At 48.5% G+C, this 140,896-nt stretch overlaps 4 protein-coding genes across 4 annotated transcripts; all 4 read left to right on the forward strand.

Moving 5' to 3' along the window:
- The first annotated feature begins 19,357 nt into the window (after positions 1–19,357).
- Positions 19,358–46,674, forward strand: LOC144724977 (extracellular sulfatase Sulf-2-like). The gene is made up of 18 exons (XM_078604345.1): positions 19,358–19,552; positions 21,426–21,665; positions 22,765–22,916; positions 24,264–24,433; positions 24,914–25,064; positions 25,523–25,698; positions 26,204–26,353; positions 28,277–28,339; positions 29,316–29,442; positions 29,973–30,301; positions 31,912–32,008; positions 33,677–33,771; positions 35,528–35,730; positions 37,269–37,411; positions 37,814–37,937; positions 39,191–39,224; positions 44,403–44,459; positions 45,770–46,674. Exons 1-18 carry the CDS (start codon positions 19,384–19,386, stop codon positions 45,867–45,869), a joined length of 2,580 nt encoding a protein of 859 aa, XP_078460471.1. The 5' UTR covers positions 19,358–19,383; the 3' UTR covers positions 45,870–46,674.
- A 13,431-nt stretch (positions 46,675–60,105) lies between these two features.
- Positions 60,106–91,501, forward strand: LOC144724978 (solute carrier organic anion transporter family member 5A1-like). Its single transcript, XM_078604347.1, has 10 exons — positions 60,106–60,658; positions 65,455–65,679; positions 78,181–78,313; positions 80,550–80,920; positions 81,864–82,028; positions 84,737–84,935; positions 85,665–85,827; positions 87,871–88,154; positions 89,940–90,004; positions 90,931–91,501. The coding sequence occupies exons 1-10, from the start codon at positions 60,106–60,108 to the stop codon at positions 91,479–91,481; spliced, it is 2,709 nt and encodes a 902-aa protein (XP_078460473.1). The 3' UTR covers positions 91,482–91,501.
- A 17,997-nt stretch (positions 91,502–109,498) lies between these two features.
- POMC (proopiomelanocortin) lies at positions 109,499–112,031 on the forward strand. Its single transcript, XM_078604603.1, has 2 exons — positions 109,499–109,666; positions 111,462–112,031. The coding sequence occupies exons 1-2, from the start codon at positions 109,499–109,501 to the stop codon at positions 112,029–112,031; spliced, it is 738 nt and encodes a 245-aa protein (XP_078460729.1).
- A 4,700-nt stretch (positions 112,032–116,731) lies between these two features.
- Positions 116,732–134,305, forward strand: C22H8orf34 (chromosome 22 C8orf34 homolog). Its single transcript, XM_078604348.1, has 6 exons — positions 116,732–117,492; positions 118,940–119,042; positions 124,448–124,545; positions 125,387–125,535; positions 129,127–129,257; positions 133,961–134,305. The coding sequence occupies exons 1-6, from the start codon at positions 117,433–117,435 to the stop codon at positions 134,188–134,190; spliced, it is 771 nt and encodes a 256-aa protein (XP_078460474.1). The 5' UTR covers positions 116,732–117,432; the 3' UTR covers positions 134,191–134,305.
- Positions 134,306–140,896: the final 6,591 nt, after the last annotated feature.

Here is a 140,896-nt window from a genome sequence, read left to right on the forward strand (position 1 = left end):
CCCCCTTATTTCCCTCCTAACAATGCAACTCAACATTCGTCAGTGATATAAACCGTGACCTTGAGCGGAAACGTATAATTTGCGACCGAATACGTAATTTTCCCTTTAAGGCCACGGTGTTATTTATTGATGACCGTGTTGAGATGTAGTTGTTAATTGTGCTTGTGCGCCATTGCCAACGCAGCAGCATCAACAAATAATTCCCCCTATTGGAGTGGATCAGTAGCAGAGTGGTTAGCGCACTGCACTATGAGCCCACCAACTTGAGTTCGATTCCCGAGCCACGGCTAACATCATTGTCGACTGGTGTCCTGAACCTTTCCTGTGCTCGCCCTTTCACGAACGCACACTGAAAGCAGCGTTTCGTGAAATATGGTCAAACAACCCTCGTGTATTTGTCTGACCATGCTTCACTCTCCGCTGCTTTCAGGGGGTTCTGTATACAACATTAAAATCACATTAAAATCATTACATACGTGGCATGGTTTATTGCACCAGCCCCGTACAATGTGCTTTATAACTATACCTCGAGGCGTTCATTAGTTGTAAATGCTCTCCGTGCGGGCGTTAATTAAAATGTATAACCACACGTGCATGGCTACAGTCAGTCGATACACATGACTTGATGAGGGCTAACGATCCGTTCATACGACGCCTTCTGCATAATGTATGCGTGTTGGCTTCGTGATTGGTAAACAACATCACGCTAAGAGATCCACCAACCTAGGTTAGACTCCTGGATGATGGTGCACAGCCTCCCTGAATATGAATACCTAATCCTTTTTTTATAATAATGATTATGCCCTTAGATTGTTCCTGGGAAGCCATCGTTGCGTTTCAAGACTTGCTTGACACGAGTGCTCTGCATTGGGATGTTAAACTCATCCCATGTCATGCATGTTTGGCATCTAGCGGTAAGCTTCCCCTTAGGTCAACTCAGCCTAAAGTGGGTATGGCTGACGCGGCAGCGGTGGTGGTGTGAACTTCAGCGCTGGGAAGACAAAGGCGGCCATATCTCATCATGGCAAGAACTATGTATTGGATAGCTTATACAGAGTGCTTCAAAAAAATATGTTAACACTTTTGAGAATTTGCAACAACACCACAAGAAATGCGCCTCCGGGCTCTGGAGACCACCTGGAGAAGATTCCAGGCACGTGTTGACAACGATGGCGAACAAATGGAGATTATTTGACTTTTTGAAGCTATTAACATACATTTGTTATCATGTTACAGTATATTATCCGTTCTTTTTCCATTTAAAAAATCGATAGTCCCAAAAAGTGCTAACAATCTTTGAAGCACGCTGTACTATGTAGGTTGTGCTTGGTTGTGCTATGTCGCTCTCCGATGTGTTTTCGGGTCGTACCACGTGTTGTTCGGCATGTACCACGTGTATGTTTTGGGCATGATATCCGACGTTTCGTTCCAAATGCTTCTTCAGGACCTGACGGGAGCAGATCACAGTTCTCCCACGATTATGTTAAAGACATCGCTGTATGAAAGGTGTCGGACAACGTTATGATCACGCGTTATGAAGGTGCTAAAAACAACACGCGGTTGCAGCTAAACACACACACCGAGAGAGCAAGTTGAATCGGTTGTCGAGTTGGTTTCAACAAATCAACTTGCACCAGTCACATCATGCTTACAAGGTTCTGGGCAACTGTTTTTGCAAACAGTCCTCTGGGGAGCAAGGCTGTGCACGTAGGTTGGTGGGTTTGACACGCGCTTGCGCATGCCTCTGCACGGCAATGTATAATGTAAGTAGTCATTTAAGAAACGCAAAATCATGCTCATATCATCTCCAATGCGCATCGCTGTCCTGTCACACTGTGTTCATTAAATGCATCTTAAGGTTTCTCTTGGAAGTGGTTGGAACTCAAAGTTTTTTGTTCTTGACTTTGGTCTTTCTTATTAGCCCCCACTACTGCTTTCGGGCGTCCCTTTGTGGAATAAACACGCGCACTCACCTGCTTTAAATGAAGGGAAAGTGTTGATATATCGCCTCATGAAGGGCGCTGTGCCCTAGCTCTCATTCCAGCAACCAGGGGAACATTGGAATGGTTCCAGCGCGCATCTGCTGCTCGCATTCCAAAGCAACGCATCGGCACCCACCCTAAGCACGTGGTTATTGTTTTGCTGCTGCTGCTGCTGACCAACCCTCCTCCTCCTCATCCTCCACCTAAAAGCGCTCCCGGCTCCAACCTTCGCGAATCGCAACCACCAGCTTTCCACATCTCCCAATCTCCCCCACATCTCCCCCACATCTCCCAATCTCCCCCACATCTCCCAATCTCCCCCACATCTCCCAATATCCCCCACATCTCCCAATCTCCCCCCATATCCCAATCTCCCCCACATCTCCCAATCTCCCCCACATCTCCCAATCTCCCCCTCATCTCCCAATCCCCCCCTGATCTCCCAATCTCCCCCACATCTCCCAATCTCCCCCACATCTCCCAATCTCCCCCACATCTCCCAATCTCCCCCACATCTCCCAATCTCCTCCCACATCTCCCAATCTCCCCCACATCTCCCAATCTCCCCCACATCTCCCAATCTCATCCCACATCTCCCAATCTCCCCCACATCTCCCAATCTCATCCCACATCTCCCAATCTCCCCCTCATCTCCCAATCTCCCCCACATCTCCCAATCTCTTCCACATCTCCCAATCTCATCCCACATCTCCCAATCTCCCCCACATCTCCCAATCTCCCCCACATCTCCCAATCTGCCCCTCATCTCCCAATCTCCCCCACCACCACGTGAGTGAAGTGTTCCGGCGGGCGGCGCGCTGTTGATTGTGGGTGATTGCGCAACGGGGATGCTTGGGCCATCTGCGTAGGAGACGCTCGTCATCAACAACTGGCCTGAAATTAAAATATATAACGTGGTGACGTTGCGAGCAGTGGTCCTTCTGGATGGCGGGAGAGCTTTGAAGTTTGTTTTGTGTGCTTATGTACCACTCGCTCCACCGCGGTATTTACAATAAATATAAGACCTTTTGTTATGAAACACGTTTTCTCGCGCCTGAATGCACCGGGTTATTTGATTTATGTTTACCCGAGTAGGTCACTCGCAAAGCATTCGGCTCACGGGTAACAACTCGGGGTTCCGATTATGAGATTGTACCTTCTATAAGCACCCAGGAATGTCCTTAACGCGCGTGACGTCACTCCACGTCGACCAGCCCCCCCCCCCCCCTCATTAATATTCATTAGCAGGTGCCGTCCTGAAAATGGACCCCCCCCCCACCTCTCCTCATTAATAATCATGAACGGCTGACGTCACTCCATATTGGGTACCCCCCCCCCCCGTCATTAACATAACGGATGACGTCACTCCACAAGCAGAAATGTAGAGCGGAAACTTAAATTTGTTTAGGCACAAATGCTTCCACTTTGGAGCGACTTTTGCTGCTTTTGTAACGCCAATTCATCCATCTATATAGATAGTTAACCGTAACATTGATGCAACGTCACATCGCACTGCATTTCCTGGCTTCATTTCCGCTCTTCGCCACGTCTAACAAGAGGCAGGTCTAATTTACACTTCCAAATTACGCTGAAATAATAATGTATGCGAAAATCAACATTTTTCAGCTGAAACACACGTCGGCTTTCGCGACCAATATTGTTTATTCTTCAACACACCGGTGGGCTAAAGTAGTGAACTATTTGTCTTTTGTAAACGTGACACATTGTTTACTGTTTGGCCGTGTCGGGTGGTGGAGGGTTACGACACATTTATAAATAACGGGATCTAACCCTAAACACCTTTATTATGGATTTTTCAGCTGATTTGTGGCTATCGACTCCAATTATAATTATTTGCAACTCCGGCGAGCTAAAGCAGAACACCACGCCGTCTCATAGCACTGCACCTCAACGCTTTGAGCGTCCGTTCAATGCAGTGGCACAGCGGCATTGCGTCAGCTGTTCGATCACATTGTTGCGTGCAACAATCACTGCCATCACTGCAGTGCTGCAGTCAAATTCGCTGCTACATTAACTCACATTAATTCAGTGCTACAGTTACATGCATTAAGGTGTTTTATGGATTTTTTTTTGCCAATATTCCCCGCAATTACATTCAGCTAATTTTTCATCGTTAACGACTAACGTCAATCCGCAAGGAGAAACGTGGAGCGGAAATGAGAATTTGTTTAGGCACAAATTACATTTTTAAACGTGCATTGTCCCCTCTTTATCGAGAGCTAACCAGACAATTCCACGCCACATCCCACTGCATTTTCTGCCTTCATTTATTTATTTCTTCACCACGTCAAACTGAAGCAGGGTCAACTTTACGCTTGCACATTATGCTAACATAAACATTCCTCTGCTGTTTGGCCACCATTGCCTTCGATTCAAATTGTTTGCTACTCCGGCGAGCTACAGCACACCGTAAGTCTCATCAGGTGAGTCTTCAGGTGAGACCGTTGCTTGTGTGGCGATCGAAACGTCGTGGTCTATTATTGTTTCCTACCTATGTGACTTCACCGAAAAAACTAAAGAGTTATGAATTCCTGCAGTCACGAAAGCTTCAAATCAAGATTCATTCATTCTGTACGCGTAATGTACAGCCCAGGAAAGCCTCGGTAAGTCCCAAGAGCCGTTTTCAGGAGGCTCCTGCCGCAATGCGATGATTAGCCAACACCAATCTCGCATCGTAAATAGTTTGTTTTCTTAGTCACGGGAGGAAACCGGAGAAGACCACAACGGCGCCCGAGTCAAGCTTCGCACACAGCTCCTCCTACGCATTTCACAAGTAGTACTAGTCGCATATCTGCATTTCCCATAAATATGCTAAAATTCCTCTTGATATGCAAATTATTTTTGTCAAGGCGCTCTTCCTCCTCCCTCCCAGCTTAAATAGACGCTCCAAGCCCAGGGACGTGTCATTCAGACTCTGTCTTATCGACAGACCTGTTCTCCACCTGAGGACGGCTGCTTGCGTTGTGGCCGAAACGTCGTGAGAATTATTTTATTATGTTTTATTTTAATTATTTTATTACTTCCATTCTACGTGACTTTACCGAAAGAACCAAGAAGATGAATCCCTGCAGTCACGAAAGCTTTAAATCGAAATTTGTTCATTCAGAGATTGTCTTTCCGACAGACCTGTTCTTCACCTGAGGACGGCTGCTTGCGTTGTGGCCGAAACGTCGTGAGAATTATTTAATTATGTTTTATTTTTATTATTTTATTATTTCCCTTCCACGTGACTTTACCGACAGACCTGTTCTCCACCTGAGGACGGCTGCTTGCGTTGTGGCCGAAACGTCGTGAGAATTATTTTATTATGTTTTATTTTAATTATTTTATTACTTCCATTCTACGTGACTTTACCGAAAGAACCAAGAAGATGAATCCCTGCAGTCACGAAAGCTTTAAATCGAAATTTGTTCATTCAAAGATTGTCTTTCCGACAGACCTGTTCTTCACCTGAGGACGGCTGCTTGCGTTGTGGCCGAAACGTCGTGAGAATTATTTAATTATGTTTTATTTTTATTATTTTATTATTTCCCTTCCACGTGACTTTCCCGACAGACCTGTTCTCCACCTGAGGACGGCTGCTTGCGTTGTGGCCGAAACGTCGTGAGAATTATTTTATTATGTTTTATTTTAATTATTTTATTACTTCCATTCTACGTGACTTTACCGAAAGAACCAAGAAGATGAATCCCTGCAGTCACGAAAGCTTTAAATCGAAATTTGTTCATTCAGAGATTGTCTTTCCGACAGACCTGTTCTTCACCTGAGGACGGCTGCTTGCGTTGTGGCCGAAACGTCGTGAGAATTGTTTTATTATGTTTTATTTTAATTATTTTATTACTTCCATTCTACGTGACTTTACCGAAAGAACCAAGAAGATGAATCCCTGCAGTCACGAAAGCTTTAAATCGAAATTTGTTCATTCAGAGATTGTCTTTCCGACAGACCTGTTCTTCACCTGAGGACGGCTGCTTGCGTTGTGGCCGAAACGTCGTGAGAATTATTTTATTATGTTTTATTTTAATTATTTTATTACTTCCATTCTACGTGACTTTACCGAAAGAACCAAGAAGAAAACAGCTCCTCCTTGCTGTGAGGCACGAGCCTTGAGCCGCTGCACCACCCTGCAACCACTCGGACATAGACAGCCGCGCAACGTTGCAGTGTTTGTCTTGCTGGAAATTAGCCCGGGGGGGGGGGGGGGGCCCTCTTTGTGTGTGCCCCTCGTGTCTCCACGCGAGAGGCTGGGGAATGAGAGAGCGAGACCCTGGTGACGGAGTTGGCATCTGCAGCAGCAGCATCAGCAGTCGCTGACAGCGGCGTTTGTCCCGCAGTGATGCCCGGCGCTGTTGTTCCTCGACTTTTCCCACCGCTCCTGTGATTGCCCGTGCAAGGCACATATTTGCCGTCACTCCTGTGGCTGTCTGCCTACATGTGGTGGAGGTGAAGGTGCAGCCCTGCAATTGCTTGATCTCGACACTGCTGGAGGAAGGGCCTTCATTAGCTCCCCTCTTGAGAGTCTAGAGCAGCGTTCTCCATCGCAAGGCCATCGGGGGCCTTTAGCGCGGCCCATTGGTGACATGCGGCCCCCAACAATACACAAATGGTGAAATTATCCATCATCTCGATTTAAAGCTTTCGTGACTGCAGGGATTCATCTTCTTGGTTCTTTCGGTAAAGTCACGTAGAAGGGAAATAATAAAATAATAATAAAACATAATGTAATAATTATTTTATTATGCTTTATTATTATTAGTCACATAGAAGGGAAATAATAAAAAAAAACATAATAAAATAATTATTGTATTATGCTTTATTTTTCTTATTTTATTATTTCCCTTTTATTATGTTTTATTTTTATTATTTTATTATTTCCCTTCTACGTGACTTTACCGAAAGAACCAAAAGATTACCCATCATCATCATCGTGCTGCTGTCAAACGCCCCGATGGTTTCAAATGTTTAGCGGCCCTTACACGAATGATCAGGGTACGAGTGAAGAACACTGGTCTAGATTATATTTTGGCCTCCTCTTCCACGCCGGAGAGACTCGTTAGACGAGGTGGGATTCACCCACACTTTAGCCACCACAAGCAAACTGCCGATCGATTGAATACGACGTTACCCATCTCTACTGCAGGGTGGACAGGTGAGGAGGGTGGTGGGGGCAAGGGGCGGATGAGGACGTTTGCAGCATTGTTTTAACTTCCGCCCCGGGAGATCGAACCGGCGAAAGGCGGGATTGCCATTCGTGGTGGAAATATTAGCATGTCTAGGTGTGAGTGAGCCCGTGTGTGCGTATGAATTTCTCAATGAGTCATTTGTGTATTTTTCACGTAAAATGTGTCATACGGAAAATATTGCATGCTCACAAATAAACGCTAGCAGTGTGTGCGCAGTGTGTGTGTGTGTGAACATGTAGCCTGCATGCCCAGCCACCGCGTGCCCAAGCTGCTGCTGTATGGCCTGGATAGCAGAAGCTCAATTTGCGCGGCATGGGCGAGAGAAGCGATGGACAGATGCGGTACAGAAGGACGTGGAGATGGTTGAACTTGAAGATGACCGGTACCAGTGGTGTTGAGATCGGCCTCTATGGAGGAGGCTCGGGAAGGATGCGAGTGGAGAGTTTGAGGCAGTCGCCCTCCAACAACAACGTCGGGCAAGAGAGATCGACGCTCACAACAACGAGCGGAGCCCCGGGCGGATAAAATTAGAAAGCACAGTATGGAGCACGGGTGGTGCATCGAACCGTCGTCTCATATCACCTGAGTCTGTCTTGTGTTGTGTCAGAGAGCCTTGGACACGTCACGTGGCACAGAATTGCAGCTAGCTTGGCACAAGCGCAGTGGTGAGATCACTGCCACGTTAGTCGCGAACTTTCTGCTGTTGTTGCTTGAACAGCACTTTCCCCGACAGTCTGTATGGACAGCTGGGGCATCTGAGTGGTTGGTTACATCGCATAGATTGCAGCCACATTGTTATTGACGAATGTGTTAAGTTGTGTTTATTAAAAAAAAAAACCCCACCTTGAACTGAGACACAATATGCTTACGGTGCTATTATTGCGAGTCACAAAGAAGCCGCAAGCCCTTATGAAATCTGTTCTTTTTTCAGTCCACATCAAATAGGGCTACGTTATTGAATTCTCATGCCATCAATAATGCAACGGGTCTCCTTGTATCTAATATTTTGACTCGGCGGCATGGCAAAAAAAAACGCTTATGCCAGCCATAATATATACTATAAGGAGCGTTAGCGAGAACCTATTAGTTAGGATTGCTGTTATATAGCATTTCACTGTTGCTGTATCACAAACTAAATTGAGTTTTTGCTGAAAATGAGATTTGGGGCAGTGCACATCTCCCGTTTAAAACGCGAGTGATGGAAGTTCCACATTTATATGACGGGGGCGAGTCTTACCATAGGCCAGCCACTGATGACTTCACCACAAAGTGGTATCAATTGTATCGACCCTTGCACAGTGATGGGCCGAGTCAACTCCCCAACCAGGAATTGAACTCGTAGTATAATGTAAAGTGCTTTGCATTTAAACGTTTGAGTGAAAAATACGAATCCTTATTTCGGGTTGGAGGGAGCCGTGGTGCAGCGATTAACACGATGCACATGTTTATTCGGCCACCTCACTCCGATTCTTGGACTCGGCTGACATCAGTGATGATTAACGGGTAGGAGCTGCCCTTTGTGTAATGACTCCAACCACCTGTAATAGAGGTTCGCCGGTTCGATTCCATCTCCGGGCATGGCATTTGAAACAAACGCGGCAAGTTGATGAAATCTCCACCCCTCCCTCCCTCCCTCCCCCACCTCCCGTCTCTATCCACCCAGGGGTATAAAGGGATACATTTAATACTTTTTGGTTCTTTCGCTAAAGTCACGTAGGTAGAAAAGAATAGATCACGACGTTTCGATCGCAACACAAGCCACCGTCATCAGGCGAGACAATCACAGCAGGGGAACTGCTGAAGGTCATCAGGTGAGGCAATCACAGCAGGGAAACCGCTTTAGCAGTTCTTTAGCATATTCTTGGTTCTTTCGGCAAAGTCACGTAGAAGGGAGATAATAAAATAAAACATTTAAACAATAAAATTCTCACGACGTTTCGATTGCAACACAAGCAATCATCATCAGGTGTGAAACACACAGCAAGAAATGTTCTTGCTGTGTTGCGGTTGCACCCGAATTAAGAGCCGAATGGCTCACAGGGTAAAACCAAATAAATGAAACTGAACTGAACCAAGAATATGAATCCCTGCAGTCACGAAAGCTTTACATCGAAAAAGTTATTTAGCAGTCTTCCTGCTGACAGTCGCTTGCGTTGCGATCGAAACGTCGTGATCTATTAATTTTCTACCCGCGTGACTTTACCGAAAGAACCAAAGAGTATGGATCCCTGCGGTGACGAAAGCTTCATATCAAGAGTGGATACATTTCAACCTAGTCGAGCGGCAAGTCGCGTGCGGTGGGTAAAGCTCCCGCACCGCCACTCCCGAAGCGTCTGAACTGCGTTGAAGACGAGGGGCCGACTCGCATCGAGAGCTGCTTCTCTACAGCTCCCTCTGGTGGTGGCCGTATTCTGCCAGCAGTGCCGTGAGCGGGCCATTGCAGGGGCTGCGCTTTCACCTTTCACAGCAAGAGCAATTACTCAAGGCGCCAGGCATTCGCGTAATTGCTCTCGATTCGCTTCGGCGCATTCCGCCTGGAGTTTGCCGCGTGTGGTAATGTGTGCAAGTTGACGCAAAGATACCAAAAAAAATAACCAAAGAATTGCCTTCTGTGGTGGCTATGCGACGAAGTGTTGGTGGATCACGCTGAGATGGCTCATGTTTTCCGAGACAACGGAATTATAATCTTGAAAAGAAAAAAACGTACGCCCGGTAATAATTCGCTGGCCCTTTTCTATCCACTGCTGGCTGCAGTGCTTCCACACCCCGTGTCTGCTCATGGTGGCTTGTTCGTGCGGGATTAATGAAGCTCGGACCGTTGCAGATATCACCGGCGATTGATACCGTATTCTTACGATTATAAGATGCCCACGATATCAGACGCACCCGAAAGTGTCCGTAAAGTTACTCAAATATCTGGCCTCTCACACAAAAGACAAAGTTCCCCCCGTATTAACCTTAACAGATGATTGGGGCAAGTGTTGTGAAGGCGATGTCCGTGAGCGGGAACGAACTTGGGTATCTCAGGTTTGCAGCGCAACGCGCTCACCACTGCACTACCACTCCTCGTCTCTCTCTCTCACACACGCACGAAACAAAGACAAAGATCCCCCGTATAGCCTGCAACAGACTTTTGAGGCAAGTGCTGATAGCGAGCGCCTATGAAGGCCGGCACTGTGGCACAGGAGGGGGTTGGTTGGCCAGCACAACGCCCGACCGCCTTTGTCTCCCCAGTGGCGATGTTTACACACCGCACCGGTACTCATTTTAGGCTGAGTCGACCTAGGGAAGGCCCAGGACCGGTTCAGATAATCGTTACTGGTGTTGGCCGTGAGCGGGAATCGAACCCGGGTCGCCAGGTTCATAGTGCAGCGTAGCGCAAACCGCTACACCACCTTTTATTTTACTTTTATTAATAAAAAAAAAAATTACCTACGTGACTTTACCGAAAAAACCTACGAATATGAATCTTTGCAGTCACGAAAGCTTCAAATCTAGAATTAATACGCTACACTACCGCCCCCCACACAGACACACACATAGACACACACATAAACACACACAGACACACAGACACACACAACAACAACAACCGCCATTCGCCACTAAGTGGCGGTGACGTCACCACGACACTTGTGCCAGGCCAAGTGCACCTTGAGGCCACGTGAAGTGTCGACACACACAGACACACTCACACAGACACACACACAGACACACACACAGACACACACAGACACACACACACACTCACACAGACACACACACTCTCACACACACAGACACACAGACACCAACATTCATACAGCCACTCGATTATTACGACGCACCGGTGGGTAATGTCCCCTCCACTGCGTCACAAAGCCAGTGATAATCGTATGCCAATTGTTTGCCCAGCAAAGCCTCACGGAGTCGCGCGGCTCATTTTCAGCATATAATATGATTTATAATTAGTTCATTTTGGGTTAGATTGTGTGGGTATAATGTCATTTTATTTAAACCAACACTCTTTAACCCGAAATGAAACAATTACTAAAAGCACATTGCTCGCGTAAGCCGACGTATCGAATTATCCGGATAATGAATAACAAAAAAAAAACATTCCAAGCTAATAAGCCTGCTCTGTTGTTGTTTTTTTTCACGACGTAACGGACAAACCAATATCGCGATAATCGTCACATCGTGGAATAAATGTCACATCGCGCGACCGTTATCGTATCGTGGAGCAACGACATAGCGGCAAAACCCTGGAGCCGGTGTGGTGGTGAGCAAAACCAAACCCTAGGGAGCCGCTCGACCTCGCTCCGTACAGAACCAACCCCGACAGTCTCGCTACTGCCCCCCCCCCTACCCCGTCTCTCTCCCTCCCTATCTCTCTCTCTCTCTCCGCTGCTTGTGGGATACAGATCATTCGCGCACGGAGCTCCGTCTCAAGCTTGTGTTGCCTTCCGAAACGTCGTGATTTTTATTTTATTTTTATTTTACTTTTATTAATTTTAATTTTTTTACCTACGTGACTTTTACCGAAAAAACCTAAGAATATGTCCCTTCTAAGTTGAGTTTTTTTTTTGTTGATGAACTGTGGACCCCGATGAAGACGATGCGGTGACACGGGACGCTCCTGCAAACCGACCGGCTCCGGGCGACGCGAGTCGCGTTTTCACACCGAGGCAAATCTTCACGCGGGCCACCTTTCTCTGATGGGAAGCTGTTCGCTTGCTGCCGGAGAGCTGTGAGTTTCCCCGCTACTAGCGCGCAGATCAGCGACTTCGCGGTTCTGTGCGGTGAAGGCAAATTGCTCGTGGTGCATCGACTTTCTCGCGCGCGCGTGTTAAGTCACTGCGCTGCCGGCACGCGCGCTCCGCATTGCCCTGGGAAGGATGTGCTTACTTAATAGGCGATGGTGTTTCGGCTAACGGGCGCTTTCTCTGACATGAATAAGGGCCGTTAGCCGAAACGTCAATTTCAGGTATTGTGTAAATTTCGATTTAAAGCTTTCGTGACTGCAAGGATTCATCTTCTTGGTTCTTTCGGTAAAGTCACGTAGAAGGGAAGTAATAAAATAATAAAAATAAAACATAATAAAATCAAATTCTGACAGCCCTGTTCTTCACCTGAGGACGGCTGCTTGCGTTGTGGCCGAAACGTCGTGAGAATTGTATTTTATTATGTTTTATTGTGTAAATGTTGCTTACATCGCCATCATCATCAGAGCAATTGCCCTTCTTCTCTGCTACGAAGAAGCGGCATTGCCCGAAACGCCATCTATTAATGAAATATATACGCTTCTGTTACGCCAGTGTTATTGATAAATGTGTTACGTGTATCTGTTGGTATTTGTGCGTTTGCACCACTGCCAACTCAGCATCACACACGTGTTTTTTTTTATTGTAAGAAAATGTTCAGTATCCAATTAATCTATGGCAATTGGACACAAACTCGCAAAAAATAGGTGGGAGTGGGGGAGGGGATTCAGGGACAATTATAAGACTGACTAAATATTAGCCCGTGTTTGCCACCGATGTGGTGTAATTGTTGTGTTATTCGTATCATCGATAATCGCCAAGGAGCGTGACGAATCCGAGAGCACGTACATCGAGGAGATGGAGCGATGAATAAGTTCGCGGGGCAGGTCGGTTGCCTGTTTTGGCTTCGCAGCATTGTGAGAAATGTTGGCGGCTTGGGAGAGACCCTCATCCAGCAGTGGATTGACCATGGCCGATGATTACAATGATGGTGTTGCGATGTGTGTGTACGTTGAACTTATTTCGCACCGCATGTAGCCGACCGTGCAAATCGGAGGTCGCAGGAACAGAGATGAGACGTTGACATTCAGCAGAAAATCCTTCGTCTGGTCCCGCGGTTGCTCATTGCAGATGCGTATTTTGTCTTGTCTACTCTGTTAACCTGTGCACGGTACTTGTACTTGCGCGTGTGTTGGTGTGTTACGTGCAGAACCCGAGTTCACTTCCCGCTCACCGCCAACACCAGAGACGATTGTATGAACCGGTCCTGGGCCTCCCGTAGGTCGACTCAGCCTCACATGAGTACCTGGCGCGGTGCGTAAAACCATCGCCTCTAGGGAGACAAGGACAGCCGGATGTGGTGCTGGCCACCCACCCCCTCCTGTACCGTTCTGGCCTTCATAGGTGCTCGCTAACAGCACTTGCCCCATCAGTCTATCAAAGTTATATGGGGGATCTTTGTCTTTGTTAAGTGCTGTGGGTGATGCCGTTTGAGTGACAGGCGATGAGCAAACGCTCTTTATAATCAACATCAGCAAACTGGAGTCAGCGAATGTCATACGTTTTGACTTTCACAACCAATGATCATGATTCAGACTTAATTAATTTTGGCTGAGATTGTGTCAAAAATGGTTTACTATAATCTTCCTCCACCCGACAGAGCCGATCAAATCAAGTTGTCACGTGGAGCCTAATGTGCAAATTGCGTGAGAAGTTGGGATCGTGGTATTGGATGTCACTTAGCCGACTAATAGCTGGAGATGGAATTGAACCCGTGACCTCTGCGTTGCGAGTCCAGTGTGCGAACCATTGCATGACGACAGCGCGCGTAAATTCGACTTTCATTTTTACAACTACCCTTTCACGTATATGTGTATCTAGGTTGCTAGCCAATATAATTGTACGCAATGTGTGTTTTTTCCGGTAAAGTCACGTAGGTAAAAATTTAAAATAAATTAAATCACGACGTTTCGGGCGCAACACAAGCATCCTTCTTCATATGGGGACAACTTAGCGAAAGCACAACCGCTTAAGCGTGTGTTGCGCCCGAAACGTCGTGATTTAATTTATTTAATTTTTTACCTACGTGACTTTACCGAAAAAAACAAAGCGTATGAATCCTTGCAGTCACGAAAACTTCAAATCTAGAATTTATATATCTTCACATGGCCTCAGCGTGCACATAGGCTGCCACAAGCGCCGTGGTGACGTCACCGCCACTTCGTGTAGAATGGCGGTTGTTGTTGTTGTATATCTCAAAGTGCATTGTATTGTTGTAGAGGGGCTCTATAGAGCTCCCTCTAGTGGAGACCCTTCCGCCAGCGGTGGCGTAAGCCAGCAGTTGCAGGGCTGTGCCTTTAGATTTGACCAGATTACATTGTTACCGATTCAGAAGTTGTGTAAATGTTGATACTGATAGGAACCACCTGGTTACACCAGCCCACAGGGGATTATTGTGTCCGTCGTACAGGGAGGGGCTGGGTGGGAAGGGAGGGGCTGGGTGGGGAGGGGCTGGGTTTGGAGGGTGGGGCTGGGTGGGGGGTGGGAGGGGTGGGGCTGGGTGGGGAGGGGCTGGTCACCCCGTGGTGCTCTTATAAAACGCAACGTTTAACCTACTCACGCCGGCTTGTGCCCGCCCTCACAGTCGGGCATATTTGCGGAAAACACCACGCCGCCGTTGACCCTGGCCATTGACCGAGCAACCCAACGTTCCTACCAGCTCCCTCCGCAGGAGGAATGTGTTATCATCATCATTGTTATTTACAACCACAGTCCGTGTTCTCTTCACTGTTTGATGAAGTCAACCTGCTGACCATGAGCCAATGTGATCTTAAACTGTGAATTACGCATCATGCTTAATTTAGCTTTGGATGAAACTGAAATTTCGGAAAATCAATAATAATGTTCCGTGTTCATTCCTGATAGAATGTAAACATGATACGTGTTCTAACGCTAAAATAACCTCAATTGAGTCTCAAGACCTGTTTTTACAAGGGCTTAGTTGTCAAATTCAATGGAGAGCAGTAGTTATTTAAATAGCCTAATTATTTATAACCACCACCATCATGCTCACAATCAATTAATCATCATCACTACATAACTGTCATTGTGAAATATAGTTCAAATTTCTTACTTTTGAAACGTATTTAGACGTTATATTGCATTATAAGTTAATTATTGTAACCCAGATTGCCCTTGCAAAAGATGCAATTGTGAACCACGTGTCTCAACGGGGAGCCTATAATTAATCCCCTCGGTTAAATTAAGGATACTCACAAAAATAAGTACATCTTACTCGAAAACAATAACACTATTAATTATCAGCGCGCGTAACTGCCACCCGTTCGTCTCGTGTACCACAGCCTATTCGAGATACACGCGACAACAACGAAACAAACAAAACGCGCACGGCAACTGAATAATAAACACGTAGAAACAACAACAACAACACAAACACTTTAAACGACTTCGATTGGGCTAGTCGCCTTGCGTGCTTAGTCAAGGCGCATCGCCGCCTTCGTCGTTAGCCAGCAACGCCTTCGCTCGATTCGCCTCTTCGCTTTCATCACCAAAGGGGAGACTGTCGTTCGATTCACTCGCCACCGCGCGCGACGCCGATGGCGCCCGGGCCGTGTGTGCTTTGGGGGTCGTCTCACGGTCTACGCCGCCCCCAATCGATGCGAGTGCTGCTTGACCCCCCCCCCCAACACTCACCCACCATCTTCCCCCGCAGCCCCCCCCCCCCCGCAGGGACCGCTCACAAAGGTTAAACGTATGCGCGGCTCAGTGAGCAAGGTCACGCCGCAGGGAGGTCTGGCAGGTGCGAGTCGCGTGTTTGTGTCTACGGCATGCGTAATGCACATGGCCCACGTAATGCGCATGGCCCACGTAATGCACAAGGCCCACGTAATGCACATGGCCCACGTAATGTACATGGCCCACGTAATGCACAAGGCCCACGTAATGCACATGGCCCACGTAATGCACATGGCCCACGTAATGTACATGGCCCACGTAATGCACAAGGCCCACGTAATGCACATGGCCCACGTAATGTACATGGCCCACGTAATGCACAAGGCCCACGTAATGTACATGGCCCATGTAATGCACATGGCCCACGTAATGCACATGGCCCACGTAATGCACAAGGCCCACGTAATGTACATGGCCCACGTAATGCACAAGGCCCACGTAATGCACATGGCCCACGTAATGCACATGGCCCACGTAATGTACATGGCCCACGTAATGTACATGGCCCACGTAATGCACATGGCCCACGTAATGCACATGGCCCACGTAATGCACAAGGCCCACGTAATGTACATGGCCCACGTAATGCACAAGGCCCACGTAATGCACATGGCCCATGTAATGCACATGGCCCACGTAATGCACATGGCCCACGTAATGCACATGGCCCACGTAATGCACATGGTCCACGTAATGCGCATGGCCCACGTAATGCACATGGCCCACGTAATGCACATGGCCCACGTAATGCACATGGCCCACGTAATGTACATGGCCCACGTAATGCACATGGCCCACGTAATGCACATGGCCCACGTAATGCGCATGGCCCACGTAATGCACAAGGCCCACGTAATGTACATGGCCCACGTAATGCACAAGGCCCACGTAATGCACATGGCCCATGTAATGCACATGGCCCACGTAATGTACATGGCCCACGTAATGCACATGGCCCACGTAATGCACATGGCCCACGTAATGCACATGGCCCACGTAATGCACATGGCCCACGTAATGCACATGGCCCACGTAATGTACATGGCCCACGTAATGCACATGGCCCACGTAATGCACATGGCCCACGTAATGCGCATGGCCCACGTAATGCACAAGGCCCACGTAATGTACATGGCCCACGTAATGCACAAGGCCCACGTAATGCACATGGCCCATGTAATGCACATGGCCCACGTAATGTACATGGCCCACGTAATGCACATGGCCCACGTAATGCACATGGCCCACGTAATGCGCATGGCCCACGTAATTCACATGGCCCACGTAATGCACATGGCCCACGTAATGCACATGGCCCACGTAATGCACATGGCCCACAGTGGCAAAGGCTTAGAGCCCCTGGAAGCTCAAGAGGCGCACGGATTAATGGAGATACAGAAATATATATTGGCGAAACAAATTTGAGATCGAATTCAAATCATAATGAACATATAATGACGAATGTTTAATGGCTTTCATTTCTATCTCGTCTGTATCTCTCTTCTGTCATCTGACTCAATCCTTGTCTCTCTCAATTCCCGACAACTCTGTCTCATTTGTATCTCTTCTCTCGTCTCACTATACATCGGTTTCATCTGTACCTCTCTTATATAACTGCATCTCTCTTTCATCTGTATATCCCTTATCCCATCTCACTACACCTGTCTCATCGGTATCTCTCTCATCTCACTACATCTCCGTCTCATCTGTATCTTCATCTCACTACACACTATTATCTTGTCTATACCCCTTCTATAATTGTATTACTGAGAGTCTGTGAATTGAAAGCGGGGACTCGGAAATATATTTTGTGCTGTGGATAGTTGAATATTTTTTTCATGTGCCGTAGTAGCCATAGATCAATAATAATGTTACCAAATAGCCACAGGGGTAGTTAGGAAGTTCTTCAATTCATCATGTCGTTGGACGAATAATATTTCCTATGGAATCTGCAGCAGGCAGTGCATCGCTCTGCCAAAGAATGGCCCCAGAAGATGATCTCACAGACACTGGTACTGAAGGCACTTTAATCGACAGATTTATCCAAACTCAAAGGCGATTTTCCTCTCAAATGATCATTGAAGCGGTGCTCTTCTGTTTGCAGTCCTGAGCCAGTGGTGGAGATTACACATTCCTATGGCTGGGTCGAGTCTATCCACAGGGCAACTAAATGCTTGCTTATTCTTAGTTTTTTCGGTAAAGTCACGTAGGTAAAAAATAATAATAAATAAAAGTAAAATAAAAATAAAATAAAAATCACGACGTTTCGGAGGCAACACAAGCTGCCGTCTTCAGGTGGAACCGTCACAGCACGATTGCTGTATCAAGTGACGGAAGCTTGTGTTGCCTCCGAAACGTCGTGATTTTTTTTTTACTTTTATTAATTTAAATTTTTTACTTACGTGACTTTACCGAAAAAACTTAAGAATATGAATCCTTGCAGTCACGAAAGCTTCAAATCTATAATTAAATGATTGCTTCCCCACAAGGTGGTAGTCGTGTTATGATGGGCTGAGTCACCCCTCACCTGTGCTATGAACTGGCATTTTTCTGATTCTAGATTTGAAGCTTTCGTGACTGCAAGGATTCATATTCTTAGGTTTTTTCGGTAAAGTCACGTAGGTAAAAAATTTAAATTAATAAAAGTAAAATAAAATAAAACAAAATAAAATAAAAAATCACGACGTTTCGGAAGCAACACAAGCCTCCGTCTTCAGGTGGAACCGTCACAGCCACGATACAGCTGTCGTGGCTGTGACGGTTCCACCTGAAGACGGAGGCTTGTGTTGCTTCCGAAACGTCGTGATTTTTTATTTTGTTCTATTTCACTTTTATTAATTTAAATTTTTTACCTACGTGACTTTACCGAAAAAACCTAAGAATATTTTTCTGATTGTCACTTGTAATATAGGGCCACGTTTGTTTACGTGCTGCCAAGATTGTTTTTCCCCTGTCTGTAATAACCAAATAGTTTCATTCATGTAGCTGGAATATTTCAAAAATAAGCAAACAGCACAATTGTAATGTCATACATTATTTTGAGTATGTGTGCGGTATTTTACAACCAGGCAGAGACCATCAACTAAATACGCTCGAGGAATCGGTTTAATCGTGGGTGGGTGAAACCTCGATTTAGATCCAGTTTCTCGGTGGCAGTGGCTCATTGTTCTGAAGACTGAACCCTGCCCTCTGACTCCTTTGAGTAGTGGATTCGGTTTATCTAAAAAAAAATGCCGCTTGGAAATTGTGGCTCAGCTATAATGTTTTCGTGTTACTCAGAAACATTATTGTGACGTTCATGAATGATCATGAGGCTCGGTTAAAGTGCTCAGCCCTCATACATTTTTCGCACATACCCAGCAGATTGCAATCACCACGAGATTATCGGCATGTGCTACTGCACTACAGTGTTCGTCTGTAATGTAAATGCTTATCCTGCATGCACCCAATTTAATCTAATTGCAGAAGCTCTGCAAGTTTTGGGTGGCCTTTCTACAATACATCGCAAGCGCTGGTGTTCACGCATCCAAGCGCTGACCAGGCTTTTCGAGGCCTAATGAGATCTAGCACATGTTTGCAATAAAGTTATAATGAGAATGACGACGACGGAAACGCAGGAAGAGACAAAACGTGGCTTTAACGCAGGGATGACGCAGCCCGTTTCTCTCCCAGTCGGCGGGTGGCTTTCGTTCGTCCACCATGGAGCCCCCTTCTTTGCCGCCGCCGCCGCTGCTGCTGCTGCTGCTTCTGTGCCTCTCCGCGTCCGTGTGCCCTGGCCTCGCCTCGGACCCTAACCTCCGGCCCGCGCATGCACGAAGAGCGCCCAACATCATCCTCATCCTCACCGACGACCAGGACGTCGAGCTCGGTATGGATCCAGCGGCGCACGGCTCTCGAGTTTGGCACCCGTCAGCGCGCCGGGCTTCACGGCCGCTGACACTCGGGGAGGGCAGCAATCGGCGCGTATTCATGATAGAGGTTCAATTGGGTTAGATCGCGTAAATATGAATGTGTCAAATTTCGATTTAAAGCTTTCGTGACTGCAGGGATTCATCTTCTTGGTTCTTTCGGTAAAGTCACGTAGAAGGGAAGTAATAAAATAATAGAAATAAAACACAATAAAATAATTCTCACGACGTTTTCGACGAAATATGAATGTGTCGTTGAACACGCCACCGGGAGAAACAGCACAGCGGTGTGTTGGAGAGTACATTCGCAGTATTTACAAGTCGAGAACCGTGACGTTGAGCCAGTAATTACCAGAGGTGTGGACTCGAGTCATGTGACTTGGACTCGAGTCAGACTCGAGTCATGAATTTGATGACTTGCGACTCGACTTGGACTTGCATAACAATGACTTTGTCCCACCTATGAGATGTGGACTCGAGTCATGTGACTTGGACTCGAGTCAGACTCGAGTCATGAATTTGATGACTTGCGACTCGACTTGGACTTGCATAACAATGACTTTGTCCCACCTCTGGTAATTACAACTAGCATCATCAGCCGACAGCCAGATTTATTGAGAATTCCACTTGTTTTGTTCTTAAATAGAGGGATAAATGTGACGTGAGCCAATCAGGTGCGAAGGCCAGAGGGGAAAGTTAATGTTTAATATATTTATGCAATATAACACCAAAAAACCTCTATTATGAATATTGGTCGCAGAAGTCTCCGTGTTAAACGGAATTGACACGTGTGTATGGATGAATGAAAAAAATAAGAATAGGTTCTACCCTTTCTGGCAATAAAAAAGCTGTGTTGAGATGTGTAAACACCAAATAGAAACCTTTTACAAGGATTTATGTCTGCATTAACCACACTTACTTGTGGTGAACATGCAAACAAAAACATGCTCAGATAATAGATGGCCATTGTCTTTGAAGCTGATTGGCCTACACCAGAGGAGACATCCTTCTTCATGGCCTAGTCTCACCAGTGCCAGACCAAAGAACGCCGAAAGGCGGACTAGTACAAGGACAATGCCACTATCAGAGCATTTATAGCTCGGGGTTAGCAGCTACAAAATGAGACATTTTTGCCAGTATCAATGTATGCAAAGATAAGAATAGGTTTTACCCATTCTGGCAGTGTTGAACTTTTTCCCACCGTACGTAGCCAGCCGTGCAAATCGACCCACATTCTCTGAACGGCATTTATATAGGATCGTAGCGCAATCATAAACCTGCCTGATTTAACGACAAGATCACGTACCTGTCAACCCCTTATTGCAGACCAATTCAGATCTTGTCGATCACCCCGTGCCCTCATAATTATCAACGTTCATCCTACAAAGTCCCATCACAAGGGAGAAACACAAACAGACATTTTTTTAAGAATAGGGTTTTTACCCATTTTTCTGGCAACAAAACTGAAACCTTTTTAAAAGGAATCATGTCTGCATTAACCACAATACTTGTGGTCAGAATGCAAACAAAAAACACACTCTGAGAAAATATGCATTGTCCTTGAAACTGATTGGTCCACGCCAAAGACAGCTTTTTTTGAGCCTCTTCTCAAATGGTGCTAGACCAGAGGACGCCAAAAGGCGTACGATGATGATGATGATGATGAAGAAAAAAATGTTTTGCCCATATTGATACGGCTGTACGCCGTATGGACCTCAAAACTAAATTTCCCTGTACAAGAATACGGGGTGGACCGTATGGGTTGACAGCTACGAGATCACACGATGTGGGTTTTTTCTCTCTCTCGTACCGTGGCCCCCCTAACCCCCCCAGGCTCGATGCTGGTGATGAACAAGACGCGGCAGCTGATGGAGCGCGGCGGTGCCCACTTCAACAACGCGTTCGTCACTACGCCCGTGTGCTGCCCGTCTCGCTCCTCCATGCTCACGGGGAAATACTCGCACAACCACGACGTGTACACCAACAACGAGAACTGCTCCTCGCCCTCCTGGCAGGCGGCGCACGAGCCCCGCACATTCGCCGTGCACCTGAGCCGCGCTGGCTATCGCACAGGTGAGGCCAGGGTAGAGCTCCCGATGCAAACCACCCGAGGCCTGACCCATACAGGTGAGACAGGGATGGAGCTCGTGCCTTGAGCCTGGGCCTAATACAGGTGAGACAGGGATAGAGCTCGTGTCCTTAGCCTGGGACTAATCCATACAGGTGAGACAGGGATGGAGCTCGTGTCCTGGGCCTGGGACTAATCCATACAGGTGAGACAGGGATGGAGCTCGTGTCCTGGGCCTGGGACTAATCCATACAGGTGAGACAGGGATGGAGCTCGTGTCCTGGGCCTGGGACTAATCCATACAGGTGAGACAGGGATAGAGCACGTGTCATAAGTCTAAGCCTAATCCATACAGGTGAGATTTATTTTATTTTCTACCTTCGTGACTTTACCGAAAGAACCAAAGAGTATGGATTATTGCAGTCACGAAAGCTTCAAATCTAGATTGGGCTGTATAAGTTAGACTGGAATGGATCACCTGATTCGAGCCTGACTCTATCTCATGCAGGTGAGATACCCAACTCTGTCTAAGCCCAATCCATGCAGGTGAGAGATGGATACAGCAGCTGCCTACACCTTGATCCGTACAGGTGAGGCAAGGTCTGCCCAGACACCGTCTCCCAAACCCCATCCCTCAGACATGCTGATGAATCACACCTTCGGTGCCTGGGTCTAAATGTGGGCAATGAAAGGGCGCTGAGTGCCTTACCAGCCCTCACCACAGTGGTGGGCGCATTTTTACTAATCAGGCGACGGATGGTGTGTGTGTGCCCTTTGGGGAGCGGTGGTGCAGCGGTTAGCGCGCTGCGCTACGAACCCCGTGACCCCGGGTTCGATCCCCGCTCACGGCCAACACCAGTGACGATTATCTGAACCGGTCCTGGGCCTCCCCTAGGTCGACTCAGCCTCAAATGAGTACCTGGTGCGGTGTGTGTAGTAAACATCGCCACTGGGGATACAAAGGCGGTCGTGCGTGGTGCTGGCCACCCACCCCCTCGTCTACCGTTCCGGCCTTCATAGGCGCTCGCTAACAGCACTTGCCCCTACAGTCTGTTAAGGCTATACGGGGGATCTTTGTCTTTGTGTGCGCGCGCGCGTGTGCAGGCTTTTTTGGCAAGTACCTGAACGAGTACAACGGGAGCTACGTGCCGCCCGGCTGGCGCGAGTGGCTTGGCCTCGTCAAGAACTCGCGCTTCTACAACTACACGCTGAACCACAACGGTGTTCGCGAGAAGCACGGAGCCCACTACCCCACGGTGCGTGTGGTCAAGTGTGTGAGTGTGTGTGTGTGTGGTCAAGTGCGCGAGTGTGTGTGTGTGGTCAAGTGTGTGTGTGGTCAAGTGTGTGAGTGTGTGGTCAAGTGTGTGAGTGTGTGAGTGGTCAAGCGTGTGAGTGTCTGTGTGAGTGATCAGGTGTGTGAGTGTATGGTCAAGTGTGTGAGTGAGTGTGTGAGTGGTCAGGTGTGTGAGTGTGTGTGTGTGTGGTCAAGTGTGTGTGTTTGTGGTCAAGTGTGTGAGTGTGTGTGTGTGTGGTCAAGTGTGTGTGTGTGTGATCACGTGTGTGAGTGTGTGGTCAAGTGTGTGAGTGTGTGTGTGAGTGGTCAGGTGTGTGTGGTCAAGTGTGTGTGTGATCAGGTGTGTGAGTGTGTGGTCAAGTGTGTGAGTGTGTGGTCAAGTGTGTGAGTGTGTGTGTGGTCAAGTGTGTGAGTGTGTGTGTGTGAGTGGTCAAGTGTGTGAGTGTGTGTGTGTGTGGTCAAATGTGTGAGTGTGGTACAGATATAATGGGAGGCTGATCGATGCCCGGGTGCGGTCAAGGCTTTTGCACCTCGTGAGAAATGATGACAGATCTTGGCGAACACCAATTATCCCAAACAAGCACCTAATTGCTATCCCACGAACGAGTCTTTGGGATTTAATTATAAATCTGGAACACAATGATCCACGGTAAATCGAATCCGCACATCCCACAGCAGAGCTGTGCACTACCTTCACAGAGAGAAGCCGGCTTCAGATTGCAGAAATTTCAACCAGACCATTGTCCACGTAGAGAACCACTCTGAACTCTAATGAGTCCATATGTCTCTATGTAAAGCTACGATTCCCTACGTGAGTCTATGGATCTCTTTGTAAGTCTATAGGTCTGTATGTGAGTCTATGGGTCTCTGTAAATCTGTGTCTCGATATAAATATGCATCTCTTATATTAGTTGATATGACTCCATGTAAATCAATGAGCCTCTATGTAAGTCTAGATCTTTAAAATTTTGATTTAAAGCTTTCGTGACTGCAGGGATTCATCTTCTTGGTTCTTTCGGTAAAGTCACGTAGAAGGGAAGACCTGGTCTTCACCTGAGGACGGCTGCTTGCGTTGTGGCAGAAACGTCGTGAGAATTATTTTATTATGTTTTAATTTTATTATTTTATTGCTTCCCTTCTACGTGACTTTACCGAAAGAACCAAGAAGAAGTCTGGAACTCCCTACGTGTGACCATGTCTCTGAACGTGTCTCATTCTCGCCAACCGGATTCGTGGTTAATTAATAAAAAAAAAAGCCACTGAAACTAACGATCCTTTGCGACGCACCGCCCCCCCCCCCCCCCCCCAGGACTACCTGACGGACCTCATCACGAACGAGAGCGTGAGCTTCTTCCGAGCGTCGCGGCGGACGTACCCGGGCCGCCCCGTGCTCATGGTGCTGAGCCACGCGGCCCCGCACGGCCCCGAGGACTCGGCCCCGCAGTACTCGGAACTCTTCCCCAACGCGTCCACGCACATGTACGCACGCCTCCTACACGCGCCGCGCGCACGCGACGCACAGGTGCATGCCAAGACACCGGTACCCGCCGTTCGCCACTAAGTGGCGGTGATGTCACCACGGCGTCTGTGCCAGGCCAGGCACAAAGACAAAGATCCCCCGTATAGCCTTAACAGACTGTAGGGGCAAGTGCTGTTAGCGAGCACCTGTGAAGGTCGGAACGGTACACGAGGGGGTGGGTGGCCAGCACCACGCCCGACCGCCTTTGTCTCCCTAATGGCGATGTTTACACACCGCACCAGGTACTCATTTGAGGCTGAGTCGATCTAGGGGAGGCCCAGGACCGGTTCAGATAATCGTCACTGGTGTTGGCCATGAGCTCCATTCATTCCATCCTGTGTGTGCCTTTGCCATCCCCCCCCATCTCTGTCCGCACGTGACCTACCCTGTGACCTTTCCGTGACCCCTACCCTTGTGCCCCCGCCCCCCCCACCGTGCAGCACGCCGAGCTACAACCTGGCGCCCAACCCCGACAAGCACTGGATCCTGCGCTACACGGGGCCCATGATGCCCATCCACATGGAGTTCACCAACCTCCTGCAGCGGCGGCGCCTGCAGACGCTCATGTCCGTGGACGACTCCGTGCAGCGCGTGAGCGAGCGAGCGAGCGACCCAGGCGGAGTCGTGCAGGCGCGAACGCGCGGCGGTCGTGCGACTGAGACCGAGTCGTGCATGTGGCGAGCGGTAGTGTAGCGGTTAGCGCACTTCGCTATTAACCCGCAGGCCCGAGTTCGATTCCTGGTCACGGTCAACGCCAGTGACCATTATCTGAACCTGTTATGGGCCTCCCTTAGGCCGACTCAGTCTAAAAATTAGTACCTGGTACAATGTGCAAACATCAGCACTAGGGAGACAAAGGCGGCCGGGCATAGAGCTGGCCACCCACCCTCTCGTATGCTGTGCCAGCCTTCATAAGTGTTCGCTAACAGCACTTCCCTCAAAAGTCTGTAAAGGATATATTGGGGATTTTTGTCTTTGCTAACTGCACTTGCCCCAACAGCTTGTGAAGGTTACACGGGGGGGGGTCTTCTTTGCCTTTGTGCGCGCAGATTCTGGACACGCTGGAGGAGAGTGGCGAGCTGGAGAACACGTTCGTCATCTACACGTCCGACCACGGCTACCACCTGGGCCAGTTCGGCCTCGTCAAGGGCAAGTCCATGCCCTACGAGTTCGACATCCGCGTGCCCTTCTACGTGCGGGGGCCCGGCGTCGCTCCGGGGTCCACGTACGTGCACTCCGCTCCGGGTTTCTCTCCATCTCTCTCTCTCTCTCTGACTCGGGCACGCTCAACTCGGTCGGCCGTAGCCTTAGGCGGTACAAATTGTTTCTCTTGCCCCACGGACTCTATGGGTCCATCTCGGAGGTGGCGACGCTTGGCTCGATGGACGGCGGTGGAGATGCAGCTTCTGGCGGAGATGGGAAAAACCACGTTGAAATTAAGAATCGAAAAGTCAAACGTTCTTTCCTGCTCCGATGAGGATCGAGATGGTGCTCTCAACTCCTTGGGATTGGATTGGGAGCCAGTGGATGGGGTTTACAGAAGCAGGTCAGAAGTCTGCCAGAATATTGAACGTGTGTGTGTGTGGAGGAGCGGTTGTGCAGCAGTTAGCTGCACTACAAAGTGTGCAAAGGGTGCGGTGCCTGGCCATCCACCGCCTTAGTGCGCCGTGCGGGCCTTCACAGGTGCCCGCTAACAAGGGGAATCCTCGTCCTTGCGCGTGCGCGAGCAGCATCCCCCAGATTGCGCTCAACATCGACCTGGCGCCGACGATGCTGGACATGGCTGGCCTGGACATCCCCGGCGACATGGACGGACGCTCGCTGCTCAAGCTGCTGCGGCGGCGGTGGCCGCGGCGAGACGTCGACCTCGCCAGCGACAGGTCGAACGCGCCAGTCCGGCGGTGTTCGGTGGGGCGCCGGCAAGGCCGGGCAGATTTTTCGCTTCTCGCCGGCTGCCGCGGGCGTCAATTGACCGCCGGATGCAACGCCGCCGCCGCTGCCGGATTAAGCGAGTGCGGGGGACTGTAACGTATGTTAGAAAGGGGCCCTAAATAACTAAGAATCACTTAAATATTCAAAGGCAAATTTGTAGTTGTATTTTTTTTATTTGCTATACAGCCAAAAAATTATTACGAGAGATCGCTAACCTTAAACACTCGGTCGTTCATAAAAGTTGAAGGCGGTATAGTACTATAGCAATAGAGCAAGTGCAGAATCACTGAACCGGAATTTATAGCATTTCGCGCGGGGCTCTTGCAAGTGCGGGGCCCGTAGCTACTACATGTGTCGCTGATTTTGCTACTGGGACAATCCGCCGGCTGCTTCACAGAATTACGTCGGAGATCGCGTGACGTTGTTCGTAGGCTGTCGCGTGCCGTTCACCGGGTCTCCCGTTTCGCCCCCAGAAGGCCAAAATGTAAAGGAGCCAGTGGGAAAACGGTTCCGTCAGGGTTCGTGACAGATACGGAGTGGAACGCACTCCATGAATTGAGTACGGCCGTGAGTGGCTTGGGGAAAAGAGGCGATGATGGGAGGGGAATTCCAAAAGTGCAGCGGTGCGAGGGGAGACGGGAGAGAAGTGTTTCGAATCGCGGTGTGGTGAGTGAGTGAGTGGAGGGTGAGTGAGTGGAGAGTGAGTGAGTGAGTGGAGGGTGAGTGAGTGAGTGGGAAACAGTAATGTCGCGGTTAGTGCACTGGGAAGGAGGGGCGAGGGCAGGGAAGAGGAGGAAAGCAAGGAGCGTAAGGAGGTTAAGGAGGATGGGACTGCTCAGAGGTCGCAACCGGGTACCCGATACCCGTACCCTACCCGATACCGGCTACCCGTACCCGGCCAGGTACGGGTACAGGTACCCGTTTGCGACCCTGGTGCGGCCGGGTACGGGTACGGGTACGGGTAGGCCGTGAGTCACTGGTGAGTCACCATTTGTCACTCATTTCGGGTAGGGTACGGGTACGGGTACGGGTAGCCATTTGCGACCCTGGTGCGGCCGGGTATGGGTACGGGTAAGGAATCAAAACCCGTTTGCGACTTCTGGGACTGCTTCATGGTTGAAGGGGCGTTGATTCACTTGTCAGTACCATCTGAGGTGGCATCGTTGTAACGGTTCCAATTTCTTTATGTGGCCAATAACGGTGTGAACTATGTGACCACCATAAGAAATGCGTGGGGTTATCCAGTGATTTACTCTCATTAGCCGTATAAATAAATCTGGACAACTTTAGGTGGTACCATTCGTTATCTTGTACAAGGAATGTAACTTGGATTGCCGTGATATTATTTTGAACACGACGAGATGGTATGTGATTCATGCTCACGGAATGCCGATTATCGTGATACCATTCGTATTGTGCCTGTGCCTTTCTGAACTTCTGGTGCAAATAAAGATGATTGAACACTTATTTAATCGTAGTTTATCCCGACATAAGCCTGGCATGGGAAGCTGAATCTCCGCAACTTTGCAACCCATCATGCGCCGGCTGTCAGTGACACAAAACAATGACTTCGTTTTTTTTTACTGAAAACAATTAGGAGGTCATCTAATTATAATGCCGTCAATTACTCCGGAAATCATTTAACAGAGTTACAAATGTAGTTGGTAATACTGTGTCTGGTTGTTTAACACTTGAATAAGTGTGGTTTTTTTTTACATGTAAGGAACAAAATTGAATAAAATAGAGAGCAATTATGAATTACGATTTAAAGACATTTAGCAAAGCGGACGAAACGACAACAGTGGCCGTTGTTTATCGCACGATGAAGGCCTCTGCTCACGACGCTGCCCCCTGTGTTTGTTTCCCGGCAGACCGCTCCGTCAGGAAATCGAGAGACGCGTGTCATGGAGGGACAGCTTTCTCGTCGAGAGAGGGTAAGGCGGCCAACGCTTCTTATATATAGATGATTTTTTTTTAAAATTAATGTTCGCTTTTGTTTAATTATGTATTTTACTCATTATTTTGTCCCCAATGTAATTGACTGTTTCCATCAAAGTTTTATTGAGCTACTTAAAGTACGTTTAAAGCCTTTTGTCAATCGACTGCTGGATATAGCCCCCCCCCCCTCTCTGCACCCCCCTCCCCCCCCCCACTGTGCCAGTCATGAGGGTTTTTGACCATACTTCACCATGCTGGTCAGTGCGGGCTGCAGAAGGGGTGGGGATCAATACTGGCGATATATGTGGCCGGGGATCGGGTTCAAGATGCAGCCTGCTAACCACTGCGCCACCAATCCACCTCAATGTTTTTTTTTATTGTTGGAACATTTTCAATATGCGTGCATGTATCACAGGAGTAAAACAGTATTTGGTTCTTTTACATAATCAGATAAGAGGCCATTGAAATAATATATTTATATATTTTATCAAGGAAGCACCGAGTCCCTTCTATTGTTGAGTGCTTATGATGCCCGTCGCTGATCCACTTTCAAATGCAGCACTGCTTTAATTTCCCACCGCGTTGTCGGAGAATAAATGTTCAAGACCTTGCAACAACCGATGGGTTCATTGTGAGAAAGGCACCGGGCGCTTACGTAAGCTATTGCACGCCAATGTCACGACCCGGTTTTAATTGTCTAAATACAATTACATTGCAAAAAAATTTCTCCGAAAAAATAGCGATCATTCTTCATTATAAAAAAAAAATCATCATTTCCCCGAGCGTGTCCTGTACGAGTGATAACATAACCTGGAATGGTCTTTCACCTAATTGAATTAATTTCGTTATAAGCGACGGCAAAAGATCCAATGCGAAACACGATTGAGTGAATGAGTGAAATGATGAGAGCCTGACCTTGTATTTCGTGCGGTATCGCTGGCGCGCCTCACCATTTGCCGCGTGTCCTTGCAGCAAGATCCCGCATCTCAAAGACCAAGGAGGTGGTCCGGGGGAGAGGAAACGGGAGTCCAAATGGGACAGAATCAGAGCACTGTGCCAGCTCTCCGAGTACAGGACAGCGTGCCTGCAGCCAGGGCAGGTAAGGGACACTTGGCATCACTTGCCAGGGCAGCCAACCGAAACCACCCACTTCGATTTTTGACAATCGGACGCTCTCTGCCTTCATGACATTGTGAGAAATGTAAACGAGATTTGTGCCGTGCGTTATCTATTGGACTTGTGTGTGCATGACCGTGATTCTTATACATAACCAGACAAGAGGCGAATGAAATGATATATAATTTTTATATTTAAAGAAAGACCTGAGATCATTGTGATTGACGTCATTCGATGTTGGACGTCTACGGTGAAGCGGACGGCAGCTAGTAAGGTCATCGCACCCACAGTTAATAATCGGTAGCAGCCGCAACAAAGTGACGAACACGCGACTGCTCGGCCAGGGTTCGGCAACCCAAATAACAAGACTTTTGCGATGAGAGGAGTAGGGTGGTGCTGGAGAAGGGGTGGAAACACTCGAACTCTGTACAGATGGACTACAGATAGAAATGAATCCACTCGCCGGACCGCCAACGCATTTAATGTTGTGCTGTTCCCTCGGCTGTACTTCAGAGGCTGCACTGCACGGAGGACAAACTTGGCAGACAGAGGCTGTCAAAGTGCCGGCCCCGGCTAGGAGACGCGAGCTCGGGAGGGCGGCAGCGACGCAGTTCGGCCAGGACACGGCGCCATGGGGCTGCGGTTGACGTGGGGAGCCCCGGTGCTCGGTGTCACTGCCGAGTCAGACGCAGCAGCGGTGGCGGCGGTGGCAGCAGCGGCAACAGCAGCAGGGCACGCAGCGGCGACACCGAGACAGCCAGGAGAGCGAGACGGAACCGGAAAGTTCGCAGAGGGAAGAAGCCGCGGGTAGAAGATTCACAGCTGACTCCGGTGACACACAGGTGCTGGCCCAGGCATTGCAATCAATGATTCGGAGTCAACACTTAAGGGGCCGTCCATAAATGACGTCACGCACCTGGGGGGGGGGGGGGGTTAGAAATTTGTGACGATATGTGACGAAGGGGGGAGGGGGGGTTTGATAAATGTGACGTCACATCAAAATGCGCAACTTTAAATAAATATAGACAACACGTTCTACTTAATTAAGTAGACTTTTTAATAAATGTTTTCTCCTACAACATCAGAGTGCAGCGCCACGTTAAATACGCACTACAATGACAATAGTTTAAAGCGATTTGAAGCATGTTTTATTTTTTTTTGGGGGGGGGGCAGAGCTTTGTGACGTCATATTTGAGGGGGGGGTCTGACTTTTTGTGACGTCGTGTGACGAAGAGGGGGGGGGGGTCAAAAATCGTCCAAAATAGCGTGACGTCATTTATGGACGCCCCTAAATACCTAAATAACCAGGGGGGTCGCTGGATTTAAACCGTGAACCTCTGCAACAAGTGGCGAACACGCTACCGCTAGGCTATCGCTATGATTGATGAAACAATTATGAATGATAACGATCATAATGATCACTAGATATCAGATTTTATTTTAATTAAGACTTGTTGAATGATTGGCCGATCGTCAAAACATAATAACAGAGCGGTATCGAACATACAGTGAGGGAAAACAGTATTTGATCCCCTGCTGATTTGTACGTTTGCCCACTGACAAAGAAATGATCAGTCTATAATTTTAATGGTAGGTTTATTTGAACAGTGAGAGACAGAATAGCAACAAAAAAATCCAGAAAAACGCATGTCAAAAATGTTATAAATTGACTTGCATTTTAATGAGGGAAATAAGTATTTGACCCCTCTGCAAAACATGACTTACAGTACAGAACGCATCCGAGAGGACATCTCAGAAGGAGTTGAAGCAACACAATGCCATCAAGTGCAAGTGGATGGATTAGTACATCGAGGATTGTGAGAGGTGGTGGCAGCTTAGGGAGAGGGGGGTGGCTTCTACCAGCAGTGGATGGACCATGGCTGACGATGCCTGGCCAGGTGGCTTAGTGGGCCTGAGCCGCTTATCCCATCATGCCTTTAGGGTCGGTAAAGTAAGTACCACTTTGTGAGCAAGTCAACAGTGGTTGTACTCCATTGGAACCTCATTTGCCAGTAAAAAATATGATAATTGGCGTCATCTGGTCCAACACCATGTGAGACTAGGCTCTAATGAAAGCTGTCTCGGGTGTGGACCAATCAACTTCAAGGACAGTGCAGACATCATCAGAGTTGTGTTTTTTTGCATTATAACTGCAGGTATTGTGGTCTATGCAAACATGACTCTTTGTCAAAAATGTGTCAGTTTTGTTGCCAGATAAAATGGTAAAAAAACAATTATCAGTGGTTGTACTATTACAGACCTACCCCTGCCATAGGATCGTGGAATTGCCTGCACTGTCTCCGGGATGTCAACAGGAGGTGCCCACGACCTCAATTCTCATTTGAGTCAGGAAATCACTTTGATGATGATGATGATGTTATTGGCTTGGTGGTGATGATGATGATGATGGAGACAATGATGGTGACAGTGATGCTGTTGTCCACTGATGTAGGTGCTTCCTGCTGCCAAACAGCACGGTGCAGTGCGACGTGAAGCTGTACCGCTCGCTGCGAGCCTGGAAGAGACACAAACTGCTCCTGGACGAGCAGGTGCGACTCTCTCGCAGACGCCGATCGCAGTCAGCAGAGGGCAGCAGCACCAGATGTACCCCCCCCCCCACACAGGCAGAGAGATGGGCAGTGTCTTAACTTTGTGCACGACACGTAGCGTTAACGAGCAACGTTGTTGCCCATGGCTGTACACTCCGGGGAAGGGGAGTAGAGTCCAGGATGCGATAATGCACGACTAAAGGAAACGCCACGGGAATTGAATGGAGAGGAGAAGGAATTTTCGATTTAAAGCTTTCGTGACTGCAGGGATTCATCTTCATGGTTCTTTCGGTAAAGTCACGTAGAAGGAAAATAATAAAATAATACAAATAAAACATAATAAAATAATTATCACGACGTTTCGGCCACAACGCAAGCAGCCGTCCTCAGGTGAAGACCAGGTCTGTCGGGGAGACAGCGTCTGAATGACGCTTGTCTTCACCTGAGGACGGCTGCTTGCGTTGTGGCCGAAACGTCGTGAGAATTATTTTATTATGTTTTATTTTTATTATTTTATTATTTCCCTTCTACGTGACTTTACCGATAGAACCAAGAAGAAGAGAAGGAATTGTAAAAGGAAAAGGATGGAAAAGTACTCTTTGATTCTTTCGGTAAAGAACCAAAGAGTATGGATTCCTGCAGTTACGAAAGCTTCAAATCAAAATTAGGATGGAAAAGGATCGGAGAAACGGGAGCAGAGGGGCAGGAGAGATGAGGATTGGGCGGAAGAGGCGACATCAGGACGCTGCTGCTGCTGCACGGAGTGGCGTCTGTTTTCATAGTGGGCGGCGGAGAGAGGAGAGGGGTTCAGGGTGGCCGCAGAGAAGTCACGTGATTTAGAGGAGGCTTGAGCTGATTTAGATATACCGTATGGGTAGGGAATGTAATACCTTCAATAACGTGTAATTGACATCTAAATTACACACCTCAACGTCATTTGATGATTTGCATATAAATTACTCGAGGCACGGTCAATTTGTATCGACGTGAAAATTTTCGAGTAATTTTTAATTCGAATCTTATTTACCCGTCTCTGCCACAGCTGTGGCTCCCACTGCCTTTCACCAGTCCTGGCCTTGCCACCTCCTCAATGGGGAAAGTCGCCCAACGAACCTCAAAACATTGCGTATATGGCGCTAGATAAGACCTTTCGTTCAAGGGCCACAGCGCTAATTGGTTGCACCTTAAGGTAGCACCGATTTACTTACTGTATACGGCTAAAGAGTGTGATGTTCATAGCCCCATTCGTTTCAAATGCCGGTCACCACAAGTGACCAATATTTGACACGTGAAGGTATTGGAACCACGAGAGTTGTGATGCCACCTCGAGGGGTATTTTCAAGTGGAACATCTGGGTCAATGGGCTCACGTCGTCAAAACAGTCACTCGACAATTTACCAAGCATTACAGAAAATACACACGCGGTCTTCGCCATCGACACCACGAGCTTACAAACCCTTCCCTCCACCCCCCCCCCCCCCGCCTTGCCTCTTCTGTACGTATGTTGAACTTCTTTCGCACCGTACGTAGCCAACCGTGCTAACCGGAGGTGCGATTTTTGAGAAGTCTGCTCCGCGCAAGTGAGTGAATTGCCCAGCAGAATGAGAGGCGCGCGAAACGTAATTCGCCGTCTCTCGCTCCCCCCCCTCTCCTCCCCCCCCGTGGCAGATTGAGGAGCTTCACTCGCGAATGAAAATCCTGAGAAAGGTCAGAGGTCACCTGAAGAGTTCACGACCCACCGACTGCAACTGCAATGACAACAGGTAATGAAGAGCGATCGCAAACACGCGCACACGCGAATTTATCCAGGATAAATTCAGAGCATTTTAAGATGTTTGCCGACAATTCACGGGTTGTTTAAACCACGTGGGAGGAAACAGGAGCACCCGGAAAAAAACCCAGGCCTTGTGCGAGGGAGCAACACTCGATTCCCGTAAAGATGGTAACAGATGCCGATGAGTCTACGAGCTGTGCTGCCATCTGGAGAGCCAGGTTATGGAATCTCGATGCAGCAGCCGCATCAGCGATCGACCTCGCCATCTCTCACCGCAAAATAAAACTGCGATCAACCTTTGCTTTGGAATCGAATTGCCATACGCAAGAAGAGGAATGGGATGTGAGCGGAGGAGGGTAGGGGGTGTCTTGGGAAAGTATGGGTGGGGGGGGGGATAGTGCCCCGTGTGTTTTTAAAGTGCAGTGTTCTTCATTGCAAGGCCCGAGGGCCACTAGCGGCCCCTGGTGGCCTTTAGTGCGGCCCTTGACAACACACACCACGTGACAACACACACCACGTGACAACACCACACGTGACAGCACACGTGACAACACACACCACGTGACAGCACACCACACGTGAAAACACACGTGACAACACTCCCCGTCACCATCGTGCTGCTGTCAAACTCCGACGGTTTCGAATGTGTGGCGGCGCTCACACTGATGATGTCTTATCGGCGAAAGTGGCACCCCCCTTTGAACATTTTTAGTGAAGAACGCAGCGCTTGAGAGAGAGCCCGTGATGGAAACGCAAACTGTTTTGATTTGACATTGAACGGTTTTACATTAGGAGATACTGATCAGCAAATTATCCCTTAAAGGAGTGGGAAATACATATATGAGTGTGTGTACATTTTAGCTATTTGTATCAAAGAGAATTGCCAATAGTTTGTGTGATCCTAATTTTCCACGAATAGAAAACTGCTCATTAGTCAAAGCTGTTAATGTTTAAATTGTCTTAGAATTGCCCAGTTTTCTCAAGGCCTCCCCGACAGGGTAAAGTTCAACCTCCAGCCCCTCTCTCTTTCCATAAAAGATGGCCCTTTTCCAGAAACATCAGCCTGTTATATGACGTTCTGTTGTATGGCAGTGCTGTAATAATGACAACCGATATTTTTTGTTATAATTCAGCGTCGCTTATCCACTCGTCCGGACCTGCCGTGGTTGTTACGGTCAGCCCGCTGGACTTGCAATCCAGGGCTCTTCCATTTCGATTCGAACAACCGTCGTGATATTTTAAACAATGGTGCAAGTTTCTTAAATCCACACCGCCTCAAGTCGATACACGCCGCAGAGAATCCATCGGCAGGTGGCATGTGAGTGGGGTAAAGTGTGGGTATTCCCACATATTGCAAGACAGACTCAATTGAGCTCCCACCTAATGGAGGTCTCATCTTCCAGCAGTGTTATCCGCATGTCTATCTCGCAGTGGTCGCGTGGATTTGGTTGCGATAAATTCCCACGTGACGATAAGCCACTTCGTTGAGCTACCATTTGTGTCCAGGCCGCTTCTGGACAAGAGCTGTATAGCTCAGTGGGCCTTCATCATCACCCTCACTATCCATGGGCAATTAACCCCGTAGGTGTCCACTGTGCATTTCATAATTTGTTTCCACTTTCCTCTGTCTTGTGCCAATATTTACATCTTTTTGGCTCAGTGGAGCCTTACCCGGCAGTAAAAAAAAAAACTACGTGAAAAATTATGTTTTTCGTTTTTAAATCGCCGCGGTGTCGAATCAACAGCAGCCACGGCGGGAGCGGGCTACACGGGGGGGGAGCGACGCCGCCCAGCGCGTCTGGAGAGGGAGACACGGCCGACAGCGGCAGGAGAGGCCGCGCGAGGGACGGAGCCCGCGTCGTTCGCAAAGAGGCCCCCTGCGCCTCGCCGGGCCTCGTCTGCTTCACGCACGACGACGAGCACTGGCGCACGCCCCCATTCTGGACTCGTGAGTGGCCAGCGGGAGAACGGGGCGCTTGCACGTGGTCCCCTCCAGCCAGTGGTGGGACCACCGGAGGGTCGATGGGGGTGGGGAGTAGGGGGGGGTGGCGGTGATCGCTTGTTCAACTATCCACCGTTGAGACCCTGGACATTGCTATTTCATCGATATTTGCCAGATGAAATACGTTTAATGTTTGGAAAAAATATTAATATGAATGTAGGACCCTGTTTTTAAAAAAAGCCTGATATGTTGCGATGGCCGTACTCCCACCCTGGGCAGTTGCGAGATTTGTGTAAATACTCTTAGTTCTTTCGGTAAAGTCACGTAGGTAAAAATTTTTTATTGTTTTATTTTTATTCATTTTTATTTCATTTTTTACCTACGTGACTTTACCGAAAGAACTAAGAGTATGAATCCTTGCAGTCACGAAAGCTTCAAATCTAGAATTAGATCTGTGTAAACTTAGGGGGAGCGGGCAGCGTCTTCCTCATGCACCTCTGACCTGACGAAGACCTTTGGCCACCCTGTTGTGGTTGTTGTTAGATTTATTTGCATTCACCAATTTTATTCAAAATCGAGCTACATCATGTAATTAGTGATACGCCTCTTCCACTGGCATGTCTCAGCAGAGCCAGCACGTGATCCTCACGGTACGGGTGGTTTTCCACTGGCTGTTTGCCAAGCCATTGGAGGTGCGCGTGCCTAGAGGTGTTGCAACCTTTTCCACTGCAGACCAAAAACTCGGCACTTGGCCTATTTATCAATGACTGTGCAGTATGTACTGTCATGAAGTTCAACAGATATCCACTGGCGGAGCTAGTAGGGGGGGAGTGGTACGTGCCCCCCCAATGATCCGATCGAAATCCCTAATTTCGATCGGATCATTGGGGTTTATTAGTAATACATCGGCATTTTGCGACCACCACTGCCACTGTGTAGCATATTATTACTTGCCAAGGACTCTATGAGATGATAGGACAATAGTCTGAGTCCATAATTGGCAATTAGTAACGGCAAAGCAGTTATAAGTGACTCACAGAATTGTGCGCAGTTGCGTAAACAGTACACGACTTCCCTGAAGGCATTCACCTTCAGCGAGCGCGACGCCGATCACACAGCGCGGTTCGAATTCGACCCTCGATCGATGGCTGCGCCATCGCCGCACACACGTCGAATAAAAAGCAACTGACAAGTCCTGGGGGGTGGGAGCGGTGGAACTGCGTGGGGAGGGGCTGGTCACCCCGTGGTGCCCTTATAAAACTCAACGTTTAACCTACTCACGCCGGCTTGTGCCCGCCCTCACAGTCGGGCATATTTGCGGAATACACCACGCCGCCGTTGACCCTGGCCATTGACCGAGCAACCCAACGTTCCTACCAGCTCCCTCCGCAGGAGGAATGTGTTTATTACTCCCCTCACTCCGCGGCAAATGCCCTCCCGTGGCGGCGGTCGTTGTTGCCGCTGCTGTCGTGACATCGGCTCGACGGTGGGCCGCGCACCTCGGCGGTCGTGCGCTTCAGCGCCGCTCTCCGTGTCTCCGACAGGAGGCGCGTTCTGTGCGTGCACGAGCTCGCTCAACAACACGTACCGGTGCGTGCGCACGCTCAACAGCAGCCACAACTCGCTCTTCTGCGAGTTCGCCACCGGCTTCGTCGAGTACTTCGACCTCAACGCCGACCCCTACCAGGTGACGATATGCCTTGCGTGCAGGTACGCAAAGACGAAGTATCTCACCGCACGGTTGGCTATGATCGGTTCGAAAGAAGTTCTACTTGCATACAAATTCGGCTGGGCGTGGTGCTGACCACATTGACCCCCTTTGCGTTTCGTGCTGGCCTTCATTCATGTTTAGTGACCGCACTTTCTCCAACAGCATGTGTAGGCTACACGAGGGATATTTGTATATATTTTAGTGTGTGTGCGTGTGTGTGCGTGCGTGTGTGTGCGCGTGTTTGTGTGCGTGTAAGCGTATGTGTGCATGTGTGTGTGCGTGCATGCGTGCGTTTGTGCTCGTGCGTGCGCGTGCATGTGTGTATGCGGGCGTGTGTGCGTGTCTGTGTGTGCACGCACCGCCTCCGTTTCTACGCAGATGCAGAACGCGGTGCACACGCTGGAGCGCAGCGCCCTGGGCGCCCTCCACGCTCAGCTCGCTGGGCTCCGCGCCTGCCGGGGACTCGGGCAGTGCGAGCCGCCCCCCAGCAACACGCACACAGGTAGTGGTCATCACACTCCTACTCCTCACACTCCTCACCCTGCAGCAGCATCGCACACTCATCCACCTACCCCACTCACTCAAAGTCCATCATCTCATACTGCACCAACTACCCCACTAACTTTACATCCATCAGCTCATACTGGTCCACCTACCCCACTCTCTTTACGTCCATCATCTTATACTGATCCACCTACCCCACTCACTCAAAGTCCATCATCTTATACTGATCCACCTACCCCACTCACTCAAAGTCCATCATCTTATACGGATCCACCTACCCCACTCACTCAAAGTCCATCATCTTATACTGATCCACCTACCCCACTCACTCAATGTCCATTATCACATGCTGATCTACCTAGCCTCTTGAATAAATGAAATTCCCAACATCTCCCCGTTCAATGTCAACCAACTCCTACTGATCCTCCGGCCTCATGCACTCAGTGTCCACCACCTTCCACCGAACAACCTTCCCCACCCACCCATAATTCTCACACTGGCCCACACACTCTCGAAGCATCGGCCCACTCGGTGCGATTCGCGGGTAGCCAACATCGCGGATAGCAAGTCCGTGAACAACGAGGGAATACTGGAGGCCATCTGTGCATCATCGCTCGAGTGAGAAAAATATATCTTCTTAATTCTTTCGGTAAAGTAACGTAGAATGGAAATAATGAAATAATAAAATAAACCAATAAAATAATTCTCACGACGTTTCGGCCACAATCGGAGTAACACGGGCAACATTAACCCCCCCCCCCCACCCCCTATTGATGTACACGTCATTTTGTGCCACACAGGGGACACCTGTCATCAGGGGGTCCCCTAGGCTAAAATAGCGAATACTGTATATATATATACACACCTAGGCATTGTAACGATTGAGATGAGATTGTGTTGGAAAGCGTGTTGAGATGTTGGGGGAAATGCGGTGCCCCAATCTCGTTATTCCTCATCCGGCGTCCTTCCCCGACCGAGAGAATTTCAAAACTCCTGGCCGCAACGAAAATGTTGTCTCGCCCGCCGCTGCGCACGTCGCCACTGTTCCGCTATAAATCACTGAGCGCCCCGTGGGACCTAATTACACGTCCACGCATCCCCTCCCGGAGACGGGCAACATTTGCAGACCCTGCCGCCGCAAACACCGCCTTCATTGCCGAATCCGAGCTTTTGTTTTTGGAGGAATAAAAGCTGCGTTTGTCATTTTTTATTCCCTGAAGATGTTACCCTATGTTGTTGTTGTTGTTGCAGGATTGAAAGAGGACAACGATTCGAAAGAGCAAAGGTAAGGGCGGTCCTTCTGTCTCATCGTAAGTAAAATATTTGCACTCCGTGCCAAGCCTGGTGCCAGCTGCCACGGTGTAACGCTCCGCACGCTGGAACTGCGATCCAGAGAGCGCCGGTGCGATTCCGTCTCCCGGCGCGGCATCTTCCGATGACTTTCTCAGCGTAATTCCTGAGTTGGTTATTTCATTCAGAAATATGAGAAAATACGATATTTTACACACACACGCTCGGACGTCATTATTTCAGTTGGTAAGGCCCCGTTGAGCATTCGGGCGACCACGGCCACAAGACAATCGGCAGTGGTGGCAGTTACAGGACATTGCGGGAATCTATAGTTACATAGAGATCCATAGAGTTTCATGGAAATCCATAGAGTTACATGGAGATCGATAGTCACATGGAAATCCATAGAGTTACATGGAGATCCATAGAGTTACAGAGAGATCCATAGAGTTACATAGAGATCCATAGAGTAACATAGAGATCCATAGAGTTACATGGAGATCGATAGAGTCACATGGAAATCCATAGAGTTACATGGAGATCGATAGAGTTACAGAGAGATCCATAGAGTTACATAGAGATCCATAGAGTAACATAGAGATCCATAGAGTTACATGGATATCGATAGAGTTACAAAGAGATCCATAGAGTTACATGGAGATCGATATAGTTACATAGGGTCCATAGAGTTACATGGAGATCGATAGAGTTACAAAGAGATCCATAGAGTTACATGGAGATCGATATAGTTACATAGGGTCCATAGAGTTACATGGAGATCGATAGAGTTGCATAGGGTCCATAGAGTTACATGGAAATCCATAGAGTTACATAGAGATCCATAGAGTTACATGGAGTTCAAATAGAGTTACGTAGCAATTCATAAAGTTCCATAGAGATTCATAGACCACAGCCCAAACCGTTGGTAGTAGTGGCGGCAGTTAGAGAACATTACAGGGTGGTTATGTGCAAACTTACAACAGCAAAAAATAACAAACTATTGACACAACATCCACGCCAGAACTTAATGCAAACAGGGTAAACAATATATGAAAAATAAGAATAGGTGTTACCCTTTCTGGCAAAAAAAAACAGGTGGTAAGATGTTCAAACACCAAATAGAAAACTTTTTCAAGGCATCAAGTTTCCATGAACCACACGTACTTGCGATGAACATGCAATCAAACATGCTCTGATAACACTGGTCAAAAAAATAAATTCTGGCCTGGACTTTTGCAGCTGTTTTAGACTAATTTCAGGGTGCTGATTCCAAATCTGATCTCAGATTTGCTCTATCACATCTCATTTTTATGCTATCGGCATACCCCATTTTCATTGATTTTACCCGAAATTAACTCTGTCACTTATGATTGCAAGTTGTTGCGAGTCAGTGACTGCTTTAGTGTTAAAATATGGTGCTGTATTTTTAGGATAGTGTGTTTATAATATCATTTTATGTAGATATCCACATTTATTTAATATTTTTATTCTGCAGTTTTTATTGAAAATGCAATATTTGATATCTCAAAAACCTGATGTGATAGACAAAAACTGATGCTAGATTTGGAATCAGCACCCCAAAATTACATTAAAACCGTTGGAATACCTTATGCCAGAAAAAGTGTGTTGACCAGTGTAATATATGGGCATTGTCTTTGAAGTTGATTGCCCTACACCAGAGACAGCAGCCTACTTTATGGCCTAGTCTCACCAGTGCCAAGCCAGAGAACGCGAAAAGGTGGACAGTACAAGGACAAGGCACTATCAGAGCATTTATAGCTCGCAATATGCACTCTTATCCATTCCGTAATATAACAGAGAAAAAACATTTTTTACAAACGTAATTAACAATTTAACAGGGGGCTTTTAGGGGAGCCACAGTGATTTAGTATAACTTTGTGCGTGAGGCAGGGTGGATCGTTGACACAGCAGTTATCGCCCTACGCCGTTAACCCCAGCGGCCCGAGTTGGAATCCCGGCCACGGCTAGCATCAGTGAAGAGTGTTACGAGAAGCGGTCCTGCCCTCCTCCCCATCACCAATCACCAACCCGCAGCTGGCCACGACGGGCGGTGAAGTACGGTGAAGAAAACCTCCGCGCCCGACGTAGAGTCGAGGGGGAGGCCTTCAACCATTTGTGGATTGAGAATGGCTGGAATTCATCACGTCGTTTTGTCGACTTTTTTTGTGTGTGTCAGGTGACCAGTGACACTTTGGCAGCATTCGTCTCCCATTCAATCTCTGTCACTGCTACCACTATTCCAGCCCCCCCCCCACCCCCCCACACACTGATCAAATCAGTCGCCACCATCCAAACGAGCAGTGGCGCAGCGGTAGGTAGCGGCAGTGGCAGCAGCAGTAGACGCTTTATTGGCCTTTGCCATTCGCAGAGCTCACCGCAGGCACAATATGAACGCACGAGCAAACTCATGAAAACAAGAAAAACACGAGTAATGACGTCCATTAGAGTGTCTATGCAAAATAGGCCCAGTGGTGAGCGATTATAACCCAGTGAATGTTACATTTCTTGATGAGGGACCCTTCAGTTGTGATCGCAGTGTGTGGTCGGAAGGACAAACGGACGACCTCTGGGCCTGAGGGCCATTGCAACTGCGCATTTGGTATTCTGTATAATTGTTTGCTGGAGGAGAGTGGCTTTTATGGGGCCGCTCGCCGAGTCAGCGGGTGTCTCGTGAACCCTTGGGATTGACGTTCGGTGGTGACGCCATGGCACCGAAATTGCCCCTGCAGGCATCGAGTAGCAAGCTGTAGATGTGTCCCGCACCGCCATCCCCCAGTCAAACTTCGCTCAGCTGGGCGGTCCCTCCTTCTCTTCTGCTGCTCCCACGGTCGGGAACTCCCTTCGCCCGGCTATGTGGGCGGCAGTGTTGTGGCGCGGTGGTAGCACTCATTTATTTAGAAGTGCTCGTTTGTGTTTAGCTTGTTGTGCCCTCCACCCGCACTGCCGGTTAGCACGTTTGGCTAAGTATCGTGGAAAAAGAAGTTATACGTACGTTACGTACGTGGAACACTCGTGCCTCGCAGCGAGAGGAGTCTGGAGATCGACTTTCTGTGTGGCGGTTTTATCCTGCCCCCTGTTGTTCTGCATGGGTTTCCTCCGGGCTATGTGGTTTCCTCCCATAGCTTAAAAAAACGCAGACATTGTGACGAGTGTCAGTAGAACATCCAAATGCCGATATATTATCAACAAACTAAACATTTTTTTTTGTTATTTTACCAGGCAAGGCCCACTGAGCTATGTAGCTCTTTTCAGAAGCGACCTGCCCACAAATGATAGCTCTGCGAAGTGGCTTATCACGTGGAAATGTGTATAGCAGCCAAATACTCTAAATTACTGAGTGCAAATTACTAAATTGGGATTACAAGCGGCAGTGTCACTCCCTACTGCGGGGAAGAAAAACAACTTGCCAGGACCTTCCTGAAAAGAGTCTTGAGACTCGGTGAAGCTTTTCTGGGTAAACAAATAATGTACCAATAATAATAATTGTCCTAAGCTCTTCACCGTCTGTCTCTTTCCCTCTAAAAATGATTGTAAAAGTTGTGGATTTGCTCTCAAACACACCGGTGTGCTTCGCTAGTAACTAATCGGCATGTTCTGTTTACGTGACAAACCTTACTAATTGGCTATGCCGGGTGGTGGCGGGTTTAACAACACTTTCATATTTATGCAATCTAACCCAAAAAAAAACTAATTTACGGGTAAAAATGAATTTGTCTCCTTTCTCCAGAACGCCCGTGTCCGCCAATTGTTCTGCAACGGCGTCTCGACATTGCAGCCTCACCTTTAGGACGCTCCTCACGAATCCCAAATTGCACTCTCTAATTGTCTTTTCTGCCCTCCTCATCCTCGGCATCCGCGTGCGTTATTAACAAACCACGACGCGCTCACGAGGCGCGCGCCATGGACGGGCAAAGCTCAGCCCCCGGTGTTGGTGTGACAGCCGAAATGCTGACAATTGGGACCCTCCACGCCGTCCCCGGTTCTAAGAGACAAATTAAAATAGCAAGCGCAGGGAGGAACAAATGTGTAGATGCCGTGTAAGATTAATGCCGTCAATAATTATAACGAGGGCGGTGGCTGGTGAGTGTTGCAGCTCCAGGAAGAGATTAAGCAAGCACCCCTCCCCTCCCCCCGAATGTTAGAGCATGAGTACAAACTCTGGCAAAGGGTCGACGGGAATGACAGTAACGATAATTGCAACAATAGTGCCACTGTGTTAAGTTTAATAGTGGCACTTTATCCAGAAAAGCCGCATTGAGTCCGGAGACTTTTTTTCAGTAGCATCCTGAAATTGGGATGTTTGGCCAATTACACGAATGAGTGTTTAGCTTGCGAGAGAGAAAACCAGAGAAAACTGATGCGTTACAAGGGGCAACACCCAAAGCTTCCACACAGAAAGATTTAATAATCTATTGCTGTACCACGGTGCCCTGATCATCCCACACACCGAGATTACGGCACCCACAGTTTTCTGGTGCCCGGCCCATCATATACTCACCTACCTACTCGCTCAATCACTCACTTTCACCTGCTCGCTCACTAACCCACTCACTCACCCACTCGCTCACTCACTTACCCACTCACTCACTGGCCCACTCACTCACCCGCTCGCTCACTCACTAACCCACTCACTCACTGGCCCACTCACTCACTAACCCGCTCGCTCACTTACTAACCAATTCACACACTCCCCTGCTCACTTACTCACCAACCCACTTGCTTACTCACGCACCCACTCACTCACCCGCTTGCTCACTCACTAACCCACTCACTCACTGGCCAACTCACTCACCCACTCGCTCACTCACTAACCCATTCACTCACTAACCCGCTCGCTCGCTCACTTACTAACCAATTCACTCACGCACCTGCTTACTTACTCACCCACCCACTTGCTCACTCACTCACCCGCCCGCTCGCTCACTCGCTTACTAACTCGTTTGCTCACCTGCTCGCTCACTCACCCACTTGCTCGCCAACTTACTCAATCACCCCCTCAATCACTCGCCTACCTGCGATATCCGGCTCATGTGGCTGTCACCAATGGTTTTCGTGGTTTAATACATTTAACGTACTTGTTTCCTTCCGTTATGTCCTTCTAAGTAAGAACCCACCAAGCTGCGAACACTGTTCTTCATTGTCACTGTCGCAGGCTGTGGGAGCAGAGGACATGGAGGAGGTTCTTGAGACACCCAAGCCCGAACCTGCTGTAAGTGACTCATGCTGCTACCCTTGTGCATTTTTTTTTGCCATTCTCACCCAACACCCTGGAAGGTGGTGTCTGCACACGTGGCCTCTGGTCCAGCGGTGCGGAAGCGAGGGTTGGCGGATCGCACAAAATCGTGTGAAGGAGGTGACATGCCCTGGCTTGCCAAGAGGGGGCAGCATGGCAACGTGTGGACTAATCTCCATCTGTTACATCTGTGTGCGTGTTTTTTTTGTAGTGTTAGCCGCTCACATGTGTGGGTTTTTTCCGGGTGCTCCGGTTTTTTTTCCTACTTATATGAATGCGCATTAACTCGCCGAAGACATCTTGATCGAAACGCAGCTGCCTGTGATGTGAATTGTGCAGCGTTGTGGGATTCAGTCGGCACGGATGACGCTGCTGTTTAAATACACATTATTACAATAGAGAAAGAGAGGCAACTCCACGCTGCTTACAAGCAGAGTGGGTGGATACGTGCTCCTACTGCGTTAGGAAGCCACTGGAGACGTGCACTTTTAAATCTAAATGTAGAACTCATTTCTTGAGAACTGCTATTTGTGTTTAGTTCGTTGTCCTTCCCCCGCACCTCCGATGAGCACGGTTGGCTACGTACGGTGCGAAAGAAGTTCAACGCACATACTCTGCCAAGCTGGCAGTTAATGTGCAGGAGCACATTGTACTGGAGCGAAACTGCTTTTGTTAACTTTAATTTATCTTCTTGGTTCTTTCGGTAAAGTCACTTAGAAGGGAAGTAATAAAATAACAAAAATAAAACATAATAAAATAATTCTCACGACGTTTCGGCCACAACGCAAGCAGCCGTCCTCAGGTGAACCGTCATTGTTTAATTTAGTCGTTTGCCCAATTATGGTTCAATTGTCCTCTCGCCGCCCTGTGATGAGACGGTGTGTGTCCATTCACAACTCCCGCAGGGCACTGTGAAAGCAAGGTACCACAAAACTATTTTGGAGATCACTTTAAATTAACCCTTTTATTCGTGCCAAGAGGTCTTGCCGCTTTTGATCTACCCAATGAGAAATGTACTCGCAGAGTACTCAATTGGGGATTACACAGCAGCGATCATCGCCCATCCCACTGGCAGACTAATGCCCCAGGTGACTTTTGCGAATGCGACCCTGTCCGGGTCTTCACTTTTGAAACTTCACCGCATGTGCCACTGCAGTGAAATGTTCTTCGCTGGCCACCCACCCGCTCGTGTGCCGTGCCAGCCTTCAGAGAGGTGCTCGCTAACAGCACTTGCCCCAACAGTCTGGTCTGGCTATAGCGGGTGGGGGGGATCTTTGTCTCTGCAGAGACCGACTGTGGAAGGGATGGCAGCAGTCGCATCCAGCGCCCGAGATCGAGGACCTCGGCCTGCCAACAGCGGGGCGAGGAACAACACGTACCGCCTGACACGTGAAGCAGGAGGAGGAGTTAGAGCGGCGTGTGTTTGTTGCGCGTGTGATGCATTCGGAGGGCGGTTTGTAGCGTGCTGGTGGATGAGAGATATGAGCAGCACGAGTGTGTAGTCGCCAGTGCAGCAGCAACAGCAGCAGCAGCAGCTCTGTCAGATCATCATCATCATCATCGCCGTTATTAACAGGTCCATAATTCATCATTATTATCGACAGCAGTTCTGTAATAATTGTCATCGCGATCAACGGCAGATTCAGAATCACTTGCACCGTCATTGTCATCATCAGCAGCACCTCTTTCGTTATCTTTAATAGCAACAGCACAATTAAAATAATCATCGATTTGTCTCCACTATTATCTTTAACAGCAGCAGCTCCGTAATAATCATCTACAGACCATCATCAGCAACATCAACAGCAGGCCCATCTTCATCATCTGTAATATAAAATAATCATCAAAGGTAGTGGATGATGAAGTTGGAACTACTGCGGACGTTAATGACGATGCACTGCTGATGTTAATGATATGCTACTGATGTTAATGATGATTATGTACTGATCATATTAATGATTACGTACTGATATTAATGACAACGATGCACTACTGATGTGAATGATTAGTTGCTGATAATGACGAGTACGTACTGATGTTAATGATGCACTGCTGATGTTAATGATCACGGCGGCTATGCACTGCTGATGGGAATGATGATGATGCTATTTTAAAGACGATTATGAAGGAGCAGCCCCATCTTTCTCATCCGTGATATCATCAGCAGCAGTGGCGGCAGCAGCAGCAGCAGCCGGCTGACGAAGCTTCGTGTACGTCTTCATCAATCGACCGTTGTTACGCTGGGCTCGAACGGGAAGTCGCGGCCGCGTTGTTGAGCGAGCAGCCCGCTCGATCTGCGAGCGGCTGTTGCAACGCGACGTTGAGCAACGATCCACCCACACGAGGCGGCGGGTGGCAGCAGCGGGCTACGCGCGTTCCTAAGCCCACAGGGCAGCCACGCGCGTGCCCCTTCCCGCCCGGGCGGTAACCCTCGCCCGGGCAGGACCCCACAGAGCAACGCGTTAAGAGGCAAAGCGGAAAAAAAATTAGCGTCCGCCGGACCGGAATGGAGCCACTTCTGGCTGCCGTAGAGTGGAGCAAAAACCGAGAAATGAAGCAGCGATGCTGATAATAATGCTGCTGCTGCTGATGAGACTGGCTGCAGCTGGTGAAGGGCAACATTGGCACACGTGCAAACCGATTATTCTTTTAAATGATAAATCCCTTGTATGGAACACGGCGCGTGGCATGCCAGCGACGTGGCGTGGTTGGCAAGGGGTGTGCGTGGATCATCCTCCATGCACCTGGGGGCCCACTGGTACAATTGTACCGGCTTGCACACTCGAAAACTAGGCCACCGTGGCTTGCAATGATTCTTATAATCCAATAGTTGCTATTACTTATTCACACAGGAAAGCCACACCGAGTCGGAAGACTGGTTTAATCGCTGCGTTGGGGACGTTTGGCGAACGTCAATGGCGTTGTGTGCGTTTGGCTTTTGGTGGAAAGCAGAGAACCCGGACCAAAAGCTCGCGGAGAGCAGGGGGGAGACCATACAAACTCCACGCAGAAGGGTGTTCGGGTCAGGTTCGAACCCTGGTCCTTCATGCTGTGAGGTTACAAATGTTACCACTGCTTCACCCTGCTAATCGTAATGTCCATGTCTGCGCGCTGAGCCAGTTGCAAATGAGATCTTCGGTATGAATACAGGCAGCCGCATTTAAGAGATATTTTTATTTATTTATCGGGAGTTTTGACTGAATCTGAATGTTTTTTTTCAAGAGGATACTGCACCGGGACATTTGGACAATGCTTTCGTGAACTAAGCAATTAATAAATAATGCTATTTAATTACCCAGGAAAGCCTAACTGAGTCTCAGACTACAGTATTTTCCATGAAGGTCCTGCATTTGAAATGTTTGGCCGATTCCCCCACAGTGATTCGCATATCGGGGGAAACTGGAGTGTCCCGGAGAAAGACCTCTGCACGCGACGGAATAGCGCTCACATCGTCACACAGACTCAAGAAGCCACCGCTTGCATTGCCATCTTCTAGACACCCCATAGCCCTCGTCGACAATATCTGGGATTCCCAATTTTTTCGGCACTGCCTCCTACAGCAAAAAGCCTCGTCGTGATCTACCAACCCTGCCTCTGCGTCGCCGGATTGCAAGGGGGCGTGCATCGTAGCAACGGCCAGCTCCGCTCATTTCAAATGTTATTTTTTCGATTTTAAGATTTCGTGACTGCAGGGATTCATCTTCTTGGTTCTTTCGGTAAAGTCACGTAGAATGGAAATAATAAAATAATAAAAAATAAAACATAATAAAATAATTCTCACGACGTTTCGGCCACAACGCAAGCAGCCGTCCTCAGGTGATGAACAGGTCTGTCGAAACGTGAGAATTATTTTATTATGTTTTCTTTTTTTATTTCCATTCTACGTGACTTTACCGAAAGAACCAAGAAGGGTTATTTTTTTAAATTTACCTAACCACAAATCGCCCGCTTTCACGGGCAGGTTTCCCATCGCATCTCGCGCCGACCCCGATCCCGCGCTGCCATCGCACATCGGCCGTTCTGTGCACGCGCCGTCCCTGTGAAGCTTGTGAAGGTCACGCGTCGCGCCCCCAGCTCGCTGCCATGCACTACAACCTGCATTACAGTGACGGCTATATTGAGCCGTGCTCTTGGGGGGGGGGTGGGGGCACATCTGTACTGCCGCTATGAAGAAGAGGCGGCCAGGGAGCGCACGCAGCCTGCACGCACACGCGCGCACACACGCGCGCACACGACAAAGATCCCCCAATATAGCCTCAACAGACTGTAGGGGCAAGTGCTGTTAGCGAGCACCTATGAAGGCCGCAACGGTACACGAGAGGGTGGGTGGCCAACACCACGCCCGACCGCCTTTGTCTCCCTAGTGGTGATGTTTACACACCGCACCAGGTACTCATTTGAGGCTGAGTCGACCTAGGAGAGGCCCAGGACCGGTTCAGATAATCGTCACTGGTGTTGGCCGTGAGCGGGAATCGAACGCGGGTCGCAGGGTTCATAGCGCAGCGCGCTAACCGCTACACTACCGCTCCCCACACACGTGTGTGTGTGAGTGTGCGTGTGTGTGCGCGCCTGTCCGTTTCCTCGCGCGCGCCCGTACCTGCTCGAGCGCGCGCGCGTGAGTTTTTCGTCCACGGGGAGCGCTGATAACGCTGCGGTTTGCGCATCGCACTACGAGGCCGACGACTCGAGTTCGATTCCCAACCAGGGCGAGCTTCGGTGGCAAGCGCTTTCGGAATCTGGCCTGGGTCGCTCGCCCCGGGTTCACTCGGCCTCGTATGATTACCTCGTACTCAATGACGCATCTCGTGCACCGTGCAGACCTTAACAGGTGCTCGCTAACATCACCTTCCCACAAATGTCTGTTACGGCTCGCAGGGGGATTCTTTGTCTTGGACTGCTAGTGGAGTGCTTAATGTGTTGCGCTGCGAACCCGGGCCACCCGAGTTCGATTCCAGCTCACGGCCACCACCTGTCATATTTATCTGAACCGGCCTCTCCAAGGTCGACTCAGCCTCAAACGAGTACCTTGTACGATGTGTAAACATCGCCACTTGGCAAACAAAGGCGACCGGGCGTGGTGTTGGCCACCCACCCCCTCGTGTTCCGTGTCCGTCTTTATAGATGCTCGCTAACAGCACTTGCCCCAAACGTCTGTTAAGGCTATCCAGGGGATCTTTGTCTTTGGGGGCTGGAGGGACTTAGACCTCCCTCTCCCCCCCCCCCTGTTAAATTGTACTCATGTAAGGCTCAATGGGTCTAGGGGGCCACAGAATGGGTTCCAATGGCGTGTGCCGCTGACGATACGCGCGCGATGGATTTGACGTTGTGTTGCTGCCTATCTCAAACGCTTCAACTATCAGAATCTTTACTTAGACTGCAGGAGGAATCCGATGAGCTATGAAGCTCTTTTCCACAGACGTACATTACGGTTACGATGATGACGTCACTTGGCCCCCCCAACCCCAAATTGAATAAGGGAGAGAAACTGCGATAACTGATGGTAGCATTCCATAGGACACTTTGCCCATTTGTATTGTATGTGCCTGCTTATCTACGCCACCATGTTTACGCATGAATTATGCAATATCATAACATGGGCAAATCCGTTGAGCCTGGATTAACGGGGCTCTCGAAATGGAAATGTCGTGTTGTTTTTTGTACGCTAAGCAGATGTGTTTCACTTTTCATTCTACTTACTGTTGGCGGCAAATCTGTAATCTGGTCTCTGTCTATCCAAGACGAGTTTCGGTGGTCCGTTGGTGCCTCTGCCATCACGCTGGCCACGTGCACGGTTGTCGTCCAGTTGCCGCTACGGGTAGAATATATGAATGGCGTGCGATCCCCACTCGCTCTCTCTTTCTAATCGCCTAATCCAAACAATTGAATGCTTTGCGACTCGCAGATGGCAGTGAGGTGGTGGTTGTCGCCGAGCTCTTCATTCTGGCCATTAACACATTCAGGTCACGCCCTTTCAAACAACAGCAAAATCATTTTTTTTGCGGATGTTTGGTGTATGGCTCATCCCTCGTACGACATTTGGTGCTCTGTCGTCATAAGCAGGGTGTTGGGACTAATGCGTTTTAATAAATCATTCATAGAACACATCATTCTGTCCACCCAGCAGAATAGAATGCGTTCGTAGAATTACTTAGTTTAAAAATGAGAAAAAAATGATGGCAACGTCGCTGATACAACAGGCATGAAGCACACAGACACGTGGGCATCGTAATGAATGTCTCCGAGTGCTGATTACAAACGTGTTCTTTACGCTATTGCCGGCTGATTGGCTACACGAGGATGCCGCCACAGTGGTGGAGCGGGGCTTGGTTGGCAGCGTGTTGGACTCGCAGTCGCGGGGGGTTCGACTCAATTTCCCGTCGTGACATTTGAAACAATTTGGGGCAAGTTTCCTAAATCCCCCCCGAACACCCCCCCCCCCCACCGCCGGCTCCGTCCACGCAGGGGTGTAACTGCCAATCAGTTGATCGGCAGGTCACGTGTGATGGGGTGAAACGTGGGTACCCGCACCTTTTCCAGAGCTTGGGTTTGTTGGCCAAAGTTCATCTCGAGGAGCCCTCTTGAGCTCCCTCTCGTCGAGAGGACTTTCCACCGGAATTGGCGTGGGCCAGCAGTGTCTTGGCTGCACCTTTACGCTTGTATCATACCCACTGGACGGCGATAGTTTAACATTCATTTTGATTTGTGATGTCCGGCCCTCTGTGAATCCACCGCCGAAGGGAGGACTTCCCATTTCGTTTCGGTCATCGGGGGAAGTCTGATCCGTACTTCATAACGTTGGTCAGAATGGGTTGGTGGAAGGGGTTAGGTGGTGGCCAGGAGCGGTTCGGATATTACGCGCTACTGATGTTAGCCGTGGCAGGGAATCGAAGTTGGGGCGCTGGGTTCATAGTGCGGTGCAATAACCATTGCAAACCTCATTTAACTTTAAAAAAAGTGATTCCTGCTCAAATACGCATTGATGCTCATCTCCTGTATACAGCGCAGGGTCAGTGGTGGAAATTCCACATTCATATGGCAGGGGTGAGTATATCCATAGGACATTCCTACAAAGTGGTATATATTTTATCGACCCTGGAGCGATGATGGGCTGATCCAGCTCGCCGGTTTATGTAACACTTTAACATTAAACAACCAATCGACATATCTATATATAATGTAGCAATTGTGGGTCCACATTATTTTCACGTCCGATTTACGGCGCCGTTGTTGACCACCCATAATATTACACGCGGTGCACACGTGTGTGTGTGTGTCTTGAATATGAGTTACGTATACATGAATGCCAGTGTACGGAAATGCATACACGTCGTTACTCGTGTTGTTCTTTAAACATGCAATACACAACGAATGTTAAGTTTGCTCGGTCAACAATGTTTATTTTCGAAAATGTTGCTCCTAATGCTGTTGACATTGCATTATCTGTTGTTGTTGTTTTGTTCCCATTAAGATCCCATTAAATGTATTCCATAAACATTAAAACACATTGCGTGCAGTTTCTCGTTCAATATCCACAACATATTGTGAGTCATAATGTCAAGGTTTCTGTTTCCCCCCCCCCAAATAATTCAACGTGCCCTCTCCATTGCCACTGGCAGTGCTTATTCAATCAGCACGTGACTCTCGGCCCGCTTCCTGAGGCCGACATCACTTCTATCTATCCCATGGGTCATGGCAAATTGGTATCCCCATTTTGTGGTGGTAAAATCTTCGCCGTACCAAAGTCCTTGAAGAAAATATAGCTTGCTTTTTAGCCCCGGTGAGTTTTTTTTTTTTAAATACGCCAGGTGTGTGTCTCGCCTTCACGGAGACAACCGGTTTTGCATTTTTTAGCAAGTGTAGCAACGGTCTGCTCATGCCAATTTCGGTCAATGAATATACCATGTTTCCGTTAAGCCTTACAAGTAGGGGCGGTTGAAAGTTATAAAGGCGCTCTATAAATATAAAGTTAGATACGATATCTGGGCAACTATCCCACGCTGAATCCGGTCCCAAAATGAGACACTTTTTTTTCTTTATGATACCCCATTGGCGTTGGCGCAGGAGCACAACAAACAAAAAGCGTCAACGCATGTGTCAATATTGTATTAAAAGGGATAACATTTTTACAATAATAACAGGCGACGTTTCGAGCGGAGAGATCAAACAGCACTCCCGTTCAAGGTTGCACACAAGAGGAGATATCGTATCGAACGCAACTTCAAGAGGTCTTGCATTAACATCTCTGACTCACGTGGCTTAAATGCACACTCCTGCGTAACCTTAGCCGCTCCGACGCTGCACAGAGGCTATTTCGCGTGCGTATCTGCTGACGGGCATCCGGAATAGATTGAATCCATGGGTCGTATTGGAAATTGAGCTGTATACGTATCTGACCATCGTGTTATCTACTTCCCTTCCCCCGTCGATGAGTTCTGTTTTCACCTAAGGCTACACGTGACTTCAGACCGATCATAACTCCAGTCTACTTGCCGTGGTGGAAATGTCTTAGTCGTCAAATAAAAGGCTGCTATGCCCCAAATTTTCGTCATCTCCGGTTTAACGCGGTTGGCTACCTACGGCGCCGAAAGCAGATCAACATACATACGTACAGATGGTCGTGACCGAGTGATTACAAATTCTAATGTTCTAGAGGGGACTGGAAAGCTGACATGAGTCATTTTACGCTGTGAACCCCAATGACATGTGCTCGATTGCCAGCTGAGGCCAACATCAGTGACGAGTGATTTCAGAACCCCTGCGGTGACCTACCCACACTGACCAGCGTGGTGAAGTATGATCAAGCAACCCTCATGATTGACACTGAATGGGAGGATCTTCAGCACCTCCGTTTGGCATGGTTGGCTATGTACGGCGTGAAAGAAGTTCAGCGTACGTACGTATAGCGATGGAATGAAAAAAAGACGTGAATTATTAGATTGGATTGTTAATGTATTATAGGCAATACGTTAACAGTATGAAGTATGTGTTAATGAGTACCTCTTACTATTTAATGGAAATTCACTTGTACCTCCCTGTTTATTTGGGGGGTGAGGGGGCGTGTGGGATACAATCTATCACTTGCCCTCCTCCCCCCGAGTCTGCCAAGAGGTTAGAAGGGTATGAAAAATAAGAATAGGTTTAACCCTTTTCTTATGAACATGCAAACAAACATGCTCTGATAATATACGTATTGTCTTTGAAATGTATTGGCCTACACCAGGTGAGAAGGGGTCAACAAGCCCCATTACCACCCTCCCATAAAGCTGTCGATGATCTACAACATCCATGACCACTGACTTCTACCAAGCAACGCAGTGGAGTGAGCCAGATTTGTGACACAATTGTACGCTTTGTGACACAATTTGTTACACGTTGGCAGGACGCTAGATTAATATACAGTGAAGCGTCTCTGAGGTGGACACCGGGCAGACAGAATTGTGGGTATGAAAAAGTAACAAAAATTACTTCTGGGATGAACGCTGTTCGCGTGCCAATGAAGTTGCGAGTCGAAGGGAAATGCTAGCTCTTGTACAGTAAACCTCTCAACGGCATGCATGGTTCAGCCAGAATTTGCAGAATTAAATTATTGAAAAAAACGTCTGGGATGAACACTGTCCATGTGCTAATTAAGCTATGAGCGTACGGACGTGGCAAGCTGCAATCATCCACACCGGGCGACCAAGAGCCTGGGTCACCGCTTGCTTCCCGCCATCTTTCACTCACCTTTTTCTCTCGTATGGCAGTTTAGAATATTTGTCCTAAAACGGCGAGTGAAAGGCGTTCACTGAATCAAAACTTATTTTGTTACGCTTGCAAAGTTAAATACATTTCATTTCTTTGAAAAAATGCGTATACTTGGATATCTAATGAATCAAACCTGCAGAATTTTGGAGAAAATAATGTTAGTAAGGGCATCATTAGTGGATCAAGTGGGGGGCTGACACAATCGGGAAACTCGCTACCCCAGGCCGAATCGATCAAAATCAAGTTTTCCAAATAAATTGCTGTAAACATTTTTCTTTAAACAAATCCCTTTAACCTTCCACGTCCCGTGAACCACATGTGGTTCATGGCGACGGTGACTCGGATTGAATTGTCGTGATGCTTGAAGTGTTAATGGTAAATATTAAATGAAAATAAAACTATTTAGTTTGGCTGATTACGTTATTCGGTGGTAATTAAATGTACGCGTTAGATTTTAAGTGCTAGGTGTTACTTGTAAATGTGATTTAAGATTGGTAATTTTATCAATTATGCCTGACATTTGCCGTGCCCAGATGGTGACCCTCCTCCAATTAGTCTGGCTCAGAGGAAGCCAATGACAAATGATGGCGGCCATATTGTATTTCAATATGGCTGCCCTTACCCAATACACTAACTAAAAACTACACTTATATGAGTCACATAGGAGGCTGATTTATGTGGCTCTACCCACGTTTTTGTAGCCCAGGATTTAAATAGGACACTAATGCATCATAGAAACATACGTTCACCAGTAAGCAAGATGGCTGCAGTGAATTCCACCAACAGGGAGCACTGCTGAAACGCATAGAGAACTGCATACCAAGCAAGTTTTTGTTGTTGTTGCATTTGTTTAATCACGGTTGCTGAGCAATGGTCCAGAGGCCCAAAATGTCCAGCGATGAGCAGCAGGAAGAAGAAAGGAGGAGCGTCTGGTCGCCAAGGGCAGGAAGGGGAGGAGAAGGAATGACACGGTGAAGATGTCGCAGCACAAGACGGGAATGAATAGTGGGAGAAGTGAGGTGCACGGAGAAGCAGCGTCTGTTTTCACAGAAGGAGGGCGGGGAGACGGGGAGGATTCAGAATGGCAGTCGCCACACAAGTCACGTGATTTACCGGAGGCTTGAGCTGATTTAGATTCATAGATTTATCGGGATAGCTTGACAAGCGTAACGTGCGTTTCAATTGTATTACAGCGAACAATTTGCTTTATATTGCGACCTGTGTATGGCGCTAGAAATATGTGGCACTATTTGAGCCATATTGGCACAAGACAGAGAGGAAAGTGGAAACAAATGACGAAATGTGCAGTGGACACCTGACGGTCTTCTTGGTTCTTTCGGTAAAGTCACGTAGAAGGGAAATAATAAAATAATAAAAATAAAACATAATAAAATACAATTCTCACGACGTATCGGCCACAACGCAAGCAGCCGTCCTCGGGTGAAGAACAGGGCTGTTGGAAAGACAGCGTCTGAAGCACTGTTCTTCACCTGAGGACGGCTGCTTGCGTTGTGGCCGAAAAGTTCGTGAGAATTGTATTTTATTATGTTCTATTTTTATTCTTTTATTATTTCCCTTCTACGTGACTTTACCGAAAGAACCAAGAAGATGAATCCCTGCAGTCACGAAAGCTTGAAATCGACACCTAACGGGTTTATCTGCCCATGGGATCGTGATGATGTATGTTCAACTTCTTTCGCACCGTACGTAGCCAACCGTGCTAGTGCTAAGCGGAGGTGCCTGTACCTATCTTGCTGCAACCGTGTGAACGTGGCTCCACGCACGATCCATCGTAACTTGTGGGCGTTGTGCGCGCGCGTGCTACAGCGATTACTAATTGGCGTAATTGGACAGTTTATTCTGAATCAACCCGGGTCGTTTAATTATAGCACACGCAATCACGCAATCACTCGGCGGCCTGGCGAGATGCAGCAGTTCAGAAACGCTGCCCTCTCGTTTCCCCTGGCCCAGGAGCCATGCGGCCACATCCGTCAGACTCTAGGCGCGATGAAATATTATCTGGCGAGCACGTACTGTTAGCAACACAAGCGCCACATACGGTCGAGGGATGGACGCACCGAGCAAAAATCACGCGCTATTGATTTTGGCGTTGACGAGTATTAAGCGACTGTATTTGAGGCTGAGTTGACCTAGGGGAAACCCAAAACCAGAGGCGGAATATGCAGGGTGGTCCAGATGTCTCGTGACCTCCAGTGTTGTTGTAAACGTTCGTGCCCGACCCTTCTGGACTTCTTTGAAAAAGAGCTTGGTAGCTAATCGGATGCCTCCATTATAAACACAGATTCTGATTAATTGACCCGGATAAACCTTGCTTTAAAAAGATTAAGTTTTAGAGAATTAAATGGGGGTCACAAGACATCTGGATCAGCCTGTACTTTTCAAGTATCGTATTCTTCGGATTACAAGACAAACTTACCCCCCCCCCCGTCTTAGAATCCCTATAATAAACAGACACATTTCAATGTCTAATTCTAGATTTGAAGCTTTCGTGACTGCAAGGATTCATATTCTTAGGTTTTTTCGGTAAAGTCACGTAGGTAAAAACATTAAAATTAAAATTAATAAAAGTAAAATAAAATAGAAATCACGACGTTTCGGAGGCAACACAAGCTTCCACCTGAAGACGGAAGCTTGTGTTGCCTCCAAAACGTCGTGATTTTTATTTTATTTTACTTTTATTAATTTTAATTTTATTTTTTTACCTACGTGACTTTACCGAAAAAACCTAAGAATATGAATACATTTCAATGTCACATTTTTTGAACCCACGCAAATATTTGGCCGGCTCGGTTGGAGGCATAAGCTCGCAAACCCTCGATGATGCCACCCTGCGCCAAAAATCATCAGCCCACACGTCTGAGCCACGTAAAGCGTCAGGGGCAATGCCGCGTGATAGCGAGCGCCTATTGAGTCCGACGCCGCGAAGCCGCTGCCATTGCCAGCAGCGACGACGACAAATCCACGTTCCCATTTCATTTCCCCAGAGGCGAACACCCACATGCAGGAAGCTCCTATTTTAGACCAAGACTCGGGCTGAGATTAGACAATTTACGACCAAATAGCAATTGCACCGTAGCCTCGGTGGGCGTGCGAAGCTAAACCATTGTCCCAAAGCGTCCTCCACCGTCCCACGTGCTCGGTGTGCTGTGAGATCGTACGTACAGTACACGTGCTCAGCACTTAACGTACATCAATTACAGGGAATTACCCAACCCCAGACACACTCACACACTCACACACCCTGGGGGCGGGGGGGTGTGTGACCTGGTGTAAAGTGTTCAGTGACGTGCCGGGCTTGGTGGATGTTCTTGGAATAAGCCGACCGGTGTGTGTGCTGTGCTGTGTGTGTGTAGTGTTGTGTGTGTGTAGTGATGTGTGTGTGTAGTGTGTGTGTAGTGCTGTGTGTGTGTTGCTCTGTGTGTGTGTAGTGTTGTGTGTGTGTGTGGTGCTGTGTGTGTAGTGCTGTGTGTGTGTAGTGCTGTGTGTGTAGTGCTGTGTGTGTGTGTGTGTAGTGCTGTGTGTGTGCAGTGTGTGTGTGTGTTGCTGTGTGTGTGTGTAGTGTTGTGTGTGTGTAGTGTCTGTGTGTGTAGTGTTGTGTGTGTGTAGTGCTGTGTGTGTAGTGCTGTGTGTGTGCAGTGTGTGTGTGTGTTGCTGTGTATGTGTGTAGTGTTGTGTGTGTGTAGTGTGTGTGTAGTGTGTGTGTGTAGTGTGTGTGTGTAGTGTGTGTGTGTGTAGTGCTGTGTGTGTGCAGTGCTGTGTGTGTGTAGTGCTGTGTGTGTGTGTAGTGCTGTGTGTGTGTGTAGTGCTGTGTGTGTGTAGTGCTGTGTGTGTGTAGTGCTGTGTGTGTATAGTGCTGTGTGTGTAGTGCTGTTTGTGTGTGTAGTGTGTGTGTGTAGTGTGTGTGTAGTGCTGTGTGTGTGAGCAGTGTGTGTGTAGTGTGTGTTTGTAGTGCTGTGTGCGTGTAGTGCTGTGTGTGTGTAGTGCTGTGTGTAGTGCTGTGTGTGTAGTGCTGTGTGTGTGTAGTGCTGTGTGTGTAGTGCTGTGTGTGTGTGCAATGTGCTGTGGGTGTGTGTGTCGTCACAGTAGTGAGAGAGAGAGAGAGGGGGGAGAGCGCGGGTGGTGGCCAGGGAGAGGGAAGAGTCACACGCGCTCAGTTGTTCCTCTACAAGTCATGGGAACGCACGTGCTGGTAGCCGGGGTTTTAATATAGCTCTGCTAACACAGAGACAAAGATCCCCCGTATAGGCTTTATAGGCTTTTTCGGGGCAAGTGCTGTTAGCAAGCGCCTATGAAGGCCGGCACGACACACGAGCGGGTGGGTGGTGGTCAGCACCAAGCCCGGCCGCCTTTGTCTCCCTAGTGGCGATGTTTACAAAGCGCACGAGGTACTCATTTGAGGCTGAGTTGACCTAGGGAAGGTCCAGGACCGGTTCAGATTATCGCCACTGATGGTGTTGGTGACCGATAGCTGGGTTTGTAGCACACTACCGTTCTCTGCTCTGGTTAGAACAGGACACATACATACATATGCCCTGTGCGAAGGCTTAACAGTCTTTTGGGGCAAGTGATTTTTCGCGACTTTATTTATACGAGCACAATACGCACGCACATATCGCTGCGCGCAGCCAACCAACAACAAGCCGCTGTCTGCACCGAGCCGAGGTGACAGGCACGGCACGTAAAGCGAAAATAAGAATATACGCTACAGATTTTAATATTTTAAAATAGGCTGAGATGGGGGTGTTCTTTTTTAAAGTAGGATATTTTTAATCTCGCTAATGAAGACGTGCAGAGTGCCGTTCGTTTTTTTTGTTTCCTGTTGTCGATGTACTCTTACAGCACTTGATTTAAAATGCTACCTATTCTGAGCGCAGTCAATTTGATTTGATCGTGAACGGCTTCAAATGACGGCGCCAACACTCAAGGATGTGACGACGACGACGGCGATGATGATGATGATGGTGATGTGATGATAATGGCTTGGACGACGCGAATTGCAGCACGATGCCTCGCTGCGTAACAGCCAAAGCCCGATCTGCACGAAACGAGCAAAGTCCTCGCGGATAACGGACGGACGCCTGCTGTTGCTGCTGCTGCTGCTTCCCCACCGTGAAAGTCACGTGCCGTCGTGCGCGGAACATCGGGACGGAGTGACCTCATCGGCCGTCTGGACGCAGCACAAGCGACACGTGGCGAGCGCGTTCTGGAGGAGGTGGTCCCCTTTGCGCTAGACGTCTCGGAGCTTGAGTGGAGTTGAGAGGAGCGCTGTTGGCGGAGGGCGTTGCGTTGAGACGGAAAGTGGCAGAGGAAGAGGGGGAGGACGCGGCAAGATGCCCTGGCAGGGTGTTTGGAAGAAGCATGTGACCGAGAGTTCATAGGGCTTGAGGGTCGAGAGAGAGAGAGAGGGAGAGAGGCGGGAAGGTCTGGGCGGAGAATTGCTGCCGGAGTTGGACAGCGACTTTGAATGCTAGATATGAGTGGAGAAATAAGTGGCGGAGCAATTGGACTGAGTGGAGTTTAAAGAGCTACGCGTCATCCCGGCAGCTAGAGCGTAAGGCTGAGGACGAATAGCGAAGGAACTAAAGTGACAGATTTGAAAAGGCGAAACAAGTTGATGCGGATTTGAGCGAGCCGAGAGACAACGGTGATCTATCGTAGTGGAGGGATAGAGACACAGGAGTTAGCACGAAGGGACCGACTCAATGAGAAAGTTGAGCCATCTCTACCAACAGCACTGGGCAGAATAACAACAACAACAAGAACAACAAGAACAACAACTCTAAACACATCCCACAACGGAGACACTGACACGGGGGAGAGTTAGAGAGGGGGCTGGGGGTGGGGGGCTGACGGAGAGATGTCCACTCACAAAGAATCGCCGCTGTCTCCACACTCCGCGGGCGTCGGAGTTGAACCCAGCGGCCTTTCGACGCGCGGCTGCCGGTGCAGACGTCGCTTCGAGGACTCGCGCTGCTTCTTGCTCTCGATGTGCAGCCTCACGTTCGTGCAGGCGCTCATGGTGTCGGGTCTCCTCAACGGGGTCATCACCACGGTGGAGAGGCGCTTCAAGTTGCGCAGCTCCGAGTCGGGCCTCGTGGTGAGCTGCTTCGATGTGGGCAGTCTCTCCGTCGTCGTCTTCGTGAGCTTCTTCGGCGGTCGAGGTCGCAGGCCGCGGTGGCTGGCCGCAGGCGGGCTGCTCGTGGCCCTGGGAGCTGCCATATTTGCGCTGCCCCATTTCTTGACCAAGGGTAGTTCCTCCTCGTCATCATCGTCGTCGTCGCCGTCGTCCACGAACTTGGGTGACCTCGCAGGAGACTCGGGGATGCAGACTCCGTTGGAGTTGTGCGTGCCGACGACATTGGCGGAGAGTCCCAACGATTCCTCGCTCGGGGTCACCAAGGGACAGCCAGGTATGGAGAAAAAAACATCTCGCTGTTGTTGTATCGTCGTCGTAAACAACAACAACAACAACAACAACAACAATGTGTCAAAGGCGCAGCCCCTGCAATGGCTCGCTCACGCCTCGGCCCGCGGAAGGGCCTCACGCTCGAGTGAGCTGTCGAGAGCCACTCTGCAGGGTCACGAGAGGACCTCTCGTGACCAGACGTCGTCTTGGGAGAGGCGTGATGAGGTTTACCCAAAGCTTTGCTCACAATACCGATCGATTCACCGTGCTGTACTTATTTATATTGATGCACACACACACGCACGTGTGTTTGTGAATTATTAGTATTATCAGCAGCAGCAGTAGGAGTAGTCAATGATATTAGCAACAGCAACCCTGCAACCTTCTTCAAATGGAGTGGGAGGAGGGGGGGGGGAGATATGTGGGAAATACACCGTCAATGTTAAACTTGTGAGCAACGATACGATCTGTTCCTGTCCGTCGTGCAATGCGGCTCGAGTTGTCGCCAGCTGTGAATGCGAGCCAGAGGCTGCTTGCTCGCCGCATTGTCCCGAGTATACGACGCGCTTTTGCCACGTGTGTTGCGAAGTGTAAAGTTGGAGGTGCGTCTAATTCGATCGGTGCGTGTGTGTGTGTGCGTGGGAGAGAGAGAGAGACCGGGTTTAAATTTGATTAACTTTATTGACACCGGGGCACAAGTCAGCAGTTGTAGCAAAGATGTCAGCTCCTTTATCAGCAGCTCCGTCACCATCATCGTTACCGCTGTGGTCACCAATCTCAAAACTCTCAAGACCACCCGCCCCCCCAATTCCATAATTTATCTCGTAGCGTTTTGAGATATCCACCAGCAGGCTACTCCTGAAACCAACCAATCATAGAGACGTGTCGGATCAACTCTCCACCGTACGAAGTCTGAGATTGATCAGATCCCACGACACGCGTTATGCTGGCTGAAGCACGGCTGACAGGTCCTCAGCGCTGTGCCGGCTCATTGCTATGAGCCCTGAGTTACCTGGAGGCCCTCCTCGTGATTGGCCAAAGTCACCGTTCAACAGCTACAGTCACACCACCTCTACATAATAATAGGCTCAGTCAACCATTCTACACAACAAAGACTCATTTCCTGGCAGCGATTTCAGCCGCATCATCTCTACATAACAAAAACGCTCAGTCCCTTTTACACGCACCTTTACATCATCCGCACCTAGTTTACACAACAAAGGCTCATTCCTAGCAGCGTGCTTCAGCCGCACCGAACCTCACAAAAATAATATTCAGGGCCTACCTTGGCTCCTCCCACCCTCAACCAGTATATATATACAAATACTGTTCCTTGGAATAACTCTCACTTGATACAGCTATCGTGCTTGTGTTGCCTCCGAAACGTCGTGATTTTTATTTTACTTTTATTAATTTACATTTTTTACCTACGTGACTTTACCGAAAAAACCTATGAATATGAATACAGTCTTGAGCCTCCACACAATTTGTAAGCCTGCCTATTGTATTCGCAACGCACGTTCCTGATCAGGTTATATTTACCGAATTACACGTGATTAATTATTGTCGTCTAAAATGTAATTACGGATGCGTTTCGTGCGTGTGATGTTGGTTGAGCTTTTAATTACACATCAACACAGTCTAATAACGCACGTGCTGTGTGCAGAGGTGTGGTGCCAAGTTGCCATACTAGAGTTACACAGCACAACACATCCAAAAGCGCTGTTGCAGAGAATTCAAGCACCAAATATATTTGTTTTATTTAGTTTGTACTCATATTTTAATTATTATGTTCTGTTACACAGGGTGGCCCAAAAGTCAGGACACATAGGGTTGTTAGACTATATTTCTACTAGCAAATCACATAGGGTTATTCCATTCATTTTAACAAATGTTAAAACTCACCGCCATGGACATGGATACGTGCACGAATTCTCCTTTGAAATTTATTGAGATTTGTGTTGTTTTTAAAGATGAAGGTGTAATCTTTGAACATTTAGCAATTTTGCTTTGTCTCAATTCATTTAGGCTTCTTGGTCGAGATTTTTAAACGACATTTGAGGTGAGCCCTCAGGAAGAAGAAACCTTTAGATAAACTATGATAATAGATGCAATCTAACTTAAGGAATTAAACTAAATGTGTATTAATGCCAGTGTTAATATAAATTAAATATCCCGATGTGTCCTTACTTTTTGGCCAGCCTGTATATGGTTTTGTGTCGAACTAAGGAGCCATATCTAACAAAGATGTCCTTAGTAGTAGGTTTTTACCCTTTTAAACTGGTACAAACTGACACCTTTATTCAAGGAATCATGGTTGCAATAACCACAACCACAACAACACAAGTAGTCAAAAAAAAGCAAACAAAAAGAAGCAACTCTGATAATGATAATAATATGCACTGTCCTTATTAGAGTTGCTTCTTTTTGTTTGCTTTTTTGACTACTTGTGTTGTGGTTATTGCAAACATGATTCCTTGCATAAAGGTGTCAGTTTTGTACCAGTTTAAAATGGTAAAACCCTACTACTATATTTTGCCACTGGTAAAAGAGATCTCATAAAGATGTCCTTATCTGAAAAGAAAAAGAAAACATTCACCAGCATTAGTTCAAGCAAGCATGACATCGAATATCGTCACCGGTTTGCTTGCGTTGAGCCAAAGCTGCCAAAACCATGCACCCCCAGAGAATGCCGTGTGGCCGGTGGGACGTGAAAACACGACAATATTTTAAATAAAATCAAACACTCAATGTGGAGCCAGCTGAGAAGAAAACTAGCCGTGCCTATGCAAGTGTTAACGTCTCTCCAATCGACCCGTGGACACGTCACGTGGTCAAGAAAACAACAACACTTCTAAGGGGGCATCCATTTATTACGTACGCATGGAGGGGGGGTTAGCCCAATTGCGCTTGCGTATGGGGGGTCTACTGACAATGTAAGTACGCATAGGAAACGGGGGGGGGGGGGGGGGCTGGCGAAGCCTCGATAATAATTTGTCTAGATTGGCCTTCAAATGAGCCACAGTTCAGTGTCTTCAGCTGTCAGACAACACGTCCTGCCGGGAGAAGTTGGACTGTGGGAGAGGTGTCACTTGTATGCCACCCGTACCCCTGACTGCGAGCTATCACGCAGCTCAGCAAAATAAGTGGCCAGGGTACGCGACTTAATTCTTTAACGCAGCCTGCGGTGGACTATCTGTTTGCTTAAACACGTTAATATTATTAATCCTTGATGGTTTCTGCGTGGATTAAATATCGGCCGTTCTATCGGATTTGGGGGGGGGGGGGTGCGTCAAGCGGACGTACGCAGGTGGGTGGGGGTGTGTGAAAAGTACACGTGCGTACAGGGAGGGGGGTCAAGTTTTGACAAAATGTTGCGTACCTACTCAATGGATGGCCCCTAAACCGACCCGCAATGAGACAAACCACGCGGCGTAACAATTACGAATTGACCAGCCAGCGCATTATAGCTTCTTTTTCTTTTTTTTGGCAGGAGATTAGCAAAACAAATGATTTCAAGAAGCGTTTTATGCAACACTTTACCGTGAAAGTCACGCTGCGTGCCAGTGCGATGAGTCCATGAGCTCGCCGGCCGAACGCGCGGGTTTATTTGCGCAGTTGTGCGAAGTCCAATCCTCAGAAAAGGATTGAGGCCCTCTAGATGGACAGACTTACCGGATTAAATGTTTCTCCTCAAAACTAAATAAACACCAAAACAATATTTTACGTCGACTTATTCCGTGCTGCCCATTATTTGCTTGCTGTCTATGAGAGAGAGAATAACATCGAGGCGTGAGAGAACAGAAAAGAGTGGGAAAGGCGGCAGCCGAATGGAGATCCGGCACCCAAAAAAAATCCCCCACCGAGCTCTGCGGTCCTCTTTATACAAAGTTGTTACCGGCCAATGAATGCGAGTTTACATGACTACGTCAACGCATTCAATGCAGAGCACGGGTGTGCTCGGCTAGGGTCCCGCGCGCGGCAATGGCGCGCACACAAAAGTGGAAGGAAACAGGAGCAGAGGCACGCCGAGAGCCGGATTCGGAGACATTAAGAAAGACTTGGTGAAGGACGCGCAGTGAGATTGAACGAAGCAGGAACACCGGCCAGGGAGGGAGATACGTGGCATAAGTTTCAAGTTTCAAGTTTATTTATTTGGTATAGCCCTGTGAGACATTCGGCTCTTGAATCGCGTGCAACCACAACAAACAAAAAACAAAAACATGAACAAGAAAACATCTTAAAGTGAGTATGTGCAAACAGAAAATCCACGAAAAGACAGCATAATGATATTCGTCCCGTGTAGTCTCTGATGAGTTGGTTGAAAGGTCATATGATGATGATGGTGATTTGTGATTGCTTTTTGGGTAAGTTCACGTAACGATCTGGCAAAATATGTGTCGCTAAGACCCTCCACTACCCGGCACAGCCAAGCGAATTGCATTGTTACGTGTACAGGCGGAACGATGCGCCAATTACTGCTGTGTCAGCTCACCGTGGGGGATTTGAAGAACTCGACGAAAATTGAGCGATTAGATGCGTGACGTTTCGCTTGGAAGCTGCATCAAACTGACCCACCCAATATTTTACATCTGTGAAAATTATCTCACCAGATCCCTGCAGTCGAAACAAAGATTCCGATTCAGACATCGGTCAGGACAAGATCCAGGAAATCAGAATAAAAAAATACACGGGATTATGACGACGATTGTTGTGACGGCCACTGTCAGCCACAGGCCCTTTAGGTTCGTTGACCGATGTTCCCTTCCCTCCCTCTCCGCGTGTGTCCACGAGGAGCAGGCCTCGTCCACGCCCTCTCCCCGCTGGCTACGGCCACCGGGGGAGGCGAGTACGCGTGCGGTGTCGGCCTCCAGGTTGAGGGGGTCGGCGGCGAACGCACGATGGCCATGGCCCTGTTCGTGTTGGCCCAGCTGCTGGTGGGGATGGGCGCGGCTCCAATCTACACGCTGGGGCCCACGTACCTGGACGACAACGTGAAACCTGAGAACGTGTCCCTCTACCTGGGTGAGACGCCCTTTCTTCCCCGTGTGTCCCCTTGGCCGTGTTCCCCATGACGGCTGTCCCACCGTACCTGTACGAGCAGGTGAAATCTGAGAACGTGTCCCTCTACCTGGGTGAGACGCCATCTCTCCCCCGTGTGTCCCTTTGGCCGTGTTCCCCACGACGGCTGTCCCATCGTACCTGTACGAGCAGGTGAAATCTGAGAACGTGTCGCTCTACCTGGGTGAGACGCCCTCTCTCCCGCGTGTGTCCCCTTGCCCTTGTTCCCCATGACGGCTGTCCCATCGTACCTGTACGAGCAGGTGACATCTGAGGACGTGTTCCTCTACCTGGGTGAGACGCCCTCCCTCCCCCGTGTGTCCCCTTGCCCGTGTTCGCCACGACCGCCGCTCATTCCCACAGGGAAATGATCTGAGCTCAGCGGCGGCCTGACCAGGAGCGTAACCAGCGTGGGGGCCGACGTTGCCTTGCCCACCCGTGGCCACAGCTACGAGTTGTGGCCCCTTAGGCAACCGCCAAGAGATATGTTTTCGACAACGGTGTAAAAGAACAAAAACTTATTTAAAATACGGGTTGTTATTTTTTTGTATTATTATTATTAAAATGCTTTTGTTTTTGTTTCACGTATTATTTGAATTGAATTAGAGCAGTGAAGGTAACATTGCAACGAGGTACTACGGAGCTGTATTGGTTGGCTGCATTTTAGCGAAAGGCAGAGCGCCCCCACAGCGTTAAACGTTCGAGACCGTGAGCGTAACGACGGTGTGATTTAGGCAGGAGGAGTGGCTTCTAGATGTGCGACCGTGAGAAAAGAATCAAATATTTGGGCCCCATCTGACTGATTGCCGCACCCCCTGAGCTGATAATTTCGTGAGGACAACTGGGCATGTCCCATTGTGATCTGGGGTCTTGTGGCTCCATTTCCGTGGCCCCAGCGTGGCTCGCTATATCAATGGGGGGGGGGGGGGGGGGGGGCTGGTTGCAAGCGACGTCATTGGGAGGGGGGCGAGTGTCATCTTCCCACTGAGGGGTCACACCGTGTGTTCTTGATTTAAAACAATGACAAGAATAATAGATTTTTTTGCTTGGGATAGCATAACCTAACCCGGGCATATATGATACATATCGTAAAAAAAAAGTAAGATAATCCTCCTTTGGCCATGGATGGAAGGTGGTGAAGAAGGAGACGGAAATCAACTCGCAGGGCTTGGAGATCTCTATCTCGTCGTGTCCGTCTGTTAATGTGCACCCCCCCCCCCCCGGTCTCTCTATAGCTCTGTGTCCCCACTCATATTCTGTCCGCGAATGTTCAGCATTCCCGCGGCAGTCCCAGCCATGCTTGTGGCCCTTCCTGCCCAACACCCATCTGCCGACTCCCCCAAAGTCAGACCTGGCAGCGGTGTCCTGAATTAATCCGCTTTGGTGCCACGTGCCATGGGCATGTGGGAGGGCGAGCATCCCTGGCAGAGCAAACCCCCAATGCGTCGTCTGTCCTTCAAGCTGCTTTCCTCTGGCCCAAAGAGGTCACCGAGACCCCCTCGCTCCGTCACTATTCCCGAGTCGGCGCTGCCGTGCGCGCAAGCTCCCCGCGGGGTCGTATCGCCTTTCCCGAAACAAAGACAAAGATCCCCCGTGTAGCCTTGACTGACGGTTTGGAGACAAGTGCTGTGAGCGTGCACCTATGAAGCGGAGGAAGGGGGGGGGGCTTGTGTCTCCCCGGTTCTGATGTTTAAACGCCGCACCAGGTACTCATTTAAGGCGGAACCGACTTAGGGGAGGCCCTGGACCGGCTCAGATGATCGTCAGTGGTGTTGGTGGCCGTGAGCGGGAATCGAACCCGGGTCGCCGGGCTCGTATCGCGACGCGCTAACCGCTGCACGACCGCTCCCCACAAGGACACAAATACAAAGATCCCCCCGTATAGCCTGAACAGACTGTAGGGGCAAGTGCTGTTAGCGAGCACCAATGAAAGCCGGCACGGCACACGAGGGAGTGGGTGGCCAGCACCACGCCCGGCCGCCTTTGTCTCTATAGTGGCGATGTTTTACACACTTCAATTTGAGGCTGAGTCGACCTAGCGCAGGCCCGGAACCGGTTTAGATAATCGTCACCGGTGTTGGCCGTGAGCGGGAATCGAACCCGGGTTGCCAGGTTCGTAGTGCAGCGCGCCAACCGCTACACTACCACACCACAGAGCACACACACACACAGACACACACACACAGACACACACACACAGACACACACACACAGACACACACACACAGACACACACACACAGACACACAAACACACACACAGACACGTAGCTGCCGGTGCTGCTGCCCACTGCTGCTGTGGGTGCTTTGAGGATCGAAGTAGCTTTCTGTTTTTCCCTAAAAAAAAATCAATCGATGCCAGTGGACGGGGGGGGGGTCATGGAGCCACCTTAGCCAGTCAGCCTGGCGGGCAGCCCACCCCATGCAGACGCTAGCGTCGCTGGCGTACAGTCAAGTGTTGAGAGGCGTTCATTTATTCATGAGCATTTCCCATTGGTGTGTGTGTCTCTCTCTCGGTGGATGCCTGTGTCCAGTGAATGCGTGGTCTGGCCTTTCGGAATGTGTGTCCATATCTGCATGTGATGTGTGTGTGTGTGTGCGCATGTGTGTTTGTCAAACAATGTGTGTGTGTGTGTGTCTTTGTATTTGCCGGCCTCGAATGAGCACCTGGTGCGGTGTATAAATATCGCCACGAGGGAGACAAAAGCGGACTGGTTTGTGCGTGCGTGTGCATCTGTGGCATGGTTGTGTCTGCGGTCGTGCAGTGATCGAGCCGCTGCACTACTAAACCCGGCACCCCAGGTCGATCCCCGTTCATGATTAATAAGTGGTGAATTTTGTAACCGGTCCTGTGCCTCCCCTAGGTCGACTCAGCCTTAAATGAGTACCTGGTCGGTTGTGGTGTTTGCCAGTCACCCGCTCGCATGCTTTGCTGCTAAGAGCACTTTCCCCAACACAGTCTGTTAAAGCTGTATACGGGTGATCGATGTCTCTATCCTCGGTGTGTGTGTCATGTGTGTGTGTCACGTACGATCGCGAGTAACTGTCACGTGGCCTTCATCCACAAGGCACGAATCTCTTTAAACACATATGAAACTCCGTGGCCAACGCCAATCGACTCGCAATGTCCACGCACGTTTTGACCGTTCCACACAGAGTAAACGCAATCACGGGAGATGTTGAATTGGCTGTCCCGTATACAAAATATCGGTGCCAAAAAAAAAAAAACCCATGACATTAATTTTGCACGTATGGTTTGTTGTTGATGATTGTTATTGCTGTGTGCGGTGTTGCCCTGTCAACCACTGCGTTAATATTACATTCCTGCCAGCTGAAGGGCCCTGAAAATTCGTTCATAACCAATAGATACGAACGGGTTAGAAATAATTAAAACGTACAGCAGTTATTTTAATCACCCAAAATACATTAACTTTCCATCCGCCGATGAACTTGCACGCTTAATCATTGTATTCCATTGGCGTCTGCTTTTAACCAAGCATGCGAAATCACTGGTTTTTAAATCCTTTATATTAAGTTCGCTTGCTTGCTTAGGACCGTGCAAATCTTTCGCTCGTTTTTAACCCACTTCCCGTGATTCAATCGAGCTGACATTTTCCACACAGACTCGTTGAGCGTGAAAATTAATGTTCGTGAAAAAAAAATCCAACATTTTACACTTTTTAGGACAAAATTATTATATTTAATTACCAATTGCTTAATGGTGCAATGCAATCATCTGACCCATAGGTGGCAGCCATCTCAAGCCAGAGGACGAGAGGACTCTAGCCGCCACGCAATATTAAGGATTTATAGTGAAAAATGTTGTTTTTACGGGTTATACTTATTACCTTTCTGAGTCTCATCTGCACACCACGGATCTCTTAACTGGAACACGTGGACCGATTTTCAAGGCGGGGAGGGGGATGGGGGGGCAGTTTGATTGCATTAGCCAGGCGATTGTGTAATTATTATTTTTGTGTTGTGTATGAAAGTGATGTCCTTTATTAACCTGGGAGTGCCACACCGTGTCTCAAGACTTGTTCAGGCGGGTCCCTGCTCTGGAGTGATCGACCACCTCCATCAATGTGAGATTGGTTTCATGTGGGAGGAATCTCAGATATCTGGGGCGAGGGTGTTGGGGGGGGGGGGACCCGCCAAGGATACGAGAGGATATCACCTTAGAGTTTCGAACAATATCGATTAAAGAATCCATTGCCGCACTGCCATCCCCATGCCATTTCACAGCGCAAGCCTACAGCCTCAGGCAGACTTCCCCATCCGACGACTTGACCTGGCTTAACCCGCCTCAGCCTCCGAGATCCGACGAGACCTGCCCCACCTTTTCCAGGGGTTCATTTTGGCATCGGGTTTGCGATCTCCACCCATCTCTCCCTGCCCTTTGCTTGCCGTCACCGGACACCCCTGGACGCCCCTGCACACGAGGGGCGCCATCTCAAGCGCTGAAACGCGATCGTGAATCAAAATGAAACGGGACGCTGGTTTCGCAGGCGAGCCCGGCACCGTCAGCGCGTGCGTGCGTGCGTGCGCGCGTGTGTGCGCGCGTGTGCGCGTGTCTGTGAGCGCGCGTGTGTGTTTGCACGTGTGTGTGTGTGTGCGCGCGTGTGTGTGTGTGTGCGCGCGTGTGCGCGTGTCTGTGAGCGCGTGTGTGTGCGTACGCGCGTGTGTGTGAGCGCGCACAGCAATGTGGCGCATTGGGCCGGTCATCTCAGTCAGTCGACCCATGGGCACCTTCTGGGTCTGCCCCAAAACCTCCTTCCGGCGGGCGTTCGACACTTTCACGTGGCCTTAACGTGCACATAGCCTGGCACAAGCGCCGTGATGACGTCGTCGCCGCTTTGTGGCGAATGGCGGTTGTTGTTGCTGTTTGTTGTGCGCGCAGCGGCAGTCGGTTCGACGTCTGGGCGACCAGCTCGCGGCGCCTCTTGTCCCCATAGCAGCCGAGCTGCTCGTACACAGAGCGGGCCACGTGGTGCCACGGCAGTGCATCATCCCGCGGCTCGCGAGCGCTTTGCGCAATCGCCCCCAGGCATCGAGGATTGGAGGATTGAATTGTGAATGCCACGTGGGAGTCGCGATAATCCTCCACCGCACCCCCCCGTGACTTGATCGCAGCTGATATACATGTTCCCTCCCCCCTCCCCACCATCACCACTTCCCACCCATCCACCCTGTCCGACTTTGCTCTGAGCCCTGTCTGGTGTGCGATTTAAATATAGACGACTCGTGCGCGGTTTCATTAACTTCAAAAGGCATTGCACTTCGTCGCTCCGGTTAGAAGGGGCTCGCTCGAGTCGGGATGATGAGCGCGTTGCTGCGATGCTGCTGTCCGTCTTGCAGATGAGGGCGACTTTGGCCGCAGACGTGGGAGTAGAAGCCCTGAAGGACAGACGTGGTGGGGAAACGGGGAGGCAGACACCGAGACAGACACGGACAGAGAGAGAGAGACACACACGAACATATACACAGATAGAGATGGATACGAGAGATAGATACTGCAGAGACATCGATATTGGGGAGGACCGGGACCGGTTTAAATAATCGTCGCCGGTGTTGGCCGTGAGCGGGAATCGACCTCGGGTCGCGGGCTTCCACCTCTGTCCGTCTCTCTCCAAAATTAAATAAATGATCTGGCAATCACACGGAAATGAACACAAAGAGAAACAGACACGGAGTGAGAGAGAGACGCGCAAATACAAAGGAAGACAGCGAGACAGAGAAAACAGACAGACGTGGAAACAAACACAGGGAGAGAGACACAGACATGGAAAGATACAGAGAGAGATAGTCACGCATTGAAGTAGAATTACTCTAACAAAAAAACTACCATTCCAAATTAATATAATCACAAATTAACAAATGGGATATCGTGTAATTATTGTTTAACTATAGCCCTGAGCTTTCTCCGCAGGGTTGCCGGGCTCACTCTCCGTGATCGGGTGAGGAGTTTGGTAATCCGGGAGAACCTCAGAGTCGAGCCACCCCTGTTCCTCCGGATCGAGAGGAGCCAGTTGAGGTGGTTCTGGCACCTGGTAAGGATGCCCCCCGGTAGACTCCCCCTGGAACTCTACGGGGCAGCAGCAGCAGCAGCACGTCCTGCTGGGTGAAGGCCCCGGGGCTGGCCCAGGACCACGCTGCTGCTGCTGCTGGCGGGACGATGTCGCTCGGCTGGCCTGGGAACACCTGGGAATTACCCAGGAAGAGCCAGAGTCGGTGTAGTGTAGTAGTGTATAGTAGTGTAGTGTATAGTAGTGTTGTGTATAGTGTAGTAGTATATAGTGTAGTAGTGTATGCTGTATAGTAGTGTATAGTGTGTAGTGGTGTATATTAGTGTATAGTAGTGTATAGTGTAGTAGTGTATAGTAGTGTATAGTGTAGTAGTGTATAGTAATGTATAGTAGTGTATAGTGTAGTAGTGTACAGTAATGTATAGTGTAGTGTATAGTGTAGTAGTGTATAGTAGTGTATAGTGTAGTTTAGTAGTGTCATGCTGGAGTCTGTCGCCAGGGAAATAGAGGTGTGGACCATGCTACTCAACTGCCACCGCGACCCTTACCAGGACAAGCAAATTGAGAGTTCGCTAATTAACGAACTAAACCAACTACTACAACCTCCACCACCCGACAGAGCCTGTCAAATCGAGTTGTTTACATGGGGGAACATTTGCCACTCGAATTAGTTTTTTTGTTCAGCAAAACTGGCAAACTGGAGTCTACGCAATGCTCACTATTTGACCCTTCAGGTTTAGATGATTCGCTCGAGGTTCACACCCAGCATCATCAGGCGTGGATACACGCTCGGCTCTTGAGTAGAAGGGCATCCTGGTCTGGGTCCGTAACGAGGTGCCAATAAGTCACCAGGGCGGCCCGGGCAGGCGAATCAATCGAATAATTGCAGTTGCCTCAATTGGTTGTCCATTGGTAGGTTAGATTAGTTTAATCGTGTGAAGCCATTTAGCGGTTGGGTTAATGAGCAGGTTTTCCTAGATCAGGGGTGGGGAACGTCCGGCCCGCGGGTTGTATAAGGCCCGATTTGAAGCTTTCGTGACTGCAATGATTCATATTCTTAGGTTTTTTCGGTAAAGTCACGTAGGAAAAAAATAAAATTAAAATTAATAAAAGTAAAATAAAAAATAAAATAAAAATCACGACGTTTCGGAGGCAACACAAGCTTCCGTCTTCAGGTGGAACCGTCACAGCACGACAGCTGTATCAAGTAATATTTATTTTATTATATTTTTATTTTACTTTTATTAATTTAAAATTTTTACCTACGTGACTTTACCGAAAAAAATCTAAGAATACGTATAAGGCCCGTCAAATCATTTGGTGTGGCTCTGCCAAGGCAACCGCAGGCGGGACTCGAAATTCAACAAATCGAGGAGCAAACCTGGAAAAGCAGTTGCGAGTAGCGACATCATCAATACCAGCTAACGTCACACACCACACCAAAGAGAAGCAGTTCCAGCCATCACATTAGGGGTGTGAGTTAATAAAATGTTTGACCAAATATAACGGGCTAATTTTTAAGTTGATAATTTTGCATGGCCCGCGAATGATGTTATAAATATCCAAATGTCCCTTGGCAGAAAAAAGGGTTCCCCACCCCTGTCCTAGATTGTATTATGGTGTTATTGTGTTGGTCATTAAGCTGGATCTTTGATGCTGTTGGGATTTTATTTAAGGGTTCGTGGGTTAATTAAATTAAAGTTAGGAGGGAGGGGGGAGGATTAGCGTTTCACAGTTGTTGTTGACCATCGGCCATCATCCGATGTTTTTTTTCCCCCCACCCAGGCCCACTTGACTTTGACGCAATCAATGTGATTTCTCAAATAACAGCTGCGTGTTCTCCTCAACACGTTGCAGTGGGCGTCTGTGAGGTCAAGCGGACAGCGCCCCGCGGTACGAACCCGGCAGAATCCCCGAGTTCGATTCCCGCTCACGACCATCAACGCCAGTGATGATCTGAATCGGTCCTGGGCCTCCCCTAGGTCGACTCAGCCTCAAATGAGCACCTGGTGCGGTGTGTGAACATCGGCACTAGGGAGACAAAGGCGGCCGGGCGTGGTGCTGGCCACCCACCTCTTCGTGTGCTGTTCCAGCTTTCATAGTTGCTCGCCCCAACAGTCTGTTACAGGCTATACGTGGGATCTCTGTCTGTGTCTCATTTGGGTCTCTCTCCCTCACTTTTCCTAGATTTCTTTCTTTAAAAAAAAACATGCATTATCTTCATGCCCTCGCTGGCTAAACCTGACTGCAGGAAAAAAAAGATATAAGCAACGTAGCAATGTTCCTGTACAAGACATTTTTTTTCATCAGCGCAATAAAACCTTGCTCAGAGATACGGTTCATATCATGTTGAGCCAACAAAGGAGCGGAAATTACATCTGAGAAGTGCGCAGAGTAGGCACAGATGACGTGGAATCGCGTGGAATTGTAAGTACACACACAGAGAAAGAGAGAAGTACACGGATTGTAGAATGAATGCGAATTAAATCCATCGTGGGAAACGTGAATGATTTCGCGCAGGGCTTTGATGCATCTCTCGCGATCGTAGATGCTCGTTAATGTGAATCGATGCATCGCTACATCCTTAATAACTGGTGCCAAACATGTACAGAAGAACCCCTCTTAACGACCACGCCTGTTAACGACTACTCGCTTGACCACGAGCCTCCATAGAGCCCAATGTGTAGTGTATAATGTAGTCTATAGTAGCGTAGTGTATAGTAGCGTAGTGTATAGTAGAACCCCTCTTAACGACTACTCCTGTTAACGACTACTCGCTTATCCACGAGCTTCTATAGAGCCCAATGTGTAGTGTATAGTAGTGGAGTGTATAGTAGTGTAATGTATAGTAGTGTAGTGTATAGTAGTATAGTGTATAGTAGTATAATAGTGTAATGTATAGTAGTGTAGTGCCTACATAGAGCCCAATGTGTAGTGTATAATGTAGTCTATAGTATATAGTAGTGTATAGTGTAGTGTATAGTAGTGTAGTGTATAGTAGTGTAGTATATAGTCGTGTATAGTGTAGTGTATAGTGTAATGTATAGTGTAGTGTATAGTGTAGTGTATAGTAGTGTAGTGCCTCCATAGAGCCCAATGTGTAGTGTATAATGTAGTGTATAGTAGTGTAATATATAGTATATACTAGTGTATAGTTAGTGTAGTGTATAGTAGTGTAGTGTATAGTAGTGTAGTGTATAGTGTAGTGTATAGTGTAGTGTATAGCGTAGTGTATAGTGTAGTGTATAGTGTAGTGTATAGTAGTGTAGTGTATAGTGTAGTGTATAGTGGTGTATAGTAGTGTAGTGTATAGTGTAGTGTATAGTGTAGTGTATAGTGTAGTGTATAGTAGTGTAGTGTATAGTGTAGTGTATAGTAGTGTAGTGCCTCCATAGAGCTCAATGTGTTCGCTTACCGACCATTCCCCTGTTAACGAAGTGCTGTTGCAGGTACAGTAAATATTAATTCATGCATTGCGTCACCATGTTTCTAATAATATTGTGTTTATAATTTTGTTAGTATCTTCATGTATTAATATCCATTGTTTAAATATTATAAAGTACTTTTATGGGTGAAAAGGGGTAACTTTCGATGCTACCGTAACGAATTAAGCCTTTAACGTGTATTTCCTATACTCGCTTTACGTCCAAATCACTTAGCGACCGGTGTCATGGAACCAATCGCCGTCGCTAAAAGGGGTACTGCCGTATGTCCACACATGTTTTTGAAATGCTGCTACCCAGAGCTACTGACCATCTGTGAAATAAAAACTGCTATACACCAGTAGAAATAAATAGTCTGATTCTGATACGTTTCTACATAGATATCGGCTTTTGCCGAGTTGTCAAATGTGGAATGCCTTCTAGCCCGAGGTGGCGTTTGAATGCTCGTGAAATGAATAATTGTCAAAAATGTTTTTCCCGTTTTGTTGCGAAACCCATCGCCTTGGGCTGGGGACCCGAGAGTGGCCACATCTGCCCGTGACCCCTGGATCTAGAGGTCACCTCTGTTGCCCGTTTGCCTAAATAACACGCTCTAGCGCATCAAAGGTTTGACTAAGTGCCGTGTACAATTGCACGCTCTTGTCGATGTGGAATGCCACCGCTGATGCTGCTGCTGATGATGGTGGTGCTGTTGATGATGGTACTGCTGCTGATTGTGCTGTTGATGATGATGGTGCTGCTGTTGATGATGATGGTGGTGCTGATGATGATAGTGGTGCTGATGATGATGGTGCTGCTGTTGATGATGAATGTGGTGGTGGTGGTGCTGGTGGTAATGGCCATGACAGAGTCATGATGGTTCTGATGATCATGATTATGGTTAATGAGGCAACGTTATCACTTTTGGCAGCCCGAAGCCAGGGGTGGAAATGTCGCGGTCCCTTGGCGGTGGACTGTCTTTCCATCGCATGAAGATTGCTCATGTCGTACAAAGTGATCCCAGAGGGCTGAGATATGCCACTGCTGATGGTGGTGGTGATGTTGTTGCTCTTAACGCTGCTGCTGCCACTGCTGATGAGAACAAATGTATTGCCACTGCTGATCATATCTTACGCAGATGTACGTCGCGAATTAACCCAAGGCGCTTTACAGCAATTGTAAAATTGTAACATACCTCCGATGAGCACGGTGGGCAACGTACGGTGCGAAAGAAATTAGACATACATACCAAGAGTGAGGGTTATTGAAAGTGTTGGCGTACTTATAGTTACTGCCCTCCTGCACGCGATTGGCTACTGCTGCTAATGCTGCTGATGAAACATATATTTCTCCACTTGCTACTTGCTGCTGCTGCCGCTGATGATGACGTCAATGGTATTGCTGCTGCTGCTGATGATGATGGATGATGCTGCTCCTACTGCTGCTAACTAATGAGCCCTCTGCTCCCGCAGTCCTAGCCTAGCGATTGCAACATTGTTTACGGCTGAGAGAACAAACGTACGAGGTGTATTCATGCTGAGACGCAGGGGTCACTTGGTAACAGGCGTTGGTGGAGCCTCGTGGGAGCGGAGTGTGATGTCACCTCTGCACCGGGCACAGCATCCCCTCACCCCGGAGAGGATAGGGCGTAAATGAGACGGATTCACCTCTGCCCGTCTGTCTCGTGAATTAAAGAAATTATTCTGGCGGCGCTGCTGATGCTGTCGCGTTGATAACGGTGCAGAATTACCATGAGCAAACTCCAAACTCAACACGTTCATCAATATACCACTGTGGCCTTTTAAAAAATGTGAATCATTGGCGACGTTTCGGGCATTGGCCCTTTTTTCATAGAACACAGGGAAGGCGGAGATGTAGATTCAAGAGAGGTAGAGTACACGTCTCTGGTCTGTTTCTCTACGTGTCTATCTCCACACCGATCGGCGTCTATCGCTGTCCATTTATCGCTCTTTTTTTCTCCCTGTTTGAACATCTTGTCACTCTTATTGTATCTCTGCCCCTCTCCCCTTGTTTGTATTAACGTCTGTGGTGGCATGGGGCAGTGGTTTAGCACCCCCGCCATGAGCTCTGTGAGCCAGGTTAAATTGCTGTTTGTGCCTACCATCGCCAGCTGCTATCCGGGACTGGCTTGGGCCTTCTCGACATTTGCTCAGCCTAGAATTAATACTTAGTGCGGTGTGCTCAACAATTAACACGAGGGAGACGTTTTCCTGATCTTCCACACCCTCGCGTGCTGTACTGACCTTAATAGCTGCTCGCTAACAATAATAATTCCTCTTCTTGGTTCTTTCGGTAATGTCACGTAGAGTGGAAATAATAAAATAATAAAAATAAAACATAATAAAAAATATATAATAAAATAGTCATATAATATATATAATATATAATAATATATTATAATATTATTTTATTATGTTTTATTTGTATTATTTTATTATTTCCATTCTACGTGACTTTACCGAAAGAACTAAGAAGATGAATCCCTGCAGTCACGAAAGCTTTAAATCGAAAAATAATAATTCCATTTATATAGCGATTTCACCAAGGGTCTCAAACGATTATGTATTTTTTTATAGACCACTCTGCCACCCCCCCCCCGCCCTCTCAATGTGCCAAGGCATCTCAGACCACCTCACATCTCATCTCAAACATTTGACAAGGCACCCACCCCCCAAGTGGCAGCTGTCACTGTGGGCACAAGGTGAGCAAAGCACACCTGGCCTGCGGACGGGCATTAGTCTGCCAGTTGGGGGGGCCGATGATCTCCGAATTCGCATCTATTCCATAATTTCGTATGGCTGTGTGTTCAGGAGGTTAACTTCCAATGTCCGCTAGCCACGAGAGGGCTTGAGAGGAGATTTTTTTTTTGCCGGACGACGTTGATTACCATGTGCCTCATCCCAAGCGGAGTCATCTGCCGTGTAATTTTACGAAATTGGCAAATTTGGATTAACGATGGATTCCTTCTGCCCCCTTCCCACCCTACTCCTCTCTCAGCGGCGCTCTACGTGATGGGGGCCCTGGGACCTGCTGCCGGGTACCTGCTCGGGGGATTCCTCATCGGGTTCCCCGAGTGGCCGGGGGAGCAGAGCTCCTTGAGCCAGGACGATCCTCGCTTCATTGGAAACTGGTAGGGACCCCCTCGAGTGAGGGTGAAGGTGATGATGTAGGCACCCCTCCAGTGAGAGTGAAGGTGATGATGTAGGCACCCCTCCAGTGAGAGTGAAGGTGATGATGATGTAGGCACCCCCTCCAGTGAGAGTGATGATGATGATGTAGGGACCCCTCCAGTGAGAGTGATGATGATGATGATGTAGGCACCCCATCCAGTGAGAGTGATGATGATGATGGCACCCCTCCAGTGAGAGTGATGATGATGATGTAGGGACCCCTCCAGTGAGAGTGATGATGATGATGTAGGGACCTCTCCAGTGAGAGTGATGATGATGATGTAGGCACCCCCTCCAGTGAGAGTGATGATGATGATGTAGGGACCCCTCCAGTGAGAGTGATGATGATGATGATGTAGGCACCCCATCCAGTGAGAGTGATGATGATGATGGCACCCCTCCAGTGAGAGTGATGATGATGATGTAGGGACCCCTCCAGTGAGAGTGATGATGATGATGTAGGGACCCCTCCAGTGAGAGTGATGATGATGGCACCCATCCAGTGAGAGTGATGATGATGTAGGCACCCCTCCAGTGAGAGTGATGATGATGATGGCACCCCTCCAGTGAGAGTGATGATGATGATGATGTAGGGACCTCTCCAGTGAGAGTGATGATGATGATGTAGGGACCTCTCCAGTGAGAGTGATGATGATGATGGCACCCCTCCAGTGAGAGTGATGATGATGATGTAGGGACCTCTCCAGTGAGAGTGATGATGATGATGGCACCCCTCCAGTGAGAGTGATGATGATGATGTAGGGACCTCTCCAGTGAGAGTGATGATGATGATGATGTAGGCACCCCCTCCAGTGAGAGTGATGATGATGATGGCACCCCTCCAGTGAGAGTGATGATGATGATGTAGGGACCTCTCCAGTGAGAGTGATGATGATGATGGCACCCCTCCAGTGAGAGTGAAGGTGATGATGATGTAGGCACCCCCTCCAGTGAGAGTGATGATGATGTAGGCACCCCCTCCAGTGAGAGTGATGATGATGATGATGTAGGGACCCCTCCAGTGAGAGTGATGATGATGATGTAGGCACCCCTCCAGTGAGAGTGATGATGATGATGATGATGTAGGGACCCCTCCAGTGAGAGTGATGATGATGATGGCACCCATCCAGTGAGAGTGAAGGTGATGATGATGTAGGCACCCCTCCAGTGAGAGTGATGATGATGATGATGTAGGCACCCCCTCCAGTGAGAGTGATGATGATGATGGCACCCCTCCAGTGAGAGTGATGATGATGATGATGTAGGCACCCCCTCCAGTGAAGGTGATGATGATGTAGGCACCCCCTCCAGTGAGAGTGATGATGATGATGTAGGGACCCCTCCAGTGAGAGTGATGATGATGATGATGTAGGGACCCCTCCAGTGAGAGTGATGATGATGATGTAGGGACCCCTCCAGTGAGAGTGATGATGATGATGTAGGGACCCCTCCAGTGAGAGTGATAATGATGATGGCACCCCTGCAGTGAGAGTGATGATGATGATGATGTAGGCACCCCTCCAGTGAGAGTGATGATGACGGTGATGAAGACGTACAGCACAGCGTCACGCACCCACAGCAGATCCAGAACAGTGCCAGGAATCTCAAGGTCAGGGCGGTGTGGAACCGGGGAGCCATCTGTGGTGGTGAATCCGCAAACTCCACCGTTGAGCCGAGAATAGGGGTCAAGACGGTAGGCTGGGAAGGTTAAGTGTGTGCGAGGTCTGACGATTGTACGCATTTGAGTTTTCTGTTTGGAACAGGATAGTATTGTTATTATTTCACGATGACGCTTGCTTATCCAGGAAATCCTCACTGAATCTCAGGCGGGTCCTGCCATGTTTTTGCATCCGCGTGCGAATGTTGCTGATGTGTGTAATCCCAATTAGGCACAGTACTTTTAAGGTAATGTTTTCAGTGTTTGGGGATGTTTGGCCAATGCCAGTTACATTGTACGTGTTTTTTTTAGCGATGGCACAAAACCGGCCAACATACAACCTACATGCAGAAAGACTTCCGAGTCCGGGACTCGAACCCAGGCCCTTCTCGCTGTGTGGCAAGAAGGGCCTGGGCAGGCAGGGCCTGAGACGTGGTCAAGGACCCAATTAACGTTGCCGCCATCGTAACGTTGCCACCCCGCTAACGGCTCCCCGTGCCGCGTGTTCCCGGCGTGCCACCCACCCCTCCGTGCTCCAGGTGGGGCGGCTTCCTCCTCTGCTCAATTGCCATGCTTCTCGTGGTCGTGCCCATGTTCGCGTATCCCAAGCGGCTGCCTCCCCGCTCCTCCCGCAACGCCAAAGGGCCTCCGACGAGTCTCACTTGGCCCGATGACCTCCAGTGGCGGCAGCAGCAGCAGGCGACGGGCAAAGTGAACGGGGAGGAGCAGGAGGAGGAGAGGAGGAGGAGGAAGGAGGTGGAGGAGGCTGAGTCGGCCAGCGTCCAGGACTCCGCCGTTTCCTGCACCAGCGTCTGCAGCATCGCCGTGAGCGTCCCGTCACCCGCCATGGAGGCAGGAGGGCGCGTCCCCCAGCGAACCTCAACGATGAACTTTGGCGAGGACATGCGAGGTGACCGCTTGCGGTAGCGTGACTGGGGGGTGGGGGGGGCTCGGCAAATGTCACGATTTCTCCTGGCAGTTTTGAAGGTGAAGAGAGATTCCCAGAGCGTTTTTGTTGTTGGCCGGACAGTTTGAGAAAGTGGCCAAATTTCTGCCTTCTGTTTATGATTTGGCTAATTTCCTGTGAACACTTCTATCGGGCTCACCATGCGGTCGGCTTCGTACGGTGAGAAAGAAGTTCAACGTAAGTACAAATGATGAATCTGTAACGCGGACTCGCGTTTTCTATAATGACAGAGTGATGCGTCGTGATAAGGAGGCCGTGTCGAGGTCGAGACCGTAACGTCGTCTCCACTTAGGTGGCTCCATAAAGTACGACCCAGCAATATCAGCGCTGCTGCTCTTGCACATGAGAATTACAAGCCCTGTGAGCCGCCCATTCACCTCTTAAAATGTTACTCTTGCTCCAGCTCCGCCGTTAGGTCTGCTGACTTGCCCGAATAAGGATGTTATGTACGTCATGCTAAAAAGGTTAATTGAGCGGCAACGCTCTTGCCAACGGAAACTGCAAGTGCTGAGTAGTGTATTGTAACGCGTGTGTTTGTTCAAGCAAGTGTGTGTGTGTGTGTCTCTGTTTGTGCTTCATTGGGGGGCCGTTGCCTAGCCGGTTAGCACGCTGCGCTACGAACCAGGCGACCCGAGTTTGATTCCCTCTCACGGCCAACATCTGAAACGGTCCTGGACCTCTCCTAGGTTGACTCAGCCTCAATTGAATACCTGGTGTGATGGGAAACATCTCCACTGGGGAGACAAAGGCGACCGGGCATGGATGCTGGCCACAGACCCCCTCGCGTGCCGTGGCGGCCTTCACAGGGTGCTCGCTAACAGCACTTGCCCCAACAGTGTGCGTAGGCTACACGGGGGATCTTCGTCTTTGTGTGCTTGCGGTGCAGAGCTTCCCCGTGCGGCGGTACGCATCATGGCCAACAAGCCCTTCCTATTCGTGAGCCTCTCCTACACGGCCGAGTGCGCCATCGTCACAGCACTCATCACCTTCATCCCCAAGTTCATCGAGTCTCAGTTCGGAGTCCCTGCTTCCCGAGCCAGCACCTACACTGGTAATCACTCCATCTCTCGCTCGCTCGTTCTCTCTTTCTCTGCCCATCTGTGTTTGTCTCACCCGTCTCTCTCCACCTCTCCCCCCCCCCCGCACCAATCTCTCTGACCATCTCCCTCTCGCCTTTCTCCCATCTCTCTCTCACTCTTCGTCCCTCTAACCACCTATCTCACATTCTCTCTCGCTCTTAACACTTATCACATTCCTGCGGAGGGAGCTGGTAGGAACGTTGGGTTGCTCGGTCAATGGCCAGGGTCAACGGCGGCGTGGTGTATTCCGCAAATATGCCCGACTGTGAGGGCGGGCACAAGCCGGCGTGAGTAGGTTGAACATTGAGTTTTATAAGGGCACCACGGGGTGACCAGCCCCTCCCCACCCAGCCCCACCCCTCCCACCCCGCACCCAGCCCCTCCCCACCCAGCCCCTCCCCACCCTCCCCTCTCCACCCAGTCCCTCCCCACCCTCCCCTCCCCACCCAGCTCCACCCTACCCACCCAGCCCCTCCCCACCCAGCCGCTCCCTGAACGACGTACGGACGGACACAATAATCCCTTGTGGGCTGGTGTAACCAGGAGGTTCCTACCAGTATCACCATCTCTCTCTGTCTCTAGTCTCTCCCACCCTCTCTCACTTACCATCTCTCTCTCTTTCTGTTTCTCCAGTCTCTCTCCATCTCTCTTACCATCCCCTCTCTATCACTCTTCATCTCTGCAACACGACAGTATCTCTCTCACACTCTCCACCTGTCTCGAAATCCCTCTCAATCGATCTCTCGCGTGTTCTCTCAAATTCCTCTCTGTACATCTCACTCACTAAGTTCTGTGTGTTTGTGTACGAGTCATCACGAGTCCACGACGCCTGTTTCACCTGATACCCTTGGCACCCTTTGCACAGGAGATGTTCCACCTCAAGGGATGATCCAGGTGAAATATGTTGATACGTGAACATAAAAATTGTCGACACATTCCACTCCCAATCTCCCTCTGTTTATTTGTTTTGTTTCACTGCACATTCACAACAACCGTCTCCCATGCTGGTGTCCTTGGGGCCACATGAATAAGGGCGATTGCCCGAAACGTCACCCGTTATATTTTTTCATTTTAAGGTCACAGTGTTATTGACTGATTATTAGTTGAGTATTCGTTATTGTTGTCAATTGTTCTTGTGCACCACTGCCAATGCAGCAGCATCATCTAACAGTGATGTCTCGTCTTACACAAAAGTTCCCGGAGAAGAAGTGAAAGTACAGAAAGAAAGCGTCTTGCCAACGAAAAATCAATGGCAAACTCGCGTATTGATTGCACCGAGCAGCTTCCGTTGACGCCACTCATTGTGCAATTCGTGACAAAACGAGTGGCCATGGAGACGTGGAGGGTGGATGGCAGGAGGGGGGCGGTAGAGGTCGATGGGTAAAATGCTTCATCATCACCGCCACCATCACTGACTGCTGCCGTGCACAAGGACACAGATGACTGCGAACAATCGATGCTTATTTTGAAATGATGTCATCTCCTCGCAGCGAGAAGGCTACTCTGCGAATTGAGTAGCATAGCAGCTGTGAGAGCCTAATGGCTACCAACTACAGCGAACGCCCCCCCCACCCGTACGACTATACACATTCACTTCCTCGAATTTCCATTTGGGCAAAATCAATTAAAAGGCGGCCCGAAGAAAGTTAAAATTAGTTGTTGTTGTTGAGCTGTCAGCCGATGAGCCCTCAGGGTCAGTTCCAACGCGGGGTTCATATACTTAACGTCAGAATGCAAATCTGATCGTCGTATGTATCGAAGGGAGAGAAATTCGGGTACCGCATTCGCCGCCGACTGCGCTACTCAAGGTGCGGTCAAACGCGCTGTTTTTGGGGTGATGTCGCCGCAGTCGCGTGATGCAGAATAAAGAATCTGAATATTTATCATGGAGAAATCCGATGAGCCATGAAACTCTTTTTCACAGACGCCCAGGAGATGCAGTGGGGCCGACCGCACTTCAGGCCCTGTTGCAAGTGAGCTAGGCAGCTTGCGAGCTATTGTGGGGAATTAGCAACAATGTAATGCAATAAATACTCTTAGGTTTTTTCGGTAAAGTCACGTAGGTAAAAAAATAATAAATAAATAATAAGTTCTAAAAAAAAATCTATTCCTTATTATTATAAATTATTTATTTATTTTACCTACGTGACTTTACCGAAAAAAATCTAAGAGTATGAATTCTTGCAGTCACGAAAGCTTCAAATCTGGAATTAATGCAATAAACTCAACACATTTGCCAATAACACTGTGGCCTTAAAAATATATATAAATATATAATGGGTGACGTTTAAGGCAGTGATCCTTCTGCATGGGACATTTCATGTACACATCGTATGTCCTGTGAAGAAGAGCAATGGCCAGACATGTCGCCTATTATATATTTTAGTTTTTTTTTTTAAGCCAAAGCAGCGTCGTTGGTGAATGTGTTTGAGTGTTTATGTTAATTGTGCATGTGCGCCACTGGGCAATGCAGCAGCAGCAGCAGCTGCAGCAGCATCGCCAACAGGATTTGTTGCACGCGATTGAATCGCAGCCCATCGTGCATTCCGACAAATCGACGACCAATTTCGCCATGGGAACGTGGACTTCCCACCACTGGGCCACGGCCGCCAAAAAATGAAATGAGCACTGCCACCAAATGCTCGAACGGGACGGTTGTGATTGTGCCCGCCTGGGCCAGGACTCATCATCGTGCCAGGCGCCGGCGTGGGCCTCCTGCTGGGCGGCTACATCATCAAGCGGCTGCAGATGAGCGCCTGCGAGGCCGCGCGACTCGCCCTCTGCTGCAGCGGCGTCTCCCTCCTCTGCTTCTCCACGCTCTTCATCGTCGGCTGTGAGAGCATCAGCCTGGGGGGCATCAGCATCCCCTACACCACCGGGTAACGAAGGGGGGGGGGGAGGCTCTATGTTGCCCACGTCCCCTTTCTACTCCTCGCGGTGAATTCGTATTCGATTGAAAGTTGGTCGTTGTCGTCGTTAGCAGCAGCAGCAGCAGCGGCAGTTAAAGCGTAGCAGCACAGGTACGAGCAGACGCAGCAGCAGCAGCAGCAACAAGAATGACCATTAGCGGCGGTGGCACGAGCACCTCCGATTAGCACGGTTGGCTACGTATGGCGCGAAAGAAGTTCAACACACGCGCACACACACACACCAGCGTCGGATTTGGCCGCGGTGACACCTCGATCGTCGAGGGGAGAGAGAGAGAGATATATGAGCTACCCGTCGGAGGCCGTTGGACTGCGAGAAGGGCTGGGTGCAGATGCAGCACTTGTCGTGGTTAAAAAATATATAGAGCGAGAGAGAGAGCGAGAGAGAGAGAGCGACATGGAGTAGGGAGAGAGCGGGTAGAGAGAGAGGGGGGCAGAGAGGGAGTAGAGAGAGAGGGAATGGGTAAGGAGGGCAGAACGTGACAACTTACGTGAAATCTTTCATTTAAAAAGGGGGGAGGGGGGGGGTTTACATAAAGCAAAGCATTAAAAAAACTAAATGATGAACGAAGCAAAGTGCCGACTACACCGAGCATCTCCTTGATTTCCTCTGATCGTTAAAAAAAAAGAAAGAGACGGCTGACCGACCGGTTCTCTCCCGCGCCGCGCTACGCTGTGCAGACCCTCGCTGACCGTGCGACAGCGCAACCTGACGGGCAGCTGCAACGTGCGCTGCGGGTGCCGCGCGGGGAGCTACTCGCCAGTGTGCGGCTCCGACGGGATCACCTACTTCAGCCCCTGCCTGGCGGGGTGCAGCGGCGTGATCAACGACACCGCCACGGGCGTGAGTGTGCAGCAGCAGCAGCAGTAGCAGCAGTAGCAGCAGCAGTAGCAGCAGCAGTAGCAGCAGCAGCAGTAGCAGCAGCAGTAGCAGCAGTAGCAGCAGCAGTAGCAGCAGCAGCAGTAGCAGCAGCAGTAGCAGCAGTAGCAGCAGCAGCAGTAGCAGCAGCAGCAGTAGCAGCAGCAGTAGCAGCAGCAGTAGCAGCAGTAGCAGCAGCAGTAGCAGCAGCAGCAGTAGCAGCAGTAGCAGCAGCAGTAGCAGCAGTAGTAGCAGCAGCAGCAGCAGCAAACCACCGCCGTTCGCCACTAAGTGGCGGTGACGTTGGCATCGCGCTTGTGCCAGGATAGTGCACTTTCAGGGTAGAGGAACTTCTGCGGCCGTCTGGAACGCTCTTCCTTCCGTTATTGGGATGCCACTGGAGCAGGGGTGGTCTCCTTGTAACAGACCAATAGCTAAAAAGCAATTCTAGATTTGAAGTTGTCGTAGCTCAACAGAATACCGTTAAGTTCTGCAAAGAGCCAAGTGCATACATTAGTGTGTGTGTATATTGATAGTTTTCGGCACAGCACGGGAGATATTCATTATTCTTGGTTCTTTCGGTAAAGTCACGTAGAAGGGAAATAATAAAGTAATAAAAATAAAACATAATAAAATAATATAATTATTTTTATGCTTTATTTTTCTTATTTTATTACAAAAATAAAAAATAAATATTATAATAAAAATGAAACATAACAAAATAATTATTATATTATTTTATTGTTTTCTTTTTATTATTTTATTATTTCCCTTCTACGTGACTTTACCGAAAGAACCAAGAAGATGAATCCCTGCAGTCACGAAAGCTTTAAATCGAAATTTTCATTATTCTTTGATACTGTTATAGTGTGTTCTACGTTACGCCGCATGAGGTTCAGGAGATGCCGGTTGGCCACCGCTGTACTGGAGCTGTGCCCCTTTAAATCATCTCGATTGAAAACTAATTTCCTTATAACTGCTTTACGTGTCGTCCTTCCTTTGGCTACGTGCATTGCCAAAGAAGTTATTCATACACGCTTACACACGTGAAGTGTTGAAGGCTTGCTGCTGGCAGGAGGTCACAGATCAGACCCGGGTGTCATGGGTTGACTGACAAGGATGACTGGCAAATACACCACCTGTGCTTCTTCCTTTGCATACTCCCAACACACATATGCAAGCATGCTCACACGCACAAAGACAAACACAAAGATTTCGATTTAAAGCTTTCGTGACTGCAGGGATTCATCTTCTTGGTTCTTTCGGAAAAGTCATTATTATTTTATTATTATTTCCCTTCTACGTGACTTTACCGAAAGAACCAAGAACCAAGAAGATAAACACAAAGATCTCCCCGTATAGGCTTCACATAATGTTGGGCCATTTATGTATGTACAGTATATTGAACTTCTTTTGCACCTTACGTCGCCAACCGCGCCCATGGGTCGGTTACGTACAGTGCTGTTAGCGAGCATCTATGAAGGCCGACACTGCACACGAGAGGGTGGATGGCCAACACCACACCCGGCCGCCTTTGTCTCCCGTGTGGCGATGTTAGACACATTACACACCAGGCATTCATTTAAGGCTGAATCGACCGGGGTATCTCAGAGCACTTACGTGCGATGAGCGACTTACATTGTCACCTGTTATGTAAATATATTTAAAAGGACACCACCCAGTGGCACCCGACCCTGTGTGGCACAAGGTGACTCTAAATCTTTGCCTCTGCGTTTTTCCTCCGCTCGGTTTTCTATTCTGTCCTTGCGCAAGATGTAAATATGGTTCGGGAGCAAAATTTCAATGTCGAGGTCTGCTGGCCACGACCGCAAATCCCGTAACTTGTCTTTAATTTTCCCCTTCACGAGTCAAATGCGCGCATCGGCCTGTCGACGTTCCGACGACGTTGACGGTTCCAACGGACCGGTGCCCGCGATGAGGAACGTCAAAGCCAGGCGGCACCGCGATGCGCGGGCCCAGCAAGTGAGGTGCTCAATTTGTACGCTCCGCCGTTGTTCCACTCCGCAGGCGCTGAACTTCACGGAGTGCACGTGCGTGCAAAGCCAGGAGGTGGTGGCGGCGGTGGCCACGGCGGTGGCCACGGCGGCCGTGTCGGCGCCGTCGGGTGGCGGTGCTGTGCCGGGCCTGGCCGGCCTCTTCATCGTGCGAACGAACCTCCACTCTGCCGGCTTCGCCGCGCCGGGCAAGTGCCGCAAGGAGTGTGGCACGCTCGCCCCGTTCCTCGTCTTCCTCTTCGCGGTGACCCTCATCACGGTGTGCGCCCAGCCCTCCGCCATCATTGTCACACTCCGGTGAGGGTCACGATGACTACGATGATGCCGATGACGCCGATGTTGATGACGACGACGGTAATTATTGAGCGCATTTGGTCATGGAGCTATCGTTCTTATGTAGGCGCAAAGTTATCGCGATGGAAGGTCGCTGCTGCGTTTCACAGACGCAGTCAGGAGTAGTTTTACAGCAGGGGGCAATGTTGTTGCTGTGAGTGTAATCCAAATTGAGTAGTTTGGGGTGTAATCTTTCGAATTGGGCAACTTTGGACCGCGATGCTAGAAAACAGTGGGCCGCTATTTTCCAACGATGTAACGGGAGCTTTGACGTCCACTGTAAAGCAGACGGCGTTTTTATTTTACTTTTTGCGGTTAATACAACCGCAGTAATAACCAGGGCGGCCTGTCGTTTCGAACCGTGTACCTCCACAACAAGCAAGGGGGAACGCGCAGCCGCACGGCCATGCAGGTTGTGCCTGCATAAACCAATCTTTCCATTCCACGTGAACCACAACACGCTGAACAAAATACGGCACCATCCAAAAACAAAATAGCGGACAGCGATAACAATGATAAAAATAATAATTATAATTATCTCAGAATTATGAGTTATGAGGCTCGTTTTTCACAGATGTCGAGTTATCAAAGAAAGCAAAACGGTTTCAACAAAGTCCTGCAATTGGATTATTTATATTCCAACTTTTTATTCAAGTGTGGCTGTCCGTGACCTCATCACTGGTTCAAAATAAAGTTTTAATTTTTCTTGGTTAGATCGTGTAAATATAAATGTGTCGTTAACCCACCACCACCCGACGTGGCCAATCGGTAACGGGTTGCCAAGTAAACAAAACGTGACAATTAGTTACCACTTGAGCACACCCCGGGTGTGTTGGAGAGTTAAACCCACGACGTTTACTATTCGGCCGCCAAGGCAAACAGCGAATCAGGAGTGGGAATGTAACTCACCTCCGACTAGCACGGTTGCCTCCGTACGGTGCGCGAAAGAAGTCCACGATACATGCATGCAACGTTACGAGGGAGTCGAGATGTGACGCTCACAGGTTGCGACTCTGTACCGACCGCTTGCCGAAGAACCTGGTGCCTTGTGTAGCTGCAGCAGCAGTGGCAGCAGCAGTGGCAGCACACACCAACAACGGCAAAGCGCACGGCAGCAGCAGATGTATCGTGCAATGAGGGTTTGCATGCAGGCGGAGATAACTTATTTTCCACCCAGAAATTCAATGCTTCTGGTTGATAACGCTTTGTTCATAGCGAGCAGTGGTATTCCTACGGATAGTCTTGGCCTTGACATAGGAATGTGGGATGTCCACCACTAGCCCAATGCTGCCGATGGAGAGCAGTGGTTGATCAAGCAGACACTTAGGCTTCACGTATATATATAAATATACATTGCATTGAGCTCTTTTGTTGTTGTTTTTGCTGCCTTGCCCAAGCTTGATAAATTGGACTAATGCACTGAATTAATGTATTTACAATTCGTGCCTTGTTTTCAATTTATTTGTATTTCGCACTACTATTGTGTTTTTGAATCGTTTGCTGTTGTAACTTGCTGACTCCCCCCCGCCGCCCCCAAACAGGACATCTGTGAAAAAAAGCTTCATAGCTCATCGGATTCCTCCTCCCAGTCTGAACTAAGACTCTGAAGATTCTGATTCCGATTGAGCTAAACTATATTGAACTCATCCGCACTGAACCGAAACGCTTTGTGGATGTTGTTCTTCGACTCCCTTTCTCCCCCCCCTCGCCCACATCCTCCAACCCCTGCCCCCTGATCCGGGGGTTCAGGTCATTCCCGGAGCGAGATCGTCCCTTCGCCCTGGGGATGCAGTTCGTGCTCCTCCGAGCCCTGGGTGAGAGGCGCGTTCCCCCACTGTCGCTCAGCAATTTCCCGGCTCGCGATTGGATCCTTTTTTTTCGTTTTTCCGGAGGTTTATTTGTTTGTTTTCTTGTCATTGACATTGTGTTTAAATAGGATGCTGTGTAAAATAATTATTTAGTTATTTAAACTAAACCAAAACACTTTTTATTTTATTTTACCAGCTAAGGCCCACTGAGCTATTTTGCTCTTTTTCAGAAGTGACCTGGCAACAAACGTGGCTTATCACGTGGGCATTGATAGCAGCCAAACACTCTAAATTACTGAGTGCAAATTACTTGATTGGGATTACAAGCGGCAATGTCGCGTGTAATATTTGCATACTTCAAATATAAAGGCGTCAGGGTCGGGATCGAACTCTTAGGTCGACTCAGCCTTGAATGTGTAACCGAGCGCAGTGCGTAGGTATCGCCGCTGACGATGGTGTACACGCGTTTTAATGGCCACGCTATATCTCACTCGCGCACCGTGCTAGCCTTAACGGGTGCTTACGAACACCACTATACCCAATAGTCTTTAAAATCCCGTGCGGGGGATTTTTGTCTTTCGCGTGTGCATGTGCGCGTGTGCGTGTGGAGCATCAGCGTAGCGGTTAGCGCGCTGCGCTACAAACCCGGCAAACCGAGTGTCGATTCTCGCTCACGGCCAACACCAGTGACGATTATCTGAACCGGTTCTGGGCCTCCCCTAGGCCGACTCAGCCTAAAATGAGTACCTGGTGCGGTGTGTAAAACATCGCCAGTTGGGAGACAAAGGCGGCCGTGCGTGGTGCTGGCCACCCACCCCCTTCGTGTGCCGGTGTGCAGGCCTTCATAGACGTGCTCGCTAGCCAGCACTTGCCCCAACAGTCTGTTGATGCTACACACGGGTGGGGGGGGCAACTTTCCCTTTGTCATGCAGCCTACATCCCGACACCCATCTACTTTGGCGCGGTCATCGACACCACGTGCATGCTGTGGCAGAGCGACTCGTGCGGCGTCGTGGGCTCGTGCCTCGAGTACGACAGCACGGCGCTGCGCTTCGTCTACTTCGGCATGGCCGCGGGACTCAAGGTGGCCGCCTTCGTCTTCCTCTTCCTCGCCTGGCACCACGTGCGCCGGAGCGCCGACGGTGGCTCGGGGGGGGGGCCCCGTCCCGGCGAAGACAAGGACGGCGTCCGCGTCAACTCCGTGTCGTCGCTCGCCGGCGTCGAACGGACCGTCGCGCCGCCAGTCGGCAGCGCCGTGTCAGCCTCCGACTCGGCCTTCACGGCGGCGTCGCTGGGATCCGTGGAGGCGGAGACGCAGATGCGATCGTCGTCGCGCTCGCTCGGGGAGCCCCGGGCGGGTGGCTACGCGGAGATGGCCACGGTGGCCACGGCGGCACGAGCGCGGTCGCTCGCCTGCGTGGCGGACGGGCGCTCCGCTCTGCCGGGGGACGACGGCCGGGCGACGATTTCCACCAGACTCTAGCGGCTGACGCTCGCTCACTCGCTCGCTCGCACGACGGCTCGCCCGTTCAATTAGGAGGGGCCGGGGAGATGAGGTGCAGTGGACGGGGATAGACGTCGGGGCTTTGACGGGAGGATTGCGCGAGGGTTTCATTTCGGATTGGGTCGCTGAAGTGAACCCATGCCCTCGAGTCGACTCGGCGAGGCGCGTGTCCACGCTGTGTGTCGGTGTGTCTTGTCGCGGTATCCATGCCGCAGCCTGTGCCCCCTTGGAAGGCTTTGAGGAGCACGATCCACGGGTTGAGAACCGCGGGATTAAGAAGTTACAGATGCTTAGGTGTACAACTTCGTTTCGCTTCGGGGTTAGGATTATGATGAGTTTACCGTTGTGGTTAGGGTTGTGGTAAAAGCTAAGCTGAGAAATTGACAGATTTAGGGTGTAAGGTTCATCTCCGATCTAAGTCAGAAAAAGCTTTGTTCTCAATGTATCCAATTTCATTTATCTGCAGACGAGTCACTCTGGAATTGTATCTGAGATGTGTTCAATTCATCCTGTTAGGATTAGGTACTTGGAACATTTGTCCCAGGGTTATATTTAAGATTAGGGTCACATATATGAGGTTAGCATTCATATTAAATGTGTGCTTAGTATTAGATTTAGGAAAAGATTCACGTTGGGGTTGGATTCAGGACAGGTGCGATGGCTCTTCATGGATGGAGTCAGGGCTGCAGACGGGGCTACAGATAACGCCAGAAGGCAGAGTTAGAGCCAGGGCTAGTGTGAGGATGTTTACAGTCTGAGCTAGGGCAACCTTTGGGTTAGCGGTAAGACAAACGTTACGGATAGGGGTAGAGTTAAGAGCTAGTTGAGGGGCATTATAGCAAGTTGGGGGTTAAAGTTGGAAATATAAGCGTCATGGTCACAATCTTTGTTTTGTTTAGGTTTCGAGAGAACAGGCTAAAATTTGATAACACCCAACTTAATTTGGGCCATGTCATCTCAGCAGCCATGATTAATCTACTGCTGATTGAAGGCCTCCCAAACCGCCGGAAACCTCCCATGATCTGACGATGCAAAGATCAATCCAGCACCTGCACACTGCCTGATTTAATCTGCATGTGTTATTGGCATGTGTAAAAAAAAAACATATATTTATCTGTTGGCTTCCACGCAATCGATGTTCATCGATGAAACCGATGCACCTTGCTCCCCCAGTTGTTTCCCCGCTGTCTAATTTCGTGGATTGCGTTCGCTCCCTTAGCCGAGAAGTAACATTCGCTGTGTTGTCCACGCGCCGTGTAAATAATCGACAGTCCCATGCGCGACCGAACGCGTGCATTGAGAGTGGAAGGGGCGACGTTCATTTAAAGCCCTTGCAGCGTTACTTGCCTTGATGCTTTTGTGCATTGCGTGCCATGGCCCTCTCGAGGCCGACACCATGCAAGTGACATCTCCGATGGCTTTGGTCCCTTTTGCATTGCAGGTTCAATGCTGCCCCCTTGCGCCAGTAGAGATAGCTGGACCAAGAGGCCTGTGCGTATCCGACTCATCACCACGCAATTGCTTGGAGCCCGCTGAAGGCTTATTAATTAACTTTTGTTATCCTTGCCAGTTTTACGAAAGTTAATTAAAATTTAATTTCAGCCTCTCGTTTTTTTCATTCGGTAAATGTAACGCCGTTCATAAATAAGGTATTTACGACGAGTGTAAGCAATTTAAATACGTATTTATTCACGTTTGCATTTCACGTCGTATATAATCACCGAGCATATCTTACTAATTTTTGTCATAGCAATAATATATAACCCTTTATTTACACAGGCAGAGCCTCAATTAATCACGATACTTTATTTTAGGGGAGGACCGTGCCTTGGGATGTTTACCCAGTTTAATTAACGAGCCCCTCGGCAGTTAACAGAAAACCACGGGGCTCGGACCTGAGTGAAAATTGGTGATAGAGAGCGTGATCGCCTACTCTCATTAAGAAAACCTTGACACGGGCTTACCGAGACGCAACCGTATGCTTTCTTATTCGATAAATGTAGTTTAAAAGCCGGTGTGTATATATACACAGAATACACGGTAAAATATTATGACATGATCATTGCATAACCGTAAGGCCTAACATGATACTATTTGAGTTGGTGGCTTTTTCTTTATAGCCGACGTCCCATTGTATGTATAATATGTATTTGTAGGAGAGTGGCTCAAGTTAACTTGCATATTTGTGTTCCTAAATGCTGTCAAATGTATGTGTCCCAATCTGTAGGTGTTACATGTGATAAGCTAACACTTTTAGAGAAGATCCAACGGCTGTGACTCTGTTTGGGTTGAACATCGGGCTGCCACCTTTCTACAAACCAAACACGCACACGTGTTTCTCAATCAGCACAAGGTCTACTCTCAAAACGCAGCAACACAGGGACCAGATCTCGGTACAATTAATTTCTGCCGCCCGAAAACAGGACATGCCAATTCCTGGACTGCCCAGGTGAAACCCTGACAGTTGGCAACACTGTTTGGCCACGTGATGTCTGGAATAGAACTCAACATTGGATCGGGCACAAAATTAAACGGAACGAGATATAAGGGAAGAGCAAAGATGCGGTGGCTTGACATGGTGAAGATCGCTCTTGAACAGGATTGGTGACAGGCAAAGGAAGCTGTGAAGCCAATGCGAGACGAAAAGAGGTGGAAACATGTTATTGTTTGGCCCCATCTTCGATAAAAGAAGAAAGGGAACTAATATAAGAAATGTTAAAGAATGACAGATCGTTGATTGTGAACCGGCAGTAGCAACGTCTGGCGTTGTGTGCGTGAAGTGACGTCACAATTGTGCAATGCAGTATGGGGTATTTCCAAGATGGTGGCGAGCATATACTGTGGGACAGCAGCATCGAGTTTTGACGTTTTCTGCTGAAGGGAAAATTCCAAAGCTGCTGACATTTTCAGGCGATTAGCGCAACGGATCGGTTGATGCGTTGCCTCACACGTGGAAGTGTGTTTGAGAGGTGCAATAGGTTTAAAAGTGGATGTGAGACGGTAGAAAGGTGATAATGGGGTGTGAAAGCAGATACATGTATTCCCAAAATGGCTGAATACACGTGCTGAAGATCTATGCAAATGTTGTGGGATTGTGTGCTGAAGTAGTAGCTAGACGGAATGTTTTATTTAAGTGACAACCCTTACTAATTGGCTGTGTTGGGTGGTGGCGGGTTTAACGTCACATGAATATTTACGCGACCTAACCCAAAAAAACATTTACCACTTCCTGCAGAATTCTACGTTTCTGGAATTCAGACGTGTTTTTATTTAGAAAATTATGATTTTCTGGCCTACGCTATGTTGCTGTTATGATTGATTTTCTCAGCCACTTACACCTTTCAATATGTTTGGCATTGCGGCACCAGGGGAAGGAACGAACCCATTAAAAACAATGAGTTGGAACTTCAATCACTTTCACTTCACTTTAAAACGATCCGTAACTAAGCATGCAGATTAACCTTGAACCAGCCTCATATCAAGGCCTACGTGTATATCTCCACACAAACACTATTAGCAGGTAATCCCTGTGTAGAGGCAGGGTTTCATTTCTCACTCGGTATTTTCCGGAATGCTGCCAGGCTGATGGATTTTTGGCGTAAGGTACTACCACTAGAGTACAATGTATGCCTATACATATTACTATTTACCGTATATTCGCTATAATAATGTCAACAAGTTTAGGACAAAATAAGGTTAAATGGATGTGGCATGATAAAATAGTTCCTGGAATTGCATTCTGGACTATTGCGGGATAAATTAAGCACTATGTGTTGGTTATATTTGTATGGGTAATATATAACCCACAGCGTTTTGCTGTATAATATATCAACCACAGCTGTTATTCCCCATGGTTATGGTTAATGTACCCATGAATACACATAATGCTCGCTAATTTGCCAAGCATTTAAGCATCGTAATAAATTGTAGCGTGGCCAGTGAACCTCAGGAATATAATAGCTTAGTAGTGCATTAACATTACAATAGGGGCTTAATGTGCTGAGGATGAAGCATTTTCTAAAGCCACACGTTATGACGTCGCCCGCATGCGGTGTAGCGTCGGCCAGACGGCTCAGCGGTAGAGCCAGAACCTTGCAATCAGAAGTTTGCGAGGTCAATTCCTAGTTGGGGGTTGGGGGGGGGATAGGTTGACTGCCCATCATCTCTGCAGGGTTGATCAGCAATGTGAACCACCTTGTGGAGAAACCAACAGTGTTTTTTAAATCCTTTATATTAAGTTCACTTGCTTGCTTGCGCGCTTACGACCGTGCAAATCTTTCGGTCGTTTTTTAACCCACTTCCAGTGATCCAATCGAGCTGACATTTTGCACACAGACTCGTTGTGCGTGACAATTTATTTTCGTGAAAAAAAATTCCAAAATTTTACACTTTTTAGGAAAAACAATTTTTCATATTAAATTTAAAATACCAATGTGATAAAAATGAAACTCTTACTCAATAAAAACAGAAATGAATAATAAAATAAAACCGATGCCACGCATTTAAAGGATTTATAGTGAAAAACTTTGTTTTTACGGGTTAATGTTTCCCTATGGAGAACTCGGCGCCGCCATAGGAAAGTGGAAATGTCCACCGTTGGCTCGATGGATGTAAACAGGAGATGAGCGATACTCGTTTGAGCAAAAAATCACATTGACTTTGGGATGGCTTCCCGTAACACATCTGACCTCAATCTATTATCCAGTGACTCATTTAAATTGCAGGGTATTCATTAACACATCTACCTACCTAGGAATTCAAGCTTTCACTATTATTAATGTTGTTTGGTGTTTCAACAACAAAAACACGCAGTATTTAACTTGATTTCACGTAAGTTTGCATTTCAAAGAGACCTTGCACAGTGCACTTCTTGGGACGGAGCTATTATTTCCAGATTAATATTTTTCGTTGTCATTATTTGCATTGTTTGTCTTTTTGGCTTCTGCGCTACCAGTAGTTTCCTAACCGTGTTGCCGACTGCACGCAACTCATTCCATTGTCGACAATCCACCCCTCCCCCCTCTAAATAGGCCCGCTCGGCAACAACCTTGGAACCCAATGTCCCCTGACCCAGCAAAGAATTACAATTTGCTCGCTCTCTCTCTCTCTCTCTGCATTGCCACTTCTAAAACGAGAAGTTAGTAGATGGAAGGGAAGAGAACGAGGGAAAGGCCCAAGGGTCGCGATGTCAGAGGAGCTGATGGAACTGGGACGGTCGTCGTCACAAAGAAGAGGGCGAATGGCAGATGATGGGAAGGATGGATAAGGTGGCAGCCTTAGTACGAAGGCAAAGCGCAGAAGAAAAAGATTCATATCAGCGCTACCTCTGGGACTTTCCCCTCTCCCCACTAAAGATGGGGGTAGGGGGGGGGCGTTGCAACAATTATGTAATCCCTTTCAATAGGTAACGAGACGTAGTGATCGTGTAACTTATCTGGGGGGCTGTGCAATTTGTGGGGTTTAATATTGCGTCGTCATTGTGGCACGACTGCGGCGTTCGCGTGGCAATATTTATCAATTCCGGAGGTTGTCACTAGGTGGCAGGGAACACCGCGTGATTGATGACGGCGACGTCTTTGCACAACTGCAAATTCGGAGAGCGGTGATATTTTGTATGTGGTGGGTTTTGTTTTCTCCCCTGGGGAGTGGTAGTGTAGCGGTTAGCGCGCTGCGCTACGAATCCGGCGATCCGAGTTCGATTCCTGCTCACGGCCATTTGATCCGGTCCTGGGCCTCCCCTAGGTCGACTCAGCCTCAAATGAGTACCTGGTGCGATGTGTAAACATCGCCACCCACTCCCTTGTGTGCCGTGCTGGCCTTCGTAGGTGCTCGCTAACAACACTTGCCCCAACAGTCTATTCAGGCTATACGGGGGATATTTGTCTTTATATCCTCTGGGTGTGAAGGCAAGTGAGGTTAAACTGCAATACGGTGACTCTCTTTCACTGCCTTTGTTTCACATCCTTTCTCCAAGACTTTTGTGGATCGGGCATTGCGTATAGGCATGTTGTATGGTCTGTTCTGGATGAACACAGTCGCTCTGCACGTGATATTTACTCGCAGACTATGCATCAGATTCTCCCAGTGGCGTCTAATTGTTCGAAATTCGTGTGTAACTATTCATCCGTAACGGTGATCCTTTGCTGAATGGTGGCGACGTTTTGCAACGGAATGGAATAGTTCTCGATCGGAGTGCACGCAACCTGACGACGACCGACCGATCGATCAACCGACTGACCGACCGACGGCGACGGGATGGACCGCCGAGGAATGGAAGTGGTGTTGCGGAACAATGCCACAGGGCGCACACATCCTAATTCGGAACGTTCAAGATACGGCCGAGACTCTAGCCCCGTTTGGAATTCCATCTGTGCGGACGTCTGAAAGAAGATCGAGGTTTGTGCGAGACGGTTTGAGAGCGACGGGGCAGCGAGATAAAAAAAAATGTTTTTCCAGTTGTGGGTCCAAACCGTGAGAGGGTGGTGTACGTGGAGACGCGGCCCATCGCATTGTCACCGGAAAATAATCCTCTGCAGCAAAACAAAAGACGAAAAAAACTTGTCCCTTTACTTGTTGAAACACGCTCTGTGGCATTCTCTGGGAATTGTGGCTCCTCGTGGTCCTAGGTGAGGCGGCTTTGATGAAGAAAACGTGCGTCCGACTGAAGAGAGAATGGCTTATGCAACAACAAGCTGACATCAGGGAAATGTGTCCCCTTATAAAGGGGGCCGACCACTATGCAAGCGTCACTGCTGGCATTGGAGGCAGCGCTTTATTTTTACTTTCGAACTTGCAGGGTTTGGAGTGAGCATCCATTCCAGCTGTTCGCGTTGACCAGATAAAATGGGCAGATTTTAGTTGTTGTTGTTCTTGTAGACTACAATTCTTCACCAACGACGATATTTAAAGATGCTCGATTTGAAATGTGAAGGGGACAACGTTGGCTGGGTCGGATAGCTGGACTGGATTTGGAGCAGGCTGGCTCGGGGAAACCGAATTTCTAAGGATCTGAAACGGATACGATCGCTCGTGTTTCGTGATCTTAATTGTGATTAATCAATTTACCTTGCGTACAAATATTATACATTAAAACGAAAGATTATGAAACTTGATGGAATCAAAGTTGTTGTTTTTTTGCGTACACATAGACTCACACAGAGACCCACAGACTCACACAGAGACCCACAGACCCACACAGAGACCCATAGACTCACACAGAGACCCACAGACTCACACAGAGACCCATAGACTCACACAAAGACCCACAGACTCACACAGAGACCCACAGACTCACACAGATACCCACAGACTCACACAGAGACCCGCAGACTCACACAAAGACCCACAGACTCAGACAGAGACCCACAGACTCACACAGAGACCCGCAGACTCACACAAAGACCCACAGACTCAGACAGAGACCCACAGACTCACACAAAGACCCACGTACTCAGACAGAGACCCACAGACTCACACAAAGACCCACAGGCTGGGTGGGGGGGTGGGAGGGGTGGGGCTAGGTGGGGAGGGGCTGGTCACTCCGTGGTGCCCTTATAAAGCTCAACGTTTAACCTACTCACGCCGGCTTGTGCCCGCCCTCACAGTCGGGCATATTTGCGGAATACACCACGCCGCCGTTGACCCTGGCCATTGACCGAGCAACCCAACGTTCCTACCAGCTCCCTCCGCAGGAATGCGTTATTTCATAATAGTTTTTTTTTGGGTTGGAGCGCGTAAATATATAAATATGTCGTTAAACCCGCCACCACCCGACACAGCCAACTAGTAAGGGGTTGTCACGTAAACAGAACGTGGCCAATTGGTCACTAGTACAGCAACACCGATGTGTTGGAGAGCCAAGCCACGACATTTACAATCTGAGTACGACGTTTCGCTAGCAATTACAACAAGCTTCATCAGGCGGACAGCCAGATTTGCGGATGAGTTTCGTTCCTTATACAGAGGCGTCGGTGCGATGCCAACGCCTGTGAATGCTGTTGAAAGTGTGCGTTTAGCCGCGGCCTCGCTGCTTGTGCCCGCCACACGCAGAAAACAGCAACCACACAAGAGGCGGCCGGTTGGACAAAAGCCCCCCGGGGGGGGGGGGTGGGGGGGGCAATGCGCAAAGTCTTCCCGTCGTGAGCGACTTCCGCAGACGTTCGGCTTTAAGCTTCTTTTGTCTTCCACAGCGCGACTTAATTTTCGAAGCTCGCACACGCGCACACACTCCTGGCCATTTCCCCCCGATAATTGACTTGCCGCGGTTATAGACTGCGCACATCCATTGCCAATTTGCAATTCTTTCAAGGCTGCTCATTCAAATATTCTGGGGGGGGGGTGGGGGGTGCGCCCACACGGGATTTGGCGGATTGAGACGGTTGAAGGCACTGGCGTGGATGGGCGTTGCGCGCTGTGGTGTGAGAACACATTCTTTAATTTCTCTCTCTCCACGACACCTGGACGTGGTTAATTATTTCGCATTGTTTGACGTTGCATGAAGTAGGCACAGCCGTGACGCACGTCCCTGTGGTCCGCGCGGAATGACAGAGAGAGAGAGCGAGAAAATCTGCGGCGCTAATTGCGTTAAGACGCGATTGACTTCACCTTGGTCGAAAAGGAATGGAAATTGGAAGGGGCGGGTGGGGAGGGGGTGCGAATTTGATGAAGTTATCCGAAGCGGCGGTGAGCTGTCGTTCTTATCAGCGCGGCGATACGGCTGGCACCATCGTGGTGAATCACCTGGCACTGACTGATGCCCTCTTTTAGTGCCAAACCTTAGCCTTGACCGTACGGGCAATGGATCGCAACTGTAGTTTTCTTTTCGATTTAAAGCTTTCGTGACTGCAGGGATTCATCTTCTTGGTTCTTTCGGTAAAGTCACGTAGAAGGGAAATCATAAAATAATAAACAATAATAATACAATATTATTTTATGATGTTTTATTATTCTTTATTTACATTATTTTATTATGTTTAATTTTTTTAATTTTATTATTTCCCTTCTACGTGACTTTACCGAAAGAACCAAGAAGATGTAGTTTTCTTGCTGTAGTTGTCTCACGTGATTACGATTGCTTGTGTTGCGATCGAAACGTCGTGATCTATTATTTTTTCTACTTACGTAACTTTACCGAAAGAACCAAAGAGTATGGATTCCTGCAGTCACGAAAGCTTCAAGTCAAGATTGTAACCACCACCCTGATATGGCCTGCATTGAAGTCTAGGTCGGTGGCTCTCAACAAAATAAAGACCACGTATCTGCACGCTCCACCAGCTTCAAAATCACAACTGAGCTTACTAAGGTCAAAAATACACAGGGATCAAATGTTCACGCCTCTACTCAGCGTGGTTTGTTCGCAAGGCATTCGTGCCACGTTGCCCATCGGTGTTTTGTTGCCGCCACATCACGCTGACGTTTTATAGCGACTTGGTTATAACAAATGATAGCTCAACGAAGTAGTCTTGCCATATGGAAATTTATAGCGGCCAAATAGTCTAAAACGCATGTTTCTAAAAGTGGAGAGAAAACCGAAGGACCCGGAGAGAAAAAATCCATGCGACCACATGGAGAGAGAGACACGCAAACTCCAAATATGTAGCAGATGTCAGGGTCGGGATTGGGATAGGTATCGAACCCATGACCTCCTGTATACCAGGTGAGGGGCCGTCCATAAATGACGTCACGCGATTTTGGACGAATTTTGACCCCCCCCCCCCCTTAGTCACACGGCGTCACAAAAAGTCAGACCCCCCCTCAAATATGATGTCACAAAGCTCTGCCCCCCCCAAGAAAAATAAAACATGCTTTAAATCTCTTTAAACTATTGTCATTGTAGTGCGTATTTGATGTGGCGCTGCACTCTGATGTTGTAGGAGAAAACAATTATTAAAAAGTATATTAAATTTAGTGGAACGTGTTGTCTATATGTTTTTTTAAGTTGCGCATTTTGATGTGACGTCACATTTTTCAACCCCCCCCCCCCCCTCGTAACACATCGTCACAAATGTCTGACCCCCCCCCCCCCTCTAGGTGCCTGACGTCATTTATGGACGGCCCCTGAGGCAGTTAACATCTCGCCACCGCGGCACCACTAAGGTGTATGAGGTTCCTTTTCTAACCAAGGCAGGGTTGGGGGTAGGAACCGAATGGAAATTTCTTGACCAAAATCAGAAGTTTCACAATCAGAATAAACGTCTGATTCTTTGAGAGAAGCAAGGAGGACGCTGGCCGGGTCATGCCGATGTAACACTCCACTTCTAGATTTTAAGCTTTCGTGACTGCTAGGATTCATACTCTTAGTTTTTTCGGTAAAGTCACGTAGGTAAAAAAATTAAATTAAAATTAATGAAAAGTAAAATAATAATTATTATTAAAATTAATGAAAATTAAGTAGTAATTATTATTATTTTATTTTTATTAATTTTAATTTCATTTTTTACCTACGTGACTTTACCGAAAAAACTAAGAGTATGTAACTCTCCACTCTCGCCGAACGAATCTGCCAACGATGACGGCCACGTGGTGCGGTGAGTTGCGGAGATGGAGCCATGAGATCGGATCGCGGCATCGCGGCACCATAGGCGATGGGCGGCAGTATCGAGAGGGATGAATTCATCCAGCAGTGGAGAGACAACGGCCTACGCTTTGCCATTTAGTCCCGCACGTAAAACACTCATTAATCGAAGGATAACATTTTGACACATAGAGGACAGCAGAGCTTGGGCAATTGGCGCTGGTGCATCACATGGCTTGTCTTAAATTTCGATTTAAAGCTTTCGTGACTGCAGGGATTCATCTTCTCGGTTCTTTCGGTAAAGTCACGTAGAAGGGAAATAATAAAAATATAACATAATGCAATAATTCTCACGACGTTTCGGCCACAACGCAAGCAGCCGTCCTCAGGTGAAAGACAGCTGTCTTTCCGACAGACCTGTTCTTCACCTGATGACGGCTGCTTGTGTTGTGGCCGAAACGTCGTGAGAATTATTTTATTATGTATAATTTTTTTTATTTTATTATTTCCCTTCTACCTGACTTTACCGAAAAAACCGAGAAGATGGCTTCTCTTCTCGCTTGCCTGTGGTTGCTTGCGTATCCCGAGTCGTTCTTCCTCTCCGAGAGCGAGCGAACGCCGCGTGGCGCATTACAAAGTTTAAATCATATGCATCATCATTATTATTATGATTAATTTCATTCACAGCCATTCCATCGCTAATGATTCTATTTCAATTAAACATGTTTTGATGAGGCGTCGCACTGCCGGATGTCTCCAACTTAATCGTGACATTCTGCCTCCGTGCCGTAGCCGGGCCATTGGCAACAAAAAAAAACACGTAAGCGTGAACATATTTCTCATTGATAAAAGCGGCGTTCGTAATAATTGTTAAAATATATAAAAATATATAGATATTCTTGCTGCGACTGCCAGTAAATTGAAGAATACTTTCAATAGTTTTTGCTCTTTAAACAAGCGCATTTTTTACATATAAGCCAAGCGAGGCATGATTCATCTCAGTCGGCGTGTCATCTGGCTAAAGAGAGGCAAAAAAAAGATGTTTCAGTTGTTTTTAATGGGAAATGTTCTCGAATACAATGCGGCTCGCTCCACGCACATTAACCACGAGGCCGTAATGCGACACCCTGAAAAGCCGCAACATTCGATGCGGCTTCATTGATGTCCACGCTGCTACTTCTCAGGTTCCCCAGCTAAGCCCGCAGCGTTCTCCACTGCAAGGCCCGCGGGCCAGACCAGCGGCCCCTGGTGGCCTTTAGTTACGGCCCGTGACGTAAGGCCCCCAACAATACGCAAAGAGTGTGAACAGCCCCACCAGCACCACCACCATCACCATTAAGTTCAAGTTCATTTATTAGGTATAGCCCTGTGAGCCATTCGGCTCTTGAATCGGGTGCAACCGCAACAAACAAAAAACAAAAACATGAACAAAAAAACATCTCAAAGTGAATATGTGACTGAGTGCAAACAGAAAATCCAAGAAAAGACAGCAAAATATTGCAGAAAAAAAACACCGTACACCAACGCTGTGTGCAAAAATCCCAGTGGGATGCAAGTCAAACAACCATCGTGCTGCTGTCAAACCCAACAATGGTAACAAATGCGTGGCGGCACTCACGCTGATGATGTCTTATCGGCGATAGTGGCCCCATTCCTTCTGAAAATTGGTGAAGAAACACTGCGCCGAGGGCAGGTGATTGGCAGAGCCGCAGCGGGGGTTGTGATGGTGAGGATGGTGAGGAGGAGATAGGGGTCAGTATGGCACCTTTCCTTGTGCATCGATGTGTCCAGCTACAGCTCTGGCTATTGGCTCATTTTCTTCACCTCCTGTCCTACCCCTTCTCACAATGTTCCCAACATACAAGATTGTGGCCTTCTCTGAGTTGTTCCAACCACATTTCTCCTGAACCCACTCGAACGCCTCCTCATTACACTGTCGCACCTATTTCTTAATTTTTATTTATTTCCATCCATCTGACCACCTTCACATCGAATGTACATGTGTATGTTGAACTTCTTTCTCACCGTACGTAGCTCAACCGTGCTAATCGGAGGTGCTTACGTTTAATCTAACTTAAGCAGTAAGTCTTGCCGCTACTTTGACCTTACACCTAGTCCAGCGGGGTTGTTTTATACATTCTGCACCGCACACCCACATTCGCAATCATTACCAGTCTTCTACAGAGCCTCATGTAGTGCCTCATAACATTACATTTAAAAACAAAAATCCACCAAACAATCGTGCAAAAAAGTGTTGAAAATCTCTGTCTGTTATTTCGTGTAAACTTCCGATCGAGACGAGGCTTTCGCAGTCAAGAAAGAGAAGTCGCTTCTTCGTCTGCCACTCGTCCCATGGAACCACTCTGGGCTCTGATGTCCTCCGAGTACCCGGCCGCCGTCTGTCAGAAATAATTCCCCCGATGTTTGAACCCTCTCTCGCCTCGAGCAGCTGTTTGCAATATTCGTCTCCATAACCATTCATAAATCCATACAAGTGGTTGTTCACTCTCAACCGAAGCCTTTTTTTGAGGCAGCCACACGAGCATTCTATTGTATTTAGTTTTATATATAAAGCTTAAGCATAGTGCTAGTGATTGTGGACGTGAGCGAATAGAAGGGGTGATTTGTTTGTATTTAAAACATTCAGATTTCATGACAATAGATCTTCAGATGTCTGGATAATTTACAATATGTGCTCCTTCTCAAAGTCTTCGTGCTGACAATCTTGGTGGTGCCACTCAATGCCGCGCGATGGATGCATGTTGCAGTTCTTTTGCACCGTACGTAGCCAACCGTGCTAATCGGAGGTGTGATACCACTTTGTTGGGAAGAAGCGTGGAAGTCACTTCGTATTATTGACATGGCACAGATCGGTCCGAAAACACGAGAGAAAAAAAAAACATGTTGGCTCATCCACAATTCCCTACCTAAGACATTTCAGATTAATACAAAAAAATCGTGAACACGTTGCCCGAAATATGTCACCTATCATGGGCTTCTTCTTTTGTGGCAGTCTCATCGAGGAACGTGTTAAGAGTTGTTTTTCGTGAATTGTGTTGAATACCACTCTGTGATTGTGCAAAACTCCGACCTAGACGAGCGTTTCCCTCCATGCACCCTACCACTGTCATAAACGTCCCCTTGTACATGAAGCAGTGCCCCCTCCTTAACCTCATTGCGTTCCTCCCGTCAAGCTCCACATTTTCCCCATGGCCCATTCCTTTCCTTGTCTCTCCCTTCGCCCCTCCACTCCTTCCCGTCCCTCCCCTATAGCCCTTATGTGAGCCTGCGTGCCCTCTGTTACGGTCACTCATTCATCGGCGCTTGCAAAGTCACTGCCATCTAAATCTCTCTATTGTTGTTACCGCTTTTAAACGACGTTAAATCACCTTGAGCCAAGGCGCTCTATGAATGTGTAGAGGAGTAAAATGGGGACGTGACGTCAGGTGTGCCGTTCAGTGCGATGACGTCACGTCTCCTAAGGTACTTAAGGGATACCCCGTGACGTAAGCGGGGTCACTGTGGGAACGGGTAAAGTAAGAAGGGTGAAGAGGAAACCAGGGGTAGAGAGAGGGATCGAATAGTGAGTCTTGGGAGAAGCCGGTGGTAGCCGTAGAGGTGCTTCTCTCTCCGCTCGGTGGAGTCGGCAGAGTCCACGATCCGACACGAGAGAGAGAGAGACATGAGCTAGCCGGCAGGGACCCGGACTCAGAGTAGGACCCCTAGCCCCTGGGAGTTGTGTACCCTGCTGTGTAATATTGTAACAGCTTTAATAACACCTGGCGAACGCCCTTAACTTACCTCCGTCTACGAGTACGTCCGTCGGAAATTCTCTACAAATGTAAAATAATATTTGTGCTTTTGCACCATTGCCAACGCAGCAGCAGCATCTTCATCACCGACGAGCTGATGGTTCGCTATAGTACCAACAATGCGCTTCCTGGGTATGTAAATTATGCTATTGTAAATATTCCTGGAAGGATTGACACTCCACTAATTTCAGTGACTGTCATCATTTTAGGGGCAGCAATTAAGTTTTTTTACTATTTAATTTTACAGTTTTGCTCACTCAAATAATCTAAAAGTATCGTCAGCATACCGTTTACATAAATCATAAGCGAATGGTTGCCACAAAACACGGTCCAATTCACATATTATCGTGAGAGTAAGGATCAAATTTGTTTTCAATGCATTGTTACATGCCAGTAATCAATACATAAATAGACCTCAATGAAATTGGACGGCTGTCACTTTATTAGCTGTCTGTGAAGGTCAATGCAGGTAATTGAAACTTGGATCACACCGATACTGCTAAGCGGCACCTGAGTTAATTGGTCGTTTTATTGAATTACAATCATCCGAGAGTCATTAAGGACTCAGAAATTATGCTTTTCTAACCTCCAGAAAACTATATGGCTTATAAAAAATACATATCTTTGATAATATATTAACAATTGGCTTCTGCATCCGGTGATAATGATGGTTCATCTTTGTATGAGTATAATGACAGAGAGATTTTGTCAATTCCACTGCTGCATGAAGACCTCTCTATGTCGTGTGTCAGTCTACGGTGGTCGTTTGACCATACCTCACCAGGCTGGTAGGTGTCGGTTAGTAAAAAGGGGGGCGTTCAGGTGCGTACCTTTATCAGATGCTGGCAAAATAAATATCAGTTTTGTCGGATTCACAGCGCGGTGCGCTAACCACTTCGCCGCTACTCCCACCCCAGCGTGCAACTCGCGTGTTCATAGTCCCCGGACACGAATTTTTATTTTTTAAAGAAGTCTAAAAAAATAGGCACAGGTGGGAGAAAATAAAAATTAGCCACACTTTGAAAACTGTTGATCAATTCTTCGCTTTTTTCCCCCTGCGAATCGGTGCGACACGGCCACCTCGGAGAATTCTCGCGGCGAATGCGACGAATCGAACGCCTTTCCGCGGCGACGGTACGGGGAGTGAATGGAGACGGAGAAGGAATCATGTCGTGATGACGTGGGACAACTCCTAGGTTGTCTGGACGGTGGCGTCACCCACAACCCCCCACTGAGGGGGGGGGGGAAACTGGGGGGGGGTTGTGGATTTCTGGAGATATAAGGGACCGAGAGACACTCGGGGATTCACCTGCCTTTGCTCACACGACGACGACGCCTCACCGCTCCTCACCTCAAGAGGTACGTAGGGTACGAAGGAAGTTCAACGTACATACGTGCAGGTGGTAACAGCGCGCGGGTAATCTCTGTACGTTTTAATTTAACACTGATGTTTGGTTTTAACCCAGTGACACCTTTACCTGTTAGGTTTTTATTTTATTTGTAATAAATATTTTCATATATATTTATGGACATGTACACAGTCATTATATTGCCGATTGAGATTCAGGATATGTTTATAATTGTAGGATTTGGGCTATGATATTGTTAGAGCATACAGTGGCCGAATCTTGCTTATTTTGATGCATACATTTAAAAAACCTCGCTCCACCTTTTAGGCTTTGGTAGTTTAATGTGCAAATGATCAGGCTGGAAATAAATGTGTAAACTCTCTCTCTCTCTCAGCCACGTGCTTTCTTTCATTCGAGAACTCTCTGCGTGCTGACTCTCCCAGTTGCATGCAATCGCTGACGCACTTAATGAACTGTCTTCCCCGACTTCTAGTGCATGTACACATCGTAATTACGCGCAATGCGTGGGCTAATTTAGGGGGACACACGTGAGCTCTATAATATCAAGCATATACATCGCTTGTAAAAAAATCTAAAATTTGTACTCATTCAAAAATGAGCTGGTCAAACATATCTGGCAAGGCCCTCTTGAAAGCTTTTTTTTTTGACCCAGACTTTGCTTGGCATGTAAAGAATATAATATATGATAAATAAGATTTATATTTGTTGCCCCCATAATTTGAAGGTATGTTCATTTTGACAAGCATAGCATTCAAGATTCAATTGTGTTTTTCCCCCCCCATGCAATGAGTATGGGATGGACTCATCTCCTTTGCACAGCCATGAGCCGGTGGCGAAAATTCCACATTCATATGGTCTCAACCCGGTTAAACCTGAACGCACAAAGCATATCCATCGCATTCAATAAACAATTTGTCTTATTTGAGTTCTGAGAATGAAACAAAAACCGAGCGACTGCCAAGCGACAAACACGTCTCCATAGAAGTGTATATGAAAAAAAAAAGGTCAACTTGTACGTATGTTGAACTTCTTTCGCACCTTACGTAGTCAACCGTGCTCATTGCAGGTGCTGGGATCTCTGTGATATCTGCTTCCGTGGGTCGTTTTCTTTTGCATGGGGATATCCTCTGTTTCAATGGGACATTTCACGCCGTGACGCGACGTCGATATTACGGTTACGATGAATAGCACCGTTCACTGTGGCCATCCTTACAGACTATCGGTGTAGGCGCTGTTAGTGAGCACATATTGAGGTCGGCGTGAGGAGGTGCTGTGTGGATGGTGCCAAATCAAACCGTGTAACTATGAACAAACACCATTTTATTTCACCAAGTAAATACCTACTATGTTATGAGATATTTTTCAGAGGCGACCTGGCCACACGTGACAGCTCATCGAAGTAGCTTATATCATACGTGGGACTCTAAAGTAGCAGCCAAATCATCTAAATACACTTTTATAAATGTGGAGGAACCCGGAGAAAAATCCAAGCAACCAGCACGGGGAGAGAGACAACGCGAACTCCAAATATACAACAGGCATAGTCAGGGTCGGGGATCGAACCTACAACCTCCTACATAGCAGGCGAAGGAGATAACCTATCCTGGACACAGCGCCCCAGCTTTTAAATGGTTGTTTAAAGCTGACTTGGCCAGCATTGTTTCTAATGTAATGCAGGGACAATGTCATCCCACGTATGTGACATCGTGCAGAAAATATAATTGAAGAAACATTCATCATTGCAATTGGCGTCATTGCTGGCACTGAAGTTTTCCCAACCAGTGATCCATAATCGATTGATGAAAACAATTCTGGACTGCCACGTGGTAATCACCATACCATGTGTTCACCCAAAAGAAAGCTTTGCCACGGTGGCGAGATGGTAACTACCTTTCCTGGTATGGAGGAGGTTTGTCGGTTCAATTCCAACCCTGACGCTTGTATATTTGGAGTTTGCATTTTCTCTCTCTCCCCGTGTGTTCGTGTTGATTTTTCTGTAGGTCCTCTGGTTTTTCCCTCCACGTTTAGAAACACGCGTTTAGAGTATTTGACTGCCATACATTTGCACGCGATAAGCCACTTCGTTGAGCCTTCATTTGTGGCCAGGTTGCTTCTGAAAAAGAGCTGCATAACTCAGCGGGGCCTTACCTGGTAAAAAAGAATAACAATCCGTTTTTAATAGTTCATCGTTGCAGTTGGCATCATCGAAGGCGCTCAAGTTCGAGAAGGTCCGATTCATGGGAAACCCGCTCTGGCCTGCTGTGCGCCGGGCTTGCCCTCTGTTTCCCCTGCAGGCTCACAATGGCCACCCCGAGCAGCGCTCCTACCCGGAGCTCCTCATTGCCGTGCCGTGTTGCTCTTCTCCTGTCGGGTCTCATCGCCCTCCTGGGTCCCGCGGCATCCAGGAGCGCTCCTCTCGTCTGTCTCCAGGCGTGCGAGAGCTGCCTGGAACCCGCCCAGACCGAGCCGGTACCGCTTCAAGCGAAACAAATAAAACAGTAGGAATTGGGGCTGCTTAAAAACGATTATTGATGAATCATTGATGGATTACATTTTTTAGGTTTTTTTTTGTTAATTTTTTTTTCGACGACCCCCCACTACTAGGAATGTACAGCAAATCCGTGGTTAGCGTTCAGGAATCAACCTCGTCAAGATGTGATATCAGCGCAAAGAGACACATCGTATATACAACGGTCAGGGCTGTAAAAATGTAATGTTGGTGGGTACGTTGACCAAGAGCAAATAGGAACAAAATTAGGACCGTACATTATTCTTGTGACCGAATCCAGTGGTGATATCAGTATAATATATGGGGGGATTGTTTTTTATCCCAATTATTACCTTTTTTCATTCATCCATTTGAACATTGCATCATTACTTGACTCGCCATTTTATCTAACTCGGATCTCTTTAGTAGCTATAATATCTTAATGAGGCTGATCCCTTTATAACTCGTTAATGATAACAAAAACGTCACATTTTTTCTTTTTTTAAATTGCTTATCTCTTTTCAATAAAAAAACTAATATAAAGGCTTATTTTTACTTTGTATGTGGCACTGAAGTGTTTGTTTCTGATTAAATGCATCATAAAAAAAATAGATCTACAGCATTGATAACAGCTGTGGCAGTTACTCAGCAGTGGCCAAAGGCTCATTCCTGGGTGTATTATGGGCACCGCAGTACGACTGTCGTCTAACTTGTATGGCGTCACTGCTGTTAGTCGTGATAATCATTATCAAACCATGCATGTAACCAGGAAAGCCACAACAAGACTAAAGACCCTTTAACCCCGCACCTCCGGTTAGCACGGTTGGCTACGTAGCTTGCGAAAGAAGTTCAACAAACATACATGCGTTGCGACGTTCGGGAAATTCCATAATCGACTGTTCACGGAGTGTGGGAGGAAGCCCGAGCACGTGGAGAAAACCCATGCCCCGAAGCTCAACACAGATAGATGCAAGGATCCATTGCTGCACTACAATCCCATTGGCCACCTCGTAACCCAAGCCCTAAAAACACCTTGTCGTTCCCAGAGAGTCGTTACATCCAAATTCTAACCAGGCCCCAAAAATCCTGCTTAGCTGCTTAGAGATTTAACAAGGTAAGGCACACTGGATATACTCTCTCGCCGCGGCATTTATAAATCATAATGCTTGAACGGTTTTCGGTGTACGCTTTGAGAGCTTCTGCTATTCTATGCGTGGGGGTGGTGGTGGTGGCTGGCGGTACGTCACTGTGCTAATGTGTAACTGAGAAATGCATACAACTTGGAATGCGTGACCTGGTATTTTTTTCGTGTCCCCATCGCCCCCTTACCGCTATCGGTGTTGGGGCAATCGACACACTATTGTGTTGAGCACTGCTCTCAAAAACACAACGATGAAGACCCCCCCCCGTATTGCCTTTAACAGAGTGTTGTTAGCAAGCAGAACCACACACTCTCACCCAAAGATCAACAGCTGTTAACTCCACAGAGGCATGCGGCATCGGAGAGCACCCATTAAGGCCAACATAGCACACACGAGCCTTTGTCCTTTCAGTGCTAATGTTTACAGAATAAACTGGCTCTTCATTTATCAAAGGCTGAGTTGACCAAGAAGAGGCACAGGACAAGTTTAGGCCCCGCTCGCCATGGATGTTCACCACGTTCTCCTAGGTGATGTTGCGGTGGTGGAAGCCTTCATCCAGCAGCGGAGAGATCGTGGCTCACGATGATGATGATGCTAACAAAAACAACGCTCTCTCTTTCCACCGCCCGTGCAGCTCTGCTGGATGCAGTGCCTCGGGGAGTGCAGTCGCCTTGCGGCGCCGTCCGCTGACGGCTCCGAGATTGTGCTCCTAGGAGGAGGAGGAGGAGATGAGTCGCCAGAGGGAGTAGACGTCTCCGCCGACAAGCGGGTCCAGGAGAGCGCCGACGGCTACCGGATGCAACACTTCCGCTGGGGGCAGCCTCTGCCCGGCAAGAAGCGGCAGCCGGAGCAGAGCCAGGGGGCCCCTCTTGGCATGGGGAGCGACGAAAACGCACGGGTGGTGAACGGAGGGCAGGCTTGGGACGAAGACTGGACCCTCGACGACCAGGCAAACGAGGTGGACGCGCGGCAGTGGTCGGCGGCTCCGTCCAAGAAGGGCTCAGCGCATCTGAGCATGCAGAAGGAGAACCCGGAGCTCTACCAGATGAACCACTTTCGGTGGGGGCAGCCGCCGATGCACTTCAAGCAGAAGCGCTACGGCGGCTTCATGCGCAAGTCGCCGGGCTACGCGCACCTCAAGCCGCTGGTCACGTTCTTCCGAGACGTCATGAAGAACGACAGCCCAGCGATGCTCAATAATTAGGCGGCAGACCCTCCCCCCCCCCACACCGAGCGACGGAGCGAAGGGGATCCATGCGCGGGCGGGAGGTTGTTTACACAGTTGCCGTGGCTTGTTTTTTTGTTTTTGGGAAGGTGATGCTGTGACAGCCACGGTGCCTTACAGTTTCGGGAGACAAAGTGGCCCGTGAAATTTCACGGTGAGAGTGCCCCTCCCCTCTCCCCCTCAAATCCCACCCCAAAACCTCCCGTTTCTCGGCACTTATGACTGCGATTTCTCATCAGCTTACAACACTATTCCCCGCCGTCAATTTCTATAACCCCATAAGATTACAATGGTGAAAGTTGTATGGTTTATTTTATTTTTCGCCCGGGTCAAAAAGGCCATAGGGTGTGCGCGGCTCATCGGTAGTACAACAGGGCCCTGGTTCTTTCCAGTCGGATTGATTTGACTGCACAATGAAAACCAGTCCAAGTCAGCGCTGCGACTGAAACTGACTCACAGTTTCGAAGAAATATTCTAAATAACTGAGATGGATAAGAAAAAATGTCTACAGTGGTTGGTGGCTAGGTTTAGATAAGATGCAACCAAAGAGTGGACAGAATGACCTCGTATTTACCACCACCGTTATTGCCAAACACTGCCCCTTACACGACTGAAAGCTATTGGGACACTCTGGGCAATTGCCCTCATTCACGAACGGTCCTCGTGTTTTTAATCGGTTCATTATAGCGATTTATAAAAAAAAACGAAGTCTTCAAATCCACCCCCACCACCTTAAAAAAAGTCACGAAAAGCCCGGCATGCTTTGCGTGTCAAGATGACTCCGCCATTCGTGTGCAATGGAATACTGTAATTTTGAATTTGGTAAACACCCGTGTTTCTATTCACCAGCACCAATGCGGACAAGACAGCATTGCCTGCGCAATAATGACCACCTCTTTGTCAACTGAGCCTCTCTCTTTAAAATCACACCCAACCGTATCAACGTTGTACTCCCAAACACGCTCTGGCATCACGCGCAATGACCAATAACAACTCCCGATGCGCATTTAACTCCTCCGCGTGCGTTTTTTTCTTCAGTCCGCTGGTTATGACACTCTCTTGTTGTCGACACGCCACGTGCCTCTTTATGTGCTCACTTGAAATAAACACATGTAACCCACTTTTACCGCGACGTGCGCAATTATTTGTTGAATGCGCAAGGATGTGTGGAGTTGATTTGAAGCTTTCGTGACTGCAGGAATCCATACTCTTTGGTTCTTTCGGTAAAGTCACGTAGGTATCAAATAAAATAAATGACGACGATTCGGGCGCAACACAAGCATCCATCATCAGGTGGCGTCATCAGGTGACAGACGATTGTGTTGCGCCCGAAACGTCGTGATTTATTTTATTTTATACCTACGTGACTTTACCGAAAGAACCAACGAGTATGTATGGAGTTATTTCAGGATAAGTTCGTTGCCTCGAATTTGTTGGTTGAAGACCTGACGCGATAACGGGTCAATATTTTAGAATTCACCAAAAAATGGTACGTCCATATGTCTGGTTGAAAACACCATCATCATCATCACCACCCATCAATTAATCGTCACTATCATCAACATTGAATCAGCCATCGATCATAATCATAGCCATTGCCCATCAATGAGTCATCATCAACGAATCCTCGTCATCTTCTTCCATACATGAACTATCATCATCTAAAGTGCAATGCACAACATCGGTCGTATTTCAACAACCTCAAAGCACGTTTCAATTTTGACGATTAAAAAATGCAGATAGACTTATGCATATTGCACTGCGCGTACGCAACTCAACGCCTGGGATCGGGCACATCTCAAGCGTAATTTGGTTCGAGGCCTGCTTTTCTTACAGGCATTGGTGGAGCGGTGGCACTGTGGTTAGTTCGCGCTGTGCTGTTAACGACTTCAGTTTGAATTTCGATTTAAAGCTTTCGTGACTGCAGGGATTCATCTTCTTGGTTCTTTCGGTAAAGTCACGTAGAATGGAAATAATAAAATAATAAAAATAAAACATAATAAAATAATTCTTACGACGTTTCGGCCACAACGCAAGCAGCCGTCCTCAGGTGAAGAACAGGTCTGTCGGAAAGACAGCGTCTGAATGAAACACCACCAGGCTTGGAGCGTATATTTAAGCTGGGTTGGAGGGAGAAGAGCGCCTTGACAAAATAATTTGCATATCAAGAGGAATTTAGCATATTTATGGGAAATGCAGATATGGGATTAGTCATAACTTGTGGAATGCGTAGGAGGTGGGCGGGGGGTTTAAAGTCATAATATGCCCGTGCATTATGCAGGATTAGCGGCATCAAAGGGAAGGAGTAGTGTTAGCATTAATAAAGGGAAGGAATGTTAATAGTATGGAGCTGCAGCAACTAAAGCACCACGTAAAAATGTTGATTTTACGCAACCAAGCGGTCGCCGGACGTTAACAAGCAACTGGAGAGAAAAAAAACACACAGCGTGGCCCTTTGAAATACAGGACCCGTGGTAGAGAGGGCATTTGCTAATAGCATGTGATACATCACATCGTGACAATGACACGTGTTTGTAATACTGCTTTGGCAGTGGAGCACTGTCACGAATATTAAAAAATTAACCCGTAAAAACAAAGTATTTCACTATAAATCCTTTATATGCGTGGCATCGGTTTTCGGGCGGCTAGAGTCCTCTCGTTCTCTGGCTTGAGATGGCTGCCACCTATGGGTCAGATGATTGCCTGCCACCATTAAGCAATTGGTAATTAAATATAAAAACATTTTCACGAAAATAAATTGTCACGCACAACGAGTCTGTGTGCAAAATGTCAGCTCGATCGGATCACAGGAAGTGGGTTAAAAACGACCGAAAGATTTGCACGGTCGTAAGCGAGCAAGCAAGTGAACTTAATATAAAGGATTTAAAAAACACCATTGATGACACTGCCCTGCAGGGAACACAAACGACGCTGTGTAGAATCGGCGGCGATTCGGGAAATATCCTGAGAGAGGTTGTTATGGATAGGCGGGGAGGGGGAACTTATAGGATGCTCCGTTAAAGTAAGGGGCCGTCCATAAATGACGTCACGCGATTTTGGACGATTTTTGACCGCCCCCCCCCCAAATAAAACGTGCTCCAAATCGCAGTAAACTATTGTCATTGTAGTGCGTATTTAATATGCCGATGCACTCTGACGTTGTAGGAGAAAACATTTATTAAAAAAGTCTATTTATTTAAGTAGAATGTGTTGTCTATAGTTTTTTAAAGTTGCACATTTTGATGTGACGTCACATTCCTCAACCCCCCCCCCCCCTCGTCACACATCGTCACAAATGTCTGACCGCCCCCCCCCCCCCCCCCCCAGGTGCGTGACATCATTTATGGACGGCCCCTAAGACGATAAAGTTATACAAATATGGCCAACAACCAATACCAATATCCGCCATTCGCCACTCAGTGACGCTGACGTCACCAGGGCACCTGTGCCAGGCCAGGTGCACTTTGGCCAACGGCAACCACGAACGCACAGAACTCGTGAATTGCAAGACGCTCCCCCAACTTGTGCGTTCAAATACAGAGGGGAAGTAAGTGCGTCTTATAATCCGAAAAAAAAATGGTGCATAGTTTGTTTCCGTTTTAGGGCAGTGATGCACAATCATAATTTTAAAAAAGTCAAAGCATTTGTCAATAGCACCGTGACATTAAAAATGAAATGTATATATATATCATAGGTGACGATTTAATACCTGTCAACCCATACGGCTTACCAGTATTCTTGTACAGGGAAATTGGGGTTTCAGCTCCATACGGCTTCCGGCCGTTTCAAATATAGTAGGGGCAAAAAAATTTTTTATTTTTTTTGCGTTTCTCTCCCTTGTGATGGGACTTTGTAGGATGAACGTTGGCATTTTTAAGGGGCACGGGGTGACCAATAAGGTCTGAGTTGGTCTGTAATAAGGTAGGGCGCTGATAAGAGTTTGTCACGTATGCTGTTTGGGCAATGGCCCTTCTTAATATCACGTAAATACAGAGTACAGAGAGACCGAATGGACAACACGAGTGGGAGACTGCATTGAGTTACACTTTAGGGCAGGGGTGGGGAACGTCCGGCCCACGGGCCGTACAAGGCACGCAAAATCATTTGGTGTGGCCCTGCCAAGGCAACCGCATGCGGGACTCGAAATTCAATAAATCTAGGAGCAAACCTGGAAAAACAGTTGCGAGTAGCAACATCATCAATAGCAGCTAACATCACACGCCTGGCCAAAGAGGAGCAGTTCCAGCCATCGCATTAGGGGCGAGTTAATTAAATGTTTGGCCAAATATAACAGGCTAATTTCTAAGTTGATAATTTTGTATGGCCCGCGAATGATGTTATAAATATCCAAATGGCCCTTGGCAGAAAAAAGGTTCCCCGCCCCTGCTCTAGGGCCTGATAAGAATCACATTTGAAAGAAAAAAAAATGTCCTTTAAAAAAGTGTATTCATGTGCTATGAAGAAGGGCACTTGTTGTTAATTATACTTGTGCATCGCTTGTCAACGTAGCAGCAGCATCGCCACCAAATCCAAAACGGTTTCAGGTTTTTCTCACGTCACATTTCCGGGAGACACGGAGCCAAACATCCATCAGGTGTCGCTGTTGCACAAGCTGAGGGTGAGATGGAGATTGCTGACGGGTGTGTGTTCGGTTGCTTTGGTGATGCGTGGAAGTCAACTTGAGGCCAGCCTACGTACGCCCTCATCACAGGACATAACACCCACAGCGTACATCTTACACACACATACACACTCCTTTAAATTGCGTTCTAACATCACACAACACACCACACACACACACACATCTCACACACACACACATCTCACACACACACACATCTCACACACATTTCACACACACACACATCACACACACACATCTCACACACACACACCTCAACGTGACTTTCTAACATCACAGGGCACACAACACACATCACACACACACACATCTCACACACACACACACATCTCACACACACATACATCACACACACACATCTCACACACACACACCTTAACGTGGCTTCCTAACATCGCAGGCCACACACAACACACATCACACACACACATCTCACACACACACACATCTCACACACACACCTTAACGTGACTTACTAAAATCACAGGACACACACACACACATCTTACACACACACACAACATCCCGTGGCTTGCTAACATCACCCGAACGTAGCGTCCCAACGTTCGAGTCTCGAGCAGAAATTCAAGTCTTGTTATTCTTCATTGTAACGCACCTGCCACAGGTGTGACGGCAAATGGCGTTTTGGCTGTAAACAAAGGAGGGCCGATTACGGGAATTGTAATTGGCAGAGAAGGCAAGACGCCGCTTGCTGGCGAGTGAAGGTTGCCACCACCAATGGCTCAAGTGAACGTGCAGGCGTACATGGAGTCACACCGGGTCCATCACCTGTTCAAGGTGAGTCCCCTTACCTGGGATGACAATGCTGCGGTGTTAGTTGCTCTCCGTACGTGATCATCGAGTCCGTGAATCGTTAGTCGTCGTGTTAAGGACAATACCCAGACCTTGTCAACCCTTACGGTTTAACCCGTATTCTTGTACAGGGACATTGAGTGTTTCAGGTCCATACTGCGTACAGCAGTTTCAATGCGGGCAAAACTATTGTGTTTGCCTATTTGTTTGTGTTTCTCCCTCGTGATGGTAGTTTGTAGGATGAACGTTGAGATTTTTAGGGACACGGGGTGACCAATAAGGTCTGGATTGGTCTGTAATAAGAAGGCACTGTTAAGGGGTTGACATGTATGCAATAATAATATATAATGTTGTTATTATTAGGCCACATCCCATTTGTAAGTCCACTCCTGGATGAACACCCTCCAGGCTCACAGCTGTTTCGGTCATGGGGGGGGGGGTATACTGTACTTTTATCGTCATACTTCCCCAATTTTAGTCAGTTCGGCCGCGTCGGTGACGAGGATTGCACAGGAAACGCGTCGGTGACGAGGATTGCACAGAAAACGGTTGTACTACCGTATTCTCCGGATAATAAGACGCACCACCCGGGAATTTTATAGCAACCGTCGAGGGTGCGTCTAAGGGGCCGTCCATAAATGACGTCACGCGATTTTGGACGATTTTTTACCCCCCCCCCCCCCCCCCATCGTTACACGGCGTCACAAAAAGTCAAACCCCCTCTCAAATATGATGTCACAAAGCTCTGCCCCCCCCCCTCCACAAATAAAACATGCTTAAAATCTCTTTAAACTATTGTCATTGTAGTGCGTATTTAATGTGGCGCTGCACTCTGATGCTGTAGGAGAAAACATGTATTAAAAGTCTATTTAATTATGTAGAACGTGTTGTCTATATTTATTTAAAGTTACGCATTTTGATGTGACGTCACATTTCTCAACCCCCCCACTCGTCACACATCGTCACAAATGTCTGACCCGCACCCCCCCTAGGTGCGTGACGTCATTTATGGACGGGCCCAAATAATCCGGCACGTGTGTGTGTGACAAGATTTGTAAAACTCCTTCACGTCACCCCCTTCTATCAGCCTCATCCACTATGTCACGCTCTACACATTCCTCCTTCAACCCCCTGCGCCAACGCCTCCTTCCCCTGCTGCGAAATCTTCATTCCTTTTCCAAACCCGATTGCTAAATGGCCGTATTACCGCACCCACCCTTCCATTATTTGGCCATTTTGTACCGCAGTCGGTCAGCATTGTCAAGCGCCTCGGCGAAAGGCGCTTTATACATCCAAAATATAATTGTAGGGGTGCATGAAACGTGTTATAATCCGGCAAATTCGGTAATTACATTGGTGGGTCCGCGATAATACGCTGCGCGATCGTAACATTCGTACTCTGATTGCTGTGCTCCGTTTTCGCCTTCACAAGGAGATGCTTTCCATGCTGTTGTTGGAGATGCCCCATCAGCCAATCCCGTGGCTGATCAATCACCTGCAGGCCAAGCTGGAGGTGTCCAGGTGTGCTCCACCAGGTAAGAGGCCTTCTGAGGAAAGGGCCACGCAGGCTCGCACACACCACACAGGACATGTACGCGTGAAACCTCCCTTCTCATCGTGGGTGTACTTATACATATGTTGAACTTCTTTCGCACCGTACGTAGGCAACCTTGCTGATCGGAAGTGCGGGGGAAGGACAATAAATCCACGCACGTGTAAACGCGGCATGAACATTGTTGTTGTTGTTGTGTGTGCAGTCAATCACAAACATTCTTCTCCCAACACACGAAAATCCTGGTTTAATCACAGGAGGCTGACACCCAGATATACGAGGCCAGGATCTCACCCTTAAGCCACTTCACCTTCACCTTGAATCCGACTTAAGCAGCAAGAAAGAACACCGATCTAACCTCGGACCAAAGTCCAGCGGTTGTACGCATGTACGTTGAAATTCTTTCGCACCGCACGTAGCCAACCGTGCTTGCAAACTAAACACAAAAAGCAGTTCCAAAGAAATGAGTTTTTTATCTAAATTTAAAAGCGCACAGGTCCAGTGGCTTCCTAATATTGGAAGCAAAGAGCGTTCCAGACGGCCACAGAAGCGCATCTGAAAGCGCGCAATGCTTTTGACCCCGTCTTTGTACGATGGGCAGCAGAGGTGTGGACTCGAGTCATGTGACTTGGACTCGAGTCAGACTCGAGTCATGAATTTGATGACTTGCGACTCGACTTGGACTTGCATAACAATGACTTTGTCCCACCTATGAGATGTGGACTCGAGTCATGTGACTTGGACTCGAGTCAGACTCGAGTCATGAATTTGATGACTTGCGACTCGACTTGGACTTGCATAACAATGACTTTGTCCCACCTATGAGATGTGGACTCGAGTCATGTGACTTGGACTCGAGTCAGACTCGAGTCATGAATTTGATGACTTGCGACTCGACTTGGACTTGCATAACAATGACTTTGTCCCACCTATGAGATGTGGACTCGAGTCATGTGACTTGGACTCGAGTCAGACTCGAGTCATGAATTTGATGACTTGCGACTCGACTTGGACTTGCATAACAATGACTTTGTCCCACCTATGAGATGTGGACTCGAGTCATGTGACTTGGACTCGAGTCAGACTCGAGTCATGAATTTGATGACTTGCGACTCGACTTGGACTTGCATAACAATGACTTTGTCCCACCTATGAGATGTGGACTCGAGTCATGTGACTTGGACTCGAGTCAGACTCGAGTCATGAATTTGATGACTTGCGACTCGACTTGGACTTGCATAACAATGACTTTGTCCCACCTATGAGATGTGGACTCGAGTCATGTGACTTGGACTCGAGTCAGACTCGAGTCATGAATTTGATGACTTGCGACTCGACTTGGACTTGCATAACAATGACTTTGTCCCACCTATGAGATGTGGACTCGAGTCATGTGACTTGGACTCGAGTCAGACTCGAGTCATGAATTTGATGACTTGCGACTCGACTTGGACTTGCATAACAATGACTTTGTCCCACCTATGAGATGTGGACTCGAGTCATGTGACTTGGACTCGAGTCAGACTCGAGTCATGAATTTGATGACTTGCGACTCGACTTGGACTTGCATAACAATGACTTTGTCCCACCTATGAGATGTGGACTCGAGTCATGTGACTTGGACTCGAGTCAGACTCGAGTCATGAATTTGATGACTTGCGACTCGACTTGGACTTGCATAACAATGACTTTGTCCCACCTATGAGATGTGGACTCGAGTCATGTGACTTGGACTCGAGTCAGACTCGAGTCATGAATTTGATGACTTGCGACTCGACTTGGACTTGCATAACAATGACTTTGTCCCACCTATGAGATGTGGACTCGAGTCATGTGACTTGGACTCGAGTCAGACTCGAGTCATGAATTTGATGACTTGCGACTCGACTTGGACTTGCATAACAATGACTTTGTCCCACCTATGAGATGTGGACTCGAGTCATGTGACTTGGACTCGAGTCAGACTCGAGTCATGAATTTGATGACTTGCGACTCGACTTGGACTTGCATAACAATGACTTTGTCCCACCTATGAGATGTGGACTCGAGTCATGTGACTTGGACTCGAGTCAGACTCGAGTCATGAATTTGATGACTTGCGACTCGACTTGGACTTGCATAACAATGACTTTGTCCCACCTATGACTGATGTGGACTCGAGTCATGTGACTTGGACTCGAGTCAGACTCGAGTCATGAATTTGATGACTTGCGACTCGACTTGGACTTGCATAACAATGACTTTGTCCCACCTATGAGATGTGGACTCGAGTCATGTGACTTGGACTCGAGTCAGACTCGAGTCATGAATTTGATGACTTGCGACTCGACTTGGACTTGCATAACAATGACTTTGTCCCACCTATGAGATGTGGACTCGAGTCATGTGACTTGGACTCGAGTCAGACTCGAGTCATGAATTTGATGACTTGCGACTCGACTTGGACTTGCATAACAATGACTTTGTCCCACCTATGAGATGTGGACTCGAGTCATGTGACTTGGACTCGAGTCAGACTCGAGTCATGAATTTGATGACTTGCGACTCGACTTGGACTTGCATAACAATGACTTTGTCCCACCTATGACTGATGTGGACTCGAGTCATGTGACTTGGACTCGAGTCAGACTCGAGTCATGAATTTGATGACTTGCGACTCGACTTGGACTTGCATAACAATGACTTTGTCCCACCTATGAGATGTGGACTCGAGTCATGTGACTTGGACTCGAGTCAGACTCGAGTCATGAATTTGATGACTTGCGACTCGACTTGGACTTGCATAACAATGACTTTGTCCCACCTATGAGATGTGGACTCGAGTCATGTGACTTGGACTCGAGTCAGACTCGAGTCATGAATTTGATGACTTGCGACTCGACTTGGACTTGCATAACAATGACTTTGTCCCACCTATGAGATGTGGACTCGAGTCATGTGACTTGGACTCGAGTCAGACTCGAGTCATGAATTTGATGACTTGCGACTCGACTTGGACTTGCATAACAATGACTTTGTCCCACCTATGAGATGTGGACTCGAGTCATGTGACTTGGACTCGAGTCAGACTCGAGTCATGAATTTGATGACTTGCGACTCGACTTGGACTTGCATAACAATGACTTTGTCCCACCTATGAGATGTGGAGTCGAGTCATGTGACTTGGACTCGAGTCAGACTCGAGTCATGAATTTGATGACTTGCGACTCGACTTGGACTTGCATAACAATGACTTTGTCCCACCTATGAGATGTGGACTCGAGTCATGTGACTTGGACTCGAGTCAGACTCGAGTCATGAATTTGATGACTTGCGACTCGACTTGGACTTGCATAACAATGACTTTGTCCCACCTATGAGATGTGGACTCGAGTCATGTGACTTGGACTCGAGTCAGACTCGAGTCATGAATTTGATGACTTGCGACTCGACTTGGACTTGCATAACAATGACTTTGTCCCACCTATGAGATGTGGACTCGAGTCATGTGACTTGGACTCGAGTCAGACTCGAGTCATGAATTTGATGACTTGCGACTCGACTTGGACTTGCATAACAATGACTTTGTCCCACCTATGAGATGTGGACTCGAGTCATGTGACTTGGACTCGAGTCAGACTCGAGTCATGAATTTGATGACTTGCGACTCGACTTGGACTTGCATAACAATGACTTTGTCCCACCTATGAGATGTGGACTCGAGTCATGTGACTTGGACTCGAGTCAGACTCGAGTCATGAATTTGATGACTTGCGACTCGACTTGGACTTGCATAACAATGACTTTGTCCCACCTATGAGATGTGGACTCGAGTCATGTGACTTGGACTCGAGTCAGACTCGAGTCATGAATTTGATGACTTGCGACTCGACTTGGACTTGCATAACAATGACTTTGTCCCACCTATGAGATGTGGACTCGAGTCATGTGACTTGGACTCGAGTCAGACTCGAGTCATGAATTTGATGACTTGCGACTCGACTTGGACTTGCATAACAATGACTTTGTCCCACCTATGAGATGTGGACTCGAGTCATGTGACTTGGACTCGAGTCAGACTCGAGTCATGAATTTGATGACTTGCGACTCGACTTGGACTTGCATAACAATGACTTTGTCCCACCTATGAGATGTGGACTCGAGTCATGTGACTTGGACTCGAGTCAGACTCGAGTCATGAATTTGATGACTTGCGACTCGACTTGGACTTGCATAACAATGACTTTGTCCCACCTATGAGATGTGGACTCGAGTCATGTGACTTGGACTCGAGTCAGACTCGAGTCATGAATTTGATGACTTGCGACTCGACTTGGACTTGCATAACAATGACTTTGTCCCACCTATGAGATGTGGACTCGAGTCATGTGACTTGGACTCGAGTCAGACTCGAGTCATGAATTTGATGACTTGCGACTCGACTTGGACTTGCATAACAATGACTTTGTCCCACCTATGAGATGTGGACTCGAGTCATGTGACTTGGACTCGAGTCAGACTCGAGTCATGAATTTGATGACTTGCGACTCGACTTGGACTTGCATAACAATGACTTTGTCCCACTTATGAGATGTGGACTCGAGTCATGTGACTTGGACTCGAGTCAGACTCGAGTCATGAATTTGATGACTTGCGACTCGACTTGGACTTGCATAACAATGACTTTGTCCCACCTATGAGATGTGGACTCGAGTCATGTGACTTGGACTCGAGTCAGACTCGAGTCATGAATTTGATGACTTGCGACTCGACTTGGACTTGCATAACAATGACTTTGTCCCACCTATGAGATGTGGACTCGAGTCATGTGACTTGGACTCGAGTCAGACTCGAGTCATGAATTTGATGACTTGCGACTCGACTTGGACTTGCATAACAATGACTTTGTCCCACCTATGAGATGTGGACTCGAGTCATGTGACTTGGACTCGAGTCAGACTCGAGTCATGAATTTGATGACTTGCGACTCGACTTGGACTTGCATAACAATGACTTTGTCCCACCTATGAGATGTGGACTCGAGTCATGTGACTTGGACTCGAGTCAGACTCGAGTCATGAATTTGATGACTTGCGACTCGACTTGGACTTGCATAACAATGACTTTGTCCCACCTATGAGATGTGGACTCGAGTCATGTGACTTGGACTCGAGTCAGACTCGAGTCATGAATTTGATGACTTGCGACTCAACTTGGACTTGCATAACAATGACTTTGTCCCACCTCTGATGGGCAGCCAAAAGCCGCCGAGAGGATGACTACCGGAGTCCGCGCGATGCTTTTTGCTCTTCCACGACATCAGCAAGGATTCATTTACGGCACTTCGTGTGTAATGAGTGCGACCTTGGAATATATTCGTTCGGCAACCGGCGGTGCCTCCCATGCCAGGTTGGGCCCTGCCATACGGTGGCGCCGAGGACGGAGCGATGGTGCTGGCGGACCTGGATCCAGCTGCGTATCCTTCAAACGTCGGTGGCTCAGACGAGGTAGGGCCCACCACATCAGCCGCACGGTGCTGTTATTCCCCCTCTCGCTGTTGGGAGAGGCCGATTAACATCCCCGATACCGCGAGCACACACGCCTCCAATTTTGCCCTTTGCCGAGTGGCCGCCGCCGTGTAAACATAAATGCCTATTATCGGTTGCTCGATCTGAGTGAAATTGCCCGACTGGACAAATATTTTGGCGACTGGCTGAAAGCACCCGGGGCCAGATTGTCCAGACTTCATGTGTGCTGTACAGAAATACGAAACAACAAAAACAATCTCGGAATTCTTTATGTTTTCTTTTTACCATTGTTCATTGGGACATCACTTTTGTAAAAAATAATATAAAGATGTGGTCCCGGGATAAATGCATTAAAGAGATACACAGCCTCCCCCCCCACCACCAATCTCCGTTTTATGAATGATTTGATGCTACGTAATGGACTTTCCCCACATCAAGTTCTTCAATTAAAGCAATGCGTGTCCTCGTCAACAAAGCGTATCAGAATCCTACAAAAAAGCATTTAGTGATGGTATTTTAGAAAATATAATCGGCTTCTCTTCTTTGTTTTTTTTAAGTTAAACCGTGTTTTAATTTGAGAAAATAAACGCGAATTCAGATTAAGCACAATTTAACCAATGCCTTGAAAGGCTGTGCACCGAAAAAAATCCCAAGCTTGAAATTTCCATTATCTGTGCAATTTCTAAATCCTTGACGCTTTGCGCGTTATCTGCATGTAAAACGCGCGCGCGCGGCTGGAAATATCAGGTGGGGGGGGGGGGGGAAGCAACTAATAAATAAAGACAATTTTAATGAAAACTTTTATTCATTTCCACGGAAGGAAGCGGTAAAATCTGGAAGTCCCCCGCGCTCCGCGGTGGCTCCTGCGCGATCATGCGAGACACGGAAGAGCCACTTCGTTGGCGATCCAGGAGGAGGAGGAGATGGAGGTCATGACTCCAACACTGACGACGCCAGGCTGCAGACTGGGTGAGTGATGCCTGCAAATTCGCGAGAGGCTGCCGCGACGCAATGCAATGCCATATTTTGGGGTAATTTTATTTGTTGGAAGTTTTCTAGACAGTACTGACGATGAGGTGTTTGGGCAGACAAGGAAGAGCCAAAGACTTTGACACCTGAGGCTCATTAAGAACTAGAACATCGGTGGCATCTGTAACTGGTGAAGCCACAGAGCATACGTTCAAAATATACCGTACTATTTTTTTTTATTAACCACTGAGCTATTCTTCTTGGTTCTTTCGGTAAAGTCACGTAGAATGGAAATAATAAAATGATAAAAATAAAACATAATAAAATAATTCTCACGACGTTTCGGCCACAACGCAAGCAGCCGTCCTCAGGTGGAGAACAGGTCTGTCGAGGAGACAGAGTCTGAATGACAAGCCCCAGGCTTGGAGCGACTATTTAAGCTGGGATGGAGGGGCGAAGAACGCCTTGACAAAATTATTTGCATATCAAGAGGAATTTAGCATATTTATGGGAAATGCAGATATGCGATTAGTACTACTTGTGAAATGCGTAGGAGGTTTGGCGAGGGGTTTAAAGTCATTATGCCCGTGCATTATGCAGGATTAGCAGCTATTCTAGCTCTTTTTCAGAAGCGACCTGGCCACAAATGATAGCTCAACGAAGTGGCTTTCCGTCGCCTGAAAATGTATCGCAGCCAAATAGTCTAAACGCGTGATGTTGATCCTAAATGTGGAGGGAAAAACCGGAGGACCTGGAGAAAAATCCACACGGCAACGGGGAGGACACGTAAACCCCAAATGACACAGGCGTCAGGCTCGGGATCGAACCCACTACCTCTTCTATACCAGGCAAGGTAGTTAACATTCCGCCAACGTGGCGAAGCGGGCTTGAGCCAAGCGAGTGCTTTGGTAGGCAGCCACAGTGGTGGCTATAGCTTCTGTAGCCGAGGAGTGCGGGGAGGGGGTGGCTTACGTGGCCTGCAATCCCCCACGCTGTGGAGGCAAGCGAGGGTTGGTGAATCGCATGCAAATGTTGCGAAATTCCCTTCCCGTGGGGGCATCGAGGAGGTGCCATGCCCCGGCTCGCCAGGAGAAGGCGGTACAGCAATATCCATCTGTTCCATTTGTATGAGATGGCATTAATATCCCCCCCCCCACATATGCATGCATTTTCTTGGGGTGCTCCGGTTTTCTCCCGCACTCCTCGATTGGCCGATAATGTATGTACCTACGTACGATGAACTTCTTTCGCACCGTACGTAGCCAACCGTGCTGGTTCGAGCGTTTGGGAGAAGGACAAGAAACGAAACGCAAAAGCAGTTCTCAATATACTCCTGGCTGAAGGCCCTACCGGTCCACAGACGTTTCAGTCAAGGGGGTATACCAACGTTGGTCGGTGCAGCCGCGTTGATTATAAGACGCCCTCCCCCCCCTGTAGTTTAAAGCAATGGTTGTGGGCGCGTCTTCTAATCCGGTACGTGTGTGTGTGTGTGACAACATTTGTACAACTCAATTGACACCGGGCACAGCTAAACACAAACACGTGAATATATAGAGGACCTCGGAGCTTGGGGAGGGGTAAATTCGGCACTGGCTCACTCGCTGGCTGTTGGCTTTTTCCCCCGCTCGTCTGCGATTTCCTTGTGTCTCTGGGTCGTCCTCTGCCTTTGACAGCGAGCGAAAAACCTTGTGGTGCATTACAAGTTGAAATTATTGTTGTCATGGTGCCCCATGCTCAGGAGCAAGCGGTCTTCCTTCGAGACCAGAATGCAGAGTGAAGCAGATGCCTCGGCACAGCCCTACTGGGTATTATGCCATAGGAGGTACATTCTCTCGGCAGATATGTTAATCCGAAGCTCCCTCTGCAATGCATATGTTGCATGGAGACACACGTGCCTGTCCCTGGGCTCTCTGAAAATAATCGTCTCTGGCTCACATTGTGAGCCGTCGTAGAGGATCATGGCCAATGAATATATAACTACCGGAGGGGAACTGGTGTTATTGTGAAGCGAACGTTGCTATATTAGGCAACCCAACAGCAGTTCTTTAACGGGGCCCGCTCTGCTTGATGAGACCCTGAAAGTCAAACCCGGTCGGGAGTTTGCTTGCTTTAACAAATGCTGTGGAATAACTTTGTTTCTGCTTGGCCAATCTATCAGTGGGAAAGTTTTTTTTTTTTAGACATTTAATTCCTCTCTATTCTATATCTGAACCAGACGTATTGTCCATTACAGGTGCATTGATGCATAAGGACACACATTCCTATCTTTGGCAAAATGGCCAAAACACTCGGTGTGATTTGTCTCGTCGTGAGCAATGGAGGGTTCGGATGCGTGTTCGTAAATAAAGTCTGAGCACCTTTCAGTTGATGATGATCAAGATGAGAAATCTCGCCACAAAATCTCACGAATGATTTTCACAAAATGTGGTTGATGCATGAATAAATACAAGCCCTTCCCTACACCTGGACTTAAAATAATGAGCGCTTATAATGGCAAGCTGTGCTTGTACGTATGGATGCAGATGGCATCACATACCATGCATAATGGAATGAAGCAATATCCAAAAGTCCTGCCATTGAATAACACAGAGAAGTGGATTTGTTATAGCCCACGAGCAAAAGGTGGTTAGTTTGGTATCACGTGGGATGCCAAATGCCACCAGTATCCAATCTGGGCAGTGTCCATCACGGGAAGTCTCCACCAGAGGCAGAAATCTTAGCATACATATCATGTCTGTTATAGACACACCATATGTTTATTTACCTTTCCTGTTGATTTTACATAATATTTTTGTTTCCTATTGAAAACTAAATTTTCTCTAAAATATACTATGCTACCCTTCTTTAACAAAATCCTATCATATACAGCTACCAGGATGAACGCGCTACGATAAATGTTTGTGGTCCAGAGATGAAACCCTTAATAAAATCTTTGTTCGCATCTGCAACTCTGAGTGCTTGCCATGAATTCATATTTGGACTAATGGTAAATAGAAACAACATCCTGAACAATGCTTCCAAAGAGACACTTTGAACTGGTGGTCAGAGTTCATGATTCACAATCAGAAGGTTCGACGTTCATATTCTGGTTTGGCGGATGACTTCTCCTGTCATCCTTCCAGCATCGATGCGGTGAGTGCCACCTTGTTAAAACGGTGGCTACCCACGGAGGGCTGGCCTTCGCCATGGGAATGAGGAATTTCCACCACTTGCATGAGGCTAGCAAGAGAGATTAGTGCTGATCCAGTATATGTATGAGCACTGAAGCGCCTGACTGATATCTTAACAACAACAAAACTGAATTAAAGTGGAATGCTATTTATTTCGACTTTAAAAGTAATCTTTCCACATTAAATACAATTTTCTTTTATTGTGCATCAGCGTATAAGCCTCGTGGTGTGATGTCTTCTGGCAACATTTGTTTGAGCAGGGGGAAATTTGCATTGGTTTTCAATTAATGAGCCTCATTAGAAGAGTCATGCTTGTTAAGCATCTCCACTTGGATTGCCAGATGTTGTGGTGTAAACTTTGTTGAGTTCAAGAGAGATGTTGCATTCTGCCTTGGGTTGTCTCAAGTGGCTTTGCTTGCAGACGGAGACAAGGGCGTGAAAAACAGGAGCTCAACACGAAGACTCTTGCCATCAAGCTCTCAAAGGGGGCGGCACTACCCACCCACAGTCCTTTGCTCCATAACGTTTCCCATGATGCTCCAGGGTCAGAAGGTGAGAAGGCGGCCAAACCGCACATGGACACCATGGTGGCCTGGTTTTTGTTTTAATGAATTTGTTCATAGAGTTCACTTTTATGTATTTTCATTTGAATCTCGACAACATCATCAGAGTCACCATATTCCCAGAAGTGTAAGATGTTCTTGAAAGTAAGCCGCAACCCAAAACATGTGCCTGGTGTCAATAACGTTTTGTTCATCGGGTCTCTCTCTCTCACACACACACACCGACCGGATTATAAGATGCACTCCCAGTATTTACTTTAGAAAACAGGAAAAAAAACAGTGCATCTCATGATCCGGAGAATATGATAGATGCTTAAATAAATAAAGCTCATCTTTGAATAAGTCAACAAAGTAAAAAGCACGTCCAATTATAATAATTTGCTTTATTTAACCAGGAAAGCCACGCTGGGTCCTAGAACTCTGTTATCCTGTACTTTTTATAATTTTAATTGGTTTTCAACCAATTAATAAGTGTTCATACCACGCGGGAGAAAACCGGAGCGCCCATAGAAAACCCACTTCTTGTGCGAGGGAGAAAACACTCTCACAAGACGGCGTTTAGTCCACTTGCTGTACTGCCTCCTGGCGATCCAGGGAATGCCTCCTCCTCGACGCCCACAGGAAGGGCGTTTCGCAACATTTGTGCTTGGTGATCCACTAACCCTCGCTGCCACCTCCCGAGTGCTGGATTACAGTCAGGCCACATGCAGAGCCACAACCACCGCCCAGCTAAGGTCGACAACGTAGAACTACTTCGGCAGTCACTGTGATGAGCATTTATCACCCAACGCTAGGCAGCGCTCTTTCATGCTCCGTTAAGAGTGGTTCATTGTCAGTCAACTCACTTTTATAATCGTCGAATCCTCAGTGCTGGGCTACGGTGAATTGAGTTAAATAACCTCTGGGATATAATGGGTTTTCTGTGCAGCCATTGGTGACCAGGCTGAGCACATCAACTGGCAACAATTGAGAACCCGGTTTTAATCGCAGATTTATCAACGTAGAAAAGCCAAAGTGGTTTACCGCTCGAACACACGTGCAGTGGGCACTCATCTCCTGCTTGGAGCCAACCTCACCCAGTTGTTGAAATTCCACAATCGTATGGCAGGGACTAGTCTAACCATAGGGCTATCAATGTTCAAACAGCAGGCAGTCGCCTATGAAGAAACCTGTGATCAAAGTACTCGTGGCTCAGTGCTCCAACAATGGCACCACCCTGCAGAGATCAACGAGCAACCTCAAACTTGATTTGAAGCTTAATTACTTATTTTCTTTTATTTCTACGTGACTTTCGCGAAATAACCAAAGAGTGAGCCACCTCAAGTTAATTGCCTTTCCTCATTATTTTTTTTTCTCTTAATTTGTTACGTTTGCTCATTATACATTGTTTGGGTTGCTTTGTCCCCCCCCCCCCTCCCCTCCCCTTGTTAATGTCACAAAAATGTAAGTTCGGGAATTTCCGCCACAGCCGTCTCTCCGTCAGTCGTCCCTGGGATAGGCGCTGTGCTCTTTCAGGAGGGTTACCGCTCGCCTCCACTGCAATTGCGTCCCAGCGGCACGGGCAACGGCGCCTCCAGACGCGGTCCCCTTCGGCGGTGTCAGAGACGTTGACGCGTAGCGCACGCAGGACGGCGGTGACAGCTTTGATAGACGCGGGTAAAAAGTGGCTCAGCGGTATAAAAAAAGAAAAAGAGAGTGAGAAAAAAAACACGACGCGTTTCATTATTTTCTCAATTTTTTTCCGACTTTCACTCGAGACCGCTCTCCCCCGACGTGTTGTCGGTGGTTGTGCCGCCCGTTGTCGTGCGGCATGATTTGTTTTTGGCTGCTGCTATAAATGTCCACGCGACAAGCCACCTGTGGCCAGGCCCGCCGCTGAAACAGAGCTACACAGCTCAGTGGGCCTCACCTGGGAAGAAAAAAAAGTTTAGTTTTAGTTTGTCCGACGTTTCACTCGGCTCCTGCTGGAAATCTCCGAGGAACGCGGAGCGGATCGTCGGACTCGAACGGGGAACGTCTCGCGGTACCGACCCAGACGCACGTCGGAGAGGGGATGTGGGAGGGGTGGTGTGGGGGGGACAATGAAACTCAGAGCAAGCAATGTTCTTCGATCGCAGGAAACGCTGGGGCGACACGTGCATTTGGATGCTAATTCCCATCTTTCGCATGGCGGGGTGAAATTAGCAACGTTCTATGCGGCTATCGAGGTTATTAAGCCGTTCGAGATTGTTCCGCCACGGATGCTTGTGGTTTGAACATTATAGAGGAACAGTTCACGCCCTGCAGTATTACGACGGTTGTGCATTTTAAACATCTCATTATTCGGTTATGCCGCTTTGGCAGGGGTGCGCAAGCACAACAGAGCAAAGAAAAAAAAAGCGAAACGCGGCCGTCAATATCGCTGTGGCCTTAAAAGGAAAAAAATATATACATATAATGGGCAATGTTTCCGGCGTGCATGATAGCAATGACAATTGTAACCTGAATTTCGCCTGAGCCTCTCCGTAGGTGAACAAAGCCTACATTTTAATTCCTTTTGTAGTGTGGTCCGCATCGGCACTGGGGGAGACAAAGGCAGCGTAGGCGCGCGTGTTGCTGGCCTCAATTGGTACTCAGTGACAGCACTTGCCAGTACATCCTATGAGGCTTTAGAGAGGTCTCTGTTTATGTTGCTGAAACTCATTGCTGACAAATAACACGGTAGCGTGTGGGATGCCGCCACAGCGGTGGCGTCATGCCTTGGACACGGGACTTGCGATCCAGAGGTCGCCGGTCCGATTTGACCTCTCGGCTTAGCAGTTGAGACAATGGGGGGCAAGTTTCTTAAATCCCCCCACGGCGCCTATCGACCCAGCAGTACACGTGGGCACACCGCAGTTTGCCGATCGGCAGGCTGCGTACGGTAGAGTCGTCTTCCTTCGTATGGATTAATAGCAGCAGATTAAAGGTGTAATTTTAGATTTGTCATCCAATCAATTGTCTGTTCAGAAGCAGGGTGGATCTCGTCCGTTCCTCCGTTAAAGGAGAGAAGAAGGCTGCGCGGTGTTTACGATGCGGCAGTCAATGGTTTGGTATTTGTTGCCCCACCACTCGCAGGCCTGCCGAATCTTTAATGGCGCCGTCTGTGCATCAGGTGGCCGCATCGGCCACGTGGCCCGGTCCCGATTCGGTTGATGGTCGATCATTGGCGGCATGGAAGGTTGAAACCCGGGAGGTTTGATGGTAGGGTCCTGTATGAGATATTCATTTTTGACGTCGGCCACAGTCCGATGGAGTAAAGTGTGGGTAACTGTCATGTCTTCCAAGATGTTGGACCAGCGTGGAAGAAGTGGCTAGAATCACTCTCTGTAGAGCGGCTCTCCGGAGCTCCCTCTAGTGGAGGCCCCTTCGGTCCCGGCAGTGATGCAAGCGAGCGATTGCAGGGCCGCGCCTCTGTCCTCTTTACATTGGCGTTGAAATGCGGAATGCATGAGTGCTGCCTGGCAGGCGTGGAATTCGTGCTCGCAAATCTAGCTCAGGAAATTAAATGTGGGATACCACGGTGACGAGGTGCTAACTAGCTCACCTGGTATACAGGAGGACGTGGGTTCGATCTCGACCCTGCCGTCTGTATATTCGGAGTTTGGATGTTCTCCCTGTGGTCGCGTGGATTTTTCTCCGGGTCCTTCGGTTTTTTTCTTCCGATTTTGGCTGTTATACCTTTCCACATCATAAGCCACTTCGTCGAGCTATCATTTGTGGCCAGGTCGCTTCTGAACATGAGCTCTATAGTTCAGTGGGCCTTATCTGCTAGAATAAAAAAATATTTTTTTATAGTTTAGCTCGCAATGTGCAAAGCGCAGCCTTGACACGTAGACTCACTGAGCGTGGCTGACTGAGTGTGGCTGCGTGTGGGATTAGAGTGATTTTGAAACAGACTGTTTTGCGGATGTTTTAAAGGGGTGGCTTTTGAGTCATTTGAGAGCCCCGGGTATGAGAAGTATTCTTTGCAACACAAGCCGTAAAATTCCATGTTTTCTGTTTGAAATAGTCCATCATGTTCTTTAGCATGCTCAAAACACTTTGCCTGCTTTTATTTTAACATCTTTCGTCGCATTTTTCAAGTCTCTGTTTCAACACCAGAGCTCCATTGTGTCACTTGACATCTGCATTTGTCCAGGCAGTTGTGGTGCACTCCCTATAAGCTAGCATTTCAGAGGTTGGCTTCGTGGATCACATCAGGATTGCAGATAAGTGGCCAGGTCCCAGTAAACGTGGACCAACATTGCCCCAACGTTCGGCCGACGTGGGGCCAATGGTTCCAATCGCATGCTAACTTTCACCCAACGTTTGCATGCTTACCGGGGTGGCTCGGCGCTTCGGAGCACTGGGCGGTACGCACTGCTGAGATCCTCCAGGATTTGAATCTGGGCGGCCGCCTGCGATTAAACCGCTCTCTCATCTGCAGTGAGTCGATGGTCTCAGCTCGATAAGAAATTATCGCAAACACAACGGACACGGAGAGAGAAAAAAAACAACGTCTAATTAAATATTTGTTGGTCGCCAAATCGACCCCCTTCTTCAGGCTCTCGAACGTAAACACTTCCCGTTTGACTGACACACCACGAACGATCCTCACGCAGGGAGTGAGAAGTGAGCCCTGTTGGTGCAGATAAAGAGGCGCAGTGTTCACCTTTCCCTGGGCTGCTGCAGGTGGCCTGGACGAATGGCTCGCAAGGGGCTTCACCCACGTGGCTCTGCACAGAGGGGGAACTCGCGCGGGCGACGGGAATAGGACGCGACCCACTCTGCTCATGTGCGCTCACTGCACCAGGTATGCGCAGCAGGACCCGCCGACGAAAATGGCAAACAACACCGCGATGAACACCGCCAGCACGACAACAACAACAACAACACACCGCGTTTCTGTTCCTCTAGATTGAAATGATCACGATTTGCATGATTTAGACCCACCGCTTAAAAGCCAGCCAGGCTGTTAAACCTGCGTAGCTATATCCGTGATGTATATATGATGCTAAATGTCATCATGGCATCGTCAGTTAGGGGTGAGTTTCTACCCAAATGATTATTGAGAGGCTGCTCATTTCCAGTTTACAGCGCAGAGCCAGTAAATGGAAATTCCACGTTTGTATGGTTGGGGCAAGTCTACCCATACAACAATCAATGTTGACTTCCTCATGATGTATGTGTAATGCGGGCGAAAGCGACCTTCCGGATGTGACGTCACAAGGAGGCGGAGCCAGGTGACGTGGGTGAAAGGTTGGGGTCCTTAAGTGGGTAAACCGGAAAGAGAAGTCAGTCGGGTTGTGAATGGAAAAGGGTGAGGCCACGAGGGCGAATGAGAGGAGGGGGGCACCGCCGGCGAGCGGGAGCCGACCCCAGAGTACAGCCAGGAAGGCTGTGTGTTAGAGGCAGCGGTGTGGCTGCAGAGAGTCGCAGGAGCGACGAAGAGAGAGAAGAGTACAGCCAGGAAGGCTGTGTGTTAGAGGCAGCGGTGTGGCTGCAGAGAGTCGCAGGAGCGACGAAGAGAGAGAGAGACAGCACGAGTCTGTCAGAGCGCTGCGGAGTAAGCAAGAGCGAGAAGAGCAGCAGCGATTACAGCCAAGGGGGCTGAGAGTGAGTAACAGCAGCGGAGCTGCTGTGGGGCTGCAAGAGCGACAAAGAACAGCAGCGGGGCTGCTGATGGTGACTGGAGTGACATCGGAACCAGCACTGAGAGAATAAGAGAGACAGCCGTGTGGGAATGCAGTACGGACCAAATAAAGGACACTGAGCCAGAGATCGTGGTCAAGTCTTTTATTACACTGGTGTCAGAAGTGAAACGGCTTGTCAAGACGGCTCAGAAGAAAGAATATTCCTGTGCCATCATCTGCTACATCATCCGACTTACGATTGAGACAGATGGCGCAGCTGGAGACCTGGAAAATCGTGCTGGCGAAACCGTGTGAGCTCACCACGCCGACGACGGCAGTGGGGAGAGCCGATGGTGGTCTGCAGGCCGACGCCTTGCCTGCGCTGCCAGCGCCATCTGCCACGCGGCACGAAGACGCCATCTTGGGCGTGGCAGGGGAGAAACGGCGGGAAGCCGCCATCTTGTCTTCACCGCGGCGGGGAGACGCCGCCATCTTCAACATCGCGGCGGAGAGGCAGCCTTGCGCTGCCATCTGGAGGTGCCGCGGGGAGAGCAGCCTGCTGTGAGCTGCTGTTTTGCGAGGGGGAGCTGCGAGGAGAGGACGACGACGCTACAGCTGCTGGGGCGGGAGCTCTCCCGTCCTGGCTCGGGTGCGTGACAACGGAGCAGTCAAGTCGCCGAACGAGTTCTGCGAGACGACTCAAGTTGCCGCCCTGCCGTCCTCTTCTTGCTGCAGCCCCGGGCGGGTCGTAACGATACGCACCCGGCCTTTACACACACCTCACCCATCTTTCGAGGGCCGGGTGGGGCCGATTTTGTTTCTCTCATGACTCGATTGTGCGGAGCGCGGTTCGGACTGTGGGTATGTCTGTGTAATAACGATGAACGCGCTATCTGCTTGTTGCTCGGTGTCAATTAAAGTGTGTACGTGTGTTGAGAATGGACGGAGAGTATGCTGTGCTTGCTGAGTGTTAAATTGTGTGTGTGCGCTGCGGTGTGGAGTTGTTATATTGATGGCGAAGTTAATTATTAACTCGGGAGCGTCGGGTATCTTGCGCTGTATCATCTCGTGGGTTACCTTGTGCGATGGGCTTAATTGGAAAATATATATTTTTTTTTTTGGTGTATTGTGCTGCGAGGTGCTATGTGCGATGTGGTTGTTGCAAGAGAGAGAATATTTGTGTTGTTGCTGCAATGTTACGACTGGATTAATGGTGTGTTGGTTACCTGCAGATCGGCTTGCTATTGTGCTTAAATGTGCGCGTGTGATCGCGATATGCTGACTGTATGTGCTGTTACACCGTTCTGTACGGTTATGGGGTGCGATGCATTGATTGACTATTGGGGTTGGGATGTTATTAGTTGTGCGTACCTGTTTGGAAATTGGTAACAAATTCGAGGGGGACCCTATTATTTGGTCGTATGGATGTTATGTACACGCGATTTTGTGTATATTATGGGTAACGGCACTTTGTGAGAGAGAGAGCGCGCTTTGAGGGTGCGTGATGACGCCGTTGTGGGTGTCTCAAGGGTTAATGCTAATGGGACCGTAAATTGGCGCCAAGTTGCGGCGCGTATTCGGTTGGTCGCATGCAGCCACGAGTTGCTTTGCGAGTTGGGTTGTGTAACCAATGTGGTTGGTAAAATATTGGTTAAAAATTCCCCGATATGACTGCTGCGCGCAGCAAGCTGGGGCTGTGCGTCTATCGTTGTTGGGATTGTTACAATAAGACGGGGGAAGCAATTTGTGACCCCCAGCAAAGGGAAGCTGGGGTGCACGAATGGAGAAAACTGGCCACGTGTTCGCACGTTGGGCCGCCATTTTGCGCACACGCGGGGTATGGCGTCGATGCGCTTTGCGGAAAGGGCCGCCATTTTGAGTGCGCGCGAGATATTGCGCGAACGCGCTGGGCGAAGGGGGCCGCCATTTTGAGCGCGCGGGAAAAACCTCGGTGGGGCAAATATTCCATCTGTTATGCCTGCCATTGTTGATTGGGTGATGCATGAGGGGTGGTCACGTCGGCCTATGGCTGATGGCTGACCTGACAGCCCGGAGGCGAAACCTCCGTGGTATGTCTTAAACTAATGGGCCGTGTGCTCATATGGCTCGGGGAGTCATGGTTCAGTTGTGCGGTGGCAGACTGAACCTGGTGTGCCGGGGGCTCACGGGTTTTGGGTTAGGGCGTTATTGTCTCTATAAGAGAACATTACCCCGTGGGGGGGTCGTTGATATCTGGCCTTGCCGAGGGATTGATCTTCCCTTGGCTATGAAGCGCATTTCAAAGATTGATGGAGCTCGTTTGACGGGGTTGCAGTGGCAGACGTGTCTTATATATTTGGACGATATCATTGTCTTCAGCCGCACATTTGAGGAACATTTAACACGGCTGGAGACAGTGTTCACGAGGATGCGCTCTGCGAATTTAAAATTTAAACCAAAGAAATGCCACCTACTGCAACGGTCCGTCCGTTATCTGGGGCACATTGTGAGTGCTGAGGGGGCGTCCACGGATCCGGAAAAGACGGCGTGCGTCCGGGATTGGCCGACTCCGGCCACCGTGGGGGATGTTCGGCGGGTTTTGGGATTTGCCTCGTATTACCGAAGATTTGTGCCGGGTTTTGCGACGATTGCGAGGCCCTTGCATCTCCTTACGGGTAAAGGACGGAAATTTGTTGGGGACAGCCGGAAGAGGCGGCCTTTCGGAGTCTGCGTGATCTATTGGCTACGGCTCCGACATTGGATTATCCCGATTTTGATCGCCCTTTCATTCTTGATACGGACGCGAGTGACACAGGTAATGGGGCGGTATTATCACAGTCTAAAGGGGGCGTAGAGCGCGTCGTGGCGTATGGTAGCCGAGTCTTGTCGCCTGCGGAAACACGCTACTGTGTCACTCGTAGACAACTTTTGGCGGTTGGTTTTTCCTACGGCAATTTCGACCGTACCTTTACGGTCGTTCTTTTATTGTGCGTACGGATCATGCGGCCTTGCAATATGCACTTAAAATGGACCAGCCATCGGGACAGTGGGCACGTTGGTTGGACACGCTACAGGCATTTTCCTTCCAAATTCAACATCGGAAGGGAGCGCGCCATGCGAACGCTGACGCACTTTCCGGATTACCAGGGCGCGCCCCTTGTAAATGTGCGTCGGGGACGCATAGGTGTTCGCCGATTCTAAACCCCCCTCAGCCGCTTACGTTGGCCGTCGAGAAGTCGGATACTCCGATGGAACCGGGACCGACTGACGGGGTTTTGAATCTGCCGCGGTCTGTCTGGATTCGGGAACAAATGATGGATGAGTTGTGGTTGTCCATGCGGAAGCGGTCTATGAGGGACAATGGGAGTCCGAGTACGGCTGTGGGGCCGCGAACCGCTCTCCGAGATGGTCTGCTTATGTGGCGAGAAGGGTTCCAGGAAAGCTGGCGTGTGGTGCTACCAACGTCCTCGCGATTCGAGTTGATGAGAACTCTCCATTGTGACACACTATTGCATTTAGGGGTGCTGAAGACTTTGTTGACGTTGCAACGTCATTATTTTTGGCAAGGCTGGTGTGTGTCCATCGCTGATGGGATAGTAAGGGAGGAGCATGGCCGAGTGCTGCTCATCCCCGAAATGGCACTAGCTGAGAGTATGGTAAATGGATGTTGCCGTGGGTTGACGACCACGGTGAGGGTTACGGCAAATTAAACGTTACCGCTGGGGAGCGTGGCTCTCTCCACGCGAGGGTGTGCGATTAGGGGTTGTTGGGTTGTTGAGAGTGACTGTGGGTACATGCTGTGTACATCTGAGGTCTGTGCTGGTCCTCAAGGGAGGACTGCTGCTGGATAAGAGCAGAAATTTTTTTGTTGTTGTTGTTTTCACGTGTAAATAATATTGTTGTTAAAATGTAAATACTGGGGCGTCCATCGCGGTTATTTGGGTAATTATTGGGGTTTTCTTAAGCGGCCCGGAATTACATCATCTCCACTACCCTGGGGCCGGGTGGCTGTCGTGTACGACATGCGGATGTGCGTTGTTGTGCTTTGTGCTGTTGTTGTTCTTGTTGTTATATTACATGCTTAGTGTCCTTTAAGGGGGAAGGTCGGTTCACCGCATTACGCTTTGGTATTGTTCAGCCGAGGTCGGCTGGGTTTTTTCTATGGGGGAGGGTGGTGTAATGCGGGCGAAAGCGACCTTCCGGATGTGACGTCACAAGGAGGCGGAGCCAGGTGACGTGGGTGAAAGGTTGGGGTCCTTAAGTGGGTAAACCGGAAAGAGAAGTCAGTCGGGTTGTGAATGGAAAAGGGTGAGGCCACGAGGGCGAATGAGAGGAGGGGGGCACCGCCGGCGAGCGGGAGCCGACCCCAGAGTACAGCCAGGAAGGCTGTGTGTTAGAGGCAGCGGTGTGGCTGCAGAGAGTCGCAGGAGCGACGAAGAGAGAGAAGAGTACAGCCAGGAAGGCTGTGTGTTAGAGGCAGCGGTGTGGCTGCAGAGAGTCGCAGGAGCGACGAAGAGAGAGAGAGACAGCACGAGTCTGTCAGAGCGCTGCGGAGTAAGCAAGAGCGAGAAGAGCAGCAGCGATTACAGCCAAGGGGGCTGAGAGTGAGTAACAGCAGCGGAGCTGCTGTGGGGCTGCAAGAGCGACAAAGAACAGCAGCGGGGCTGCTGATGGTGACTGGAGTGACATCGGAACCAGCACTGAGAGAATAAGAGAGACAGCCGTGTGGGAATGCAGTACGGACCAAATAAAGGACACTGAGCCAGAGATCGTGGTCAAGTCTTTTATTACATATGTATTAAAAAAAAAAAAATTGGCCAGGCAGATATAATGGGTTGAGTCAATCGCCCCCAACCAGGACTCGAACTCAGAACCTCTGCGATTGGCAGCCACTCACTCGAGCGATGAACCATCCCGGGCCAGATGTACGATGGCAATTTCAGCTGATGTCAAAAAAAAAAATTGAACGTGACCGTTCATGTTCACGCTCCTTTGACGCCGCTTGAAACATTTCAGCGATTCGTCGCGTTCGAAATGGCGGTGTGCAACTGTAAAATAATGGGGGAGGGAGAACGGCGGAAGGATGAAATTTCGAATACTTTTCATCGGTATCACTATTTGGCACCTTGATTATAAATAAATATAAGTGTCGATTGAATAATAAGGAATGATGTACGCTGCTGTCAGATTTCCTAACTTTCCTCAACCCGACACATCTTGCCCGTGGTCATAATCACAAGGATCCGTGAAGCTATTTTTTTTTTGCGAGTGCAAAACTGTTACGAGGGAAGCTTCCCCCTTCCCCTGACGACCCCCCCCCCACTCTCCCTCCAAACCCCCATGCCTCCATTTCTCCGTTAGCTCAAGGCCATATTTGATGGTACGCTTCATACACTGAAATCGTTATTTATGTTGCAGCATATTATTTATTTCTCTTTTTCCCCAGGTCTCATGAATAATTCACGCCACAATCTGCTTTTTTTTCTAGTTTTCTGCCCATCGCACCTAAAAATGAGGCTCCTGGGCAAGTGAATTGTGGGGAAGAGGGAGGGATATTCGCTACTGCTAAGCATGCACTGCACCCAAGGTCTTGAACGTATATTGTTCCCCAACAAATGCTTTACAATGCGGCATCTGAGCCCGTAGGCCGACCAACACAAAGGGAGACAATACACCTCCACAACACAATTATCTATTCACACAAAAAAACATTTTATTTTTTACACGTTCCATCGACCGCGCGACTTTCTGGCCGTGAATTATTTCAACAGCATCGGTTTTATACAAGCAAACTCTCGACTAGTTTCGACGTTCAGCATCTCATCAGCAGTCAGGCTATGCCAGATGTTTAAAGGTAACGGCCCTCTCTCTTAGACATTGCACCACTTCTGCATCACCGCTCCGATAATAGGAAGAATCGGCGTGAAGATAGCTTCATCGCCATCAGCCATGGTCAATCCACTGCTGGATGAAGGCCTCTCCAAGATGCCGCCACCTCTCACGATCCTGTGATGGA

The sequence above is a fragment of the Lampetra planeri genome, chromosome 22 (genome assembly GCF_965212315.1).
Source record: "Lampetra planeri chromosome 22, kcLamPlan1.2.h2, whole genome shotgun sequence".
In the NCBI taxonomy this organism is placed as follows: Eukaryota; Metazoa; Chordata; class Hyperoartia; order Petromyzontiformes; family Petromyzontidae; genus Lampetra; species Lampetra planeri.

Bases quoted from the DNA above. Each gene is read 5' to 3' on its own strand.
- LOC144724977 (XM_078604345.1), top strand. From the start codon at position 19,384: ATGGAGCCCCCTTCTTTGCCGCCGCCGCCGCTGCTGCTGCTGCTGCTT. The intron at 28,340-29,315 runs GTAAGGCGGCCA...GTGTCCTTGCAG, and splicing joins AGCTTTCTCGTCGAGAGAGG to CAAGATCCCGCATCTCAAAG. The intron at 35,731-37,268 runs GTGAGTGGCCAG...TGTCTCCGACAG, and splicing joins CACGCCCCCATTCTGGACTC to GAGGCGCGTTCTGTGCGTGC.
- LOC144724978 (XM_078604347.1), top strand. From the start codon at position 60,106: ATGTCCACTCACAAAGAATCGCCGCTGTCTCCACACTCCGCGGGCGTC. The intron at 78,314-80,549 runs GTAGGGACCCCC...TCCGTGCTCCAG, and splicing joins CCTCGCTTCATTGGAAACTG to GTGGGGCGGCTTCCTCCTCT. The intron at 88,155-89,939 runs GTGAGGGTCACG...CCGGGGGTTCAG, and splicing joins GCCATCATTGTCACACTCCG to GTCATTCCCGGAGCGAGATC.
- POMC (XM_078604603.1), top strand. From the start codon at position 109,499: ATGGCCACCCCGAGCAGCGCTCCTACCCGGAGCTCCTCATTGCCGTGC. The intron at 109,667-111,461 runs GTACCGCTTCAA...CCGCCCGTGCAG, and splicing joins AACCCGCCCAGACCGAGCCG to CTCTGCTGGATGCAGTGCCT.
- C22H8orf34 (XM_078604348.1), top strand. From the start codon at position 117,433: ATGGCTCAAGTGAACGTGCAGGCGTACATGGAGTCACACCGGGTCCAT. The intron at 119,043-124,447 runs GTAAGAGGCCTT...CTCCCATGCCAG, and splicing joins GTCCAGGTGTGCTCCACCAG to GTTGGGCCCTGCCATACGGT. The intron at 125,536-129,126 runs GTGAGTGATGCC...CTTTGCTTGCAG, and splicing joins GACGCCAGGCTGCAGACTGG to ACGGAGACAAGGGCGTGAAA.